Source organism: Canis lupus, chromosome 7 (genome assembly GCF_003254725.2).
Source record: "Canis lupus dingo isolate Sandy chromosome 7, ASM325472v2, whole genome shotgun sequence".
In the NCBI taxonomy this organism is placed as follows: Eukaryota; Metazoa; Chordata; class Mammalia; order Carnivora; family Canidae; genus Canis; species Canis lupus.
This window is the reverse complement of record NC_064249.1, coordinates 40,081,841-40,195,627: the sequence shown is the minus strand read 5'-3', so window position 1 is coordinate 40,195,627 and position 113,787 is coordinate 40,081,841. Positions and strand designations below refer to the sequence as shown.

The window sequence follows — 113,787 nt, the reverse complement described above, 5'->3', positions numbered from 1 at the left end:
CATAGATCCAGAACTCGGGTTGAGGGGGTATAAACACAGTCATCAGACATTTGGAACAAAATTATTTTGTGGGATTCCTGGAGAGATAACAAGCCCTGTGTATGGAAACTGCAGGAAAATACTTTTTTTCAACTCATCATAAGAAAAATCTAAAGACAGAAAAGATTGTCCCAGAGAACATGAGCTGTCCATAACTGTAGATAGTCACATGCCCTGTTAATAGATATTCCGTTATTTATGGTTTGTTGATCATTATTAATGGGTTTTTTTAGTCTCCAAGTCCCAGAGCTACAAAAACATTCTCATCAGTGTCAGGAGAAAGGTCTTAAAAACTTCTTTAAAAACTAACAGCAACCTATCAGTCTGGGGGCCCATGTACACACTGAGGGGAAGGCAGGACACCTGGGCTGCATCCTACCCTAGGAGAACAGTGACGCTGCAGTGACCTCTCATTCTTTAGGCACCCAACATGAGAAATCCAAGAGATAAGGACAAGGAGTGGTAGTCAGAAGAATGGGGACCACAGAGAGGAAACCCATCTGCATCCTTCCTAGCTGTCTATGTCCTGCTAGCAGGACAACTGGCCCTGGTTGTCCTGATGTCCCTTGTGTGCGCTGCCCTGGAACTTGAGCCTGTGCTTTTCTCAACTTGCTTAGAATCATCCTTACAAAGAGGCATCACATGATCACATTATAGGCAGAGGCCCTAAGATCTGGAAACATGAGTTCTAGACCATCTCTCAGGACATGTTCAAAGATTGTGAAACCGGGGGACTGGAGTTTGTAAGTAACCTTGAAGTGCTATGAGCCAACTTGAGTTAAGAAGTTGAGAGCATGTGCTTTGGAGGCAAGTGGACCTCCATTTGCTGTTAGCTTTTCATATCTTCCTTTGGTCACACAAACTCCACATGGACAGAATACTTATTTCCTGCCAGTTCTTCCTTTTGGACACACCATGGCCTCTATCCCTCCACCTATACAAGGCAACGTGGACACAATGGGCAGGAGAAGGTGTTCCTGATGGTTCTAACTCAGTCAATTAATAGCTGTGTGACCTTGAGCAAGATACTTTGGCCCTTTGCAAGTAGCTTTGTTGAGTAGGATTAAGGCTTCTTTTTGCTAGAATGATCAGTTTTCATTTCTGCCTTTTATTGAATCAATATTTAACTAACTTAATCTTGCTTAATCTACTTTCGTGTTCCTCTTTTAAATGGGAAATCAAAAGTGACAGCAAAGCAAGTATTCTAGGGGATGATACCTCAGATAAGTAGCCAGCAGTAAAGGCTTGCTTCCTAGTGCTAAGTAGCCTACATTAGCTCTTCTCTGACCCAAAATTCATTCCTTGAACATCCTTGACTCTAAACCTAGTACCTATGAAAGATGGGCATTGCCATGTTAAAAAAAACTCCTATTCTGGTAAGGTAAGAATAAATATTCCAGTACAGGGCTAGGAGAAGAGGGCAAGAGGGACTGTCTGACGGGCCAGCCCCAGACTGGGAAGTGTTCCAGGGGTTACTGGACATCACTGCACTTTGCTGCCCTACTATGGAGGACATTATCTAAGTGGTGAAATGAGTGTTCTGCAATGAGTCAATGCATAGTCTACTGTGCTTCCTACTCCACTGTGAAAATGCTTCTCTGTCAAAGGCCAATCCTTCTTCACCCAGAGGTGATGATTTTCATTAATCTGTGTGACCAAGAGAACCATTTCTGTTCTGTCCAGTCCAGATGTCTCTTCTCCCAATTCTACAGTTCCTCTTCTGAATGTTCACACCATCCCATTCCACGGGTCTGGGTGCGGTGTCAGTTTCTTTTGTTTACTTTCTTGCTCTCTATTATGTTCTGGAACATGTCACCTGTTCCTGAAAAGAGGATGGGAATGGAATGCAGAGATGACAGCGACCTACAAGAGGGCCAAGGGTATGGAGAATAAGAAGGGGTCCAGGACAAGTAGACCATAGAAATTCTCTGTCACTGCTCTTTCAGTGCCCTTGAAGCTGGTAACAAGATTTTAATCAAATTTTATTAATTTAACTAGAAATACAGGCTAATTATTTCTTGTGTGCCAGGCATGTTCAAGACTCTAGAAGGAGAAGTGCCACATCAGAAGACAGTATATTTTGAATGCTACTGTGTATGTGTAACATTTCTAGAATAACATTTTATCTTTTCTATTTGGTTAATTAATTTTGACTAATAATGATTTATAATCATATTAATCATAAATAATATAAATTATAATTCATAATTGATTAATTACTACTTTAAATAAATTGGTAATTTAATATTAACTGTTGATATTTGAAAATATCAGTAAGTTGCCTAAAATTCCTCAGTGTATAAATGGAGAGACTCTATGGAGATGTATATTAATACAGGTACAGACTCAGATGTAAACATGGACATAGATACAGATATCTTATATCTCTTGGGGTAGAACCAAGAATCGGTTTCTCTGAGGCTAAGAAGAGATACATTGGGAAGAATGAATTAAAATGTTTAACTGGTACTTATTTGATTTTATTTTCTGTTGTGCAGGAGTAATGTGAATTCTTTAACTTCTCTCATAACTCCCCTATAAAATCATTAGTAGTGCCTCTTTTACTCATAAATCTGATTTTTCACATGATCACATTATAGGCAGAGGCCCTAAGATCTGGAAACATGAGTTCTAGACCATCTCTCAGGACATGTTCAAAGATTGTGAAACCAGGGAACTGGAGTTTGTAATTAACCTTGAAGTGCTATGAGCCAACTTGAGTTAAAACCCTTTTTGGACCTCACCAAGATGGCAACATAGGGGGCTCCTGAATTTCCCTCTTCCCATGGACACACCAAGTATACAATATATGGATTGATTCCCTCTGAGAGAAATCTGGAAACAAGTCAAGTGATTCCTACACATTGTGCAACTCAGAAAATACCCACACTAAAATGGGTAGGAAAGGCTGAGACACATTCTCACCACAAACCCCACCCATGGCACAGCACCCTAATTCAGGGAGGAACCTCCAACTTCCAGTTTCCCCCTGAGGAGGAGTTTAGACCACACATCTAGCACTCCAAATTCTACAGCTTTCACCCAAGGGATATGCCCCCAACTCATTGATCTCTGATAGCCAACAAGGCCATCATTCACAAGACCCACAGGACTATAACAAACAAAGAAGCATTTGTTAAATTAGTATATAAGCACTTTCTGTGGCTGCCTCCTACCACCCCAGGCTCTGTGCAGGAGCCCTTGCCTCCCTAGCAAACAAAATTCAAGACCATATGGCTTCAAAGGTGGATTCTGCAAGACATTTAAAGAAGAGTTAATACCTATTCTTCTCAAACTATTCCAAAAATGGAAGGAAAGCTTCCAAATACATTCTATGAGACCAGTATTACCCTGATACCAAAACCATAGATACTACCAAGAAAAGTACAGGCAAATACTCCTGATGAACATAGATATAAAATTCTCCAAAAAAAATTAGCAAACCAAATTCAATAATACATTGAAAGGATCATTCACCACCTTCAAGTGGAATTTACTCCAGGAATGCAAAGATGGTTCAATATCTGCAAATCCATCAACATGATACATCACATGAATAAAATGAAGGATAAAACCATATGATCATTTCAATAAATGTAGAAAAGGTATTTGACAAAATTCAACATCTGCTCATTACTATCAAGATCATAAAAACTATCAACAAAGTGGGTTTAGAAGGAACATATCCCAACATAATAAAGGCCATTTATGATGAATCCACAGCTAACATCATCTTCAATTGTGAAAAACTGAAAGATTTTCCTGTAAGATCAGGAACAAAACAAGGATGTCCACTGTCACCACTTTTATTCATCATAGTTCTGGAAGTTCTTTGGTCTTACAGAGCAATTAGGCAAGAAAAAGGAAAATAAAAGGCATCCAAGTTGGAAAGGAAGAAGTAAAACTGTCACTATCTGCAGATGCTATAATACTATACATAGAAAACCCTAAATACTACACCAAAAACTATTAGAACTAATAATTGAATACAGTAAAGTTGCAGGATACAAAATGAATATACAGAAATCTTCTGCTTCCATACACTACTAACAAAGTAGAAAAAAGAGAAATTAAGGAAACAATGCCATTTACAATTGCACCAAAAAAACAAACAAACAAACAAACAAACCAAATACCTTAGGAATAAATTTAATCAAAGAGGTGAAAGACTTATACTCTGAAAATGATAAGACATTGATTAAAGAAACTGAAGAAGATATGAACAAATGAAAAGACATTCCATGCTCATAGATTGGAAGATTTTATATTGTTAAAATGTCCATACTACCTTAAGCAATCTGCAGATTTAATACAATCCCTACCAAAATATCAATGGTATTTTTACAGAATTACAATGAAGAACCCTGAAGTTTGCATGGAACCCCAAAAGGCCCTAAATAGCCGAAGCAATCTTGAAAAAGAAAAGCAAAACTGGAGGCATCACAATTCCAGATTTCAAGTTATATTACAAGGCTGTGGTAATCAAAACAATATGGTATTGGCACAAAAATAAACACATACATCAGTGGAACAGAACAGAGCCCAGGAATATACCCATGCATATCTAGTCAATTAATTTTCATCAAAGGTGCCAAAAATATACAACAGGGAAAAAATAGTCTTTTAAATAAATGGTGTTGGGAAAACTGGACAGCCATAGGCAGAGGAATGAAACAGGAAGCCTATCTTACACTGTACAAAAAATAAACTCAAAATGGATGAAAGACTAGAGTGTGAGACCTGAAGCCATGGAGCTCCTAGAAGAAAACATAGTGGGTAAGCTTCTTGATATTTTTGGCTTCTCACCTCTGAGACATCAATATTCTCCAGCCAACTGCCTACTCCCACACAGCTTTAGGCTTGCCCACCCCCCACATCCTACCCCATCTCCCTCATCTGGATAAGCCTCTTACTGACAGCCTCTTCTCAATCCCCTAAACTCCTAGCTTTTGAGACTCCTACTTTCGCTCCCTCCCAGTCCTATGGCTTGGGCCTTGTCATTGCCTAGAACTACTTCTCTAAAACTTTAAACACTACCCCCCAACCTCTGAATGCGGCTTCTCTTTCCTTGAACTTTCCAACACTTTCCTTTTCCCCAGCCCTTGACTTGTTTCTATTTCTATTTTTTTATCAGTCCATTTCCTGGTCTTCTCTAAGCCTGAACCCATGACAGGCAACTTGAGTTGCTCCCTCAACTTGATCCCAAAGTATGAGTTATCTGATTATGTGACATCCCATCTTTTGGCTCTCTTTGCTTCAATACATCCTCAAGAAGACAATGAAGTGAGCATGTGCATCTGGACTCTTTTACTCTCAATGCAAACCCTGATGAAGCCCAAACCTGGCATCTACTCATCATTCTTAGCCTTAAATTGAAGCCATGTGTTTCATATATACTCAAATCAAAATAACAATCCTGAACCAAGAGCATCATTGATATTTCCTACATCTACCTTGATTATAAGTCTTCCTCTAAAAATCTCCACAATGTAATTTTTACTTTATTATTAAAATTTACCTGAATCTCACTGAAAAATTAAAAACTTTCTCATATCTGCAGTTATCTTTGCATTGCCAAAACATGAGTGAGTTTACTTGTTTTTCAGCTGTATTCAATCAAAAATTACATGAAAAACCTTCTAGTGATTCTGACCATCAATATCTCCTAGAATATATATATTTTTTAAAGATTTTATTTATTTATTTATTTATTTATTTATTTATTTATTTATTTATGAGAGACACACAGAGAGAAGCAGAGACACAGGTAGAGGGAGAAGCAGGCTCCCCACAAAGAGCCCAATGCAGGACTCGATTCCAGGACCCCAGCATCACAACCTGAGCCGAAGGCAGATGCTCAGCCACTGAGCCACCCTGGCCTCCGTCCTAGAATATATTTTAATGCTAATCCAAATACTAATCTTAATCACCATGCCACATACTGACACCAAAATGATTTCTAGATGATACTGATTCAATTAGATTTATAACCAGATATACTGAACAGAAATATAATACTTCATAAACCAAGTGCACAACAATGACAATTTTCTCATAAGCTTTATAACTAAGTTGAATTTCTATCTCTAGTCTCCATTCTTCCTACTGCCCAATAAATAGACTTCAATCTTGCCAATACAGGTTAACTTCTGCTGTATCAGAGTTTTCTCACTTGACCCAATGTTTCTCCCTTCCACTTAATCCTTGAGAAGGACTCCAGGATCAAGTGTGTGCAGGACAGAGTACAGAAAGGCACATATTAGGGATCTGGTTCTCAGTAGATACTTTCTCGTCATGTAGATGTCTGGATCATGCCATTTGGTCTTCAGGTAAGGTCATCCCTCCATATTGGTGTCTCTTAAGTTGTCCATACCCCCAAAGGTCTCAGGTCATCATTCCATGCACTTCACCTCCCTGTCTCAAATGTAGCCCCTGCAGGAGACTTGATAGGTTGCCTCAGGCTCACTTAGGAGCTCCTTAGGAGACGGGATGCTATTTATCTTGTTCACCACTGTTCTCAGTATATAAAACAGACACCTAATGGGGGGAGGGGGTTCATAGTCTCAGATCAGGCTTGAAATTTTGTCAAGATGTAATTTGCATCTAGGGACAGTGAGCAGCAAGACTAACCCATTTATAGATTGTGGATTTGAAGTCTCTACTGATGGAGAAAAGAAAACAAAGCTCAACTTACTTTTCACAGTTTTGGAGAAAGTAATCCTAGAGGTCTGTAACCTCAGATGTCCTACATGCATCATCAGTCCACCTACATAATAAAGCCAAGGTGGTCAGTAGGGTGTGGCAGAGGCTACTGTGCCCACCAAACAGTCCACTCCCTGCCTGTCTAATAACAGCAGGGGGCAGTGATGTGACTGATGAACACTCAGGTTCCCACCTGCTCCTCTGCAGATAGGAGTGGCCACATGGCTGCATTCCAGACAATGGTGCATGGACGGAAGCTGTTTGGAATATCCCTCATTGGAGGGAATGAGGCTAACTCAACATGGAAGGCTTGCTGTTCTTCTTCCTTCTGACTATTTCACATGGGAATGTGCAGCTGCAACCTTGAGGCAACCTTTAGGATAAAGCCATGTGCTAAGGATGACAGAAAAGAAAGCTAGAAAGAGCCCAAGACACTGAAAATGACAAAAGTGTCAAATTCAGTAGGAGGAAGATAATACTGTGAGTGAAGGGTTGACCCTGCATAACCCATCAGACTTTATGATCCTCTTTGTGAAGATCCCACTTTTGCAGGAATAAATGTTTTTCAGGTGAAATGAAAACAAATTCCTAACACTGTAAAGCTATCATCACTCAGATTTCTATAACTAGCAATTAGCCGAATTCCTAATATTTAGTAACTCCAAATTACATCAAAATGTAAAAATTGTTTCTTTCATGAATCAGAGGCTTAAGCCCAGTTAAAGAGGGAAGTAGGAATTGATATTACAAAGTGAAGAAAACACATATTTTTAACTCTCTACTGTGTTGAGAAATGATCTTTGTATATTTGGTGCTTTGAACATTTGTAATATTTAAGATAATTTGGATAGTTAAATACCTAATAAATTAACCATTTTTAAAATGAATGCCATTTTTAAAATGTGTAACAAATAAATGATTTATTTACACATATTACACAATTCTAAATCATTGCAAGAGGTGTTTTGAGAGAAAAAAATCAATATTTATTTGAGCTCTAATATGTGTTTTTAACATAATTCTCCAAAAAATTTTCTAATTAAGAAAGAATTTTCATTATATTCTAAGAAAAGAACCCCAATATTCTTAATTATTGGCATATAACTTTTCTTTCCATTTAATAATTTATACAAGCTCTCATTTCTCTGATATTATAGAAATAGAATCCATATGGTCACCTAATTCAATAAAAGCCTAAATGGTGTCTCTGCATTCATAAGAGTGGCCAGTGGTGTGCAATTTAGCAACCACCTTGCCAGATGCATTAAACACCAGGGAGCGGGGACTCTAGAGAACCTAGTACCCTAACTAAGGGTGTCAGAGCTCCAAACCTTTGATAGGAAGCTGCTTTGAGTAAACACAGGGCAAGCATTATAAGTGGCAACATGGGGTCCTGCTCATCTATCTTGATGTTACTCTGGATATTTCCCAAACAGTTCACAGAGAAATCCTAGCATCCCATTTTTTTCTTGGGTGATCAAATAAATAAAGCAAACCACTCGATGGTGGAGGAGGAATTTGCCCTTTAAGATTGTGGCTTTAAGTTGAAAGTTGTAAGAGAATTGTACTCTTTGTAAACATCACTGCAGAAAACATAATAAGCACCATATTTCTAAATGTGATTTATTGATTTGTGATTACTTAAGTATGTGAGATTTATTAGTCAGATTATCTACTGGGATTTACAAACACAGTTGAAAGTGTCTAGGAAATTTAATCTCCAAGCCCCTCTGAATATATGTGTTAAACTTCCATTAGCAAAACCTTGTATTACATATTGTTTTTTAGTTTTTGTTGCTGTTATTACTCAATATATTGACAGTATTTACCACAAGTATTGGCAAAGTCTTTTATGTGTCCTCAGTCCACCTTCAAACACACTCTAAAACTCACATTGGGTCATATTGATCTAATATAATCTCCTTCGATTATATATATATATTTTTTAAGGTTTTATTTATCCACTCATGAGAGAGACACAGAGGGAGAGAGAGGCAGAGACACAGGCAGAGGGAGAAGCAGGCTCCATGCAGGGAGCCGGATGTGGGACTCGATCCAGGGTCTCCAGGATCATGCCCCGGGCTGCAGGCGGCGCTAAACCGCTGCGCCACCAGGGCTGCCCCTCCTTCGATTATATTGATCGGCACAGCTGAGCAGCACAAACAAGGGATTTCCCACAAAGGACAAGGGTGAGGCATATATGGAATATCAACACTTTAGCTTTAATCTCTGCCAAGTTTTTACCCAGGGAAACTATTGTGATCATTTAAGGAGGTTTAAAAAATCTAATTGGGTCACTCAGAGTCCCTTCAACCTCAAAGTTCATCCTTGCCCTTGGTGTAATCTTGCTCTGCTGAGTTCTCACGGCTGCTCTCTGCCACCCTTTGGGGTGGCGTTCTCTGGCTCAGCCAAAGTGTCTGCCAAAATTTGGTTTAGAAAACCTTATATTTTGGAAATTCGTCACAGTCCTGCAGAAAATACATTGACAGGACTAGCTGACTGCTGTCATTCAAATATCTGATTGTATTTGCCTCTTGTGGAATTAAAGGGTCTACTTTTTCTCTCCCTCCTGGTGCCACCAGATGTCACTCTTCTCTGATTATCTCTTGGGTCTCCTTTCCTTCCCATATCCTGGGAAGTTCCGGTTGGTTACCAAGTCTGTGACACTCATGGGGGACATTGCAGGCATCAGCTAGACCTCACAGAGAATGATTGAATCTCTGATACTACTTTACCTTCCAGATCAGCCAACCTGTAACCTTGGGGAGGTGGAGAGGGATCTTACAACAGCTAGGGGGTCTTCCTCTACCATCTCCTCACCATGAATTTCACTTCTTGCTGGCAAGCATGTGGTCTGGAACCGTGGTTTGATACTTGTTTGATGGTGCACAGAATGGCCGCACAGTCCCTAGGAGGCCCTGTCTTAGGTGGAGGGAAAGACAAAAGGCTACCCAAAACCTTTCTCCTTCTAGGAAAGACTCTATTATGAAACCGTAATTCTTTGGAAGCTGGGCCGAAAAGCAAAGTCTGACCTATGGAGGAGTTATTTTAGACTTCATATGAATGAACTCACTTAACACTAGAGCTCTGGTTCCTCATCTAATCCACCCAGGGGTCAAAATTGTATTATTTCCCCAGTGAGCATTAGTAAGATTTCACAGTGTTCTCTGCAATATCTTTTTAAATTTGAGTATTTTGTTTTTGTTTTTATTAAAGATTTTATTTATTATTCATGAGAGACACAGAGAGGCAGAGACACAGACAGAGGGAGGAGGAGGCTCCTCAAGGGGAGCCCAAAGAGTGGGTATTTTGAAGATCATCATAACTTGATAGGGATATATTCCTTTTTGTTGATATCATAGGCCAAAGAGTGTAGAAGTCATACTGAAGATTATCTCTTTCCTAACTATATTTAAAAGGAAATTGCATCCAAAACACAAAGCCATGTTTCCTTAATATCTCATTTTTATACCTTTTCCCCTCAAAATTGCACTCAGTATAGCAACTCTTCTAAAACCAAAAAACAAACAAACAAACAAAAAAACCTTTTTCCAATGCTGGTTCCCCTGACTCTCCTCTTTCTTCACCTCTTCTATCTCTAACATTCTTCTCTTTTTTGTTCAGAGTATTTTCTTCTCCAGCTACCCCTGTGCCCTCTCTCCAGAAATCAGTCCCTCAGCTCTGGGCTTCTCCATCCCACTAGCTCTATCAAGGCTGGATGCTGAGTAGAGCAGGCAGTGAATTCTACTTAGGTAGAGGAACAAGAGAAAGGCATGTGTACTTATATCTCAATATTTTCCTAGGTAATGCAGTTACATTAATGAAAATACACATAAAGGATACATTGCAATAATGGAAGGTTGTTTAGAATCAAGTATGTTGGGCAGCCTGGGTGACTCAGCGGTTTAGCGCCACCTTCAGCCCAGGGTGTGATCCTGGAGACCCAGGACTGAGTCCCATGTTCGGCTCCCTGCATGGAGTCCGCTTCTCCCTCTGCCTGTGTCTCTGCCGCGCTCTGTGTGTGTGTGTGTGTGTGTCTCTGTGTCTCTCATTAATGAAAAAATATATAAAAATCTTTAAAAAAAATAATCAAGTATATTGCTAGTAGCATTGAAAAATGTAAAAATGGTAATTTTTCAGAAAAATAATTTCACAATATGTGAAAAGATCTGTTCAAATTCTTTCTGGTTCAGTAATCCCATTTTTGAAATATCCCCCCAAGAGGAAAGTAAATGTCAAAATATACAAAGATGTTTGAACCAGTGCACTGGGAAGTGAAGTAACAGAGGGTGTCATAAATACCAAATCTGATTCAGAGTCAAAATCATGATTGAAGCTGCACATTGAGGATGCAGCCCTAGGATTAAAAAAAAAAAAATGCTCACTCTGGGAAACACAGACATACAAGATTCAACATATGAGAGAAGAGAGAGACCATTGCCCAGTTCTTCCCAACAGAAGTCACCACCAAAAAGAATCATATGTAGATTTGTTTTGATAGGGCTTGGTAGCTCCCAACTCCAAGGGAGCAGCCCAGAGCATCACAAGGTAGCAATCAGTAAACTGTCACCTTGGAAACTCTAATACAAAATGATAAATGAAGAACCAGGATTGACTATCAATGGCTCTCAGCCATTTTCATCTGTAACAATTTAATGGAGATCATACGCTCCAGGCGGCACAGAAGCTCACCTGATCTAGAAAAGTTTTTCTTAATTACCGGAATACACAAAGGTAGGTTGTAGGTGGAAGGTGAAAAGAAAAACAGAGCAAATCAGTCTCCTTGAGCTTCTGAGACCTGTGCTGGCAGAGACATCCACTTTCTCCCCAGTTTCTGTAAGTAGGAATTGATACACACCGGCAGGTCCTTCCCTCCTACCTGCTTCAGCCTGGAGAATCACTGCCCTGTGCTAGGACCAGTGGCTAGGCATGCATGTGCGTGTCACCAGTACAATCTGCAGAGAGGATACTGATACAAGATAAAGTCAAAAGGAAAATGTACTTCCAGTCAATGCTTCCCAACGTATTTCCTTCATGTTATTTTGGAGATAATTTGGCATAAACAAGAGGGGACATAAAGCCTCAGGTGGGCCTGCTACAGCAGGAAATGGAAGTCCAAGGGCTCCAGCAACCCAGGACCACCCGCCTCAACCAAGGGCCTAGGGGATCAATGTCTTACTTGGACAAGTGGGCTGCAGAGCAACAGGAGCTGGGAACGCCTGTTTAGGGGAGAGAGGATCAAGAGCTACCACAGTTCAAGTGATTTATCCCAAGCCCTTCCCTCTGACTCTGTGTCCTGCAAACCCTCTATCGATTGGATGAAACCCTACCATACAGCAGGTGAGAAGAACGTGGAAATGCTCTAACCCTCCTCACACTCATAGACCACTTGGTGGCATGACAGTCTTTGTTCATGAGAATTAACTGAGCTCTATATGTTTGGCTGTGATACTAATAAAGTTTAAGATACTAACTCTAAAATATACACAGATAGTGTTTAGTAGTTACCAGCACTGAGATTTGGGGTATGGCATTACTGAGGATAAGTGTAAGAGTGTTTTCCTCTGCCCACCTTACAGGCAGTTTTGAGCCCCCAACACTTCCAACGATGTGAATGAAGTCCTTTGTACATGTGAAGTGCTGGACACATGCTGTGTTTGTCATGAATGAGGCAACTAAGGGCTGTCCCCACAGAAGGAAGTTCCAGCCTGAAGGAACAATCCGGGACTCTAACCCAACAGTGAGAAAAATGACTGTGTAATATTTTTGAAAATTATTCTTCAGTATTGTTTATGATTTCTTTTATTTTATTATTCGGAAGAACTTTGGCCACACTTGGTAACCACTCACTCCCTAGGTATGGTGCTGGGCTGGGAGACGGAAGGCATGCATTTCCTAACAGAACCAGAGGGTGCACTAAAGTGTTCTCCAATGAAAGAGCAGTTCTCTTCCTAAGATAAAATGTGTTTTCAATCTCTAGATTAATGACACAAGTTAATATTCAGGATTTTTTTAAGCTTTATTTATGTATTTGAGAGAGTGGGAGAACGTGAGTGGAAGAGGGCCAAGGTAGAGGAAGGGAAGGAATCTCAAGCAGACTCCGACTGAGTGTGGAGCCCAAAGTGGGGCTCGATCCCAGGACCTGGATATCATGACCTGAACCAAAACCAAGAGTTTGTGCTCAACCGATCGAGTACCCACGTGCCCCAATACTAGTTTTTAAAAAGTAATTTCTTCATAAACATGTAGTAGGATTCTACTATAACACTATTTTATAATGTCTCTTTTTAAGATATTTATTTATTTGGAAGAGAGAGAGAGCATGAGTAGGGGGCGGCACCGAGGAAAAGCTTAGAAGCAGACTCCCTGTTGAGCTTAGAGCACAATCCCAGGACTCTGAGATCATGACCTGAACTGTAGTCAGATGCTTAACGGACTGAGCCACCCAGGTGCCCTTATGGTCTCTTTTTTTTACTCTATATGGTCTCTTTTTTTTACTCTAGCTCTATATTATGTATCTCTGTACATCAAAAAATATATATTTACTTCATACATAACTACACACTATTTCATTTTGTGAAAATGCAATAATTAATCTAACCAATCCCCTAAAATTGGGTGATTTCATTGTTTTCAGCATAATTAATACCCTAATAATGAACATTCTTTTGCAAGCACCACCTTAGCTCTATATATTTTGCATATTTTGATTTATGGTTGAATGAAGGACTGAGAGGTAGTGTAGATTTATTAAGTGAGGAGCTCTTAGAGACACTGCATTTAGCATCAAGCATTCGATCAGTATTTGTCCATGATGGGGAAGCAGTGCTAATGCCCTGTGGTTTTTGTCCCTAAAGAGGAGCCTAAAAGGAAGTTTGTCAACCCCGACCCAATAGCAAGCCTGACTCAAAGACCATCAGGACCACTTTCTGTTCTAGTAAAGAGGGAAGAAGTGAGGGGCTGCAGGGCCCTTGGGCCTCCCCATCACATACAGCCCAGGAACATCCTTCTCCCTTCTGAGAAGCTATGGAAGCCCCCGTCAGAAACACAGAAGTTGGGTGCCAGTTCTGCACCCAGACATTTGCTTCCTGTGAGGAGAGAAAAGGAAGTGATTTTGCCAGTGCTTCCTAAACCTGGGATCTAGCCCGACGCCTGATGCAAGTGCCACACTGTCCTCTGCTGTCAGTTCCTGTGTACTGCCCTCTTCTCTCCTTTCAAGGCATAGATAGCCCCCACAGCATGGGAAGGGAAAGCAAGGGTAGCCCGTGTGGAGCCATTTGAGGCAGCATGGAGTTTGACAGATGCTAAGGAGTCACCCCTTTCCAAGCCCTTTCCGCCAACACTTACTGAGCATGTCCGTGGAGCAGGCACCAGTGGACATGCCTGATGTCAAGGTAAATACAAAGTCAAGTCTTTGGCCTTGTGGAGCTTACATTCCAGTGGGGAGAGAAAAGATAAATAAGGTACATGGTGTTTTGTATTTTGATGAATGCTGTTTTACCAAGAAGGTAAAGGAAATGAGGAGACAGCTGCTCTTCTGGGCGAGCTGGCCAGGCAAGGCCTCAATGATAAGGTGACTTGGGAGCAGATGAAGGGACAGACCATGGTGCTGGCTTAGGGGGTAATTGAAGCAAATGGAATAGCCAGTGCAAAGGCCCTGATGCAGGGGAGTGTTGTGCATTTTCTAGGAATGCCAAGAAGGCTATAGTGGATTGGCAGCATGAGAGGAAGTGATGGGAGGTGAGGCCAGAAAGTGTGTCTGGGAGCCAGGAAGCATAGCCAGAACCTTTTAGCCATAGTGAGCACACAGACTCTTAATGGGACATGGAAAGTCAGTTGGGGGAGTTTTGAGAATTTCAATCATGCCCAGTTACCTGTGCGTAGGCTCAGAGTATGATAATGAACATGTGCTTATATCCTGGTTCTAGTAATCCTTTTGACAATATGAATCAAGAGCCCTAAAACAGTTAAAGCCAGCCATTAGTAAGAAAATAGAATAAAAGATCCCATTTTTTAAAAGATTTTATTTATTTGAGAGCAAGAGAGATAGCAAGACAGAGAACACAAGAAAGGAGGAGAGGGAGAAGAAGGCCCTTCATGAGCAGGGAGCCCAACATGGGGCTCGATCCCAGAACTCTGGGATCATAACCTGAACCAAAGATAGATGCTTAACTGACTGAGCCCCCCAGGTGCCCCTAAAAGATCCCATTTGTACATAGAAAAAAAAAGAGATAAGGCGGAGATACCTCACAATAAGCTAAGCAAAACACTGCAGAACTTACATAAAGACATTTTCAAGCTGTAATGAATAAGATAACACAGGATTTGAATAACACTGCAACTCAAACCCTATTCTCAGACTCTCAGTACCATAAATGTTATTTATATATTTACTTTTCATGAATGTTATTTATGGAGTTGTTAATGATTTATGTGTCTATAAGTTTAATGTAATTTTGATAAAAATGCAGAATTCATTTTGTTTTTTGTCTTTTTTTACTATATAAGCTCATTCTAAAATTCACATGAGGAAATAAACCTAAGGAAATAGGGATGATCAGAGAAATTTTGAAAGAGTACTAAAGGGTACAAGCCCCATGATATGTGAAAGTGTATTTTAAAACTAAGAGAATCATAAAGCTGAGAAAAAAAAATGAAGTCCATGGGAATTGATCCACAATACTAGTTGGAGACCCCAGTACCCCACTCTTAGCAACTGATGTAGCAAGCACAGATACAGAATCACTGAACACTACCACCAAGCAACGGGTCTGAGTGACAGCTCTAGGACTCTCCACCCAACAGCAGCATGCACCTTCTTTCCAAGACTGCATGGAACATTCACCAGGTCAGACTATTTCCAGATTCTTTCCTGGGTGATGAAAGAAAACTTAACAAAGATAAAATAGCTGAAATCACACAGAATATGTTCTCCAACCGTAATGGAATAAAACTATAAATGAATTTCAGAAAAGAAACAGTAAAATCTTCAAACAAGTGGAAATCAAATGACTTAGTAGACCCAACCTCATAAAGAGCATCTACTAAAACTCTATAGCTCACATCATACGTAATGGTGAAATATCGAATATTTCTTCCCTAAGATTAGGAGCAAAACAAGGATATCTGTTCCCGCCACTCTTATTCAATGGACAGGATGTTCTAGCCACTGTAGTAAGGCAAGTACAAAAAAGGACGTGCAAATTAGAAAGGAAGAAATAAAACTTCCTCCATTTGTAGATAGCATGATTGTCAAAACAGGAAACCCCCGAGAGTCTACCAAAAACAAACAAACAAAAAAAACCTTCCTAGAACTAAAAAGTAAGGGATCTGGTCAAGGGATACAAGATTGACACACAAAAAATCAACCAAATTTCTGTATACTGACAGCAAACCAGTGGAAATAAAAATAAAACACATGCTATTTACAATTTCTTCAAAGAAAAATGACTTAGATATTAATCCAACAAAATTATGTACATAATTTGTATGGTAAAGATTACAAAAGCAAAGGTTTATTAGATTTGACACTAAAAACATAACTCATGAAAAGGAAAATTGATAAATCAGACCTTGTAAAAATGTAAAACTTTTGCTTTGCAACGGCTCCGGTTCAGAGGATGAAAGTGCAAGCTATGAGCTGGGAGAAAATATTTTAAACCACATATCCAGCAAAGCACTGGTATCTAGGCCATATTTTTAAAACATCAAAATTAACCATTAGAAAAACTGAAGACCCAATATAAAACAGACAGAAGACACTCATTAGAAAGGACAAACAGATGACAAGTAAGCACAAGAGTAGAAGCACAACACCAGCTACCAGAGGAAAACCAACACAAGCCAGTGAGCTGTCACTACACACCTATCAGAGGGCAAGGTCATGTGGACACTGTTGGGGACACAAAACAGCACATCCATACCAGAGAATAATTTGGCAGATTTTTTTTTAAATACGTACTAAAGATGGACTTACCATACAACCCAACACTTACACTCTTGGCAGAGAAACGAAAATTCATTTTTAAGCAGAAACGTGTACATAAATGCTTACAGCAGCTTTATTCATAATAGCCCCAACTTGAAAACTCCCCAAATGTCCTTCCACAATTGAATGGTTCAGCAAAGTGTGCTACGTTCTTCGATAAAAAAGGAACAAACTATTGATGCAGGCAAAAACTTGAATTGTCCTCAGGGAATTATGCCGAACAGGAATAAAAAGCCAGCCTCAAAAGGGTACATACTCCATGATTCCATTTATGCAACACTTATGCAGTAACATAGTTTTATAGGTAGAGACTGGGTTAATGGCTGCTCAGAGCTGGGGAAGTGTGCAGAGGGGGTGGGGAACACAAGGGTACGGTTAAGGATCTTGATTGTTGCGGTAATTACAGGAAGTTGCACACATGACAAAATTGCATACTGCCACATCCACACACACACACACACACACAGGCACAAGTAAATCAAACACGTGCATGGCAACTAGTAAACTTTGAGTAAGTCCTATGTGCCAATGTCAGTGTCCTGAGTCCTACAGTAACAAAAGACGTTAGCGTTGTTGGGGACTGACTGTGGGAGACGAGACAGTATACAGGATCCTATATATATATAGGATCTATATAGAAAATAGAACCACCATATGATCCAGCAATTCCAGTCCTGGGAATATACCCAAAGGAAATGAAAACACTGGCTGGAAAAGGTGTCCACACCCCGTGTTTACTGCAGCATTGTCCACAGCAGCCAAGACATGGAAGCAGCCAACACACACGCCCATGGATGGATGAACGGATGAAGAGGTGTGTGTAGATACACAGAATAGTGCTCGGCCATTAAAAAAGCAAACAACAGGGACACCTGGGTGGCTCAGCAGTTGGGTGTCTGCCTTCGGCTCAGGGGGTGATCCCAGAGTTCCGGGATTGGGTCCTGCATCAGACTCCTGCATGGAACCTGCTTCTCCTCCCTCTGCTTGTGCCTCTGCCTCTCTCTCTCTGGCTCTCATGAATAAATGAAATATTTTTTTTAAAAAAGCAAACAACAACAAAATAAAACAAGGGAAGTAAGTCAGAGGAAGACCAATGCCATATGCTCTCATATATACTTGGAACCTGAAAGAACCAAACTCAGAGACACTCTTCGATTCATCTCTCTGGTCAGAGAGTGCCCTCTGGGCATTGTCTACCACCTTCTCACAGCGGGGTAAGCCTTGGTATTCAATCCCCCGAGGCCTCAGACTCGGGCTGCGGAAAGGAGTCCACCTGGATTTCATGAAAGGGAACATTGAAAAATGATAGGAAGCCTGTTTTCAATGCCACGGCACACGGCTTTCTGAAATCTCCACTGCCACCTTTGCCCGTGGGCCTGCTAGTCCTGGGGAAGAGACACTCCCGTGTCCTATTGGACTTGACTTTGTGTTTTGTTGGTGGTGGGCCTGGATTGGTGTGGTGAAACACCACACTGGGGCTTTCCCTGTACAGATGGTGGGCTATTTTTAGAACCACCGGGTCATTTCCCAGGCAGCTACCACTTGTTGGCAAGACATGCCATCCCCGCCCCCTGCTTTCCTCCTTGGTAGCAGAAGATGACCATAGATATCAGCTTAAATCCTTCAGCTTTGCCTTGGGTGTCTCTACTCTTGGGAGAGGGCTTCAGTACCCCACATTCCAAAGTGGCCTCATCTTCCTGAACAATATCCACCTGACACCCACTTCTGCAGCCTGAATGAGAGCTTTGGTGCTTATACCTGTAGGCCTTCATGATCATCTCAGTCCTGAAGAGACAGGAAGTCCTACGGCATCAGAACTTTGAGGGTTGGGGATACTATTATAAGTAGGACCCTGTCACAGCCACTGGCTGTACCCCAGCTCTCCCCATACTTACTTTAAGCTAATGGCCAGACCTAGAATACAGTCAGGAGAAGATGCTCCTCGTGGCCATCCCCTATGGGTCAAATGCACTGCAGACTCCAGGCTGACCCTTCACAGGCTGTACTATCTCCTAGAACACCATCACCAACACCCCTCCCCCACCAGGAAAAAAAAAAGAGAGAGAAAAGAGGATTTTGAAAATCTTCGTATGTCAGCATCAGTGACCTGGGTTAGTAGAGGGCAGGAGACTGTTGTAGGGGAAGCACAGAAAGTCTGCCCCCCCACAGTGTTGCTAAAGATCCAGGGAAAGATGACTTTTCCTCCTCAAGTTTCCATGAGCCTGAGGGAGGTGGTTATTTCATATTTAACTGGATCTGTTCCTGAAGCCTCAGGGTCCCTGCCTCCAGTGAGTATGAGATGCCTCCAAACAAGACCCGCTGTCAAGGAAAGTTATCTGTTGCCTTCACAACTCTTTCCATTCCTCTGACAATCTCCTCCATCCAGGTGACACAAGAGGCAGGAAGGTAGAAGTTCAAAAAAATTCTGGGAGGGCTGCAAGATTTAATGTTTGGGAGGTCCCACTTATGCTAATCTCAGAACCTTCACCCCCTAGTGTGGATACAGTTTCATGAGTTCCCCTTCTCTCGGTTCTCATGAGCCTCTGGGTACAATGGTGCCCTAAGACAGAAAGCTATGAGATGTCTGGCTCGATGAGCATTGTCTCGGCAGCATCTTTAGCCAAAGGCTACTGGGATGAGTTCTCCTGCTCTGCAGGTCATGGCTGTTCTGAGGACACATCAATCCCTACCCCTGAAATCTGCCCCTTCTCTTGGGTTTGGGCAAGCAGCCCAACCCTCCCCAGAAGGGACGGATGCTCCAGGCAGCAGGAACCTGCTTTCAAATCTTAGAGGGCCCATATTCTCTTGTTTGGATAATAAACTGGCAAGAGCCCACGGGATTTCCTCTCATGGCTTAAAATTGTAATCAATAAATAGAAGAGTATTTTTTAAAAAGCTATTAAAAATAGAGCTATTAAAAAGCTCTATTAAGAGCTTTTAATAGAAAGTTCTATTTTTCAGGAATCTCTCCTTTGAAAATATGTAATTGCCCATCACTATGCTGCCGAGCCTTTGTACTGCCCAGCCATGGGCTAGTGGCTCGTAATCTGATGTTCCTGGATCACTTCTGAAAGTTTTGAATCTCCCAATTACCTGAAAAATTCTTCTACTTTTGTCTTTGTGTATCTGGGGGAGGGTAAAGTGTCTACACATTATAGCAAGATCCCAAGGAGCGTGTAATAATGAAAAGCCACCACATTTGCTCTCAACTTATTTTATGCCGTTGGTTCATGGTTGGAGTGGTCCAGCGGCATCATTTCTTTCCTGCCTCTGATCCTGCTGTTCACCCCCGTCTCTGTCACACAATCTTGTTCTTCCTCAGACATTGCTTTGACTTAATTAAGCACTTTCCTCTCTTTCTCCCATGGATTGGAAGCTTACCCAGATCGTGTACTTGTCCTCACTTATAGAGGGTGAAGCATCAAAGAGGTTGCAAGATAGAACGCATATGGAAGCATGTGGGAGTGACTTCTCCGGTACCTTCCCTTCTTCCACAAGGTCAACAAGTCAGGCCTGGAGTCTGAGCCCTCAGATGCTGCTCCCTCCAGCTGGCCGCTCCCCAGAGACCCTAAATGTGAATCAGCAGAGAAAGGCCTGCACTTGTCAGCCTAGATAAGCTCTGGCTTACTCCAACTCCTGTGCACACTCTGTATGTTTGGAGCACACCTACTGAGAAGTCATGAATGTCTACAGCCAGGTTACAAAGAGCTACCTCTGGAAGTTGGATCTGAAATTGTCAGCCAGGAAGTGTTCATTTGTCTTGTTTATTTCTTTTTTCCAGTATTGCTCCTGAGAGTAGCTGACTGGAGAGGATCCAGGTGTTCTGTTTTGTCTTATCCCAGGGATCAACCCACTGATGGTGGCATTGGGTGGAAATGGGCAGATTCCAACATAAAGAGAGAAAGACTTTTGGTGGGAAGGAGCTTCTAATGCTGGTGTAACTTTTTCTCCCCCACTAGTCACTCACCCACCACACCCCAGATGCATCCTGTGCCTTTCTCTGTTGCTCTGTGCCCTGGGAGGCTGACACCTGCCACTGGCATCAGCCAGCCTCTCTGGCTTCTTCCTGGGCCCTGGACACAGGAAGAGAAGAGCAAGGTCAGGTCTTTCTGCCTCCCTCTCAGCGTTGGCAGCTGTCTCTGGCAGTAGCTATGTCCCTTCCAGTCACAACTCCACCTGCAAACCAGTGGCCCCAGTTCTCATAGGGCTTTTCCAATGATCCTCCTCCCCATGCCAACTCACCACTGGGGGCTGCCACAGCACCCCACCACAGCTGGTCTCCGGGTGGCCTTAACCCTTCAAGCCTATTCACATCTAGTAGGCAGTTCCTTCATTCAGTCCCTTCTTTTAACCACCAGAGTGGATTCTATTTCCAGCCAGATACAAGGGCTCTCTTCCTAACTTTATTCTTGAACTCTGGAGTGTGAGGGGACAGATCTGAGCTGTCCTGTGTGTGCTAAGGTCCTTCGGATCACTTCCAGGTAGTTCAGAGCTAATGCCTCAGGTTAATACCCCAGGATGCTCATATGACTTCTGCCATTCTGCACACATGTGTGTGCAGCATCTCATTGGCAGAGGTGACTTGGGTGGGAGTGGGATCGCATTCTCCTGATCCCCTGGATCAGGAGTGCCCATTCATCTCCTCCTGTGGTCTGGGTGGGTCTCTGTAGAGCAGCATCCATGCACGCTGGAAGGTGTGTCAGCGGAGCTGCGCAACAAGCCATACACACTGAGCCGCAGCAGCAGGTTGCTCTTTCCCTTTGAAAGAGACCAGGCATGTGATGTGGATCTTGGCAGGGTCAGAACTCAGTCAAAATTCTCTGAAAACCAAAAAGAGTTAGAAAGCTTCCCTAAGAGGATTTTAGGCTCAGGGTGAAGACACCTTACATTTTAAGGAGCATTTCTGATCAATACACATACATCTGAGTAACTCTGTGAAAGAGAACATTTATATTCTCAGCACCCATAGGGCTAAGAGTGGGAACAATGCTGACTGGCAAACAGAGAGCTTTCCTACTTCCTTTTTTATTTTTCTATAAAATCCCTGCTGAGCCACAGTTCCCAATCCTGGCTTCACAGTCCATGGGGATAGACGCTGCTCTAGGACCTGAGCTGCCTCTTACCATCGTTGGGAGAACATCTCACTGCCAATCTCATGTTGCTGTGGCCACTGCTTCTGCTCCTCAGTGAGTAAGATGCTGGAGCAGGACTTGGGTGGAGCCGGGGCAGAACCACCTGTGCCCAGGCATCCCAGAACCTGCTCTTGAGCACACGTCTCTCTAATGGGATGAGTAAGGAGGCACCCCAGTTCTAACTCAGGACCAGTAGGCATCATGCGAATCAGGACTGAGCAGAGCAGGTTCCCAGGAAAACAAAGGACTATGCATCTCTTTTGCAAATACTAACGCCCTTCTCTCTTTTGAAAACACCCATTTCTGCTTCTATCTCTGGGAAAATCAGAACACTTCTTAAAAGGATATCAGAGGAATGTTCTCTTAGGGCAAAGTATATTTCCAGCCTGCTGAAATCCTACTCTTCCCAGCCCCACTCTCACACCAAGCAACCATGTCCGGGGGGACTCATGTCTTACTCTCCTTGCCTTACACTTTGGAGTGGCTTCAAGTCCTGCCAACTGTAGATGAGACCACAGCTTCTGCTGATAAATCTGACCCTTGCACACGGATGTAAACACAGGGCTAGATGAGGAATAGGGAAGAAGGGAGAAACAGCATCCATGAGATGCGAGTGGCCACCTCGGGTTCTTCCTGGCTTCCGTGTGGCCAGCAGGTAGGCAACCTGTCTTAAACAAGAGTCAGTCTTAAAAAGAAGGTGTGAGAGGAGCACATACAGCATGAGACGTTCTTGAGAATTTGGCGATCTAGTAATCAGCTCTGGTGGGGGGGGGGAAGCTATGTTTATGAGCCTTTTTGGGGTCTTGAGCACTTGATTCTATGGGAGGTTGTGAATGAAGGAAGGAAGCAAGCAGGGCAAGAGGGAGAAAGGATAAGCGGAATGAGAGGAGGAGGATGGAAGGGACGAGAAGTGGGGGTAGAAGGAAGAAGGCATGGAGGAAAGGGGGCAGAGAGACTGGCTGGGGAGGGGGCTGGAGGTCACAACGTCCCTAGAAAGTCTGCAGCCCCTGGGCCAGTGGTAATCTCTGCCTCTTCTCTTGCAGCTGCTGCGGGTGTGCAGTCTGGTGAGTTATCCTCTTTGTTCTCCTCCGACTCTGGGAGGCTCCCTCTGCCGGCGAGGCAGGTGCTACCTGTCTCACCTCCCAGCTGGGGCTGCAAGGACCAGGGCCAGCACCGGGGTGGGGGTGAGTGGGAGGCTGGTCCCCACTGGGCAGTTCGGTCTCTGCACCACTACCTGCCTGCCTGATGAGCTAAAGGTGTGACCCGACCCTGTCAGGGCAGTGAAATCTCTTCTTGCTGCTGAGCCCTGGGACCAGAGAGAAGTTACCCAAGAAGGGAGAGCAAACCTTACACAGTTACTGTTGGGTAAACATTCTCCTGGTTCTAGACCCCCAACTGCACCAGAGGCTGTGACGGAAAACACATTTACCACAGAGAGGCAACCAGAGGCAAGGGAGAAGCTGTACCTAAAACAGGACCATCTCCTGAACATTTCCTTGGATGGCAAAAGAATCACACCTAACTTGTTTCATATCATAGGACTGGAAAGTTACATTTTCTCCTTTAATTTCTCTTTCAAGGAAGTATTCACTCTCCTACAAGAAAGGGAGTAGAGGGCATCCTTACATATCTGATAACTTTGATATCTGATGATACAAACTGTATTACAACTGCCCTGACTTGAAGCAAGAATGTTCTCTGGACTATCCTAGGATCCAGTGAGGTGTGTGTGTGTGTGTGTGAGAGAGAGAGAGAGAGAGAGAGAGAGAGAGAGAAGGTTGTGCCTTGTTCTGGGGAATGGGTCTGTAAGTCCAACATCGAAGTTAAAGCCTCTCCCCCAAGTATCTCCCAGCCAGATCCTGGTTCCAGACTCAGAGTCATCTCTTACCTATCTCTAGCCCTGCCATTACCCTGAACCCAGTCACACGAGTCTTCTTTCTAATTCTTTAATCAAATTAACTTCATCTTTATCATTTTCCCTGAAAACCTTGCCCAATCTCCATGTGGAGGAAGAAAACTTTTGGCCTCCAGGAAGGCTCAAGACGTGTCTCTCTCTTGGTGCTTCTGACCCACTGCCGTGCCCACCTCCTGGTCCCCCAGTGAGCCTTCTGATGTTGCCGAGCAGTCCAGGGGAACCAGTGGTCTCTGAACTTATTAAGAACAAAAATTCTAAGCATGCACGTGCAACATGTTCCATAAATAGAGATCCCTAGAGGGAAATAATGTGTGCATTGCAAAACACATGAAAAATTGAAAAGATGAGAAAATGCTTTATATGATATCAAGTCCCACCTCTTTATGGATTCCACTTTGGAGATTTGACCAAGAGCCCATGCGAGGGTGGTCGGCCTTCTGAGGCAGTACCCTGAGAGCTAGCATACCCTCCCTCTATAGTAAACTCACAGCTACAGAGCAGAGCCTTCGTATGAAACAAACACTCCTGGCCTTACCTCTTTCTACATCCTCTTCCTCTGTCCAACTCTGCCTCTCTTTACACTGAAGGGGGATGAATGATCCAAAGTCAGGCCTGGGATTAGGCTTTTTTATTGGAACATCTCTGCAATTCAGCCCAATGCACTATGATTCTAAACTGAAATTTTATGATTCTAAACCTGAATTTCTAGCTAAGTTTTCAGCTGAAGAAATTTCCCCCCATAGCCCCAGGCTGCAGGGCTGGGTCATAGTGTATGGGGCTGGCTCTCCTTCCTCTGCACAAACTTGGAACTTCCAGCCTCAGCAGCCTGTTGGTTTCATTCCCCTGCTGGGGTAGATCCAAACACCATGCTGCCTTCAGCTCTGGGGACCACTCTCCTCCAAGGGGAGGAGCCCACTCCTACTCAAAGAGGCCATCCAGCAAAGGATTCTCAGAAGTCTCTGTAAAAGGTACTGATCCTCCAGCCCCAAGGCTACTGTCCCAGCAGATGGATTGTTTCAGTAGGGAGAAGACAATAAAGAAAGTGTTTGAATTGTACCATTAGGCTGAGCCTCCAAGGAGTGAGAGATGCAGAGAAAGTTGATCCTGGCTGCCACAGGAACATGTCACCTTGAATCCGTACAGAGATACAAGTGTCATTCAGAAATCTGTATTTGGTCTGGAAATGGGATTGAAACCTTTAAAAACAGACATAACAGGATATACGGACGATGTCACTAAGGGTTCCCAAGGGATCTGTCCTGTGCAGCTGTGTGTGTGTGTGTGTGTGTGTGTGTGTGCACAAGTGCACACATCATCCCCCCTGCCCCATGTGAGTGGGAGTCAGGGTGCCGGGACCGGGCAGGGTGTCCTGCTCGCACTGCGGGTGTTTGACATCTTTTGCAGACTGGTTGAGCATTGACATGCCCAGCTACGCCTATGAAGGAGACGAGGTGGTTGTGAAGTGCTCTGGGGAAAGGAATAACAGAATAATGACACTGACGTACTACAAGGATGGATCCCTGTTAGCCACTTACCACAATCTCTCGAGCTATACCATTTCCAACGCAAGACCCAGCGACAGCGGCTCTTATTCCTGTGAGGCCAACAGGAAATTCTTCTTTGTACATAAGACAGAAAAAACAAGATCTGTATGGCTTACTGTCCAGGGTGAGACCTCAGTGTTCAAGGGCCTGTGAGTTGGGAGGGCGGGCACCAGGGTGCAGGGTAGGGAATACCAGCCCAGGAGGGAGAAAGGAAGGGTGGCTGTGTGTCCTTGGGTCTGGGTCTGTGAGTCCTGCTCACCGGACACCTCTTGGATGGCTCTCCACACTCCCCGACGGCTGACCTGTTTCATCTCTTCCTCCAGACCGGTTTCCACCCCCCACACTCACAATCCGGCCCATTGAGGGGAGCTCAGTGACCGTGTCCTGTGACACCTGGCTTCCCTGGAACAGGTCAGACACCCAGCTTCACTACTCCTTCTTCAGGGATGACCACACCCTGATATCAAACGGGAGCTCATCAGAGTTTCAGATCCCGGCCATAGGGAAGGGGGACTCGGGATACTACTGGTGTGAGGTGGCTACAGCGTCCCACAGCGTCTCGAAGCAAGGTCAGCGGTCTCACGTGCTCGTGCAGAGTGAGTCCCAGGGGCAGCGCTGCAGGCTGGGTCGGGCAGAGAAAAGCAGGGCGCCCCTGGGGAGACCTGGGTCTCTTCTTTCCTGCTGTGTTTCCCCTGTCCCTGCGGGCATGGCGGGTATGTGGCCATAGGGATCCCCGCTCCTCAGGCTCTGCTCTGTCAGTAGCGACAGGAGGAGAAGCACCATTTCCCTAGAGCTCTACTCTCCCAGTCAGCAAAGTGATCATTATAAGCTCTCCCTGGAGCACCTTCTGCAGGACACTGAGTATGCTCAGCACACACAAGATAAATAACCATCATCTCCATCCTCAAGGAGCTGTCACCAGCCAGGAGGCACCCTAAAGCCAGGGAGAGCCACGGAGGAACAGGGAACAGTAGTCACAGTAACAGGAGTGGCAGAAAGAGCCCCCAGCACTGATACAACACTTCTTGAATGCCGGGCCTGAGGCCAGGCAGCTGTGCTCAGTCCCAGAAGAACAACTCTGGCACCCAGAGATCCCTGTTTCACACACAAGGAAATAAATGGAAAGCACAGAATAGCCAAGCAACCTGCCCAGGGTAACCCAGCATGTAAGCAGCACAGCTGAAATGGGAACCCAGACACACTGGTGCCAGCATCTGCCCTTGTAGCCACCTGATACACCCTGCTCAGCCATGTGGGTGATGAACAGTGTGGACAATGGCTGCCAGTTGCTGGACACCTCCTCCAGTGTGACATCCAGTGCGACACCTCCAGTGTGCCCCTCAGTGTGACACCTCCAGTGTGACATCCAGTGCAACTCTTCCAGTGTGACCCCCAACACAACAGCTCCAGTGTGACAGCTCCAGTGTGACCCCTAGTGTGACCTCCAGTTTGACACCTCCTGAGCCACAGCTGCTATGGATGGATTCCACCTTCATCATCATGTGAGCTCTGTCAAGCTAGTATGAGTCTGCGCTCTATGAGGAAACTCAGAGTCAGAGAGATTAACAGATGCACCAAGATCATGTGATGAATAAGAGGCAGACCCAGCCTGTGCTCCTCCTGCCGTCCAGCTGTCCTACCGTCCTGCTGTCCTGCCTCCCTGGCATGTTGGAAATGAGGAGGCAGCAAGGTCACTGAGGGGCTGGTCATTATTGAGGGCTGATGAGTGTGAAGGAAGAGCAAGGCCGCAGTTTGGGGTATAGGGTGTGTGTGGGGTGGGCCTGCCGGGGACCTCAGCATGCTCCCTCCCCACCAAACACTCAGGTTCCAGCAACTGCACCTGCTCGGAAGCACAGCAGGACACCACCTCCACCCCAGACCCTCATCTGCCCTCTCGTGTCCATGCAGGTGTCCCAGTATCCGGAGTGCTCCTGGACACCCAGCCCCAGGGGGGCCAGGCGCTTGCAGGGGAGCCTCTGGTCCTCGTGTGCTCCGTGGCTGAAGGCACAGGGGACATCGCATTCTCCTGGCACAGAGAGGACACGGGGGAGCATCTGGGGAGGAAGCAGCAGCGTTCCCAGAGAGCAGAGCTGGAGATCCCTGCTGTCGGGGGGAGCCACATGGGGCGCTACTACTGCACGGCCGACAACGGCCACGGCCTCGCCCGCAGCGGAGCCCTGAACGTGACAGTCAGAGGTGAGCAACACTCCTAATTAGCCCGTGATCCCAACAGTCTCCTTCTGTGGCCGTGAGGGTGTGCCGGGGATAGCGAGGGGCAGGGCTGTGAAGAGGTTAAGACGCCGTCTGAACACGGCGGGATATCTCTGATAGTGGTGGGGAGGGGGCAAGGGGACACGAGGCATGCAGGGACAGAGAACTCATGGGCTGGAGGAGCCCTGCGAGGGCCCCAGGATGAGGACAGAGTGGGCTGTAAGTCTGTCCAGCAGGAAAGACGCTCTCTGACGGGGCCCCCTGTCTCCCTCAGCCCCAGCATCCCGCCCCGTCCTCACCCTCAGGGTGCCCGGGACTCGGGCCGTGGTGGGGGACGTGATGGAGCTTCACTGCGAGGCCCACAGGGGCTCTCCCCCCATCCTGTACCGGTTTTATTACGACGATGTGTTCCTGGCGAGCCGCTCGGCCACCTCTGGAGGAGGAGCGTCCTTCAAACTCTTCCTGACCGCAGAACATTCCGGAAACTACTCATGTGAGGCTGACAACGGCCTGGGGGCCCAGCGCAGCGAGGCGATAACACTCAGCGTCACAGGTAGGACACGGCTGTATCGCCCTCTAGACGACCAGGTGCGGTCCACCGTGCATCCTTCCTGCTGGATGATCCGGCCGCCGGGAACTGGCCTTCAGGCCTCGGGGCTCGGCTCGGCCTGGGCCTCAGTGCCTCATCCCTGCCCACCATCGCCTGCCCCCTGGCTCCTCGGGAGCCGGGAGCCGGGGTGCACCCTGTTTGCAGGGCTCTGTGCTGGGACCCGGCCGCGCTGGCAGTGGGGTCCGCGGGGTGCGCAGGGGACCAGGGGAGCACAGCACGCCCAAGGCTCACGGTGGGCAGGAGCTTCCACTGCCTCGTCAATGCTCAAGAAACAGTGGGAAAACCACCAACAGATTCAGGAATCCGAATTTTTATCTGGATTGTCTCACTCCAGCTCTTAGTTTACTGACAAGAAAATGAGATTTAGATTCAGTACCTTTGCCAGGTCACCCTGCCGCTGGGCGCAAAGGTGGAGCTGGAAGTGAGGGTCAGGAAACTGCGCCACCAGCCAGCATCACAGTGATCCCACGTTTCCCCTCTAACATGTCACCGTGGGGACGGTCCTCCCCTGCGACAGCCATCAGGTTCCTGCTGAGCCCTCCTTAGTCACCACGTCCTCGAGGCCAGTAGCTACATACGAATTGCTGACATCTTAGTTCAATTTTTTGCATCCTTATGTACAAAGGAGTTTTCTGTTTTGAACCATCCTCCTCTGGTTTTGGTGTCAGGGAGAGGTCAGCCTCGTAGGCATGATTTCAGCAGCGCCGTGTAGTTGCTGTGCCCTGCAGCAGGTTTAAAAAGGTGCTGGATTCTCCTGCCGCCTGAAAAGTCTCTGGAATCAGCCTGAAGGACTTGCCGAGCTGTGAGACCTTGACCCTCATCATCAGATCTGCTTTTTTTCATTCTTCTTTCTAATTTTTCTATCTTTTATTAAAATAGTTTGGATATCTTTATCCAAAGAGTTGGGCATTTTATGCAGATTTCCATATTCATCACATCATGTTAGCCAGTCCCTCTCATCCAATTTTATAGAGCATCCACATTCATGATAAAAGCTCTCTGCTTAATTCCAACCCATTTGTATGGCTTCTTTCTGAAGCAGACTGGCCCAGGATGATCTCTTTTGTGGCTCTTTTTTGAGAGCCAGTCACAGTTTTAAAACTCAAATCTATTTGGGTTTTGGTTTTCCAGTTCATTTACTTCTCCTTCATCTTCAGTATATCTTTCCTCCTCTTTGCTTTAGGCTTATTCTATGTTGCTCCTTCTTTAACTTCTCAAATAAATGCTTATTTACTCTTTATCTTTATTTGCAGGTAGTAAATGCATCCAAAGCACATGTTTCGGGACTCCTGGGTGGCTCAGTGGTTGAGTATCTGCCTTCAGCTCAGGTTGTGATCCTGGGGTCCTGGGATCAAGTCCCACATTGGGCTCCCCGCAGGGAGCCTGCTTCTCCCTCTGCCTATGTCTCTGCCTCTCTCTCTTTCTGTGTCTCTCATGAATAAATAAATAAAATCTTTTAAAAAAATAAGGCAGATGTTTTTTCTAAGTACTGTTTTCATCCTCCCTTAGAAGTTTCGATAGCTAACATTTTCATTTGTTTAATTTCTAAAGTATGTAGGATATGGGTTTTCATTTCTTTTATAATTGGAGACTTATAATTTCTTACAAATAGTTTTCATATTTATCCTTTCATTTGTTAATTTCTTCTATATTTCTTCATCGTCCTTGTGGTTAAACTTGATTGAAGAATATAGCCTACATGCCTTTTACTTTTGGGAAGTTACTAAGAATGTTTTTATGGCCTAACACATAGTTGGTATCTTTGTAAATGTTGTACATGGAATTCGAGTTTATTTTTTTTTATTTATTTATTTATTTATTTATTTATTTATTTATTATTTGAGAGAGAGAGGGAGTGAGTCTGAGCAGGGGAAAGGGCAGAGGGAGAGGGACAGCAGACTTTCCGCTGAACACGGAGCCCGACATGGAGCTCCATCCCATGATCCTGAGACCACGACCTGAGCCAAAACCAAGAGTCAGATGCTCAACCGACTGAGCCACTCAGACACCCCTCTATACGGAATTTGTAAAGAATGTGAATTTTCTTTCTGGGATGTTCAAAGCTCAGTGTTTATTTTTCTCTTAGATGAAGCTAGTTGCTTATCTCCTCAGTCTCCACAGCGTCTTACACATGCTTGATCCTTTCAATCTATGAGTTTCTGAGAATCACATTCACATTTTACCTATAATTCTTCTAGGTTTTCTGTTTCTGCAGGGGCTCTGCCATGAATTTGGTATTTGACTATGTCAGAAGGGGCACTTTGATTGCAAATGACAGAAATTCTGTACAAATTGTCTGGAGCCAGAGAAAAACAAGTGCAGGTGATGTGAGAGTCAGGACTGGACCTGTCTTAGTGCGCAGCTGGCTCTTACGATCCTGTCTTTGCCTTCCGGCTCTCTGCTGGGTCTCTCCATCATTTTTGTTCTCAGAAGGGAGGCTGGTCGCTGACAGCTCTGCCCTCCAACCCTCCTCTGCTGGAGACCCTCCAGAAAATGCCTCCTTACAAATCACTCTGGTTTAGAAAAGCGAACAAATGGGCAGAGCACAGACTAACCCTGTGGCATGCTCGTCGCCCTGCAGAGGGAGTGGGCTTGGGATCGGTGAGGCCAGCAATGGGGTGTGGAGGGGCTCTTAGAAGAAACCAGGCAGCTCATCCCACTGGAGTACTGGAGCCCTCAGCCTCCATCTCTAGAGAAGACCTCATTCTAGCCTTCTTCTCTTTTTCTAAGATCTTTCTGAGCTCCTGAAAACCAAGACATAAATTCCTATGTCCCTACTTCCTTTGGCTTCAGAACGCAGGGCTGCTTTTCCCAGGGGTCTTTAGGTGGGGCTGCCCTTAGGAGATGGATTCCCTCCATCAGCAGGCCTCTACCCCACCCCACCCCACCCCTGCAGACAGCCTCTCCCAGCACTGAGAGCTGCCAGAAGACCACAGTTCTGAGTGTGCCCTGACCCCTCCTGTTTGCAGAGCCCCCACCCAAAATCCGCTTGATAAATGGTCCCCACCGCTGTGAAGGGCTGGTGCAGGTGGAACGGGAAGGTCACTGGGGCACTGTGTGTGATGACGGCTGGGACACGAAGGACGTGGCTGTGGTGTGCCGGGAGCTGGGCTGTGGAGCGGCCAAGCACACGCCCCCGGGCAAGCTGTACCCGCCGCTGCCAGAGGAGGACCAGCCCATATTTATTCAAGTGGCCCTGTGCAACGGGACCGAGAACACGCTGGCTGAATGCGAGCAGGTTGAGATATTTGACTGTGAGCACAGCGAGGATGCAGGAGCAGTGTGTGAAGGTGCGTAAGGCAGAGCGTGGGGTGGAAACTGGCCCTCCAGCTCTGAGAACCTGGTCTCCGCTGCCACCGGCAGGCCTCCTTACTGTTCACCACACCTGCCCCTTCCTCAGAGCCGCTCACCTGTTGGACACACGGGGGTGGTCAGGACACAGCTTATGTGAGGTTAGCCCAGGGTCGCACAGGACTCTCCTGTGTGCTCCGTTATCACCCCATATCTCCCATCTCAAAAGACAAAGCTTTTGTGTCAAAACACTGATGTTCTCATAGCTGTGAACTGGAGCATAATAGTAGGGAAGTGATTACGAGGCCCCAGAATTGCAGAATTTGAGTGATTTTACTCCAGGCCACGCTGCTTATATTGCTCTGCCATCCCATCAGCGCTTCTGAGGCCTCTCCCTGAAACAACTCACTCGTCAGAATCATTCCCGGAATCGGAGGCAGGCTGGGCTGGCTGGGGAAGACCCAGGATTCCCGTGGGACCCTGGCCGGGTTGTGGGGGGGTGGGGGGAGGAAAGTCAGAAAGACTCTGGGCCCAAGGACACCAGCCCACAAAGCATCACGGAGAGGGTTCCCTGACAGTGGGGCGTGACTGGGTGGAGGCCAGCGGGACCTCACACCCGTCCCCAGGCCACGGCTCTGCTGGAGCACCCCAGCCCCTCGGGCCAGGAGTAGGGGAGCAGCCTTGGGGAGTCCTGTGGACAGATGAAGGTCTTCAGAACCACTGGACCAGTGCCAGGTGTCAGGAGCACATAAAGGCCTGCAGCTTGTTCAGGGACACGGCATCGGAGTTGGGCACCGGGAGGGATCTGGGATTTAGGGTCAGCTGTGCGGGGCTTCAGGCCTGTCTCCCCCACTCCCCAGCCATTCAAGTAGCAAACTTTTCTGACACTCACTATCTCTGTTGGAGAAGTGGGACAATACCTGGTCCCACACCCTCATGGAACTGGGGCAGATCAAACACTCATCACTCATAGAGACGTCTCGTGAAGAGCAAGGTCTGGGAGGAGGCCCCACCTGCAGATTTGGGACAGTCTCCACTGGAGGGTGGGCCTGGGGCTGGGGCTGGCCCTCTTCCTTACTCTGGGCCTCACTTCTCAGGGGAGACCCCTGATTTCTCTGGACAAGCCCTTCCTGGACCGTCCCCTCCTAACCACCTTCTTTCTTCTCTCTGCAGCATTCTTGCCCCATTTTACTTGAAGACCACAGGCCTCAGCTTCTCTCCCCTGGGGCCTTACATGCCAGGTGGGCCTGAACCTTTCACCTGTGGCTCCCACAGCCCCTCAGCAGGACTACACGAGCGCCTCAACCCAGCTGTATTTGGGGCCACACCCAGCTCCCAAAGGAGCCAAATTTGGTAACACCCTGGCCCAGACCCTGCATGTTCCAGCCTCTTCTCAGGGATTTTTGGGAAGCTCCAGTGCTGTCTCCTTGGAGAGCTGTGGCATCTCCTGAGGACAGGACAAACCAGGAATGAATTGAGATGGGCCTTGCATCTGCTAGAAATGTGGGCCTGTAAAACAGACAAAATAAAAGAAAATGTGGGCATTTCAGTTCCATCCTCTTTTTTTTTAAGATTTATTTATTCTAGAGAAAGAGAACAAGTGGAGGGAGGGGCAGAGGCAGAGGGGGAGAATCTCAAGGAGACTCCATGCTGGCCGAGTAGCTGGACGTGGGGCTGGATCCCACAACCCTGAGATCATGACCTGAGCTGGAATCAAGAGTCAGACACTCGGCCAACCGAGCCACCCAGGCGCCCCTGCATTTCCATTCTAAGTGTCTTGGGAAGAAACTAGCTTTTAAAATTTTTCTTTTTAAAACACTTTCTTAAGTTACACATATAAAACACATTAGACAAACAAGAAAGGAAAAGTCAGCCAAGATTCTAATATCCAGAAGTAACTGCTGTTATTATGCTGATTCTTCTAAAGCGTTTTTTATGAATGTATGAATATATTTGAATGATGGTGTAGTTGTGAGTTTATTGTACTGTAAACCACATGTTACTTTATTCTGCTTGTTAAATTTAACAACACAACGTTAACAGACATTTTATATACGGGTCTGTGAGTGTGTGTGTACATAGGTTTTAAGCTAAAACTGTCTTCTCGAGGAGAATCCTGATTCAGAAACGTACTTTGCTGAATACCAATTGGGCTTGGGTCTGCGTGTGGAGAGTGAAGGAAGGTAAAAAGCCATATGCTTCAGGTGGGGACCAGAACAACAAGACTCTCAACTTCAGTCATGTCCAAGTCTCAAAAAACACTTGAGTGGGTGGTTCCTTTTAGAAATTAGTAACAAAGTTTTGAATCTGAGTGGATATGGGGAGAAGAAAATTGGATATATATATATATATATATATATATATATATATATATGGAATATATTTTGATAGGTAATTTACTGAGCCCGTATTATGGGCTAGGTTCTACATGCTAGCTCCTTATATCATTAGTAAAGCTTCAGAAGGTATTTTGGTATATTAACCGTGATTGCATTAGGTTTGTGTTGAAATAAGAAGTTACCTTTAGGAGGATTTGACATTTTTACAGTGCAATCTTTCGTCCCAAGGCCAAGCTCTCTCACACCATTTATTCTTTGTTTAGATCTGTGAGTAGAGTTGAAATTTTTTTTTATCTTTTAAGTTCTACATATTTCTCATCAGTTTTATTTTTAGAATTTTTTCAAGATTTCGTTTGTTTATTCATGAGAAACAGAGAGAGGCTGAGAATAGGCAGAGGGAGTAGCAGGATCCCTACAGGGAGTCGGATGTGGGACTCGATCCCAGGACCCCAGTACCACAACCCGAACCAAAGGCAGATGCTCAACCACTGAGCCACCCAGGTGTCCCTAGATTTTTTTAAACTAAAGCCATTGTATAGAATTTTTTCCCATCATATTTCCTAAATGTTTTTTATTTTTTATAAATGATTTATTTATTTGAGAGACAGAGAGAGAGAGCACCAGCAGTGGGAGCGGCAGAGAGAGAGAGAGAGAGAGACAGAATTTCAAGCAGACCCCTCGTTGAGTGCAGAGCCTGATGTGGGGCTCGATCCCACCACCCTGAGATCGTGAACTGAGCTGAAACCAAAAGTTGGACACTTAACGACTGCACCACCCAGGGCCCCCTAGATGTTTATTTTAGTACATAGGTGCATTGCTGGGTTTTTTACCAGCTGATTGTGGACCAGTCTTGCACAGAGTTCTCCTGCCTTTGCTAACGTCATTTACTCTCCTCAGGTCTCTGGGCGTATAGTCCTATCTGCAGATGAGACAGTCCTGCTTCCTTCTGCTGGTATATAACACAGCACATGCTTCCTTCTCTCCCCAGAAGCATTAGCCAGCCTTTCCAGAACAATGTTAAGTACCATGAGGGTAAAAGGCATCCTTGCTTTCTACCAAATGTAACTGCTATGTTGTGTGAGTTTCACCATTAGCTGTGATACTGGCTTTTAATTTAAAATATATGCACTTATAGCATCAAGAAATTACCTTCTACCCAAAATTAATAAGAATTTTACTTACTGTTTAATCAGAAGGAGATGTTGAATTTTTAAAATATTTCTCCATTACCCTTTAACTTAATATGGTAAATTACTTTAATAGATGCTCTAATAATGAATGCATCTCTCAACTCTCCCTGCCTGTGATGTTTGGGTTCCAAGAAGAATCTCTCAACCAGTGGTTTTCCTTTAACTATTCCACAACTATTCAGAAGACAGTTGAACGATTTTGCCCTTAAAAGAAGTCTGATGCAGAACCCTCAATGTAACCACAACAGTGAAGATTAATTCCCCGCTGAATGTGACAGCATCTTACAGGGGATTTTTGCATCGATATTTATAATAAGGGTTTGTAGCTTTTGATTCTTTCTGTTGAAAACTTTAATATCAACATTGTGTCAGTTTCTTATCTTATGCAGTATTTTGATTACCATTATTCTCTGCTCAGCAATATCAGTTTTATTTTCTTCTTTGAACTCAAAGCTGATTTAAAGCAGAGGTTTAAAAAAAAATACCCCATGGAAGGAGTTTTCCCCTCATTCTGTGATTTTTAAAATAATTTAAATTACATGTATAATTTTTAAAGGTTTCCTTTGGGACTTCAGACATGATTAGTTTTTGTGCATAATCGACAAGTACTTAACAGAAAGTGCGTTCTCTGTCCCCCAGGATGGAGAGCCCAGCATAGGGACATCGTCCTCATCCTACTGTTAGGATCGCACACATCCTTACCTTTACCTGTCTGATCCCAGGTGGATCCATAGGCTCCTCACTGCACTGAAGTCTGTTTCTACTTCCTGTGGTCCACAGGTCGGCGTGTCGACGTCGAGGTCTTTAACTCCAGAGGTTTGTGAGCTCAGAGCCTCCCATGGAAGGCTTTTCCACTGCCCATCAGACTCCTGCCTCGATGACTCTCTGAGGTTCTTCCACATGGGACTTTTCCAGCCACTTCCTTTGCGAGCAATGCACTGAATGCAGGACTGAGCTTTGGTTTTGCACCAAATACAAAATTGTCTGTTTTATGACACATTTGTTCTACATTGTATTTTCTCTTCCTAATGCTTCTTTCCTTTTTTGTGTGTGTTTTGTTTTCCTTCCTCTTCATTTTGTAGCTCAGATGCAGAGTTCATCCTGCATGGCTCACTCCTAATGTCAGCCACACCAACTTTTTCCAGTTTTCTTTATTTATAGTCTGTGTCTTTGATTTCTACCCTCATTCCCTAGCCTAATGTGTTTGAGAGTTCCCTTCATTTAAATGTATTATTTTCTGTGAACCTAAATTTTTCATTTACATAACGTATGGCACTATTTTTCACTTGGTGCTCTTTTTGATCCAGCCATGTTGCTGTGTGTACATCTAGTCCACCACTCCTAACTTGTGCACATTGTTCTACCACCCTCTCCTTATCCGATCCCGCAGCAATGGACACCTACATTACCCCCAACTTGTCGCTACTTCAAACTCTGACAAACTCCAACAGACCCCTCTTTCCTGTCCCACCTTGGACCGTGTGAGAATTTCTTTGGATACATACTCAGAAGTGGACCTCAGGTAATGAGTAAGGGTAGGTGGTCCTCCAAATTGCTCCTGCTCCTAAAAGCACATGAATGTTACCTAGCCCGACATCTGAGGCAACACGTGGCATTGTTTAGTGTTATAATTTTGCCAACCCAATGGACATAAAGAGAGATCTCATGGTGTTTTTGTTTCCATTTTTCTGATTATCAGTAGGTAAGGATTTGGGGGACTTCCTCTCCCGTGAAACAATGGTTTGCCCATTTCCTTAATACTATTTTTGTCTTTTTCTAATTGAGATCCATGAGCTAATGCTTTCTTTAAATAAGTCTTTTGCTTGTTCTTGACTTTGCAAATGTTACCTCCATTCTGTTGCCTGTCAGCTTTGGCCATCAGTCTTCTTTGAGCAGGATTTTTTGTTTTCATACAAATTCATTAATTCTTCATCTTTTAATTTGTGTTTGTGTAAGAAGTCCTTCCCAACCATAAAGTCATAATGAAAACCTCCTAGATTATCTTCTCCTGATTTTATAGTTTGACTTTTTATGGACTAGGTTTTGTAGAGCCCACTTTTACATTTGATATTAGGTATAGATCCATTTCTTTTTCTCCAGACAGTAAGCCAGTTTTCCCAACATAATGTACTAAAGAAGCCATGCATTGCCATTATTCAGTCTTCTTACATACATGGGGCCTATCTGTTCCATTGCTTTGCTTAATTTTGCACATACATTATGCTGCTTTTGTTACTCTGGCCTTCTAATATGTTAATATCTGATAACATAAGACCCTTCATTGTTATTCTTATCAAAGTTATTTTTTTGTCAAAAATGTTTACTAAAGTCTTTTACAGATTTTTATTATTCTTTAAAAATTTTAGAGTAAGGATGTTGAATTGCTCAAACTGTCCAAATGGGATTTTTATTGGGATTTTCCTGAATTTATAGATTAATTGGAGAGAGGCAGTGGTGGTGAGCCTTCCCACATCCCCATTCATCTGCATTGTCTGGCCTGTTTGGTAAATAGAGCAAGTCAGCTTACCCTTGGTACCTGCCATGGTAGCTTTAGACCTGGCAAATGATTCTCGCCTTTACTCCTCTTGGGGGAGACGACCCAAAGCATCTGCAGTGGTTGATCACTGTCCTACCAACTCTTCAGCCCTCTCTCATCTAATTACAAGAAACATGGTCACCTTCTCTGGTCCACAGGGCATCACACTGGTCCACAAAGGTCCATCAGCAGGCCACAGAGGCCGCAACGGAGTGGTCCCTGAACACCCCATGGGAAAGAACTGGGAGCCACAGTTCACACACCTGGAGCATTACAGGAGAGAGACAGGATAAACCAGAGCAGAGAGGAGACGATGTCATGGAGACACATTTGGGCTTGAGATCAGTGTGGAAACATGAGAAGAAAGAGGGATTTAGGACCCTTGGGAGTATCTTTCACATGAGGGTTAATATCCTCCAGTATCATTCTCCTCCCCACCGCCCCCCAAGATCTACCCAGGGGGCCCCCAGGTGCATGCCCAGTGATGTCACCATAGTTGCCCACCCTCACCATCCTGGGGAAATCGGAGCTCCTGGAATGAGTTCTGGAATCTGGAGGTCATGTGTTCCTAAGCAAGGAGGTAAGGTTCTGCCCCTTCCACAGAAATATGCTCAAAACGGACTCTCATTTTGTGTAGTGGATGCTGTGATGCCCCTCAGCTCCTGTGTCAGAGTCCAGGATTTATTTCCCCCATTGCTGAGATATCTACCAGCTGAGCGCTCAGTCATCAGCCCTCTAGAGAGAGTGCCTTGGCCATGTCATTCAGGATCACTATCCTTTCCCACAACAGGGCATCCAATAGCTGGTGAACATAAGGCATAAGAGCAAGGCTCCTTTATACAACTCGGAACCACTCTGAGAGACTGTCTCAACCTCAAGTTGTCTCTGGGGCTGGCCGAGACCTTCGCAGAGATGCTTCCAAGCCCACCTTCTGCTTCTCCCACTGCACAAGTTTGCTCCCTTCCTATGATAATTCCTTTTTTAAAATATTTATTTATTTATTTATTTATTTATTTATTTATTTATTTATTTGACAGACATAGAGAGTGAGTATTCTCACTCCCTCACAAAAGGAGAGGGGGACAAGCAGACTCCCTGCTGGGCAGGGAGCCCCATGCAGGGCTCTATCCCAGGACCTGGAAATCACGACCTGAGCCAAAGGCAGACATTTAGACAACTGAGCGACCCAGACACCCCTCTCTGACAATTCTTGATACTGAGAGCACTCCCTAATAAAATTCCTCATGATAATTTCCATGTGAGGGTCTGCTGCTCTGGAGACAAAACCTGTGACATCATGTACTCACCTGTGATCCCCACATCTAGAGTGATCACTGTGTCCCCCCACCACTCCTTCCCCAGAGCAGGAGAGGCTTATCCCTTTAGTGGCTGTGGTCTGAGGGGATGACACATGTTCCTGGTGCAGAGCAGTAGAAAGTCTGAGAAGGAGCACCCCATATTTCTAGAGCATGAACCATTGATCCCTGTTGAGAGGGAGGATGATGCTGTACATCCCATCACCATATGTTTAGCAGATGGGTAAATAACACCATGAGAAGTACACTTCCATTCATTCATCTCAACTAGCAATTCCCAGATCCAGGGCAGTGTTCCCAGGGGGTCATGAGAATATTTCACTGAGGACCCAGAGAGTGATCCTACAGATCTCAATTAGCTACTTGATGTGGTGAGTTTGTTACAAGCTAGCTCCGTGGTGCTACTGCTGTTACGTATGGTGACAGGAAGGAGGGTATTGAAGACACCAGGAAGAGTGCCATGCGAAATCTATGGACATCCAGAACTCAGGACCATTATATTGGAGAATACTGTCCAAAGTTCCTCCTAACAGGCCTAGGGGTGATCCTCCTAGGTGCAAAGTCATGACTGTGGGATGTTGCATATTAAGAGCTGACTGCTAGAGCACTTGGGTGGCTCAATTTGTTAAGGGTCTGCCTTCAGCTCAAGTCATGATCCCAGGGTCCTGGGATTGAGCCCCTGCATTGGGTTCCCTACTCGGCAAGGAGTCTGCTTCTCCCTCTCTCTCCCTCTCTTGTTCTCTCTCAAACAAATAAAGTCTTAAAAAAGAAAAGAGCTGACTGCTGACCTACTCTAAGCATCTTGGGTAGGTGGAGAGATAGACTATATATTTGTGGAAGAAACAGGGGCCTCCTCTGATGGCTCCTTTGTCTCTGTCATGCCCAGGGGTCTCATCTGTCATAGCCCTCAGTGCTCCTGGGGTCCAAAATGACATGGGTCCATGGTAGAACTTCACTACAAGGCCTGAAGGGGCTCTCCCACAAGCCTGTATCATGAGCATGTCACTCTGGGAAACGTTGAAGCATTTCTTGGAGGAGCATCCTTCAACTTCTCTCTGACCACAGAACATTCTGGGAACTACACCTGTGAGGTTGACAGTGGCTCCAGGACCCAGTGCAGTGGGGCAGTTATTGGAAAATCAAGAGGACCTGACCTCTGGTTGACCCATGGGGGTGGGGATGGGGAGGTGATGGCTTTTCTGTGACCACGTAGGGAAAATGAGCACCATTGCCCCCAATCTGGCCCTCTGGTAGCATCTGTGTGGTACTCAGAGGGTCAAGATATTCATTCCCTCACAGACTGGATTACTCTGTCCTGCAGGGAGGCTTGATCCAATGAGCAGCACTTTCTTGCAGATCTGTAGACAAGGTACAACAAATTCTTAGGGAGTTGGGAGTGAGACAGGACCTCTACAGTCCCTCTTTGAAGGCCCTGATGGAGCATATTCACTACAGCAATGAAAGCCAAGATTCTCCAGTCCACCCCAGTACCTGGTGTGGGACCCTGATATCCATGCTGAGTCCAGTCCTGGAACAGGACACTTATGACATTGGGAAATCATTGTTGATCTGGAGAAGACTGACAAATCCCAGGAATGGATGCAGGCTATGGTAAAGACCCAAGACAGAGTATGAACTAGAAATCCAGGAGGCTATTAAGTGTCTGGCTATTAAGTGTCTAAAAATAACCTGGAACCAAATGTGGTTTGGCCTCATTTAGGTGAGAACCCGACTGAAACAGACAGACAACCTAACCCTGTGTTGATCAGCCTGTGGAAAGCCTTAAAACCTGAACAACTCAGACCTGCCCCTCTGCCTCTAACTTCCCTGCATCTTCCAAGCAGGGCTACCATTAGAGTTAGAAGTGTCTGTGACTCTGGAAAGTATTGATTGGGCATTGTAGCAGAGACAACAGAAGGCGAGGGTTCCCTAGCACTTTTGCCCCAGCTCTAGAAGGGGCAGAAGCCAGATATGTCCCCATAGAGCAGCAGCTCCTACCAGTGGGCACAGCATTCCTCCAGCTGGAGCCTCTCTCTAAGGGACAGCGTATCATGGTGAGAACTCTCCTGCCTGTCAAGTGGTGAGGTGAGAATATGTTCCAGCAACCCACCTCTGCTGTGGCTCAAACCCCCTTTGTGACTAAGTGACACTTCTGTTTGCAGCTGAGGTGCACCCTATGCACCAGTCCTCTGTCTCCAGAAATGCAGTGCTACTAAGCCCTGTGGAAATAGCAGATTCACCAGATGCCCCTGCCCTACTTCTGTGCTGAACCCTGCAGCCTATAGTGAGGGAGTGGGGAAATTCTGGCTGATGCCTGGCACCCAGAGGATCTAGTTGGGACAATCCATCCACAAGGACTGTGGTCACTATTCAGCCCAATACTGACACCATCTGGGTAAAAACAGGAACAAACCAGAGCAGCCAGTGGGCTGAGCTCAGAGTGGTCTGATCACTCCTGAGCCCTGAAAATTAGCCCTTTGCACAGACAGTTGGGCTCATCTAAAGGGATGAGCCCATGGCTTGGACAATGGGAATGCGAAGGGTGGTTCATCATGAGTGGACCCTTATGGGATCAGGGTAGTGTGGGAGACATTGGAGTTTGCCTGCAAGAGCCTGAGGTGGTCCTCACTGTCTTCCATGTCCCAGTTCATAAGTCACTGGCATCCCTGACAATCAGGATGGTGATGCCCTAGCAACTACCCCTTTGGTAGATACAGCAGATTGGATGCCAAGAAAAAGTGGTCAGCCACAATACCCAGGTGGGATGACTCGTTGCCAAAGATGCTGGCTGCCATTGAAACATGATGACCTAGTTAATGTGATTAAGAACATGTTCTGTGTGTTCTAAACAGCACCCAAGGCAACTGCCAAAGGAGTCTGGGGCCATCCACCAGAGTTCTCAACCTGTGAGGGATTAGCAAACTGATTATAACAGCCCCCTCCCTCAGAATGAGTATTCTAAACATGCCTTGGTACATGAGGACAGCACACCTGGCTTCACCCAAGCTTTCCCGTCTCCATGCCGCCATCATCCAGGTGACTAGAGAAGCTGAACACCATGTGTGGATACTCTTGTCAAATAGAAAATGGAGGGGGTCCTTTCAAAAGTCATGATGTGCAAGACTGGGCAAACAAACTCAACTTTGAACAGAGGCTCCATCTTCTCATAATCCTCAAGCAACAAGGTTAATGGAAAGGAAGGATGGAATTAATGCAGTAGATTAAATTGTCAACAAGTAAAACCACCTTGGTTTTACTTGCAGTACCATCCAGGCTTTAATACACTTGAATGATCAACCAGTAGGAGGACTCATTGCCCCACATGCCAGACTGGGGATCCCTGACAAGGCACACAACACCATAAAAGTGTGGAAGTCACAGGAAACAACTGTTGCCCCCACTCTCACTGTGGATCAACATGCCATGCTCTGGAAACATCAAGTTCCATCACACTTGGGGAAGGAGTCATCTACTGGAATTTGCAATCAGACGTCCTGCTGGGATGGGTGAATTACTTTCCACTCCTGGTTGAGGGGGAACCACTCAATTCCGCTGGGATCCCACTGTCCTGCTACAAGCTGGACCTGTTGAAATGTACCATACCAAGAGTGGAACATGCACCACTGGAAGAGAGGAGTAGGAGGGGGTTCTGGCCTGGCATATCCCACCCCAGTCCTTCTCCTCATGCCCAACAGCCAACATGCGTGGTATGTACAACCAGGTCAAGTTCCTAAAACTGCCAGGCTCCCTCTCCTCAAAGCCAATGGTGGGTAGTGCTCTGTTTCCCACTGATTCGATCATGTCCCCCATCTTTGTTCCCTCCATTGGCCTAGAGAACATCGTAGCACACATAGAAGCCTTCCTAAATTCACCCAGCAACAAACCCTGTCCTCACTGAACACTGAAATGACTTCTGAGAAAGCTGTCCTCCAGAATAGGATGGCCTTGGACAATATTACTGCCTCTCAGAGAGGCACCTGTGCCATTATTCAAACAGAACGCTGTGTGTTTATACCTGACGAGTACGCTAATGTTTCATCTTTATTGAATCACATGAGGATACAAATGAACACCTGAGTGATCCAACCCCTAGCCTAGAGGACTTGACATACCAGTGGTTCAGATCATGGGGCTCTTGGTGGAGAAAGTTGTCATTGATTTTGGTAATTGTTGTCTTAATCAGTGTTTTCTCTTGCGTGTGCCTGTGCTGTTGCTGAGGTACCCCCTTCAACAGAGCCAGGGAGCCTCCAGAGGAACCACTTCCAGCCTAATGAAACCCCTCACTGATGGCTCTGGACCTCTTGCAGAAGGAAGGGTGGTTTGAGATTATAAGCACTGGTCATGAGGGGTACAGTGTTGGGACCATCATCAAGCAGATGTGATGCTGGTCGACCTGTGAGCTGGACCCAGGCGATCGAGGTCCCTCATCCCCTTCTCTATCCTGGGAATGTGGGTTCTGCTTGCCTTCCCTGCTCCCAGAGGCCACCCCAAGGACACAGCGTTGAGATGTGGCATTGAGATGTGATGTGGCATTGAGAGCATCTGCTGGTATATGTGACTGAACCCCGTTAAGATCTCTGTATAAACTCTAACAGTCTGCTGGGCAGGTGCAGGGAAAACCCTCATCTTCCAGCTGCCCAAGACAAGCATTGTAAGTAAATTTTCTTTGCTTATTAAACCTGCCACCTGCCAACCTGGAGTGACTGCCTCTTTCTTGGGTCTCTCCCAGCCCTGAATGGGGCCACTTTCAGATTTACACACAAGAAGCTCCCCAGGAGAATATAAATAATAGTGAAAGGGAATATAAGGGAAGGGAGAAGAAATGTGTGGGAAATATCAGAAAGGGAGACAGAACGTAAAGACTGCTAACTCTGGGAAACGAACTAGGGGTGGTGGAAGGGGAGGAGGGCGGGGGGTGGGGATTAATGGGTGACGGGCACTGAGGGGGGCACTTGACGGGATGAGCACTGGGTGTTATTCTGTATGTTGGTAAATTGAACACCAATAAAAAATTAATTTATTAAAAAAAAAAGAAAAAAAGAAGCTCCCCAGGAGCAGTGGCACTCTTTGTCACTGGCTGTCTGATCCTGACCCACAAGCCACAGACCGCTGACACGTAATTTCCACCCTGCAGCTCAGAGCTCCTGCTCATTCTAGAGCACGTGGCTATCCCTTTGCTGAGTTTCCTGGCAGTGGGACATTCAGGACAGGATTTCTCAGCATAGTGATCCTCAAAAGTCTTTGGCGGCCATGCTTCCTGTGTCACTGGGGCTCAAGGAAAGACACAGAAGCCCCAGGCAGTACTTACAATAAGAGATTGTATTGTAGTGACTTGGCATCGCCCAACGGTGGGAACAGCCTTGGTGGTGAGAGACTGGCTGGTTACTCATCTGTGTCTGGTGCGGCTGCCACAAGTCCACAGAGCAGGAGGTCAGAGGACCCTGCAAGAGTGAGTGGAACCCACGAGGATGAGCTGGGACCTGCATTTACCTCTTGGCAACTCTGGCCAGCCACAGCAGCACTAAGCTAGCTGTGAACCCGTCCCAGGGGGCAGGACAGCTGAGGGAGAAGATCTGAGGGACCAGCGGATAAACTACAGGTGAGAGAACCAGAACAGAGACTCAGTGCTGCTACAACCCTCTGAGCAAAAGAAAAACACAGCTGCTTCTTCACTTCCTCCTTCCAGATCCTGTGCACTCATCTCCTGTGGCCCACCCATGGCTGGAGCCGTGAGGGGCAGGGCGTTGAGGAGTGGTTCTCCCTCTTTTCCATGGACAGAAGCCCCTGGAGTGAAGATTACATCATATCCTTGTTACATTAGCCACACCTGCTGCCTCTGCCTCCTTATGACATCTCAGGGCTTCACTGCAGCCTGGGTGATAATAGGAAGGCATGTCCTGCATCACACACAAATCCTGCCCCAGCCACAGGCCTTCCAAATGCAGGGCTCAAGCCGAGCCAGAGAGTCTGCATCTCATGGGCCCCCATACCCCTTGGCCATCCTCCCATGGCTGGGCCTCGCTGCCTGGTGGGTGTCAAGACACGCAGTCTGCTTCCCTGGCCTTTGGTGGATGCCTCTCTCCTGGACTCCTGGTTCTCAATCCTGGCTGCATGCTGGAATCACTGAGGAGCCTGAGAAAGTGTGAACACCCAGATCCTACTTCCAAATTCTCTGGGAGTCTGGGCCAATGCCTGGAACACAAGATTTTTAAATTCAAATTATTCCTCAGGTCGTACTAATTTTCAGACAAACTGAAACTACCCCACTGAGATCCTGCAGGTCCCCACAATGACTCCTGACCCTGAAAAGGGATCGTGGCCTCATTCCTTACGATCGACCTGTGTATCACTGATTTTCTTTGGACCCATGAGAAAGAGCGATGGGTACATCATATTCGGTCTTGCACTTGTTTGCTAGGATTGCCATAACACAGAGCCACTGCCTGGGCTGTGTTTTTTCTCAGTTCTGGAGGCTGGGGGTGAAGATACAGATGTGGCCTCTGTACTTGGCCTACATACAGCCTCTTCGTGCCATCAGGTTGACCATAACTACCAGCAGCTGCTGCCCTCAGCTACACACCTGCCTTCTCCCCACGCAGAAGGACAAGGCAGGCAGCACACACAGATTTGTGTCCCTCCTAACTCTGCAAGCAACAGACACTCAAGGGATGAGGGATGTTTCCAGGGCCATGGAAAAGAGGAAGAACCAATGCTTGGTAGGGTCAGTTTCCCTCTCCACCATCTCTCCCTGCCCCCTTTTAACAAGACAGGAGCTAACCGTCTGCTGGGACGTTCAGAACTGATCCATCACAGCCAACCCTTAGGAGCTGCCATTATAGAACTTCCAAGATACCCTGTGTGAGGCCTGGGGGATAGACGGTCAGAGACGAGTCAGCTGAGATCTTCACTCTTAAACCTCGTGTTCTGATGAGAGTATGACCTACTGTTGCAGATGGCAGATTGTACTCGAGTTTATAAAAACACCAGGAATTATTCCCTCGGCAGCTTCCCGTCTGCCCACACTGGGGCGGGCAGCCCCAACCCTACCAGCATGGCTGCATCCACGCATCAGAGCAGACCTCCAAATAACGCAGCCCGCTCCGAGGCTGAGACGGAGGGCTAGGGTTCACACTGTGGTCCCTCTCCCATGGGTCACTATGCCTCAAAAGGGACATTTAAACTGGGCAGAATAAGGCCAAGTGCAGTAGATGGGGTCCCAGAACAGGATAGAACCACTTGGGATGGGCAGGAAAAGAAGCCACAGAAATATGAAAAGTCACAATGTGTTCAGAGAGGATTATAGATGATCATGTCCCCAAATTCCTGTGTTGAAGCCCTGACCCCCTACATGACTATATTTGAAGATAGGATCTTTAAGGAGGCGGTCATAAGGGCGGGGCCCTGACTCACAGGACCAGTGTCCTTAGAAGAGGAACATGTACCAGGAGTCTGCTCACACAGAGGAACGGCCACGTGAGCGCAGGCCAGGAAGAGAGACACCCAGACACCTACCTGAAGGCACCTGGATCATGGGCTTCCAGCCCCCGGGGTGGTGGTCCACATGGTGGCCCCTGCCGACCACTGCATAAGCAACACATTGTAAACTGATAGAGATTTTGGGAAGGAAGTTGGGACCTGATGATAAAGGACATCGAGTGCTTCGATAAGAGCTGGCATTTTGGGGGTGACAGAAACCACCGGAGGTGGGCTAGGGTGCTAAGGAACACTGGCCATCCTATCATCTGCATGCCCCACTGGTGGTGTATGGATGAGGAGCAGACAGACTGAGGAGGAGGCTGGTGCCGTGGGACAGGCACTTCCCAGGTCTGGGCCAGCAGCGCAGAGTCCACACGCCCTGACTGGCCATTGTACCCTCAGACACAGTCCCCAGCAGCACAGCGCAAGTGAGGACATGCACTGGTTTGCTGAGCGGTCGGGCATCTAACTGCAACCTCAGTGCAGCTTTGGGACAGGCCAGCAAACTACAGGCACCGTAACGTCCTTTCATCACTGAGGACAGCCAGGAGCCCAGCACCCAGTGCTTGACCGGAGCAACCCACCCCACCCAGTGTGTGAGGCGTCCTGGGGAGAATAGACCCCGCTGAGAAGTTTGCATCCAATCTTCATGACTGACTGAGACACAGAGGTGCCTTTTCTCTAAGTGCCAGCACCCAGAAAGACCATCATCCCAGCTCACTCTGGTTCATGCAAGTGCCACTGCAAGCTTTGTGCTGCCTCCTGAGCACGATTTGGAGAGCAGTACGGTTTCTGAGTCAGACTAGGTTCGGATCAGCCAGGAACTCTGGAAACTGCAGCCTGAGCTGAGATTCACTCTGTCATTGCCTTCCATGCAAGCTGGTTGTCATTCAGAAACAGACTGCTGGTGTCACCCTTAGCTGGGCTCTGAGAACCAGGACCCAGAGATCCACAATTACAGTACTGTCCGTCTCCAATAGTCATCGTTGAGGGTTCCAAGTCCACAGGGGCCAGCAACTCACATCAGACCAACTGAAGTCACAGCAAAGAGAACACCCCATGCGAGGATAATTGCATTTTGACAGAGTAGTAACAAGGGGATCCCAGACCTGCTAGCAGATCCAAACAGAAAAAGTCTTTGTGGAATCTAAATATTGAAGCCAGAAGGAATTTTGGAAATAAACTGGGTCCATAGGCATGGACATGGCCTGTGGTCATGGTCTGTGGCCATGGTCCGTGGACGTGGCCATAGTCCATGGACATGGTCTATGGATGTGGACATGGTCCATGGACGTGCCCCATGGCCATGGTCTGTGGACGTGAACATGGCCGTGGTCCACGGACATGGTGTGGCTGTGGTCTGTGGACGTGGTCTATGAAGACAGTGAGCGCAACATCCATGCACCTGAAATAAACAGAGATGGTGCAGCATGGCAGGGATGGCAGGGTGTGAGGGCTGGTGTGACATCCATGTGGGCTGGGCCACAGTGCCGAGATATCTGGTCAAGCACATCAGGGCGTAAGCACACAGGGTGTTCTGTATTTGAAATGAGATTAACGTTGACCCCGGTGGACTGAGAAGAGCAGCTTGCCCTCCATAAACTGTGTGTGCATCAGTCAAAGGCCCTCAGAGAAGAAAGGCTGATGTGCTCCCCAGGAAGAAAGGTGCACTGTCCAGTATCTCCAAGTCCCCAGCCTGTGGCCACCTGCAGATGGTAAGGCTGCCAGCGCCTGCCATGGTGAAGCAGTGCCTTGGAATAAATACCTCTAAATCCCCCCACACACACACAAGGGCGTGCTCCACTTCTCTGGAGAACCCCCCTACAAGGGCTGGACTGTATGCAAACCTGAGGAAAGCTTGCTCTCTGGCTAGAAGTAGGGTCTAGTGTGGCTTGTTCCTATGATGATGGGTGCTCTGGCTCAACAAAGAGCTCCAGACGTCTCCAAGTCAGACTAGACTTGGCTCCCTCTGTTTTTCTAAAAGTCGCCACAGGGCTGAGGACACAGGACACAGGCTCCTGGCGACCACAGTGCTCTCTCAGGGCTCCTGGCACATTCCATGCACATCTCCAAGGCTTTGGAAGAGTGTTCAGGGCAGAGCTCACACAAGGGTCCTGAGGCAGCCGGCGGGCCCTGGTCACTGTCCTTCCTCCGACGTAGGAAGCAGTGCAGTGATGGAGAGACCGTGGGGCTGGGGCTGCCCTAGCATGGGCTCCCAGGAGCAGGCAGGGGGTTTATTGAGACCGACCTCTCTGCCAGGCCAGCAAGGGCCTACTGCAGCCCCAGTGACCCCTGGCAGAGGCATCCGGCAATCCCACAGGGGCCTCTGCAGCTGGGAGCCTCACCAGAGCAAAAGTTCAGTCCTCCCACCTCACAGTGACTGGCCATCTCCCTGTCCAGACAGGCCACCCAGGGAGGGGACATGCTCTCGGCCGACGGCAATGCCCAGGGAGGACTCAGCCATGAGCCAGCTCAACTAGGAAAACAAGAGGCTCTGGGGACACACCACATATGTATCACACCGACTTCAGCCCGTCACTCCCCAAATGGGGTGCCCCCTCCCCTCTGCAGCAGTGCCCCCCTGGGCTCCACCAACCCCTGACAGGTGGGGTCCCTTCCACTAATGTGGCCTGAATGTACAGCCACTGCTGCTCAGAATGAATGTGACACAGACACCGCCTGGTCTCGCCTCAGTGTCTGTGGGCATCACAGGTGCAGCACAGACCAGAATCCCCGCTCATTTGGCCAGCAGTGGTTCTGGTGGTCAAGCCGCCACCACTGTCTCCCTCCCTCAAGGCTCTCACACAGCTGCCCAGGCCCGTTCAGAACACCTGGCCCACCTCTGGCAGGCAGGAGAGTGCCTTCCCTGCTCCTGCCCAGCTCCTGCCCAAGGGCTGTCTGCGCCCAGGGACAACTCTCTCTAGGTTGCCGTCTCTGTCTACCTGGGCCACGGGCACTTCAGAGGGGTCAGGTCGGCCGTGGCCACATCTGGAATGTGCACACCCCACTGTCCCCAACACCCAGGCCCTACTGCCACGTGGCTTACCATTAGGCTGCACGTGCACAGGGCCAGCGGTATGTGTGTGTCAGGGAGCATGGAGCACCCTTACCTGGCGGGCAGCCCTGCACACCTGCTGGACATGCCAAGTGTGGCAAGTCTCTGAGGCCGTCCCCAGGGCCCCCCATCTTTTTCTCAGGTGTGACCTGGCCTGCCACATAGTTCGGAACACAGCAGAGGTGGTCCTCTCTGGTCTTGGCATACCATCTGTTCTGCCTTTCTATGAATCTGAGAGGAGGAGGCCCTCATTTTTTCTGAAAACACCTGGGCCCCAAAGGTCCTGGTTGCCGTCCAGAGGCCTTGGTCTGGGGGCTTTAGCCCACAGTCTGAAGTGTGAGACAAGCAAGTCATGAGAAGACGTGCTCAAGACAAGGAGGCACTCTCTACATCTTTTTCCTATCCTCCTTCTCTTAAACACTTCTGTTCCATGGTAGCTGGCATCCCTCATGTTTGTTCTCATCATTATAAAGCCCATATTCCTTAAGTGTTTGCTCAATATTTTTTTGCAAAGCAAAGGAGAAAGCTCTACAGGCCTCTGCAAATAGCTGCTTCCCAAAGGCAAGAGAAGAATATACCCAAAGAGATGCTAAGTCCAGAGGCTCTGTGGTCCCAGGGCTCCTGGCTGAGCCCTAGAGAGTTCTCCGGGCAGTCAGAGCTCTGCGGCCCATTGCAGAGGCCTTGACAACCTCCTCATTGTCAAGCCGCCGGGGCCCAGGAAGGCCATGGAGGATCACAGAGAGAAGTTCTTCCCACCTCCCAGTTCATGACAAAGCTCCCGCCTCTCATGTGATGGTGTCTGGAGGCAGGCTGAAGTCATGACGTGGGGCACACGTGTTGGCATTAGCACCCTTACAAGCGAAGGCCCCAGAGAGCTTGCGCTCTCTCCTGCTGGGGCTGGAGCTGGCGCGGAGGAGGCCGCAAGAGCACGCAGCAGGATGAGGGCCCTCCGCCGCCAGGGGGGAGCTCCCCGGAAACAGACCTCGGCCTCAGAACTAGGTGTTGTTTAAGCCCCCTCCACCGGCCGCCCAGCCGGCTAACGCACGCCTGGGATGCGACACCTGAGCCCAGGTGGTTTTCCAGCACACCGCATGCCCCTGCCCGGGGGAACACTGGGATTTACGGCCTCGGCCTCTCTGTGAGCGGTCTCAGTCTCCAGCCTCGGAGCCTGGGCACCCTGACGCAGACTCTATCGCTCCACCCGCAATCCCTCTGCCGTCAGGCCCTCTGCTCCAGCCCTGCTGCCACACCCTCCTCCCCTTCTCCACCCTGCAGGGTCCTCACACGCTCAGGGGACATCCCAAGCCCGGCGTGACCTCAGGGCCCCCCGTGGGCTGCACCCTCTGCCCCCGCCCCATTCACACCTACCCCTGCCCATGCAGGGGCAAAGACAGTGCATGAAGGCAGGACCACCTGGGGAACAGTCCCCAAGGCTTCTGCTGGGAGAGAGGTTAGAACAGCAGGCCAGCCCACAGCAGAGCCCAGGGACTGACAGGGCCACGTTGGAGGCTGTGACCACATACTGGGGGCTCTCCCCCAGCTCTGTGGGGGTGAGGCTGGGAGAGGCCAGTCAGGGGCTCCAATGCTCTGTCCTCCTCACACCTCGGAGGGGCCTGTGCTGGCTTCTGCCCTATGGAATGTGGTCACATGGTGTTCACAGCCTGGCCCTGGACACCTGCACAGAATCCCCACACCTGTTACCTGGGGGCTTCGGGGAGGGAAGCCACCCTTGCAGGAGGCAACACCTCCCTCAGCTGGGCCCCAAATGGGCCTCTGGCTCCCCAGTAAGCCCTGGGGTTCCCCGGGGTAATCTTGCCAGTCAGAACCTCACCCTGGGTCTCCCTGATGGCAAGGGAACCACCTCCTAGCAGAGCTCGGGAGAGAGGAGGGCCCCCTGTGCCTTCAGGACGAGTTAGGCCTCAAGCTAACGGCCAGAAGATGGGACTGCAACCAACGTGGGAACACTCCTGCCAGAGGTGGGGAGGGCAGGACGCAGGACCAGCTGCGAGAGGGCCTCACATGGGGCACCTGACAGCTCACCTGGCGCTTGGGGTGGCCAGGGCCCTGGAGGCTAGTGGACACTAGGGCAGACGGGGTGGGAATGGAGAGGGGGATGGGTCGTAGGCCCGAGCAGGAACCAGAAAGCTTTGTGTGCCCAGGAGGAGCAGGGTGAGAGAACTGCACACAGCTCCTCATCCCACTCCCTGCACCAGCTCAGCGGGCAGAGGTCCCACCTACCCCTCAGCACCACGTCCTAATAAGAAAGCCCCAGGAAGCAGTGACTGTCTGCTTCCATCTCAGAAAATCTTTAAATAATGAACATTGCTGGGACAGCTTGGAATTCCTCAGACAGGAGCTGTTGTGAAAACACTATTATTGTTCAAAAATAGTATGTCTTCAAAAATAAAATATAAATAGTAGTAGTAGTAATAATAATAATAATCTGTCTCCAATCACTGGCCATTGCCAGAGTGTTATCTTATCCATGGGGGTGGCTGTTTGCAAGCTGATTAATTTGAACTCTATTTCTCAGACTTTTTAATTTAGATGTTCATCAGTTCAATAATTTCGTCCATTTATTAGACCAGATAAGATCCTTTGGGAATAACTTCTCATTTACCACAGTAACTGGGCAAGAAGGCTCACTGGCTGTACTACAAATGCCTTGAACAGGAAGCAATGACCACGCTATGAACACGGTGCCCATTCAGGCCTCCAAGTGACCAGATGTATTGCCCAGCCTCTGCGCCACTGAAACACTGAATTAATATTCTGTTAAAAACAAATGCTCCCATAGCCTGACTTCCTGCCTAATTCCTCAACCCAACTGGACAGGCTTCTTCATTTAATTGACTTTGTCACAGTCTCGACCCAAAGGAGAAAAGATACAGAAACAGAGGGGAAAACACTGGCCACCCTGGCTAGGTGTAGAAGCACTTCCTCTGGGAAGGAGGTGCCTGGAGAGGGACCCCACGCCCGAGGGGGACAGGGGGTGCTTCTGCATCTCAGGGTGGGGGGATGTGCCCAGCTCCAGGCCTGGGTGAGGTCTAGGCCCCAGGGTAAGGGACTCCGCACTGGGCCCCATGCCTGTACCCCATGCACAGGAGGAAGCGCTCCTGACTCCGTGGGGAGGAGAACAGACACTCCACACTTGGGACCATCGGGGCTCTGCACCTGCATCTCTTCCCTTGGCTGATTTTAATCTAAATCCTATTCCCATAATAGACCATAAGTGTGATAGTGTTCCTTCCAGTGAATTATCAAACCCAAGGCAGTTTTTGGAACCTCTGAGCTTGGAACTGGCATCAGAAGTTGGGGCTCTGTGGGTTGTGTCCTCTCAATTCCCAATTGGGTAACTTTGGCAGGAACCGGCTCTGGTCAGTGCTCAGAAGGGCCAGAGGAGAGAGACTGGGGAGGCCTGCACCAGCCCTCAGATTCTCAGGTCTGTCACCATGAAGATCAGGGAGTTATCATGATGCCCAGAGTCTGAAAACTCCAGGAAGCACTGTGAGTGGTCCCAGCTGCGCTGCGGTCCCTGGAGACAGAACCCACTGGGGGACTGCGTGTTGGCTGGAGCACATGCATCTGCCGCCACACTGGAGGATGCAGAGCTAAACCATACCCAGCACTCTGCAAACAGGAGGGTCTGCAAACCGGCTTCTGGAGCTCCTGAAGAGGAGAGAGCCAGAGCAGGAGGGACGGCTGCCCCATGGCCACCACACACACCCCCAGAGAGCTCCCTGGAAACACACTTCTTACTTGCCCATCACCAATCTGTGACGCCCTCCCTGGGGATGAGGGGTTTGAGACTCCCGAGAGTGTGTTCTGGGAGCTCTGGGAAGTCCTGAAAACACTCCTCCTGTGAAGGGTGTGCACACTGTCCACGAGAGCCACAGGCAGCATCCTGACCTCCCGTCACACCTGTAACTGCTAGGATCCAACCAACCCGTGGAGGGATGAAGGCTCGGTCTTCAGGGGTAAGAGACACAACTGTATGGCCTGATGTTCAGGTGGGGCCATACATGGGCTCCTCAAGAGGGCACCCTATCTCCAAACTCTGCAATTAGGGCAGAGAAGGTAAAGGCTGAGTGCCCATCTGGTAACAAACATATTGTGTTTACTCCACTTTAAAAACACATCACCCTCACGGTGATTTCCAGCCTTTTCCCACTTGTCAAAAAAAGAAGAAAGTCTCCAGTGCTTGGAACTATGGTGGGTGGGATGCAGTTGAAATAACTCAGAAACTGAGGAAATCACCAGAGGGTTAGGACTTGTGTAACCGTTCCCAAGCACACATCTACTTGCACGCGAGGCCCAGCCAGGCGCGGTGGAGCAGCCCTGATGGGAGCTGACCCCAAAGTGGAAAGATCCTATTTTCCACACATATGTTTAGGATGCTCTCAGCAGCGAGGACATTTGTCGTCTCATGTCATGCACCCTGGAGACACGCAGAGTTCCAGTTGTTAATTCCTGCCACGCCGCACCCCCCTCCGCCATCCTCGGGCCTGCCCAGTGTCTTCCGTGTGGCTCCACAGCAGCCAACCACCCGCCTGGAGCAGCCACACCATGTGAAGGAGGAACAGCCTCTCCACATTTCTCTTTTGTCAGGGACGAAGTCTTTCCCAGAAGTTCCTGGGAGACTTCCGTGCTGGCCTTCACTAGGGCCGGGCCCCATGTGCACACACGGACACCTGGACAGTAAGCAGGTGGCCTCTCACCTCTGTCTCGTGTGGTGAGCTCCACCAGCAAGGACGAAGGATGCTGGGCAAGGTTGTCGGCTCAGGAGCCTAAAACCAAAAACCAGGGCTGCTCTTCCCTGCAGCCACAGCCTGATGCCCTGCACATGGTAGGTGCTCAACACAAGTGAAGAAATATAACAGCCAAGAGTCAGCTGGGACCAGGGCTCCCTCAATTCAATCTCAGTTTCCAACATTGGCGCCCTGGCCCCCCTCACCGGTGTCTAGAACCAGCTCTGCTTCCCCCTATCCTGTTTTGGCGCAGCAAAATTAGGGGAAAGTATACAGACTTCTCATATACTCCCAGCCCTCAGAGGGATTTTTTTTTTTTTTTTTTTAGGAAAAAAAACTTAAAATCTGGATGCTGGAAATGAGATGGACAACTGGTGAGCAACTAAGCAGTCTTAAGACCAAATCTCTTCTTTCCCAAGGCCACGACCCAGAACACATTGGACGGCGGCTTCTCCCAGGACACTGGGCTGTGGCCTGAGCTCCCCTGGGGCTCCTACAGCCAGGAGCACTCTTTTGTTCCCTGGGGGCTAGGCTCTGGCATCCCACCCCCTAGGCCCTCGCCTCCCTGACCCCAGGGCAATGGGCGGCTCTTCTGGAAAGGCTGCAGGCTGTACAAGGTCTCCTTCCCAATGCCAGCATCACACCCCACACCCCGATGCCCCTTCCTGCATGCACATCCTGCCCCTGAGCAAAATAACTCATGCAAAAGTCCCCCCTCAAAACATCCTACCCCCACCTCAACAACCTATGATGCAGCCCAGACCCCCAAATGCAGCACTTAATAAATACCAAGCCAGGGCATGAGCCCCTGCTACCAGGGCAGGTTGTATTCGGGAAATCTCCTATAGATATGAGGAAATAGAGAAATAGAGTTTTTTTTTTTTTAATGATTTATTTATTTTTAAAAGAGAGCAGAGGGCAAAGGAAGAGAGAATCTCAGGCAGACTCTGTGCTGAGCGAGGAGCCTGATGTGGGGTGCAATCTCAGGACCGAAGAGGTCACAACCTGAGCCAACACCAAGAGTCAGATGCTTAATAGACTGGGCCCCCCAGGCCCCTGAGAAAAAGATTTTGTCTAACTCGTCTGTATTTAAAATGATCACATTTGATGAATTCTATGTAAATGTGTCCCTCGTCACATAATATTTTTAAACATAATAGAATTTACTTCGAAACGTTTTACATTTTGCCTCCGATGGTGCTCTTGGAGGCTGGATTTTTCATCAACCTGGCATCTCTGGACTATAAGAAGGGAGCAGAAGAGAGGAACGGGTTCTTGACATTACCGGGGCAAAGGCAACAGCTAAGTGCCTTCCCGGGGTCGGGAAGCCACCAGAAGAACACCTCCCTGGATGTCTGGATGGACTCTGGCCTGACGTAGGACAGCTGACACCAGGGCATGTCTCGGCCCCTATCCCTGACCCTGGAGCTGGACGTGCCACGCCACGGGTCTCCCTTCACAGCCCAGCAGTACCCTCCTGCTCCAGTTTCACGGGTGAGGACACTGGGGCTCTGCCGGGCTGCCCACTGCAAGACGGAGCTTCAATGTCCACCCAACACAGCACCTGGGCTTTTACTCACACTTGTCCTGACTTTTTTCTGGAATTTTGTCTAAATTTTCTGTATCTCTGCAGTTTCTAATACTTCATTTTTATCAGGTTTGAGAAAACTAAACTTCTGCCCAAAGAGAGAATTATCTTGCCATTGAGATGCCCACTTGTGTTACAGGCGGGAAGTCTCTCCACCTCTCTGCCAGGAGCGTCAGAGCCCAACAGGCTCAAGACAGGGCCCAATAGTCATGCTTCCCAGAGATTGCTAGGAACTCTTCTCATTGTTTGAAATTACTGATTTATTTACTTAAGTAAGCTCCGCACTCTACGTGGGACTCAAACTCATGACCCAGAGATCAAGACTCACACACCCGACGCCAGATCACTGAGCCAGCCACACCCTCCTCCACTCATCACTTGTGCTTGACCACGGGCGATGTTGAGGATGCTTGCTGAACTGAGGCTGAGCAGGAGCATGGGTGGTGTCTCTGGGCTCCGCCAGGGTCCTGGGGCCCAGACACCCCCTCATCTACCCAGGCCTGTAGTTACCAAGCAGGGGCCCCCCATTCTGACTCCACCCCCACTGTGAGCATTGCTGCCCGCCCCCCATTGCTGCTCCTCCACACCAGCACTCCGGCCTCCGGATCGCCAGCCTCGCCTGCTCCCCACTCCACTCCTCGGCTCCACCCAGTCCACCCGCTCCCCGGTGACCCGGCTCTTGGACCGTCGATTCAGCTCAGACCTTGGCTCCCCAGACTCTGCTCACAACTTCCTTCACCCCTTCCTGGTGGTCCCCCGATGCTGGGCAGCCCCCGGCATGGCCCTCCCCTAGCAGGGATGGGATGCAGACAACGGGGCCAGGTCAGGGAGAGAGGGAGGGACAGTGAGTGCTCGGCACTCTGCGACGGTCACCTGACCCTCACCACACCTATACAAATAAAGTACATCCTCCATTCTGGGATGCCTTCACAGCCATACGAGACACAGAAGACCAACAGGCATGAGTTAAAAGCAGAGGCAAAGGGATCCCTGGGTGGCTCAGGGGTTTAGCGTCTGCCTTTGGCCCAGGGCATGATCCTGGAGTCCTGGGATCGAGTCCTGTGTTGGGCTCCTTGCATGGAGCCTGCTTCTCCCTCTGCCTCTCTTCCCTCTCTGTGTCTTTCACAAATAAACAAATAAAATCTTTTTTAAAAAATAAAAAATAAAAGCAGAGGCAAAGGAGAAAGAGAGCAAGCTGTGCCCTCTTGGCTCTGGGGCAGAATGCTGTCCCTAACTTCCCTGCAGCCAGGAAGGGAGAGAGCAGTGGCACAAGGCAGGCATCGCTGGTCCAGGTGGACAGAGGTTGGGATGGGATTGAAATCCAGGCCAGGAGATGCTGCCTGGTCTGACGGTAAGACACTCGAGTTCTCCCACGGAGCCAGCTCTTCTTCTGTCAGCCACTCGTCCACGACCCTCCATGCAGCCTCAGAGGGGCACCTGCCACATGGAGAACAGGACACCTGGCCGCCCGGGGCTTATGTGCAGGGCTGTGGCAGTGAGGGCAGCAGGCACCAGCGCTGTGCTGTCCTGGAGAGAAGCAGCCAGCCTCAGGTGCAAGGCAGGGCCAGGGAGCCAGGGAGGCCCCGTGCGTGTGGCCCACAGGTCCACCCTCGGGACCCTCTGGCTTCGCTACTTCACCCGAAGGCAGCAAACAACTAATAGGCTGTCATCTGGGGATATAACATTAGCCTCATCATTATCATTTCAGAAAATAAGCCATTTCAAATTAATTACACTGCACTCCAGAAAGAATTAGCTCTGGTTGACTTTTCCGTTCCTGCTGATTATCATGTTGGCAGAGCCATTAGTCCAGTACGTGTGTGCTGGGTGCAGACAGGCTCACCATCCTGGCCCAGGCAGGCACCCAGGAGCCCGGGGGCATCGGGGAAGGGGCTGCGCTTGGGCAGCTGGGCCTAGGTCCCAGGACGTCTCACAGGAAGGGCCTCCTGCCTGGTCGGCATCATCCTCTCCCTTCGGTTCCTTGGGAAAACTGTTAGTTAATAGTTCACGCATCAACTGTTTCACCCTCCATTGGAGAGTCTCAAAGAACATCTGGCAACCGTGCCCAAAGGGAAGGGGATGGGGAGCAAATCCCTGGGGTGGGGACCCTGCGCTGGGGACCAGACTACAGAGAACCATCCCAGGAACCCAGGGCATGGCAGTGGACTCGGGCAAACAGTCACAGTTCGAGTTCCTCCTTGGCCAGCGCCAGGGACCGAATGTCTGTGCCCCCAAATCCCTGTGCCCACTGAGATGGCTCAGGAGGAGGCACCCGTGGCAGTGACCAGGCCCTGAGGCTAGAGCCCCCGTGGGGTTCAGTGCCCTCGTGAAGGGCCCCAGAGACCCCTGGCCCCTCTCTCCACCAGGAGAGCCCATGGCGAGGCTCTGCATCCAGGAAGGGGACTCTGCCCAGAACCTGGGCCCCTGCCCTGGGCCTCAGACATCCAGCCGCTGGATCCAGGAGAAGTGAGTGTCTGTGGTCTGCAGCCCCTCCCCTGTGCTCACTGCAGCAGCCACTGCCTTCCCGTGTTCCAGCCTCCGTGTCCTCAGCTGTGGCAGACGGAGCACTACAGCCAGATTGCAGTGCAGCGTTTGCCACGTGCTGTTCTGAACACGTGCGCCAATTCATTTCATGCCAAAGACAACCCCATAGGGTAAGTACGATAATTATTCCCATTTTCAAGTAAGAAAATTTAGGGAGAGAAAGTTAAGCAATAACCAGGTGGCCCTAGGCCACACGGCCTGTGAGCAGCAGAGCCGGAGCCTCAGGGATGGAATGAAGTGATATATGACCCGTTTCACAGAAATTCTGGAATTTAGAAAAACTCAGCCACCATTAGCTGTTATTGTTAGCTGGCAAGGGAAGGCCAAACAGGGGTGAGTTCATGGAAACTGCCCGCCCTTAGGGACCCTGTCGTGCGTGCTCCCACTGTCCTCCAAGACCTGCGGGCGGACCAGGCCAAGGTTGCCACCTCCATCAATCCAGGAGCTGCTTCTTCCAGACCCTATAATTGCCCAGACACAGAATGCTGGGTTCAGAGCACCGCAGAGCGCCCCTCACCCCCCCTCCCCTGCAGACAAGGGAACAGGCCTACATCTGTCCACACCTGGGGGTACGGACCTTCCCATCTGAGGCCGAACCCTGGCGCTGGCTGCTTGCACCGGCACACGGCCTCCTGTTTCCTTGCTTTATTTCTCTGCACCTGCGCCCTGAAGATACGGTCTCCCTTGCTTGCCTCTGCTTATTGCCTGCTCCCCTCAAGCCACCAGCACACAAACAGCCATTCTGCGGTTCTATCCACCGCCGCGCCCCAGAGCTAGGGGTGCCTGATATCTGTGGCCACTCAAACCTGGTGATGATCAAGCAACTCTCCAGTCTACAGGATGAGCCCCTGGGGTCCGTGTCTGCCGTGCCAGTGGCTACCAGCATCCACATCGGGTTCTGCCTACAAGAGCGCTGGCCGCAGGGGATCGCACTTGTGGGGCCTCACCGCGGCAGGGGATCCCCTCCCATGGCACCCACCCCCAGGTCACACCACCAAGTCTCCAGGCTTTGATGGCTCCCATGTGGTCCTATTGCCCACTTGGCCTTACACGAAGCTGCGGCTGCCTCCTGGCGCATCTCAGTGCTCTTGTGATGCATGTTATTACTGGTTATAACCCAATACAGGTTAATGATTTGTTACATTTCATTATTTCTTTTCAGACAACTGCTGTGATTCCGTCTCTGCCGGACTGTGGCCACTGTGAGCCTGTATCCTTCACTTGTGCCCTCGCAGCTCCCTCTCCTGTGTCCACCTGTGCCTGCCTGCTTCATGTCAGAGCCCCCTGTCTCTACCACAGTCTCTGTCCTGAGGCTGTAGAGACTCACCCAAGGGCCAGGATCACCTCCATCTGCTTCCCTGCACATAGTAGGTGCTCAGTTATGTTCAGCGAGCCTCACAGACATTTGGTGACCCAGATGTTCCTACGCGGTATGAAAGCCACGTGTTTCCGTGAGCTGTCCAACCTCATATAAATAGCAAAGAAGAAAAATAAAAGGTACAAAGTCCATGTGTCAGTAAAAACACAATAGAGGACAAAGAGGAAGAAGCCAGAGTCTCTGCTTTCATCACCACACACAAGATGGAATGTGAAGATCTATCCAACTCAGCCAGGGTCTGTGAATTACCACCCCCCTCATGATGTTGGGTTGTGATCATGTTGGCATCGTGTCTGTGTTATTTTTTTTAAGATTTTATTTATTTATTCATGAGAGACACAGAGAGAGGCAAAGACACAGGCAGAGGGAGCTGCAGGCTCCCTTCGAGGAACCTGATGTAGGACTTGATCCCAGGACCCCAGGATCCCAACCTGACCCAAAGGCAGACACTCAACCACTGAGCAACCAGGTGCCCCAAAGATTCCTTTTTTTTTTTTTTTTTTTGCAGACGCCTGCGTGGCTAAGTGTCTTAGGTGTTAGGTTGGGCCCCAGGAGAGCCCGTGTTTGGTCTTACTGGGCATCAGGCTTCGAAGAACGTTGTACATCTAGCTCTGGAAGTGGACAAATCCTTGGCCGGACTCTCAGAGGCCAAGGCGAGTACGTGGTTTCTGTCAGCAGTAGCTCCCTGTGAGGGGCTGTATGTCCCCCTCACGTTCCTGTGTGAAGCCCGACTCCAAGCAGCCGTTGCAGGAGGCAAGGTGGCAGGAGGAAACTAGGATTCCATGAGCTCGGCGGTGGGATCTGCGCCCTTGTGAGAGCCCCTCTTGCTCTCCACCAGGCAAGCACCACCCAGGGCCCCTCCCCAGAGCCCGCCACCCACATTCAGATCTGGACATCCGGCCCCCAGATGGTGAGAAACGACCCCTGTCTGTGGCCGAGCAGGCTGAGTGTGTCACCCCCACCTTTCCAAGGCCACTGGGGAAGCCAGCTCCATCCCGTCTGCCTATAAGGACACGCAGCGGCTGTTAGGACACACAGTGGCTCAGCCTCCACCTTTTTAACAACCGCGAAGATACTGGTGTCCAGCGGGGAGGACCCACCTCCCGTTCAGCAGGCGCTGACTTCCTGGGCCACCACTGAAGGAGGCAGGCCCCTCCTCCTCGGAAGGGCAGCGAGCAGCCCACCCCCGCCCACCCTGCGAGGACTAGAGCCCTCCTTCCTGTGGACCCAAAGGCAGCTCCCCCGTGGCCACTCCCCCACCCGCCCCAGAGACACGCCCACACCTCCACCTCAGCAGCTCCAGCCGTCTTTTTTCCAAAACCTCTTTCCTAAAGCATGAAAGGCAGCCCCTTCCCACATTGCACATCACCAGACAAAACCAAGGACCATTGGGACCAGATTTTAATGACTTCTGCTGGGCTCTGGGTCAGCTCAAATGCTGCTGAACGAGAGGCTGGGCCCCCAGACTGCGCAGGTTGGCCAGGCAGGGACCCCCAGAACAGCGATGGGCAGGAAAGAAGGAAACCATCAATGACTGCCACTCAGGGGTCCTCACTTGCAGAATTGTGAAAGTAGGGGGAGGTGGCCGGCAGGCTGGCAGGGAGCGACACCAGCAGCCACAACCTGGGTCAGACCAACACGCAGCACAGCCACTGCAACAGAAGGACAGCAGGGTGAGCTCTGCGTGGCCTGTGCTGCAGCCAAGCTCCAGCAAGCATCTGGAAGTGCTTAACTCAGACAAGTTAAGTGACCCTGACGAGCCCTAGAGACAGGTGGCTTAGGACCTAGGAGGGACTTCAGAAAACGTGTGTGCCTGTGTATATACATAGGCACACCCTTGATTTCAGGGTTGATGCTGTAGCCCAGCTGCTTGCCTCCAGGAATCTTCCCCAGGTCACTGGAGATACATCACCCCCCCCCCCCCACCCAATGGTTCCTGATTTCTGATCACCTTCTCTATGTTAATTAATCTAAGACATCTGCTCCCAGAAGTCAGACACTAAACTGAACCCACAGCCCACAATCCCATTCAAATTAGCAAGGGCTGGGGCAGCCCGGGTGGCTCAGCGGTTTAGCATCGCCTTCAGCCCAGGGCGTGATCCTGGAGTCCCGGGATCGACTCCCACGTTGGGCTCCCTGCGAGGAGCCTGCTTCTCCCTCTGCCTGTGTCTCTGCCTCTCTCTCTCTCTCTCTCTCTGCCTCTCATGAATAAATAAATAAAATCTTTTAAAAAAAATTAGCAAGGGCTGGCATCCCAATACAATCTGAAATGCAGCTGCAGCTTTATCTTCAAAGTAATAACCAACGCAAGTGTTGGGAAGACCACAGGGCTGTCACATTCTCCCCGCAGGGCCGGCCCGAGAACATGCACAGTCGCCCGCGGAAGTGAGACAGGTCACTGAGAACAAGCCTCAGAAGCCAAGCCCCATCAACAAGCAGTTCTCCAGAACCCCAGCGGTCTACCTCAGCCAGGGAGAGCCGGACGGTGCCACGTTGGTCCTTGTCCAGGAGCCTAAACAGCTCTGGAACCAGAAGTGGAATGAAATGAGACTCAGAACTGCCAAAGAGCTGCCTGTGACCACCTGTCCCCCACAAGCCCCCTTCCCTGACCTCCAGCTCCTGCCTGGCTACAGGGACACTTGAGAATCTACACTTGTAGATTGAGCACTTCATGTGGTTTTGGGGGCATATGTCCCCCTGCCCCAGTGGGGGAATGTGCTGCTGTGAGCAAAGATGCTCCCTGCCACCATCTCCACCCCCTGCAGCTCTAGAATGTCCTTCTCTCCACCGGGGCAGGGGCGGGGGGGGGGGGGGGGGCTGCGCTATGCACAGACTGCGGTTTCCCCCTTGGTGGGTAAACCACTCTCTCGGCTCCATCTCTGGCAGCCCCGCCTTTCCCTGTTAGGATGGCCTCTCCCTGCCCTGAGGAGCCCCCACAGCCCGGTGACCCAGCCCCTCCCGGGAGGTGACACAGGCTCGGCCCCTGATCCCTGCGGAGGCACAGTGTGAACGGACAATAACAGACATTTGAGAGCTGTGGGCGGGACTCACTCAGCATGGCCGGGACCACCAGCCAACATCACTGGTGAACAACTGACGTGGCAGCGTGTTGAGTCTTCAAGAAAGGGCAGCCTCTGACCCTGGGCGTGGCCCGCTGTGCCTCGCCTCCCCCAGGGGGCCTGCCTGGCTCTGCCACTGTCCTGCAGTGGAATGAGTGGGGCCAAGGGACAGAGCAACTCACTGAAGAGGGACTCCAGGCGGGTCACGCAGGCCACGAAGTCATCGAAGTCGATGCTAAGTCTGCTGTCCGCATACCGCAGGGCGACGGTCTGCTGCACCTGGGTGCTGAGCATGAAACCTGCATCGGGGTACCTGGGTCACGGTGGCACAGAGGACTCGGCTCTGTGTGTGCGAGGCTCGGGGCTGACGCAGCCAGGCCGCCTCCACGGGACAGCTAGAGCAGTCTGTCTGCCCTGTCGCCATCCTTGCAGGATACCCCCCATTAGGGTCAGCCTCTGTCCTGGCGCCAAGTGAGGCTCCCACACCAGCTGCGTGTGGTGTTTGCCACAGCGAGAAAAGGCAGAGAAACTGGGGCCGGACCTCTCCAGCCTGGCACCCCCACCGGAGCAGCAAGGTCCTTGGGAAAGGACCCGGCAACATGTGGCTAGGGAAGGCGCCCAGGCCATCACGTCGGTGTCCACAGAAGAGAGCTACCGCGGACAATCATTTGCCACCTTCCCATTCAGAGTATTTAAAATGAGCACATCCAGGTGGAGACCTTATCTGCAGGACACGTCCTCACCTGCATTCCTAAGGGCCGTCCTCATCTCATGGGTGTCAATGCTCCCCGAGTGGTTGTCATTGGTCTCCCGGTAGATCTCCTGGAGCAGAACAGAGATTCCAGGGAGAAAACACCACTGGGGGCCCCGCCAGAGCTACTGCCCTCCACCCACTGCTTCCCCGAGAGAAAGATACCTCCCTAACTCCTCCCGAGAAGTTTCCAGAACAAAGGGGAGCATGGGACTGAACAGCAGGGCTTCCGTGAAGGGCTCAGCACAGGTGCCCCTCGTCCCCCCTGAACTATGCATCCGGGTTTTGTGCTGGGTTTGAATATTTTGGATTCTGGTCTGACTGGGTGGGAAACAAGACAAGGAGGGACAAGAGCCCAGAGGGCACCCACGGGGAGAGAAGCATTACCAGGTACTTGCGAAGCTTCAGCCACAGTGTCCTGAGTTCCGCCAGCCCTAGGAGGCCCGTGCCGCTGCTCTAGGCATAGTAAAGGCCAACCCGCACGCCCCGGCCCACACGGATTCTCTTGTGCCCACAGAGAGTGCCCACACGCCCCACGTCGTGTCCGCAGTTAGCAGGAACCCCACTACCCAGGATCACGGTGGGAAAGGTGATGGGAAACCAATTCAAATTAAGATGAAAGAGTCAGGGTCCCCCGACGGCCCCCCTGTGAGAGCAGGTGCAGAGACAAGGCCAGGTCACCAGCCCAGAGACCTCGGAGCAGGTCATTCCTCAGATTCAGCCCCCAGGGCACCCTGGTGGTTGAGAGGCTGGCCTAGGAGAGCTGGAGGGTCACTTCCAGATTTAAATCTCCATGACTGGTAATTGAAATAACTCGTTGGTGAGACTGACATATATTCACAGAAAAGACTCTAGGAGTACGAGATTGGGATTCTCAGCTGCAGGGTCTGCATGCATTTTTCAGCAGGCCACAAAGCGGCTCAGAGCTCCTACAGGGACATGGCTGGCTTGCAGACCACTGCTCAGCCATGGGGGGTTCTGGGGGCCTCTCCCTCCAGCCAACACTCTACTGGTGTTAACGGAGCCCTGCGCTAGATGATGGGGATCTGGTTTTGCACTGTCCGTACCCTTGTGGAGTGAAGGCTCTAAACGCACCTTTTCTCCGTAATCACAACTAATCAATAACCACCAGTGTGTTACAGGCACAAAACTGTGAGGCAGATCGTCCCTCCCACCTTATCCAACAAGCCAAACACCCAAGAGCGTACACCTCTTCCTTTAAGAAAATGTATGTTCCTTATGATCTCACTCACACAAGGAATTTAAGAAACAAAACAGAGGATTCTAGGGGGAGAGGGGAAGAAATAAAACATGGTGAAATCAGAGAGGGAGACAAACCATAAGAGACTCTTAATCACAGGAAACAAACAGGGCCACTGGAGGGGGTGGGGGGGTAGGGTACCTGGGGATTGGGCATGAAGGAGGGCACGTGATGGGATGAGCACTGGGTGTTATATAAGACTGATCAACCATTGACCTCTACCCCTGAAATCAATAGTACATTATATGATCATTAATTGAATTTAAATTTTAAAAATATGTAAACAATAAATTTTTTTTAAAAAAGTATGTGTTCCTGTGTCCATGATCCACACCAAGTGTGGGACATACCACAGCCTCAAACCCCGACTTGACAGAACTGGTGCTCTGGGTCTCCCTGCCCATGGCTCAGCGACCATAGGGGCTGCATCTTGTCACCCCACGTTCCAAGACTTGAAATGGAAGTTCAGAGCATAGACTAACTTCTCTGCAAGTTCATACACCAAGAAAGTTCTAAGACCAGAACCTGGGTTCCTGTGTGTTCTAGAGTACTTCCCACAACACAGCGGCCCTGCGCCAGATGGAAGGGCCCGCGACGACCGTGCTCTGTCCCACACCAGCTGAGTCGGCGTCTTATCTCCAGCAGCAGGATGCAAGCAACCGTGTTTCTAATCCACGGACAAGGAAGCGCTAACACACTTGAACTACGGTGCCGAGTGGAAAGCTCAGACATAAAAGGCCACGTGGCACATTGGTCCACGTAAGTGAGCTCTCCAGGGTAGCGAGCCTGTGCACACAGAAGGCAGATCAGCGTGTGTAGGGCAGTGGTCGGGAAAATGGGGAGAGACTGCTAATGTGGGTGCAGGGACCTGCTTTGGGGTGATGAAAATGCTCTAAAATGGGTGATATTTGCCAAAATTCACCATAGTGAATTTATAAAAACCCATCAAGTTGCCCCTTGAATGGGCCTGTGGTAAGATATGAGAATTGTGTCTTGATCAAGGGTCATTTTCACCAAAGTCTACGTGGCCGTCTGTTGCACATCCTGGTTCGGAACCATCACCCACACCATCCAGATGGTGGGACAGACAGTGAGGAGCTGCAGGGAGCACAGACCTAACAGCTCCCAAATCATAGCAACGTCGCTGGTAAGTTTGAGATGATCCAGAAATCAGGCGATTTTGCAGCAAAGTGAATCAATACATAACCCTTCTTTTTGGCCCAGGAATTAAGTTATTAAGCACGCCGGTCTCAGAGGGTCATGGGGCTGAAGACCCTGGCGTCTGTGGCTCTGGACCACAGGGATAGTGCTGTCTCTCCATCGCTGACACCCTAGGGGATCAGCACATGTGAGCTTTACAGAACCTCCTACATGACTGCCGTGCAAACCAAAGTCATGCCCCCGCCCAGAGGCCTCAGGCCTCATCCTCACACGGAGGAGAACCCTCCAAACCTCCATTTTTCCAAGAAATCACCTTCACTGTCCACACTATGGAGGACGGTGACCTGGCCCCATCCTAGGCACGGATCATTCTCCCTCTGGGCCCGCACTTACATGGTACCTGTCACCTAGAACACCCCAGCCTCCCCATTCCTTCCACACTCTCTTACATGTTCTTCAGTGTAAAGTGAGGGCTAGATTGGGTCAGACAGAACAAATTGGTTTTTTCTTGTGTGATAACTCTAAACTAGAGGTAGTGGCTTTGAGAGGGCTGTGTTACTTCAGGAGACAGACCAGACATGGAGGGGGAGGGGAGAGATGGGGAGGGGAGGGGGAGGAGAGAGATGGGGAGGGGAGGGGGAGGAGAGGGGAGGGAGGGGATAGGTGAGAAAAGAGAGGGGAGGGGGGAGGGAGGAAGAGGAGGGGATAGAGGGAAAGGGGGAGGGGAGGGGAAGGGGAGAGAGGGAGGAGGGAATAGGTTAGAAGTGGGAAGGGAGAGGAGGGGGAGAGGGAGGGGAGGGGATAGGTGAGAAGGGAGAGGGGAAGGGAAGGGGAGGGGAGGGGGAGGAGACAGAGGGAGGGCAGCCTGGTGGGAGCCAGGGGGGACCCACAGGAGAGAGGCACAGGCGCTGTGCATCTGCTGTCTCTGGATTAATGGGTCTGAAACAGTCACGGAGCCTCTGCCTCCACGGGGCAGATGGAGATAGAGGTCCCGGAGGAGCAGGAGTGAAAGGAGGTGGCCTTAGCACTGCAAGCCTCCAGCTCCAGGCCAAGGAGGCCCCTTCCCATCCCCTCCACCCTCACTGGGGAAGGTCAGGATGCATCAAAATCAGGGGAAGGGAAAATACAGCAACATGCAAAAGGATACATCCATCAAGCTGACCATCCCCCTGCAAGTGTCGATGTCGAAGCCACAGAATTTTATGTCTGTTTCTGAACATTCAGATGGAAAAGAGGGTGGGAGTCAGGGTCCTTGGAAGACGGACAGAACCTCTGGGCAGCAGGTGTGCGGCCTGGGCTCCTGCTCTGCGGCTCACCAGGCCCTGGGCGGCCCAGCCGGCTGACCTCTGAGCCCCAGTCCCTCCCCCATCGGTGGGAATGAAACCATAACACACTTGCCCCGAGGACCGGCTGGGAGTAAAGTGGGGTAACACGAGTCCCTAGCACAGCACCTGGTATGCGGGCCACCCAGAGCAGGACCGCCGACTGTGCAGGTGCTGCGCGCTCCAAGCCCACACACCTCTCCTCAGAATCACCCCATGTGGTGAGACAATCAGCATCCCCAATTTGTAGGTCAGGAAGCAGAGGCCCAGAGAAGTGGAATAATTTGTGCAAGATCACGGACCAGCAGGGGCAGAGCCGGGTCTAAATGCAGGCTCCGAGGACAGCCGTGGCACACTACTTGCTCAACGGCAGGCACCTGCTTGGAGCCTCGCAGCCTCCTCCTCACCGGGCCCACACCTGCAGCTGCCCCCTCTCCTCTCACCCCTTCCCAGCAAAAACCAGGGCTGGAGCAGAGAGCAGAGACTGTAAGGCCAGGGCCTGCTCCCTGCTCAGCCCCAGCCTGTCTCTCGAGGGCCTGACAGCTCTCTCCTGGCCTCCCTTGCCCCCTTCATTCCCCACCCTACACCCCACACCCTGCACCCTGCACCTCTCCCAGGCTCCCAGGAACTTTCTGGAAAGCTTGAGGAAGAATGTACCTTTGGAAAACACTTCATTCAGAATCGTCCTGAGTTCATTGGCACCGATCTCAGAATCCTGGAAAAAGGAACCCAAATGGGAGTTACGCCAGGTCCCAACAAGTTTTCAGGGTGTGAGGTTGATGTGGACCAGACAGCAGGTCCAAGGGTCCTGGGACTACCTCAGAACCTCTAGTTCTCCTCTTCCCCAGGGTCCCCCACAGCCGGGCAGGAGTGTGACGAGGTGTGGGACCAGGAGCTGGGGTGGGGCTGATGGTGGTTTTGTGAGCATATAAACACCATGGACAACACGATACATCGTGATGTGGTTCCTTGGGGTTCACAGCTACCGTGTTCAAAGCCACCATCCAGCCACTGGGATTGGACACCTAACACGGTCTCGCCCCAAAGCACCTGCTCACCGGTGGCATCCCACACAGAAGCCCTCACACCAGAAGTGGAGACATTGGGGAAGGTTCCCGAGTGCACCTGGGATAAATGCTGAGCCATAGGAGAGGTTTGCCTTCAACTCTCACATGGGGACAGGCCTCAGGCAGGAGGCATACAAAGTGCAGAGAAGAGCACTGGGCTAGGGTCTGGTTCCAAGTGCCCGTGTGTACCGTGTCTCCTCCTTACTGTCTGTACAGTGGCCTCACCAGCCAGTCACCCGGGCACCCAGACTCAGACCCCAGGACCCTGTGCACAGCCTGTGGACAAAGAGTCTACCCCCTTGCCTGCAGGAAGGGCAGGATGTTGAGGGTCCGTGTTCAGCCCTCGGCCTGACCCCCTGGAGGCCATATGTGGCTGGCTCTGGGACCACAGAGCAGGGAGAGGGAGTGACCCACGGCCCCACATGGCCAGGCAAGGGAGATAGGTGCCTAGTGACGATGGACACAGGCTATTTGTTTGTCACTCTTGATGGTCTCGATCACTAAGACCCTCGGCAGCCAAGGCAACAAGGACCCAATGTTTGTGCCCCCAAATCTCTGTGCTGGAGCCTGAGCCCAGTGAGGCGCCCACGGGCTGGAGCCCCCAGAGGGGTCAGTGCCCTCATGAAGGTCCCCAGAGGCCCCTTGCCCCTCTCTCCCCAGCCCACATGGGAGGCTCTGCGGCCCCTGGTCCCTGGCCCCCAGGCCTTGCACATCCAGCCCCCGGATCCTGGAGAAGCAAGTGTCTGTGGTTTGCAGCCCCTTTCCTGTACTTGCTGCAGCAGCCGGACTGAGACCCACCTAAGGCTCTGTGGTACATCTCAGTAGAGACGACACATTCATGGTGCTTAGGGGGCCACTCACAGTCCTGAGTCTGCTGCTTAGGGGGCCACTCACAGTCCTGAGTCTGCGGTGACTTTTGGCCACACAGGCCTGGAAGTTCAATACACCCAAGTCCATAAGCACCACACACGCCACACACTGCTAGCACCTGAGTTGGGCCTGTCACTGTGCCCTCAGCGCAGGAGGAGCCCAGAGTCAGGACAGGAGGGGGCTGAGTAGGGAGGGGCAGTGCCTTGTCCTTTGTGCTTACAGAGAACCCGGAAAATAGAAGCTGAAGGGACACCGTCCCGCCCATGGCCTCACCTACCTTCCCTGCAAGTGTCCCCAGCAGACTCCCAAACCAGCTGTCCTGGTCCACCTCGCTGGGGTGTGGCTGCAGAGAGCACAATTAGGAGTTAGGGGGTGTGCAGGGAGAATGAAGGACCTTTCACACCCACCACCCCGTCCCTACCACACACCTGCCACCACGTACAGGCATTGGCTTCCTCTCTGAGGGGAAGGTGATCATGCCAGCCCTGAGTGGCTTTCAGAGAATCTCTGTCTGGCCTATGGGCCCTTCAGCAGCCCCTCAGAGACCCTCCGGGAGTCTATGAGCCCCGGAAATTGCATCGGTGTGTGTTTTCTTAGCATTCATCAGACTCTCAGATACACACAGATTCTAACATAGTTGGGGTCATGGCCTCGCAGAAGTAGCAGAAGTGGGAGTTCAGATACTGGAGGACCCTCCACAGCTTCAGCCCCCGCTCCCAGGACCCTGCCCTCACTCGTGGCTCAATGACCAGGCCTGCTCCAGGGGCCCCTCAGAGAAGCAGAAGCCCACTGATATGTATCAAAGTCCAGTCAAAATTACAAATCAGGGACGCCTGGATGGCTCAGTGGTTGAGCATCTGCTTTCAGCTCCGGGTGTGATCCTGAGGTCCTGGGATCGAGTCCTGCATTGGGCTCCCCACATAGAGCCTGCTTCTCCCTCTGCCTGTGTCCCTGCCTCTCTCTGTGTGTGTGTCTCTCATGAATAAATAGATAAAATCTTTTTTTAAAAAATTACAAATCATTGGGCAGCCTGGGTGGCTCCGAGGTTTGGTGCCACCTTCAGCCCGGGCATGACCCTGGAGACCCGGGATCGAGTCCCACGTCGGGCTCCCTGCATGGAGCCTGCTTCTCCCTCTGCCTGTGTCTCTACCTCTCTACCTCTCTCTTTCTCTCTGTCTTTCATGAATAAATAAATAAAATATTTTTTAAAAAATTACAAATCATTAACGATCTGTCCAGAGACTTCCCAGCCCAACAAAGGCTCTGCCCCGATGTCACAGGCCTCCCAGATGGCCCAGAGAGTTCCCAGAAAGCCAAGTCTGTTGTCTACAACCATTGCCTGGAAAAGCACCAAAGGCCCAACACAGCCTGGTGACACAGTGCAAACAGGAGTACAAAGTTTGATGGATGCTCACGACCCAGGCACTTTGCATGGATTAACTCATTTACTACTCCGGACTGTTCTGAGGGGAGGGTCTCACTACCCTCCACACTGTACACACGCAGAAACCGAGGTTTAAAGGTGTTAAGTAACAGGCTGGAACCACGGGCCAGGAGGCTTTGGAGCCAGACCAAATGGTAGCCCATGCACTCCTTCCCCTTCAGTCCACCAACCCGAGCACGTGTTCTTGGCCTGATTGCACCTGCACCCTTGGGCGCCTCCTCATCCACAACGTGGGGACAACGATGTCTACCCTACCGCTCGCACATGCGATGAGCCAATCCAAGAACACACCTGCACTTTTTAGAAGAAAAATGATAAATACTTGTCATCGCACGTACATGACTTTCAAGAGGTGCCGCAGAATAAACACCTCGTCTTGTTCCTATAACACGATACACTACCTGCCAGAGTCTAGTGGGACATCCAGACTCTGGACATAGGGTAAGATTTTATTAAACTGGGGCAGGGCGTGTGAAATTACAAACCACATAACAAAAATAACAAAACAACAAAAACTGGATGTGCGCACACACCAGTGCACGGCAGGCACTCTGCCCCCAGGCAGTAGCACTGCACACAGGAGATTTGCACGAGACCACGGGAACGGGGAAGGTGTTCAAGTGATGGAGTGGGTGGAACCTCAGTGCCAGTTCCTTTTGAGAGATTTGCTGGACGCCAGCATGTGGCAGGGACGGTCCTGTGTCTGAGATGCAGTGGTGAACGTGGGGTGGCTCTTGTTCTCAAGGGCTCCCTGCGTGGACTTCACGGCTGTGCTCAGAGAGCACAAGTGCTTCTGCCACAAAGGGATCTGGCTTGTCGCTGTGGCATTGTGGGTGCCCCATGTTCTGAGTCCTGAGTCCCCTGAATATGCCGTCCGCCTGTGGGTGCCCCATGTTCTGAGTCCTGAGTCCCCTGAATATGCCTCACATACCGCCTGAATATACCGTCGTCGGTATGTGAGCACGAGCCTGGGGGCCCCAGGATCCTGGGAACCTTGCATGTCTCTGCGGGACCTCACAAGGGGAGGCTGGGAACCAGGCCTGGAAGCAACTAGTTCACAAAGGGTCAGAGCCCCAGACCTCATGCAGAAGCCCTGGGGCAGGCCCAGGAGCAGGGCCTGTGAGCACCTGCCGCAGGAAAAGTCTTCCTGCAGAACGATGGGAGCTTCAGGAAACCCCGAGACTTAGGAGGGGGAGACAGGGAGCCTCCACCATGACCAGGAACGACCTCCTGCCAACTGGGTGCATGGGGGCCTAGAGCCAGGCTTTGGTTGATTTAACAGAAACCAGAAAAGAGAAAAGAGATCGGAAGGATAGCTCCTACCACCTAATTGCAGGCTAAGATCCACGCCCTCCACTCGGGCACACGGGCCTTTCTGACACCAACGGTGAGAGAAACGTCGGTGAGAGAAACGTCAGAGAGGAGGCTGGGCCTCTACCCACAGCTGGGTGGGGACGGGGCGGCTCCATCCTCAGGAGTCGCCAGCCCAGAAAGCGCCTGCGGGGCCACTGTCGCGCTGACCCGGGCAGGGCCGCTGCTGGGCACAGCCGTGCGCCGTCTGGCTGGGACAGACAATTCTGTCCAGTAAGCTCGTGACCTGAAGCCCAGGCTCAACTGAGCTAAGAGACATTGTATACATATATTTACTGGAGTTAAAATAACACTGAATGAATGAACCCCAGAGCTTCTTGTGCACCTGCAGGAATAGGAGCCAAGGACACAGCACGTCCCCCACCTCACTCAGCCAGGGACCCGAACCTGCAGCCTCCGCATGATCCCTCAGGGAGCAGCCCCTTTGTGTGCTGCCTCCCCATGCGCCACCCGGGATGGAGGACGGCAGGCTGAGGACGCAGGTGGGTGAAGGAAGCCACATTCGGCACACTGCTTCCCCCAGCATCGGCCCTGAACTCGCCCCTCCACGGCCCCCCGAGCGGGTGCTCGCCCCAGCACCCCTACACCTCATGTACACAGCTCCAGATCCATCTCTGGCATCTCTGGATGAACTTCCCCTCATGGGTTTCTGTGCTTCCACCATCTGCCCCTGAAAGCTGCACATTACCTGAGAGCGGGGGTCGAACCTCTCCCTCCCACAGCCTTCTCAGTCCTACACAGAACCACCCAAGCACACAGGCCCACTCTGTCTGAGGGTCCCGCCCACGGATGTGGGGGACCGACGGCCCCGCCCTGGGCCCCCCTGTGGCTGTCTCCTCTTCATTGAGAAGGGCCAGAGCCATATTGTAGCCCTGGTGAATAAAATGTTATCATCCTTAATATATAAAGGACTTTTACAAATCAACAAGAAACCATGAATGCCTGCTCTGCGAGCGGGCTATTCTGAAAGATTTCTTACCTCATGTGGGTTTCCAGCTACCCCATCCCCCAACTCCCTGGAACACAAAGCAAGGAGAGAAAAGAAAAAACAGTCAGTAAACAGTACGGCTAATGGCCAGATACTTTCAGGAAGTATTTTACTCTTCTGACAGACTGGCTCCCCACCCCAGACCCTCAATCCCTACTAGCATCAAACACACAAACTGAATTTTTACCCACAGCCTCCCTTCGCTCCCCCACCCGACCCTCCCGGGGTCTATCTAAGATGAGAGCTGCCCAGCCCAGTGGCCCTTCATGAAATCTGAAATGTTCCCCCAGGGGACCTGCCTGTAGGAGTTCCTTTCTCACCCGTTCACTCTCTTCTCCCCTGGGGACCCAGCTCTGTGAATCCCTATAGACACTGTGACTGGACAATGAGCCAGCAGGCCTACAGGCCATGTGTGCATGCAAACATGCACATGGAGTGTGGTTAATGTGTGTGTATGTGCAGTGTGTGCAAGGTGTGTGTGTGCCTGTATGTGTATGTGTGTGATGTGTGTACATGTATCTATGTGGGGTGCATATGTGTCTGGAGTGTCTGTGCATGGGTGTGTGCACTGTATATGGTGTTGCGCAGGGGTGTGTGGTGTGGGAGGGTAAGTGTGTGGCATGCACATGCATATGTATGTATGTGTATGATGTGTGTGCAGGGTGTGTGGTGTGGATGTGTGTGGTGTGTGCAGTGTGTATGCATGTGTGGTATGCATGTGCATGGCATGTACCAAGGTGGTGGTGCTCCCTCTGAATCCCACTCCCTGGGCCCAGGGCCATCTCTGCTGGAGGAAAACCCTTTGCCCAGATGTCACTAGAGCTCCTTCTTTCCAGCCTTGACCTGTTCTAAGCAAACAGCCTGGTGTCCTACAGACCCAAGGGGGCAGGACAAGGACAACGGGTGAAGGACCCGTGGGAACTGGGAGTTTCAGACTCCCTCTGGGACACAGAAGCTGAGCCAGTTATGTCACAATAGCGAGGGGGCCCTGCACCTGCCAGGCTACTTGTGCCCCCCACCCAGGCACTCAACCCCCTTGGCACTGCAGCTTTCACGGGATGCGCACAGGGCCTTGGCCTTCTTCTGTGAGAACACCCTCAAGCAGAAGTCCCCATCCTGGAAGGGCTCGAAGGTAGATGGCACCAGCAGGTACTCCCCCGGGGGCAGCAGCAGCCGGCTGGACACCTCCCGCAGGTTGGCATGGGCGCTGGAGCGTGCAAAGGGCTGGCGGCCCAAGAAGAAATTCTGGCCCAGGGGTGTGTCCGCAGGGCTCTCCAGCTGCACAGAGCAGGGCAGGGTTAGTGTCCCTCCAAACGGTGGAGGACGGTGGCTCAAGAGCTGGGCTTACAGTCTGATTTGGGGATGGCTGATTATTAACACTGGGCCAAGAATCAGGAGGACTCATCTATGTCCCTCAGTGGGGGTATCTGGGGCACTTCTGACACCAGGCCCTGAGGGAGGCACTGACCCCATTGATGCCACAATGGTCAGACCCCTTGCCCCCTCCCCGGTTAAGTGAAGGGGCACAGAGCAGGGTCTCTGCACATGGCACTTTTCACTGGTGTGTCCTCAGGAACCACCATCAACCCCCCAGACTCTTCTCTGCAGCTGAGGAGCTCAAGCCTGTGGCTGGTGGTGGGGTGAGGGGGAGCTGAAATCCTGCTGCTCAAGCAGAAGCCGCCAGAAAGGCCTGCTCACCGCTGCCTCTGGGAGAGTGTTTTGCAAACTGACCGGGCCATCAAGCTGGGAGGCCAAGGAGGCAGGTGAGGCGTGGAGCCAGCCCCCACCCCCAGGCTTCTGGCTCTATATGGAAGGAGGATGCACCCCATTACCCCTCTGCTTGGTGGTGGGAGTGGCTGGTGTGTGACGCAGGCTAATTAGTGCTGATGCACTAATGGTGCATAATGGTCAATATGGTGAGCGAGCCTCCTGTGGGTGGTGCTGTGTCTTTATGACCAATTTCCTCAAGACGCCTGTGTCAAGAGGGCAGGTGCTGACCTGGAACGCCCACCCCAGAGGGGATCATGTCCACCCACGGTCACCAGACCCTCTTAGGATCACAGATCTGGTACAAGGGGGAAGAAAGCAGGGCCACCTGCCTCCAGTGCCCTGGTCAGGGCTCCTCAGGGACCTCCAGCCAGCCCCCTCTGCCCTGGGTCCAAGGGCAGCCAACACACTTGAGACCCCCTGAAAACTCCCATATTCTGGGCCAGAGAATGCTGGAGGGTCATCCAGCAAGGCCACAGCCGAGGGGGGAGGAGGAGACCAGCAGGGAAAGGTGCTCCCTGGAGCCCAGAAAGGGAAGCCCACTGTTTCCCAGGGTCGGGAAAGGGCCACACAGTTCTCGAGAAGGCCCCGGATGGGGCAGATTAAGGAGCCCTGTTTGGGGGGCCAGCGTGGGGTTGGGGGGCACTCCCAGGGAAACCACCAGCCCCTGGCCCCGACTCAGCTGGGAGCAACAGTGCAGGCAGGACAGGGGCGAAGGCCAGTGGCCCTCAAAGTGTGGCCCAGGGCCAGTCTGAGCCTGGGGGATGTGTTAGACACCAGAGTGTGGGGCTCACCCCAGCCCTGCCTTGTCAGGAGCTCTAGGGCTGGGTGGGCCCATGCATGGCACTTTCACAAACCCAGGGATCCTACTGCCTGAGCACAGAATCCACAGCAACACATGAAACCCCGGGAGACACACCATGTGTGCACATAACCATGTCTCACACACAAAGAAGACATTTCCAATGAGAACCACATCCCCAGACACGACGCAGATTTGATTCGTTATTTCCTCATGGCAAAGAGGTGTGTGCCCCCAATCCTCCGTGCCACCTCCAACTGACCTCTATGACCTATGACATGTGTTCGGGAGCCCACGGCAGGCAGACCAGGAGTCCTTACACCAAGCACCAACTGGGTCCCGAGCAGGTGCTAGCCGAGTGTGAGGACCCAGGAAAGCGGGGGTAGGATGCAGCGGGCAAACACACCTCCGCGCAGTCAAGGCCGTCATCCCCAGGGGGGGTCAGTGCTTCCAACCCCAGCTGCATGCAGGAACCCCAGGGACTCTGCTGTAGCATGTCTGGGATGCAGCCTGCACATGGAGATGTCCCCTGGCTCTCCAGGGAGGCCAGAACGCATGGGCCAGACTTTGCGTGAGCCTGGCCAGCGCCTCCCTTCCTGCCCCGGAGGTGCCGTCCGTCTGGGGCTCTCCCTTCAACCAGTCAGACACGTGGGGAGCCGGGGAGGTCCAGCGGCAGCAGGAACCCTGGTGTCAAGTACGATAATGATGGTGTGTCACTGAGGAGACATGGGAAGAGCCGGGATCCAAAAGGATAAAGTTGGTGCTTCCGTCTCTTATCAGAGATCAGGACATTTGCTTCTGTTCCTACACAGAGAGGAGCCCGGGGCGAGCAGTAACCGCCTGTTCAGGTCAGACTACTGCGTACTGCATAGGTTACCACAATCCCCTCCTGGGGGGCTAGTGGGGGCACTGGCACTGTCTCTGCCACCTACCAGGGTCATCAGCTCAGCAGATGGTGTGGGAAAAACCAATGTCCCTCAGAGCGAGAGGCCGCTGCTGCCAGTCATCTCCGAAGGCCACCAAGCCACTTCTTCCCCCCATCGGGAGCTTGGGGAACCCACCAGGCAGGTCACAGAGACAGCACGGCCCTCCCTCAATGCTGTGCAACCCTCCCCCTCCCCACATCTTGCAGACAGGCAGCGCACTTCTAACCTGGGACAGTCCTGGATGACCTGCGAGGCCGTCTACACCTGAGAAATCCGAAGGGAGAAGGGATCTCGTTTTGTACTTTATGTTCTAGTTATATGATGTCCAGGACCCCATGTTCTGCAGGACTAATAACGGGGGCTCGATGAGAGCAAACACCTCCCTGACCTGCATGCCCGGACACAGACCCAAAGCAGTGAAGCCAAAGGAAGGAGAGGGACGGTCACCTCAGAAAAACACAATCCTAAGCCCCAAAGACAGGCCTGCCTGGCCTGAGTCTGTTGTCACAGCAGGAAGACTATAGGGACGGAGCAGCACAGACACATGGGGCTCCGTGGCCTTTGGGGCATCAGCGCTGCTCCCTAATGGGTGACAGGCTTTCAACCTACACAGGTATCCACTCTTGGGACTCCCAAAGCCTTAGGAGTCAGTTACAAGGTCACAGAATGGTGCCCCCCACAACTCCAGATGACCCCTCATGACCCCAGGTGCCCCCTACACTCCAGGTGCCCCCTATAACCTCAGGTGCCCACTACAGCACCAGGTGACCCCTATGGCCCCAGGTGCTCCCCATGACCCCAGGTGCCCCATGACCCCAGATGACCCTACAACCCCAGATGCCCCCCACAAACCCAGGTGCCCCCCTATGACTCCAGGTGCCTCCACAGTCTAGGGGCCCCCATGACCCCAGATGATCCCTGCGACCCCACGTACCCCTATGAACCTAGGTGCCCTCTATGACCCCAGGTCCCCCTACAACCAACGAGACTGGACACCTAACTAAACTCCTCCAGGGGTGGAAAGTTAACCCAGATCATCTGTAACCACCAGGGTCATAGCCATGAGGTGACCCGCCTGACACCCCTGCTGTCACAAGGAAGGTGACCTTGCCTGAACCCACCCAGTGCTCGCTAGGACGTCCCCTTGTGCCTCTAGAAGTCCTTCACTTTGTGCGGCTCCCGGCAGCTCCTCCCGCCCGCTGAATGGGATGCCGCCGTTCACAAGTCCCTGCGTAAAGCCAGCAAGAGCTTTAAAGTCCACTCAGGTGGCTTTTGCTTTTCAGCAGCACCCGGGCGCGGGAAGCGTGTGCCTCGGCTTACAGCACAGCGCTGCGCAGAGCCGACGCTCACTAAAGCACGGTGCACGGACTCGCGATCCTCAGGGCTTCCCAGGGCCCTGTCCCCACGAGCAGAGGATCTGGGCTGGCGCTGCGCTCGCTCTAGGTGGGGCGGAGGGCCAAGCTGGCGCAAACCGCAGCGCAGCTTCTTTATTTGAAAATCTTTTCTCCTGCCATCAAGCCACCAATTATTTTTCGTCGTGCCTTCTTCCACCACAAAAGACACACACACATCACAACCTGGACTCAAAAGCCCTAAGTTCTAGGACAGGAGGAAAAAAAGGGGCAGGAGGTGGTATGAGCTTGGTGATCAGCAGCTTACGCCAATGCCTCTCTTCCAAGCATTGATTTGTCCCCAGGGGTCGGGCCTCCAGCCAGCTCTCATTCTGCCTCATTAAAATTGTCTTTTCATCAAGAAATTCTCTCTTAACAAAATTACATGAAAACAACCACCACAATCCCCTCCGAAATTTGTTATAAGGAGTCTTTGCCTATATAAAAATGGGGACTACAACTGGCTCCTGGCAAGGTTTCTCACTCCCCCAAAGCCTTGCTTTAACCCATCTGTGAGGCTGTGGAGTCGTCCAGGGGTCATGGCCCGTGAGCACCGCAGCCTGGGCCAGAGCTGGGGTCCCCCACCCAGAGCCACCAGAACCGAAGTCAGCCGTGTGACTCCCCTCACCCCAGCCATGCCCATGTGTCCCAGGGAGAGTCTCAAGGTTGCCCAGTGTGAGAAGAAAGGACTGTCTCTGACCCCCGCCCATACACAGCCTCCCTTCCCCACTCGAATGCCTTGTGCCCCATAATCTTGGCTCCTGTCCCCTGAGATGCCAATACTTGAAAGTTGAGTAAGTGCATTAACACTGAGCCCTCAATGACAGGCAAGTTTTAAGGAATTGCAAAACTGAATGTTAACAGCACAGATATAAGCAGAGGAATGAACCTCTAAAGGTGGAATTCAGGCCTTGGGAAGGCCATTGGGAGTGGCATTTAGGGGAGCAAGAGGAGGAACGTTCAAGTGATAGGAGAGATACCCTGATTACTGGCCAACACAGTCCAGCCAAAGACATCTGGTGTGAAATGAAGGGTGACCCAGCTCCAAGTACCTTGTAGACAGCGTAGCCAATGCTGAGCATGCCCTGTCCTGTACTCTTCCGTCGCCTGCAATTCTTCTGCATCAGACCCAGCAGAACCGTGCAGTGGGGTTCGCTAACACATCCCTCCTGGCTGTCGTCCACCTCGTCCAGATGGATTTTGAACTGGGGATTGGTCCAGTAAGTGGCTGGAGGTCGCCGGGAGATGGTGGTTTCCCAATGGGGACGAGGAGGTGGGAGGAACACAAGGGAAGAACCTTGGTCATCCCAGAGAACACACAGCTAGCAGGAAGCAGGCCTTAGTGAGTTTCCTCTACAGGGTGGTCGGGCTGGGTCCTGCCCCTGCCCCCACACCACCAGACACATCCCGCAGCATCCAGAAACTTTGCATGGGTCCATCTGCTCACGAGGGCCTGGAACAAGCTTGACTGGAAATATCCAAGGTCTGATGGCCCTAGGGCTTCCCTGGGGCTCTCATAACTAACCCCTGGGTCTTCTGGGGGACATGGTTAACAGCCTCCGTTCTTAGTGTTGGCCCGTGAAAGACGACCCCCCCCCCAGGGGAGGAAGGGAGGTCTCGGGGTGGGGAGTCACATCCTTGGAGGCCTCTGCTGACAGACTATATGGACAGCCTGTCTGGTGGGTGTCTGTCCCCTCACAAAAAGGGCCCCTGCCCCAGATCACGGCCGGAAGCAGCCCTGGGCGTGACTCTCGGTCCCTCGGCCAAGGGCCTCCCCAGATGGCCACCACATGAAGACACACTCCCTCAGAGTAAGTCACTGAGTATGCAGGAGGGAGAATGGCGATTAAGAAGCATACCTGCCATACCACCTACAGGTATTTTAAAAGACTGCTTCCCTGCAAAGATAACTTTTTAAAACTCCCTCAAAACAGCAAAGATGACTTTTTAAAACTCCCTCTACATAAGCCAAGGCACACAGAGATCAAATGGGTCACTCGAGGGCACACGGCCCCTCTAGCAGTCAAGCAGCAGAGCATAACTGAAGACAAGTCTGGCAGGCATCTGCACAAGGGGCCTCAAGAATTCAATCCTGATGTGTCCTGGTTGGGGGGGACAGACCAGGGTGCGGGGTCCTCGCATCCTCTACATAAGAGAAACTCGATGAGATAATGAGCCATGCACAAGTGACCACGAAGCCCTGGCTGTTCACGATAATATGACATCAATCCCACCTTCCCAGAATGTCCACGTGCAGCTTGTTTGTTGAGGGCACAGGTGTGTGGCTCCTAAGGTCAGTCTCCGGAGCTTCCAGAGGAGACGGACGCGCTCTGGGATTTTGCACACTGCCATCATCACCAGAGGGCAGGAAGAGTCGGTCTTCCCGCAGACAGACAGACAGACCGCTGTCCGCTCAGGTTGGGTAGTGATGGTGATTCTGCGCGGACGCCTCAGGCGCCCCTGACAGCTCCGGGCTCTCAAAGCCATTCAGGCACATTCCTGCCCATTTTCTAAGAGCTCGCTAATGGCGAGCATATTTTAATTTCTCCCAAATGCAACATCACTGCAACCTCTACATTTTTTTTACTCCTTCACAGAAAAGGAAGAAGAGAATGAGCCATAAAAATAATGCACCCCGGGGATCCCTGGGTGGCACAGTGGTTTGGCGCCTGCCTTTGGCCCAGGGCACGATCCTGGAGACCCGAGATGGAATCCCACGTCGGGCTCCCGGTGCATGGAGCCTGCTTCTCCCTCTGCCTGTGTCTCTGCCTCTCTCTCTCTGTGTGTGACTATCATAAATAAATAAAAATTAAAAAAAAAATAATGCACCCCATTTGTAGAGAACACCACCGGTTTACAAAGCGCCTTCCGCGGTGGGTACTAACACCGCATCAGGAGGATCAAGAAATAGCTGAGAGGAAGGAAAGGACGCTCCCAGGGCCCCTGCTGTGCAGCCCAGCAAGCGACCCACACTCGCTGCTGCCCCCGGGAGTAGAGCTTTGGGCTGGACGGGGGACGAAGGAAGACACGGTGGTCAGGACCCAGGCCTGCATCTGTGTGGGATTTTATTATGGCCGAGCACAGCCCTGCAGAGCTCGAGCGCCTCTGTCTGGAGCCTGTACAGTCTAAACCAGCAGCATCAGAGAGGGAGGGTGAGGGCTGGGCAGCTGGGGGAGGGGGGAGGGGGGAGGGGTGGGCTTCGGTTTCCTTCCTTTCTCCTTAGAGGTGGGGTCAGTCAGAGTCTTCCTCCCACGGCCTTGGCCTGCAGCGACCTAGGAGGAGCCTGTGTGCAGACGTATCCCTGCTGGCAGATGAACCCAGGAGGACTCCCCACCCGCAGCGAGGCCCTTGCGCTGGCCTGACGGCCACGCCAGTGCAGAGGCCACGGTTGTGCCAGACTGTCCTCATGGTCGTGGAGCTCCTGTGACAGCGGGGCTAGCCAGCCAGGCCCCCACTCCACCCCCACTCCCTGACAGCGCTCTCTGGCTGGATGTGCTCTACTGAGGCAGCAGAGAGGCTGGAGCTCAGGGGAACCCGTGTCCACCAGGGGACCGGGAGAAGCCCAAGAAAGGAGCAGGCCTAGTAGAGGAAGTACATCTTTGGGGGCAGGGACAGGTGGGGGGAGTGTGGACACCTGAATGCACAGAAGCTACAGAATGCTGTTAGCTGAGCTCAGGCCTCAGGTGGGGGGCTGCAGCCTCTGCCCCCTGCTGCCCTGGCCTCCCCCCAAGCTGGGCAATACCTCACCTGGGAAGTTCGAGCAGGTAAGGCAGGTGAGCCCCAGCTACCTGCCCCCCCACCTTACCTGGAAAGTTCGCACAGCCCCCAGCACTGGAGCCCCGTGTCCAGCGGCCGTTGAACAGAACCAGGTTCCATTTGTGCAGCTCCTCACTGCTCAGGGAGTCTGGGGACAAGTTGCAGATCTCCAGCCGAGAGAACTGGCCCAGGAAATCCAAAAATGACATCCTGGGGGCAGAGGGACCAGAGGGCTATGGGTCTGCAGGCCAGGACTATGGGAGAGAGGGGTATACCTGCTGGCCCTGGACAGAGCAAAGGCTGCAAGGCCGCTGTCCACATCCCCAGCCACTGTCGGAGTCTCCGTTTTATCAGAGCCCCCATCACACATCTAACGACCGGGCACAGGGACCAGGCCATAAATGGCCCCTGCCCCTGGGGTTGGGCACCTCAGAGCCTGCAGAGGCATCCTCCCATTTAACTCAGCCCAGCAGAGATGTCCTACCACCACGCCCTGTCCAAGGGGCGTCCCTGTTATCTGCCCTAACTCAGCAGTGAAGGAAGTCACCCTGTCTCGGGGCTAAGCCCAACTCAGAGAGAGGTCAGTAGTGTTCTCTGCCTCGATGGAACCCAGATGGCACAGTGGCAATGCTTCGGACACACAGGCCCAGAAGTCGGACCACACAGGGCAAAAGGGGGAAGAAGGGAAGCCCCCAGTGGGAACCACATCTTCGAGTTCCCGATCCCCCTGTCAGACTGTGAAGGCCGGCCCCCGCAGACCACGCTCACCAGAACTCCCCATCCTCGGCTCTCCGGTCCAGCTCCTCCTTCTGCCTGGGGTCTATGTCGTTCCACTCTGGTGCACTGGGGGAAAGCATAAAACTAAAATTTTTAAAAAGCAAGGCAGAGACAGCCATCTGTGAAAGTTTTGCTGCAGTCCCTGCTGCTTAGGGCAGCTAGACGTCCCCGAGGGCCAGAGATGGATAGGAGCCAAACCCCAGGGGCAGGGGTAGGTCAGATGAATGGGGTGGGTGGCACTCACCCCACCCTGCGCCCAGGGAGGGACACAGACCAAGGACATGGACTCCAGCAGTGCAGCAGGGACTTGCCCTGATTTCACTCCCGAAGAACCTTCCATTTCTAATAGATACCAAGGCCCTGATGACAGGGCCAGAGTCCAAGACTGAAGGCATGAGAGTGCCTGTCTGGGGCACGGGCAGGTAGCCCATGGGCACGTCCACCAGCAGGTTGTCGTTCTGGGCACATGCACACCATCCACGTCCCGAGCCACTGACAGTGGCATTCAGGCCCAGTCGGGTGGCAATGTCCCTCAAGTCATGTCACCCATGAGCCCTCCCACTGGTGGCCTTTCTGTGGCAATACTCACTACTTCATTCAAACACCATCTCCAGCACCTGACCTTTACCAATCAAGGTTTCTTCAAGTATGTGTGCAAGTCTAGGAACTGAGCAGTATCAAGACCCATCTTAAAAAACCAGCCCCTGGGCAGCCCTGGTGGCTCAGAGAGTTAGCGCTGCCTTCAGTCCAGGGAGTGATCCTGGGGACCAGGGATCGAGTCCCACATCAGGCTCCCTGCATGGAGCCTGCTTCTCCCTCTGCCTGTGTCTCTGCCTCTCTCTCTCTCTCTCTTTCTGTATCTCTCATGAATAAATAAATAAAATCTTAAAAAAAAAAAAAAACAGCCCCTTCCTTGGATGCCTTCAGCAAAACGTGAGCCTCTCCCCAACCTGCATGGAAGCCCAGGTGCTCGGAACCCAGGGGTCATGCAGGGAAGCACCCAGGACCCCTTCACCTCATAGAAACATTAATCCATCAGACCCAAATCTCAGATGGTGCTTGTTATAAACAAAGGGTAGGGACAAGTTAGAGAATTCTGGATCTGACCTAAATCTCCCAGTTGGATTTTTGAAACTAAAACAGAAATTAACTTGTTTAATTTAACTGGATATTAGGGTGATTTGGGGGTGTGGCTCAGAGGGGCAGAGTCCTCCTGCCCCACCGGCTGCTCTAGATACGGCCTAGGTTGTGTCTCCAGATGCTGGAACGTGGTCCTCTCCCGCCACCGCCTGCCCCTCACATCTGTCCAGCCTCTTAGAGGGGGCGTCAGGGAAGGAGACAGGGCCACAGAAGCCCTCTGGGCAGCTTGCTAAACAGCTGTCAGCTACAATGGCTGAAACTCAGACTGTTGATTCCATTCACCTGGGACATCCTTTCTGGGCACTTGGCAGGATGGAAGTCTTGGGTTTTGCTCAAACTTAGGCAGCAGAATCAGCATCTGCAGCCCTAGACACACATTTGTCTGTGGCACACCCCTGAAGGGAAGCACACAGGTATGGGCAGTGATGGGCAGTGTGGGTGCACGAGACAAAGCCCCCTCCAAGAGCCCTCCTGCCATCACGGGGTACGGGCAGCACAGGGAGGCTCCCGCAAGGTTGAAAACAGGGCTTCTCTCCACTTCCAGTGGCTCTTCCTCCATGGCAGGAGGCCTGCTGGCTCTCCGTGACCTCATCAGGAAAGAGCCACACCTGCCTCCTCATGAGCAAGTGACACTGCCTGCCTGCTACTGCCTGCTGGGCTCTGGGGTTGGATCCCACTTCCTAAGCTCAGAGCTGGGGGGCATGGCCTTTGTCAGAGAGGCCAGGGTCTGTGCAGAGGGAGGCACCCGATCGTGCGGGTCCGGCCTCCCGTTGGGGTCAGCATGGTGTGGCAGGTGGGACACAGGCAAACCTTTCAGTGACTGAGCTGCCAAATCTGCACACACCAAGCAGAGACCCAGAAGCAAAGGCTCCAGCTACGTGGTGCTGCTTTGCTTTTCTCAGCTGCAGCCACGCAATACTCCTTCTGGAACAGGCTGTGCACAGAAAGTGCTGCCACGCTGGCTGTGCCATCGGCCTCATGAGGACCGTGCTTTGCGGCGAGATGTCTTTCCACCGGGGGAGGTGAGGACAGGGAGACAGAACCTACTCGTCACTCCAGGCCCCGGTCCACTCCACTTCGCCCCACGGATTCCGGAGTCTGATCAGCTTCTCGGGACGGCCCCGGAAATCCACCTGCAAGGTCCACATGGGAAATGACCTGAGCCGCTGGGGCCCCGCTGCCCCATGCCCGGGTCTGCCCCCAGAGGGCTTGCACTCAACATGTCAAATGTCCCCAAACAAGCACACATTTATTTATTTATTTATTTATTTATTTATTTATTTATCTATCTATTTATCTATTTATTTATTTATTTATTTTCACAAGCAAACCTTTATTTTAACACATGTTTTCCAGACATGGCTGTTTTATTTTCCATCATTGGGTTGAATGAACAGTGGGTCCAGCTCACAAACAAGTTTGTGTCAACTTTAACTTGCATTTAGATGTTACAGTTGCCCAAGACTGACTGGGCTCTTTTACAGGAGACCTAATGGTAATAAATGCCTTCCAAACAAATGCCAAGTGCACACAGGGGTCCATGTGCACTGAGCACGCGCTCTGGACAAGACATGGTGTGAAGTGTTTCAAACACACTGTCGCCTCACTCCAAACTCTTGGGGGTCCTAGGAGCTGAGTGCTGTCACTCTTTATTCTATGGCTCAGAAATCCTAGGGTCAGGGGCACCTGGGTGGCTCAGCCATTGAGTGTCTGCCTTCGGCTCAGGTCGTGATCTCTGGGTCCCACATTGGGCTCCCTGCATAGAGCCTGCTTCTCCCTCTGCCTGTGTCTCTGCCTCTCTCTCTCTCTCTCTCTCTCTCATGAATAAATAAATAAAATCTGAAGAAGAAGAAGAAGAAGAAGAAGAAGAAGAAGAAGAAGAAGAAGAAGAAGAAAGAAGAAAGAAGAAGAAGAAAGAAGAAGGGAGGAGGGGAAAGGGAGGAGGAAAGAAATCCTAGAGTCAGAGGTGGGACGTCACCCGAGGCCAGTAAGTCATAGAGGGGAGATGGGCCCCCAGGCAGCCGTCTGCAAAGCCCACACTTGGAAACCCACACCTTCCCCTGCTATTTACTGAATGCTCACTAGAGCACGGTGCTCTCACCCTTCACACACCCACACACACAATGAATGCCAGGTGTCCTACTTCCCTTTGGTCGTCCATCATACCCACGCTTACACACACATGCACTTGGAAACTGACTGCACTAAAAAGCATGTTTGCAAAACACAAATGCATGAACGAACATCCGTGCCATTTTAACATGTAACAAAAACTGAGATCCCATCGCATTTCCCTTTTTGCCTTGGCCATCGGGAAACCCAAAGCAAAATTCATTTTTCAACAGTAGCACTGCCTTGCTCCTGGATTGTCTGGTGTATTTTACCCGCATGGTATGCTTTGATTGTGTCTGGCTCTTCTCTGTAAGTCACTGCAAATTCTTTTTCAAAGTGGGCAGAATATAGTAAATAAAAATACTGAAAGCCATGGCCCATGCTTTCTGCTGGGGCTGGAGAGCATGGAATGCTGGCATTCCTTCCCACTATTGTACCCCATCCTTTGTCCCCTTGGGGGTCCTTCGGGTTCCCATTGCTTTGCTGGGATGCACATACACATCTTAGAAGGAAGAGAGAATCTGACAATCTCTACAACTTTCCCTGACACCTTCCTCCCGCCCCACAGCCACACCTCAGAGGGGGCCTGCATCTCACTGGAGCCCACAGGGTTGACACTCAGACAGGCTGCGTTATCAGTCTACGAGTGGGTGCGAGTCAGAAGGTTACAACGAGCAAGAGTAACCCCTGCGTGGGTAGCACCAGGGGCAGCCAGAGAGGGGCCTTAGCGGGCAGGGAAGCTGTCAGGGGTGACCTACCCCTTCACCTCCCCTGCCCAGTTTACCTCTATGACTCCAGTGACAGAGTATGCATGGCTTTTCACCAGCTTGTGGCGGGTGGTGACCTCTGCTCCTGCTTCAGCTGCACTGGAGACCTGATTGGGAATGAAGTCCACTGATACTGGCTGAGCCCAACCCTGACTCCTACCCCAACCCTGACCACGACCCCAACACTGACCATGACCCTGACCCTGATCCCAACCCCAACTCTGACCACAACCTTGACCCTGACCCCAATACCAACCCCGACCCTGACCCCAGCTCTGACCACGACCCCGACCCTGACCACAACCCCAACCCTGACCCCGACCCCGACCCTGATCCCAACCCCAACTCTGACCACGACCCTGACACTGACCACAACCCTACCCTGATCCCAACCCCAACTCTGACCATGACCCCGACCCTGACCACAATCCCGACCCTGACCCTGACTCTAACCCCGTCAGGGCTGGCCCTATGGTGCTTTCCGAGGACAGGCCCCCATGCAGCCCTGGGGTGCAGGTGTGGCCTTGACCACCCCACACAGCCCCTCTGAGCAGGCCTGCAGCTCCAGGCAGGTACCTTGTGGCTGCCAGGGCTGGAGCATGGCTTCAGGCTTTAACTGCCACCACAAATTGGAGGTGTCACCTACTCTCCCAGAGTGACCCCGTGCTGCCTGAAGACCAACTATCCAAGCCGGCTGCTCTGGGCCAGGCTGCTTCTCCAGAGTCTGCACTGAGTGGGCTTCCCTGAGTCTTCTTCCGCTGGCCTCTCTCTGGGCCCCGAATCATCTCTCCAGCAAACACACACTTAGGCGGAGATCTTGCAGGTCGTGTGTCCCAGACCACTGGGTCAGGGCAGGAGAGGGGCAGGACCACAGGCAAGCTCCAGTGTCCACACTCCCCCAGGGCCCGGCAGCCAGCCCCCCAGGGAGGACACGCACCCTGGTTCCAGCACCACTGCCCTCTTCCTCCAGGATCTCACAGCCCATCAGGTGTGCATGCCCCTCAAATATCTGTTTCCTAAAGCCCCACAGTTACTAAGCAGACAGGGGACAGCTGAGGTGGGAGGTGGGGCCTGGGATCCAGCCAGGGAGGCTGGGGCTCCCACAGTAAGCCTGCCCCCCCTTCCTCCCACTAGTAAGACCCGCCCATTCAGCCCCAGACACTGCTCTGACCCCCTCCCTGCCAAACCGGGAAGCAGAGACGCCAAGCTGGCTCACATGGATGGAGCAGGCCAGCAGAGAGCCCGCGCGGAGGGCCTTCTGGATGATCTGGAACAGGCGGGCCGGAGGCTTCTTCAGGTCGTAATACTCAGAGATGCCGCCCGTGAGGTCCTCAAACCCCTCGACCGTGGACCCTCCAGTGAGAGCCTCATAGGAACCATTGAGCCTGTGGGAAGAGAAAGAAGAGTGAATCATCCACCAGCGAGGGGAGCACGTGGGCTGGCGCTGGGCTGCGGAGTGGGCTGGAAGGGAAGAGAGGGTGCTTTTCCCATTTTGTGTTAGGCCAGCAGGGTGCTCCAGGCAGTTTGCAGGAACGAATCTCAGGCTGCTTTGCACCAAGCCACCCACCCACCCAGTCCTGGAAGAAGCCAAGTGCAGCCTTCGCAGCACTGACCCTGGCTTCCTAGGCTCCTGGTGATTAGGAGCACGGGCAGGGATGGGGGGCCCCTCCATCAAGGCTGAGAGTGCCCCCCGGGGCTTGCTCTGGGAAGAGGGCTGGGGAGGAATGGGGTTGCAAGACAGGGTGAGTGGCACGCATCAGGAGAACCCAAGAGAAGTCTTCTGGCCAGCAGGAAGGGGGATGAGCACTGCATAGGGCATCCCTATGGAAGTGCACCCGTGCCCCTCCTCTTCATCATTCTGACATTGGGGTCTGTATGAAGAGACAGCAGAGGCTGCAAGCAGCTGCAGGGTTTGCCCCCTTAACCCCCTCCGGGGGCAGAGCCGAGCTCTGAGCTCTTGGCCTCTGGGTCTGGGTGCTGGAGTGACTTGGCACAGAGCAGGTGCAGTCCACCGGGGAGACGGGGGCTTCAGCTCCAAACCACGTACTCACTTGGCATAGGCCTTCTCCAGCAGAGCTCCCCAGAACTCATTGCCTGTCTCCGAGTGCAGGAAGAGCAGCTCCCCATCCTTGCTGGGCAGCCTGTCGTCCACCACCACCTCCACCCACTCGCCGTACTGCCAGAACTGTGGGTGCACAAACACAGGGCAAGTTCCCCTCAGAAAGCACTGGGCAGATGGACGTGCAAGTGAGGACCTCGACGAGCTCCGAGCTCCTGGGGCAGGATCACATCCCAACCACGCTCATAGCAGAGGCCAGAGGACACAGGAAACATGGCATCCAGCCTGTGAGTCTGTGGAGAAGCAAACTTGCCCGCACGGCACAGCGGGTGACGCCTCAGGGCCCTCACCCCAAAGGGGCTTTCCTCATCAAGGCCACACGGCCAGGGAGGGCAGGATGCGTGGGGGTGGTGGTTCTCAGACCAAGGGAGCACCAGGATCCCTGGGAGGACAGTGGGACATGTGCTGCTGCGTCTCTGATCCTGTGGCTGTGGGTGGGACCCAAGGGAATGGAAAGGACCCCTGAATGACCCGGGTCTCAACAGCGAGGGCCAGCTGATACACACACTGGTTTCAATAAATACAGCTCAGTCCTGAAAAGTGTGTGTTCTCTTCCTTATGATTTTCTTTGTGACATTTTATTTTCTCTGAGCTACTTTATTCTTCTTTTTTTTTTTAAGATTTTATTTATTTATTCATGAGAGACACAGAGAGAGAGAGGCAGAGACACAGGCAGAGGGAGAAGCAGGCTCCATGCAGGGAGCCCCATGTGGGACTCGATCCTGGGTCTCCTGGATCACGCCCTGGGCCAAAGGCAGGAGCTAAACCGCTGAGCCACCCAGGGATCCCTGAGCTACTTTATTCTAAGAACACAGAGAATGGTACACGTGACATACAAAATCTGTGCTAATGGACTGTTTGTGTTCTTAGGGAGGCCCTGGCCAGCTGCTGGCTGTCAGCAGTGAAGACCTGGGGGAGTCCAAAGTGACACACAGACTTTTGACTGCACCCCGTCCCCCACGTTATTCTAGGGTCGCCTGTGGGGTCAAGGGCCGTGAGCACAGTACCTGGAAATGAAAGATCCCCGCGTAGTTCTGCTGGAAGTCCTGGCCCCTGGGCACTACTCGGTGAAGCAGCTCCTGATTCAAGGTCAGGGAGGCAAGGGCCGCCAGCAGCCAGCAGTCACCTGCAACAGGCCACAGGGACACCCTGGTCAGCTGGCCACAGGCCCCTGCCCCGTCTGACCCTCAGCGTCCCGTTCAGTCCAACCCCTTCCAGGTTGGATGGGCCTTGTTCCTCTGGCATTGGAAGGTCACGGGAGGCTCCTGCCGCTCAGGGAACATCCTGTCTTTAGGATGAGAAGTTCTCTGCCCCTGCATCATCCCTGGATACTGACCACTTCACCCCAAAGCACCCGATCGCTGGGGTGGAGAATGTAGATAAAGAAAATAATATGGATCCCACCCGTGTCTCTGCTTTTCTCCATCCCGTTCCCACCGAGAACCCACCCTCCAGTCAAGCTTGGTTGTGCACTAGCACCTGGTCATTGGCCCCGGCAGCCCTCTGTCCCCACGCTGGCAGGTTCTCACTGCGGTGCCAGCTGTCCCCTCTCCCCTTCCCCTTCTCTGCAGCCACAAGTCCCTCTGCTTCTAAAAACCCATCACCCCCCTCCCGCGGTGGCTCCAGAACCAGTGCAGAGGTGGACTCCAGGTCCAGAGTCCCCAGCAGGTGGCCGACATATCCTCGGGGCCCAGTGAACACCTGATGAATAAAAATAAATAAGCAAGCATCCGAATGACTTGACAGATTACGGTTTGTTCTTGTGCAAACCCCCGGTGACCCCTTGCACATTTGCTCCTGAGTCTCCCTGGCCTGTGGGGCCATGGAGCCCAGGAGGACAGGTGCTGGGCCTGACAGGTCCCTCCTCTGCCAGCATCCAGGGCGCGGCAGGTAATGAGGGAAGGCTCCCTGGCACAGGCTCGGGCGCTGCCGCAGGGTGCCCTCTGCATCGGACGTTCTCGCTGCTGGCTCCGCAGCCTCCAGCAGCCCTCCCCGAATACTCCGCAGACATTACATTAGAATCCAAGGCACCCCGGAGACTCCATGGCCCTGGGTTGCTGACATCAAACAGGGCTGCCCAGCTGGCGGAGTTCAGTTTTCTCTTCATCTGCTCACTTGTGACCTCTCACAGGTCCTCCTGGTGCCAGTGGCCAGCGCAGGGCTCCAAGCAGGGGCTGCACGCGCAGGTGTGTGGATTCCCACCAGGGCCCACATCAGGTGTGAGTGGACTGTCAGGACCGGAACGCATCCAAATAAGCATGTTCCCTTCCAAACAGTCCTCGTGGGAGGAAAGACGTTTATTCTGCTGCTCAGAACATTTCAGGAACTTGTTTGGGGACCTGCCTTGAAGCCCGTGGCACATTCACTGGATTCCTCTCAGGAGGGACACGGCTTTGAACTTTGACTCTAGTTTTAATTTCCAAAAGCAGCCAAGGGGCTGTTTGGGTACAAAAGGCTTCTGGTGGGATCCCTGGGTGGCGCAGCGGTTTGGCGCCTGCCTTTGGCCCAGGGCGTGATCCTGGAGACCTGGGATCGAATCCCATGTCGGGCTCCCGGTGCATGGAGCCTGCTTCTCCCTCTGCCTGTGTCTCTGCCTCTCTCTCTCTCTCTCTCTCTCTGTGTGACTATCATAAATAAATTTAAAATTTTTTTTAAAAAGGCTTCTGGTGGTGAATAAGGTGGGCAGAAAAAACAGAGAAAATCTTGATGGGTAAGTTCCTCCTCGCTGGCCACCTTCCAGCAAAATCCAGCCGTGAGTTAGAGCTAGAATGGGAGGCCTGTGGTCACTGACCTCAGGGGCAGTTGGGGAACCAGTTGAGCTTTGTTTTTCTTATCCTTACTCGGGTTATACATGTAGTGGGTTTAATCAGTTATTAAAATAATAAAGTGATTTTTAAATTCCACTTAAATATTGATCCCCTAGGGCCCTGCCCACATGGCATCCAGGAACTCCCAGTAAACGCCAAACAAACCCAACCCTAGCAGTGAGCCGCTCAGTCAGAGAGGTTTTAAGTCCGCCAAGAGACAGTCATCCTGAGTCAGGCTTTGTTAGAACAAAATTGCTACATCAGAAATTCCCTTTACATGTCAAATTCAGAGCCTGAAGGTTGAACACCTGGGTAGCAAGAACTCAAGCTCTAGCTTGTGGGTGCTTTCCAAACATGGAAGGGAGACATGGGGCTGCCTCTGGGCCACCAGCAGAAAGACAGGGGAAGAAGCAGGGATGGAGCAAAGGTCAGGTCCTGGGACTGCTAAAGTAGCCCCTCAGGAAGGCTCAGCAGTGGCAGGAGCAGGAACAGTAGCAAAGCAGCAGAGGCTGAAGACGAAGCCAGAGCGGAGGGCATCCATGCCTGGCCTGGCACTGGGGACCCCGGAGCAGGATGATGGTGGCCACACAGAGCCTGGGGGCAGGGAGAGGGGAGATGGCATAGCCTCAGGGACTCCTGCCCATGGGGAGCAGGGACTGGGCAGGTCAATCCCACCCAGAGCTGTCAGGGCTGCAGGCTCAGGCCAGGGAGCCCCCGGGACCCCGACTATAGGAGGAGAATGGGCTGACACCGCACAGTCAGACCTCCCGGGGGCAGCAGGACCCCCACCAAGGGCACCAGCCGGCCCCAGACACTGTGATTTATAACAACAAATGCTTGCTGGCTCTTGGGCCCGTTTCTGGGCTCAGAGCTCCCAAAACCTAGGCAGGTTTCTAGGCAGTGGGAGAAAGTATGGTTCTCTTGTTATGTTAACGAGGTGGCTCTGGAAAGCCCCTAGGTGACCCAAGTGGTTGCCAGGGCAACAAGCCAGGAATGAGTGGGCTGATCTCCCAGTGCCACCCTCCCCCTCACACACCTGGGAACCCATTATCAGCAGCCAAGGATTCCGCCCATTAGGCATCTGTCCAGAAGCTTCCTAAAAACCCAGAGGCGGGGGCTCAGGAAGCTTCCAGGGAGGTGCACAAATTCAGGGAGGTCAGCACCCCTTCCCCAGACTTCACTCTGTGGTGGCTCCCTCCACCTGGCTGGCCCCAAAGTGCATCCTCTTATAGAAACCCTGCAAAAGGGGCAGCCCCGGTGGCACAGCGGTTTGGCGCCGCCTGCTGTCTGGGGTGTGATCTTGGAGATCCGGGATGGAGTCCCACATCTGGCTCCTGCATGGAGCCTGCTTCTCCCTCTGCCTGTGTCTCTGCCTCTCTCTCTCTGTGTCTCTCATGAATAAATAAATAAAATCTTAAAAAAAAAAAAAAACTTTCCTTTAAAAAAAAAAAAGAAACCCTGCAAAAGATGTTTCTCTGAGCTCTGGGAGCCCGAGGAGGGGTTGTGGGATCCTCCCACGTACAGCCAGGTGATCCCAGAAACAGAGACCGGCATCGGAGGCGTGGGGGCCAGTCTGACACCCCCTCGGGGCAGACTGCATCAGAGCTGAGATGGCCAGACATGCCACTGGCGTCATCCTTCTCCCACTGGCCTTCCTCGTGTCCAGGCACCATCCTGGGGAGGCAGAAGAGGGGCTGGTCTTTAAGCAGCAAAAAATCAACCCAAAAGGTCAATCGAATGAGGAACATTTATCCAAAAGCGGAGACAAGCAGGAACACCTACAATGGCCGGCTGGCTTGCATTTCCCTCCCACTCGTGGTCAGCGGGAGTCAGGTGGCCAGTGGAGAGCGGTCCTGGGGAGCAGGCAACGCTGTGCCACCGCACGTCTGAACCTGATGCAGATTCTGACCGGCTCACAAGTGCTTGTTTTGTAGAAATCCACCTTTGCTGTTTGTGGGCATCCGAGGCCGGGTTCACAAGCAGGTGCTGTTCAGCTCTGACGTTGGTGCCAAGCAATCCCAGGTGTCACCCTCCCTGTCCCCCTGCCCTCCTGCGTCATCCTGCCTCTGGCTGCAGTTAAAACATGCACACCTGTGGCTTCCCCTGCTTAACTCGCCGGCCACTGATGGTCACCGGCGGCAGGCCATGGGCCGCAGACATGTCACGGACCCAGACCCCAGTGTGAGATGCTAATTGAAGGAAACCTCGTCAGTATGAAATTGTCAGAAGGGATTTGAGAACGAGTATTTGATTACTCAGGAGAAGATCTTAGGACCTGGCCATTCTGCCACTGACGGCGCAAACAGGGAGAGAGAACCCGGCATCTATCAGTACCACGTAAGACCAGAACCAGATTTGGATCTTGGATCTACGGCCTTAGTTAGTGAAGCTCCTGTGACATGAGTGAATCCAACTACAGCAGAATCTCCCAAACCAGCTGGCTGGCACTGCGGGCTGTGCAGTTCTGGGTTGGGGGGCTGTCCTGTGCTTTGCAAGGTGTTCCCCAGCCTCCTAGGTATCCACCTACTAGGTGCCGGGTGACCTCCTGACTTCCTACAGGCCCTCCGAGTCCCGTGATTATAATCCATTCTTCCTTTCCTCCAAACCATGCCAATCCCTGCCCTCACCCTTGCCTGCTCACCTGCAAAGGCAAAGCTAGACACTTCTGAACCTGAGAGACAGGAGCTGGACTGGATTCCCTGCCCTGCACCGCAGCCCCAGCCTCCTCTGTGTCACCCCTCTGCCCTCTCCCCAGGCTCCGCCCAGGAGCACAGGCACCTGGCAACCTGAGACATGTGGCTCCAGCTTGGACTTGGCCTCTGGCATCCTTGGCCCTGAGATCATCGTCACCTGCTCGCTGACCACAGGTGACCGAACCTGCAGATAAAGAGCATCCTATAACTTTGGTGTTTATGTAAACACATCTCAGAGCCAGCCTCAAGGAAGTCAAGGAAGTCATCCGCTTACTGCATTTACTTACAATATCCTTTAGATCCAAACACAAGAAAAGGCTAGAAGCCAGGTCTAATGGAGAAAGAAATAAAAAGGTGACACAAAGATAGCTCTGGGGGAGGCTGCAGTGCTCCCCGCCCCATGGGGCCAATGGTGGCCCTTAACAGAGTGCTCTGGGGTGGCCAGTACAGGTTGTCAGATGCCCTGACTGGTGATCATAAATGGGGCAGCGCACCCAGATCAATGCAGGGGGTCCTGAGGCTTCCAGGGGCACATACGTGAAGGGATCCTTCAGGTGCATCAGATGTTCCACACGGATCACAGATGTGAGGGCGGCCCTCCAGCCTCAGAGGTAGAGATGAGGCGAGGCGAGCTCATAGGTGACAATGCCCAGGGGGTGGGCGGACAACGAGGCGCTTTGGGCTGGGGACAGTATCTGAGTACAGTGTCTAAGAACAAGGAGACCCAGAAGACGTGTAACTCGGGGGTGGGGGGCGGGCAGCGGGGACCCCGGATGGGCCATGGGCAGGCAGCCCCAGAGAGAGCAGTTTTAACCAGCGGCCGACTGGAGCATGATAGCCGGTGAGAACATGGGATATCGGAAGGCACATTGTTGATGTGTGATTTATGATGTCGTGAGGCAAAGGGTTCAGGGCAACCCGCCAAGAACTTGGCAAAGCTCACCAAGCCCGGCCGTGCCCCAGGTGCTCTGGATTTCAGGGGTGTGCGGGACAGGTGCCCCACACAGCACACAGGACCCCAGGGTCGCTAACCGCCCCCGCCAACCACAGGAGCTCCCGCTGCCTGGGAGCAGAGCCGGGGTCAGCGCACCCCCCATCACTACACCTGGCGAGCGAGATTTGGCAGCTGTGACAACCGAGCCAGGGGCCACAGGCAGGTCTCCCCATGTGTGCCCCTTCCACTTGGGACACTGAGCTGAACACTGCTGCTGCTGGTGGGCCCAGAGATAGAACAGGGGCCCCTGGGGAGGTGTTTCCGGTACGCTGTAGGGCAGTGCAGGCATGACCCAGAGTGGGGAGAGGGCAGGATCGCAGACCTGAGTCCCCTCCACGCTCTCCTCATTTCGGCGTATTTTCCTTATTCTTCTGCCCATTGCCACTGCCCCTTCATGCAGAGCTCTCCCCTGTTGGTGCTGGGGGAGCCGCGCAGTCCTGGGAGTGAGCCCGGGACCGAGGCTGGACCGACTACATGGCCTTTCCTGAAGTCACTGAGCCCAAGCAGTGAGCAGAGACCCAGAGTCTTTCTCTGAGCTTGTGAAACCAGAGTTGTTTCCCAACATCACCAGGATAAATAAAGTCTGGAGCGTGGATGATCACGTGTCCTGCTGTATGGAGACTGTCCAACACGGAGGGAGGCCCCCTGAAAGACCAGCAGAGCTGACGCCAGCAGGCAGGCTCCGCTCCTGGAACAACCAGGCTGCCCCCTTTCCAGGCCTACTAGGATGAGCTGATAAAGTTCCCCTTTCTCTCTCAGCTACAGGGCTGGACTTCAACCTCCAGTGACCAGAGGAGTCCTGGCCAAGGTGCAGGCGTGACTTCCCGTATGAGGGCCACAAAGCCAGATGCATGGGCTTCATACATAGGACAGAGTCCTCGAGATGGGGGGACGGACACATGGCCAGTGTGCGGGGCGGAGACAGAATGTGGGGTCCTGAGCAGCAGGGGACTGCTGAGAGCCCTGCTGGGCAAGAGCATGCGTGGGGAACAGGGCACCTGTGGATGCGTCCCAAAGGAATTAGGCACCTGGGCTACCCTGTCACCGAGCCCTGAGCTGGCCTCACAACTAGGAGGCCGTGCTGGTGGGGTGCACTGGGGGTCCCCCAGGGAGACGAAGCTCGGAGAGGCTGGGACCGCAGGGTGCCCCTCTCGAATGCCCACCCTGCCGACCCAGGCGCCTTGGATTTGGCAGCGAGTTGCCAAAATACGCCCACTTGATGACCGGTGTGAAGCCAAAATCACACTGCCCTCCCATAGACACCGAGCAGCCTGACAGGGACTCATCATCCACAATTTCCGCACGACTATCTGGAGCAGCCAAATCTTTAGCATTACAGACTTCCCAGGCTTGATTTCCCTAGAATTCAGGCTCCCAGGGAAGGCAGCACCTGGACTCTAGGTGAGCAGGACCTCTGATGGGTGCCACAGGCTCCCACCTCTGGGACAAGGGCCTGGCTGAGCTGGAGGGAGAAGACGCCGCCAGGACTGCAGCAGCGGTTGCTCAGGAGCGAGGACCAGCACCCCAACCACAGGACCGCACTCCCTGCAACACGGGCTGTAACAGCCAAAGAGAAAACTAACTCAGTGGCCCCTTAGCAGAGGGGAGAGGGCCAGAGTGCAGGGCTGAGCAGTTCAGGCGCTCTGCAGAAAGAGCCACACGGTACCTTGCTAAGAGGAACAAGAGCAAACAATATTGAGGTGCCCGGCAGCGTCCACAGTTTTCTGCCTCTGATGCAAGGAAGCACTGAAAGGAAAAATGAGAATTTGGATTTGCTTGATTTTGCTGAAAGGACAAAAGACCGGTCAGGGGTAGTGAGAGTCAGAAGAGGGAGGCCGGTAGGAAGCTGACTGTTCACAACACACCTTGTGGGTGTTTTAATGCATGAAGAGCGTGTTTTCAAAACAGCAATAAAATGGTAGACCAACTGTAAGCAGGAGGAAAAAAGTGTTTTAGAGCCAGGTGGCCCCCACTGTGTGGTGTCAGATTCTAAAGCACTGAACCCTGTTGGTGGCGGCGCTCCCTGACTCCCGCGGCGCCAAGCACCGCTGGTCTGATGGGGAGCCTCCCTGGGGCCTCCACCCACCGCAGGATGACTCACAGGTGCTGTGGCTCTGCCCCCCGCACCCAGAGGCAGCTGCCATTCTACCCGCTGAGCCCTCAGCCCGGGGCACCTGCTGGTGGCCCTGCTCCCCTCCAGCCACTTGAGGCCCGTTCCTGGCCCCTGGGTGCGCACACTCACCATGGCAACACCCAGGCCTCTCTGCAAACTCTCTTCTCTCCCTGCTTAAAACTGTTCAAGGGAACTCTACTCAAGCCAGCAATTAAAAAGCACTTATTAAACAGCTTTTCCAAAGTTAAAACATCTGTTAACAAGAAGCTGTGAAAAGCGTATATTCAAAGCTGTGTTTCCCCGAGACACATGCTAATTGAGTTGAGCATTAGCTCTAAAAAGCAGAAGGAAAAGGAGCAGGACGCCGCCCCCGTGTCTCCGTGAGCCCCCAATGGCCTGAATGGCACAAGGGCTTGGGATCCAGGACCCACACCCACGGAGGGTGCCCCGGACTCTCCCGCTGCTCGGCAAGCTCCGGTGGAGGGGGCGTCCACCTCACTCGGTCAGGCCAGAACATGGGAAGCATTTGAAATAAAATGCCCAAGGATTTCGACTTCACAAAGGCTTCCAGCAGGCTGAAGAGAACAGGTTTTCTAGGCTGGAACAAGGAGGAACGAAAGGCGGGGACCCTCCTGAAAGGAAAGGGTTTTCGGGCTTGGGTAGATACTGAGCGTTTGTGCGCTTTGCTGATTTGCACCAGGTAGGATGGGCTCCCAGTTGCCTGCGTCTGCAGGTCCGGCCCTGCCGCCACCACTGGATGGTGGTCGGGAGCCCGGCGAACTCCACTGGGGCCACACTGACCTCCAAGGCGTCAGCATCGTCAGCGTCGTGTGACTGGCACGGACTGGACCCCAGACCGAGCAGCCCTGGGGGCAGGAGGCCTGTCGGAGCAGGTGCTGACTGCTCTCATGGAATATCAGCTTCTCACGCTTGAGATCAGAACTTACCAAAAGGGCGGAATAAATGGTTTCCTAAGTGTGGGTGCATCTGATGCGAGGGAATGCGGGAGGCTGGCAGGGGTCGCTCTTCTCCCGGGATGCTCGGCTGTGGGAGAGCTCAGCTGGAAAATGGGATCCTTGTTTTCTTACTCATTTTAAAAGCATCTTTGGAGGCACCTGGGTGGCTCAGTGGTTGAGCGTCGTCTGCCTTTGGCTCAGGTCTGATCCTGGAGACCCGGAATTGAGTCCCACATCAGGCTCCCTGCATGGAGCCTGCTTCTCCCTCTGCCTGTGTCTCTGCCTCTCTCTCTCTGTGTCTCTCATGAATAAATAAATAAAATATTTAAAAGCACCTCTGGTGACAGCCCACAATTACGTAGATGTGGCCACTCCATCGGGCAAATTATGCCCGCCTACAGGCAACTACCATCAGAGCACAGTGCAGCACGCTGTCCACGGCGTGCCTACAGCCCTGGTCCCTTCCTCTCGTGCAGGCCTGCAGAGATCTTCATGGGGAAGCAATAGTCCCAGGGTCGCAGACACAGGCCAGGAGCACCGTCTCAGAAACACAGACCCACACGGAACATCACAGATGTGACATCAAGTCTCACGGCTTAATCTCACATTACTCACCACACACACTCCTGCCCCCTCCCACAACAAATAGGGCCGTCCCCCGTCACTCACCTAGACTACCCTGGCAGATGTCCGTGCGCGTGGCTCCACCAACGATAAACTGGGGGTTGGCACACAATTCCTGAAAGCAAGTGGGACAAACACAGGTCACAAGACACCCAGCACTGGTGGTAACAGGGGTCAGGGAACTTCCTGGTCAGAACTGAGCCTGTGGTGGGGCCAGGCCTCTTACTGCGCACCCCTCACACTGCTGCTGAGGACTCCACAACCCAGTGAAGGGAGGGCAGCCAAGGTGCAGAGCACGGGTGCAGGGCAGTGGCTCAGGGCAGGGGTGCAGGGCAGGGGAGCAGTCCAGAGGTGCAGAGGAGCGGCCACAGCCCACCACCTCACTGCCCACTAGCATCTGTTACTGTGCACGCTGCCTGGAGCGTGGGTGTGGACAGTGGTGAGAGAAGGGTAGAGGCAGAGCCCCACGCCCCTATTTACACAGAGATTTGATCAATGTTTCACACTTTAAATGCTGTGCACACTCATTAACTGCCTCATTAACAACATGAAGATGACCCCAGATGCTGAGGTGTCCCCAGTGCCGATGCCCCCAGGGGGAGAGCTCCAGGTTGGTGCTTTCAAACACCTGACCTGTACTTCCTCCACCCACGCCTGGCAAGGTGGCATCACCCCAGAGCACCACTGGGCCCTGTGAGGCACTTCCTTTCCCATTTCCCCAGCAGGACTTGTCAGGCATCGGCTCCGCACACAGCACCACTGCACATGGCAGCCAGGCAGGAGGGCAAGGTGGGGAAGCGAAGGAAGGAATAGTCCTTAGACTCCGGGCACATCCAGCTACGTGGGAAACCAGGACTGACCTTCACAGGATGTCATAGCAACAAGTGCAAAGGGGGAACATGAGAAATGCCCAAGAGGGGGCACGTCTGGGAGGCTCCCTGGAGGAGAGAGGACTCCAGCTCAGCTCCCAAAGGACAGGGGCAACTGCCCAGCACCCAGGCAGCCTGTCGGGCCAAGCACGGGCCCTTGAGGGGCAAAGAGGCCCCTGGGTGTGGCTGACCATGTGCACCAGAGGGCACAGACAGGTGCCTGGCACCAGGACCCCGGGCTGTGCCTGGGTGGTGGACCCCATAGTGGCACAAACCTGCCAGCTCCTGCCTAAATGGATGGGAACAGTTCCTTTGGGCTGCCTTTCTTTTCTTCCAAGTATTAGAAAAACTCATTCACTTGTATTTTGTTGAAAAAGTCACATATGCACGTAAGTTTTTAAAAAATGTTTAAGTATGGGATCCCTGGGTGGCACAGTGGTTTAGCGCCTGCCTCTGGCCCAGGGCGTGATCCTGGAGACCCGGGATCGAATCCCACGTCGGGCTCCCGGTGCATGGAGCCTGCTTCTCCCTCTGCCTATGTCTCTGCCCCCACCCCCTGCTCTCTCTGTGACTATCATAAATAAATAAAATTTAAAAAATAAAAAAAAATGGGGATCCCTGGGTGGCGCAGTGGGCGCGATCCTGGAGACCCGGGATCGAATCCCACATCAGGCTCCCGGTGCATGGAGCCTGCTTCTCCCTCTGCCTGTGTCTCTGCCTCTCTCTCTTTCTCTGTGACTATCATAAAAAAATAAAAAAAAAAATTAAAAAAAATAAATAAATAAAAAATAAAAAAATAAAAAAAAATGTTTAAGTAAATGATGTGGTAACATGGAAATCCCTTGTGTTCAGATTCCTTACTGTTCACATTTCCTACATATTCTTCCAGAAATTGTTCATGTAAAAGCACATTGACATGTGCATCCATTTTTATCACGAGTGTCCAGTACGTCCATTCCCAGCACAGAGCAAGCATCATGATTTCACTGTATGTCCCACCAGCTACTTCACCAGCCATCTGGTGGTGACCTTCAGCTCTGTTTGTTAGTTTCTGGCTCTTGCAGCAATTTAACCACATGCCGCCTGCCCACTGTCCTGCTGTGTCCCCCCAGCCAGAGAGCTCCATGGGGCCTCTGCACCCACATCTGCACACGCTCTGCCCTGACAAGTACAGCTGAACTGAGAATCCCAAACTCAGTCCAGAGGCAGCGGCTGGAGGAAGGACTGCAGCCCCAAAAGGAGGCCGGTCCCTTAACTTGCCATGCTACACCCTCCACATCTCCCCTAACCTAAGCTGGCCACTTCCTGGGTTCTTACTCTGCAGCTGGCATCACCTCACTCCCCTCTCTGCATTTCTCCTTGAGATTAGTAAACTGCTCAACTGCCAGATGCTGGGCAGACAAGAGTATCGTTGAGGGCTACATCACACACGCTGGGCATCCCTCACACCCCAGGCCCAGCTGGGCATGGACCCAGCACCAGGAGGAAGCCAAGGATGGAGAGTGGAAGCTCTGCGGAGAGCTCCCCTAGTCTCACCGGCCACATGGTGTCTGTCAGAGAGCTGCTGCTCTTGCCCAACGCTAGGAGAAGATCACCTTAGAATCACGGATAGCCAACAGCTTGTCCTGAGAGCCCAGCTTGACCCTGAGATCTTCAATCTGGCCAAGCCTGCCTTCAACCGTAACAAGAGCCCAAGCACACCTTCCATTCAGCAGCTTAAAAACAGGCAAAAAAAAAAAAAAAAAAAAAAAAAAAACACCTGGAAAGGGCAGGATGTGGAATTTTATGATTTCAGAAAATATATGAGTACACATTTAGCTGACCCCATATGTCTTCCCCTATGGACAGGTCAAAGTTCACGCCTTTGGGGGAAGCAGAGTCATTAGCACCACATCTGAGCAGCTGGTGTGAAGCCCTGGAGTCCAGCCAGGTCAGGTATCACCCTCAAATGCAGCAAGTGAAATTTTAAAAAGCCAATAACACAATTTAAACAAGAGCACATGGCTTGAACGACAATTCTCCAAAAAAAGACATGCAGATGGCCAATGGATTATGAAAAAATGCTCAACATCACTCATCACCAGGGAAATACAAATCAAAACCACAATGAGATACCACCTCACACCTGTCAGAATGGCTAAAATCAACAACACAGTAAAAACAGATGTTGGCAAGGACATGGAGAAAGGGGAGCCCTCTTGCACTGTTGGTGGGAATGTGAACTGGTGCAGCCACTCTGGAAGACCGTGTGGAGGTTCCTCAAGAAGTTAAAAATAGAACTACCCTATGACGCAGCTACTGTACTGCTGGGGATTTACCTAAAGGATACAAAAATACTGATTCGAAGGGTTACATGCATCCCAATGTTTAGAGCAGCATTATCTACAGCCGCCCAAAGGTCCATCCATAGATGAATGGATAAGGAAGATGTGGTATAAATACTCAGTGGAATGTTACTCAACCATAAGGAAGAATGAAACCTTGCCATTTGCAACAACCTGGATGGAGCTACAGTATATAATGCTAAGTGAAACAAGTTAATCAGAGGAGAACAAATACCACATGATCTCACTCATATGGAATTTAAGAAACAAAACAGACACACTAAGGGGGTAGGAGAGAGAGAGAGGAACCAAGGAACAGACTCTGAACTCTAGAGAACACACTGCCGGTCACCAGAGGGGTGGGGGGACGGGGAAACAGGTGACAGGGATGAAGGAGTGCACCTGTTGTGACAAGCACCGGCTCCTTGCTGAATGATTACATTGTACACGTGAAACTAATGAAATTAGTATAACATGATATGTTAACTGGAAATTAAAACTTTTATAAAAGGAAACTAAAAGATACATTTTGTTTCTTAAAAAAAAAAAAAATCAAAAACAGAGTCACCAAACGATCCAGCGATTCCACTCCTAAATATACACCGAAAAGAATTGGAAACATAGTCTCAAAGAGATATTTGAGCACCATATTTGTAAAGGTGTGATCCACAATAGCTAAATGGTGGAAGCAACCCAAACACCCCTCGGTTAATGAATGGATTTTTTAAAATATGCTGTATGCATACAAAGGAATAGTATTCGGCCCTAAAAAGGAATGACACCTGCCACCACACAGATGAAGCTCAGGGACATCCTGCCGAATGAGACAAACCAGTCACCAAAAGAAAGACGCTGTGAGACTCACATGAGGTCCCTGGAGCGGCCACGCTCTCGGGCACGGGAAGTTGGGCAGTGGTCACCAGGGCTGGGGATGGGGCTGCAGGGGCTTGTGGTTAGTGACGACAGAGGCTCCGTTTTGCAAGATGGAAAATGTTCTGGAGGTAGTGGTATGATGGCCACACAGCTGTGTAGCTGTTCTCGATGCACACTTACAACCAGTTAAAGTGGTAAGTGTCCCGTGATGTGTATTTTATCACAATTAGAAGAAAGAAAAGGAAGGAAGAAAAGCAGGAGAGACAGACTGGGGAGGAAGGGGACAAGGGAGCAAGGGCTCAGTGGGGCCAGGTGGAAGCCCCCAGCCCTGTCTCCCCCACTCAGGCCCCGCGGGGCCTCCCAATTCCTCGAAAATGCATCCTCCCCACACCCCAGGGCCACGGCTTGAGGTTGGCCCTGTGGAATACTCCCATATTTCTTCCCCGGGTGTCATTGCCTGATTCACATGCCTGCCCCCTCTCTGTGTCCATCAGAGCTGAGACCACAGCCCACTCCCCATGTCCCCCAACCATCCTCCCCAACAGGGTGCAACCAATACCCCACACAAAACACAGGCCTGAAAACCTGTCCACTCAAACCAAATGTGGCTACCAATTCTTGTAGAATATAAAACTGATTTCCAGCCTTGATTGTGCCCACACCACAGGTTTCAGGGGACAGGAGTGTAGGCCATGGTGGGGCAGGGATCAGGGGATAGGGGTCACTCCAGTGGTGTAATACTGAAGGGGCAGAGGTAACTGGAGCTGGCCGGTGGTTTTGACCACATCCAAAGAGCCCATTTCCTAATGTTCCCTCTTCCACAGTCACCGAGGGCACAGGTCCCAGGGCTTGGTTTTCCCATCGTGGTCAAGAAGACCACTGAACTGAGTATGGGCCCTTGTGACTCATTTTGTGTGCTGGACACCAGACAGAGCCCCTGATCCTCTTGGTCTCATACCCACCCCGCAGAGGGGCTCCAATCCCATGGGTCAAGTCAGGTGACGAGGGTCCCGGAGCAGGCGGTCATGGGCCGAGGTGTGGGGAGGACAGTTCTCCACCTCTGCCTGGAGCACCACTTCACAGATGAAAAAGTGGAGGCTCACAGGGGTCACCTGAGCAAGGATGGCCCCACAAGTACAGCCGGCTCAGACCTTGCTAGCCTCCTTCCAGAGCCCAGGGTGCTTTTCCCTCCATTCCCACCACCTCTCAAAAAGCTTCAGACCCAGGAACTCCGATCTGGAGGCACGAGTTCTCCCTCAACCATTTGCCACCAGAATCGAAGACTCCCATCGTGCATGACACTCAGCAGCCAGTCTGCTTACCGGGGGCCGCTTCCAGACGATGCCTTGAGTCTGAGGGGACTGTGGTCCAAGGTCCTTGTGGCCCAAGGCTGACGGGCATGCCGGGAACTCTGGGTCTTTAAATAGGACCCCCGCATCCAAGCATTGCTGCCTCAGTTTCTCAAAGTCTTGGCCCAAGTATTTCACGGCTTTCTGGTGGGAGCCAAGACCCCCAGCGGCTGCCTGCTGCTTGGCTATTCTGGCCGCCAGGGCTGACATATCTGTGGGCTCCGCTGGGGAGACAGGAGACAGGCAGGCAGAGCGTGAGGAGCCCTTGGACACCTGACACCTGCCACTGGGCTGGGAGGCAGTGGCAAACCTTTATCCAGGAGCCTAATCCACTGGGCGGTGAGTCACGGCAGGAGCAAATAGTACCCAGGTGCTAAGGAATCTCATCCGCCTTCCCCTTCAGCACTTCAGCAAACAATGAGGAGGCTGGGGACCTCGCAGGGCCCCACCTGTGGAAGCCTGCTGGGCTCACAGCCATCCCCACCCTGGGCCTGCTCCCCTGCCCCTGGCCCCAGCCGCCAGGATGGAAGAGATGGGAAGACAGGGCCTGCAGCTGAGACAGGGATTGGCACGAGCACGGGGGCAGTGGCTCTGAGTGGGATGAGGGCCAGGGGCTGGCGGCAGGCAGGGGGTCCGCTTTCCTTCCAGGCGAGTTCACTTCCAAACGTGCTAGGGGTCAGAAACACCAGAGATCACCCAGCAAACCAAAGTGAGCCCAGCAAGCTCCACCCTAATGAGCTCTGTTGCTTTGAGCAGGTCATTCAACCTCACTTCCCCTTAATTTTCTCATCTGTAAAATGAAAGATAATAGTAGGACCCACCTCACAGGGCTGGGCAGTGATGCATCAGCTGCTGCTCCTGGAAACAGGCCAGGAGGGAAGGCCCGGGGCTCAGTGGTCACGGGCTCTGCTCTCAGAAGGGACAGGTGGCCCAGGATTAGTCACTTCTCCCATGGCTCCAATTTCCCAGGCTGGTCCTCTCTAAATACATGGATCCCATCAGTGATCTTTCCTTTAACTTTTACTGTTTAAGTATAGTTGACACACAATGTTACCTGGGTTTCAGGGGTCTGATGGACGGACTCCACCAGGGTGCACATCACACACGTTCCCACACATGGTCACCCTGTGCCGCCACATACGATTATTACAAGTCTGTCGCCTGTGGTCCTCATGCTGCACCTCTGTCCCAGACTCGCTCATCATACCTGGAAGTCTTTGCCTCCCAATCGCTGCTCCTATTCCACCCATCTCCCACCGTGCCCGCAGCAGCCATCAGCAAGCATATTGGGGACTTTTGAACTTTAGTGCACATGACAGCCTGGGAAATTCGTCCCTAAAAATGTGGGACCTGATCTCTGAAACCTGTAAAGAGAAGGTTGAAAAGGATCCTTACAGAAAAGATTACATTAAGGCTCCTGAAATACAGAGGTTATCGTGACCCTAAATGCAATCATGAGTGTCCTCCTGAGACGCAGGTCGAAGAGGATGTGACAAGAACAAGGAGATGCTGATGTGTCCATGCGGACAGAGGCTGGAGTGACACAGCCATGAGCCATGGATGCCAGCAACCACAGGAACCTGCGGGAAGCCACAGACCAGCTCCCCCGGAGCCTCTGCAGGGAGCGTGGCCTTGTGGGCGCCTGGGTTTCCACCTAGTGAAACAGATTTTAGACTTCTGGTCTCCAAAACTGTGACAGAACTTCCTCCTGTTGTTTTACACCACTGTGTTCATGATCATCCGTTATAGCAGCCCCCAGAAACCCATACAGTGTGTATAAAAATCCCTCGGGGCATTTGCTTAAACTTCTGATTCCCTGAGACCCTCCCACCACCCCCTCCAAAGAAAGCTCTGAGTCAGTGGGCCAGAGGTGGGCTGTGGAGTCTGCAGAGACGATGCCACGCAGGGGCCGGAGACCACACCCGGAGAGGCTCTGGGCAGCTGACGGCTGTGGCACCCGCTCCACCTTCTAAGCAGGGACAGTCTTTGCACAAAGCCCTGAGCAAGGGGACAGGTCTGGGCAAGCTGGCAGGCGTCCACAGTACAACACAGTTTCTCAGTTTCCACAGAAACTCCAGGCCCAAGCCGGCATCAGAAACACTTGCAGGCCTGGGCCTTGGGGGCCCCACCTTCTCATGTTTATCCACTTTCCCTGGATTTAACCTTGGCCCAGTATCCATCGTTGCAATCCTCGTGGACACATCGGTCTCCAGGAGAAATCCAGCCACTCCATGTGGGAAAGGGAAAGAAATACTTATTTTCAGCTTTGAATACACTGCCTGGGATCTGAAGTTGTCACCCACTCGAGTCATCTGACTCCACCCTGAGCAGTCATTTCTTTTTTTAAAAGATTTTATTTATTTATTCATGAGAGACACAGAGAGAGGCAGAGACACAGGCAGAGGAAGAAGCAGGCTCCCTGAGGGGAACCTGTTGCGGGACTCCATCCCAGGACCCCAGGATCACGCCCTGAGCTGAAGGCAGATGCTCAACCACTGAACTACCCAGGTGTCCCCTGAGAAGTCATTTCATTTTTTGTTTTTTGTTTTTACTGAAGTTTGATTTGTTAACATATAGTATAACACCCAGTGCTCATCCCATCAAGTGCCCCCCTCAGTGCCCATTACTCAGTCACCCCATCCTCCCGCCCACCTCCCCTTCCACAACATTTTGTTTCCCAGAGTTAGGAGTCTCTCATTGTTTGTCTCCCTCTCTAATTTTCCCCACTCATTTTCCCTCCTTTCTTACACCATACACAAAGATAAACTCGAAATGGATGAAAGATCTAAATGTGAGACAAGATTCCATCAAAATCCTAGAGGAGAACACAGGCAACACCCTTTTTGAACTTGGCCATAGCAACTTCTTACAAGATACATCTATGAAGGCAAGAGAAACAAAAGCAAAAATGAACTATTGGGACTTCATCAGGATAAAAACTTCTGCACAGCAAAGGATACAGTCAACAAAACTAAAAGACAACCTACAGAATGGGAGAAGATATTTGCAAATGACGTATCAGATAAAGGGCTAGTATCCAAGATCTATAAAGAACTTCTTAAACTCAACACCAAAGAAACAAACAATCCAATCATGAAATGGGCAAAAGACATGAAGAGAAATCTCACAGAGGAAGACACAGGCATGGCCAACACGCACATGAGAAAATGCTCTGCATCACTTGCCATCAGGGAAATACAAATCAAAACCACAATGAGATACCACCTCACACCAGTGAGAATGGGGGAAATTAACAAGGCAGGAAACCACAAATGTTGGAGAGGATGCGGAGAAAAGGGAACCCTCTTGCACTGTTGGTGGGAATGTGAACTGGTGCAGCCACTCTGGAAAACTGTGTGGAGGTTCCTCAAAGAGTTAAAAATAGATCTGCCCTACAACCCAGCAATTGCACTCCTGGGGATTTACCCCAAAGATACAGATGCAGTGAAACACCAGGACACCTGCACCCCGATGTTCATAGCAGCCATGGCCACAATAGCCAAACTGTGGAAGGAGCCTCGGTGTCCACCGAAAGATGAGTGGATAAAGAAGATGTGGTCTATGTATACAATGGAATATTCCTCAGCCGTTAGAAACAACAAATACCCACCATTTGCTTTGACATGGATGGGACTGGAGGGTATTATGCTGAGTGAAGTAAGTCAGTCAGAGAAGGTCAAACATTATTTGGTCTCACTCATACGGGGAATATGAGCAGTCATTTCAAACACGAGTCTGGCCCTGCTGCTCCAGAGCTGAAAGCCCCAGGGGTGGCCTGTTGTTCAAGGAAAACAGGATGGGAGGGGTCCCGCGGCCTGTTGACCCCAAGTGGACAGGCCCTTTCCTCACTGCCCTGCCCCTCCTGACTTTCCTTCAGGCCCAGGAACATGGGTTCCTCCAGACCCCGAGGGACACAGGGAAGGTGCTCTGGATGCCCCCAAACACACCTTCTTACCCTCTCTCGCTGCGAACCTCGACCCCTGCCCCTCAATCATTTCCTTGCTGCCCCTGCACCCAGCAGGCTCTGACCTCTGCAAGGACAGCTGTCTGTGTGTGTCCTGCTCATCGCCACATCACTGGCGCCTGGAAAGCTCCCAGAGTGTCGTGAGAACCAAATACATACCTGGTGAATAAATGAGCACACGGGGGTGTGAGACACCCCACGGCTGGACACGGTGCAGCGGGCAGGCCAGACAGGCATCTTCGTGCAGGGGTCAGTGAACCGCCACGGCCCTGGCACAGCTGGGTTCCCTGGCTCTGCTTCTCCCTGAGCCTCCCGGCACATTCCCATTAGAGCAAGTCCCGCGTCCTGCCCACGGCAGAGGAAGCACAGCTTCCAGCTCCACGAGGGGCTCCTTCCGCCACCCGCCTGAATTACCCGCCGTCACATCCAGATGCCCAGGCGCCTTCCGGGCAGGTAGATCTGCACCGCTGCTCCCGGGGCCCTCAGTTCCGAGGCAGGAAAGCCAAGTGCGCAGAGTCAGGAGCGCTCCGCTCACCAGCCCCTCCTGCGCAGACGGCGACCACCTCCCCGGGATCCGGCTGGTGCCCGGGAGGAAACAGCCTGTGCTGGGAGCTCTGTCATCCAGGACGGACGTCTGCACGGCCTCACGCCCCACACCCCTACAGGAGCCACCGCCGGCGCCGTCCAGGAAGCCCAGGGTCCCCCACAGAGGCGGGAGGCTGGCAGGTTGGCCCCTGGTAGCACCTGAGTCACGTGGCTCCCTCGGCATGCCCAGCCATGAGCCAGGGCGCTGGGCTCGAGCCACAGAAGGATCCAGGCTGCATCGTCCTCTCGGCAAGGACCATAAATCATCCAAGGGCCTGAATGTGCTCTTCAGACAGTTGCAGTTCATGAAGCTTATGGCACTCACAACTATAACTCGGGAAAGGGATGGATAAGCTGACAGCATCCTCTCTCCTGGGCGCCCCTACTGCGGATTTCCCAGGTGAGCAACGGATGAATTGACATCAGGTGTTGCTGGCGGGAATGTAAGGTGGGGCAGCCCTTTGGAAACAGTCTGACAATCCTCAAATGCCACACCTAGCACTACACGGTCACTCCAGGTACCCTTCCACCCCAGGAAATGGAAGCAATGAACACAGGGCCACACGAAAACTTGGACTTAAATGCCCTTAACAGCATTATTCATAGCAGCCAAGAGCGGAAACAACCCCAGTGTCCATCAGGGGATGGAAGGATGGACACTCATGCTCTATCCGGGCAAGGGATGAAAAGCCATAGAAAGCAATGAGGTACGAAGCCAAGTGGCAACACGTGTGACCCTTGAAAACATTGTGCCACATGAGAGGAGCTGGTTCCCAAAGGCCACGTGGTGTATGGTTCCAGTTATGAGGAACGTCCAGAATGGGCAAATCCATGGAAATGGAGAGCAGGTGTTGGTTGCCACGTACTAGCCACACAGGGTAACTGGGGTTGATTACAAAGAGGTATGAGGTTTCTTTCTGGGGTGCTGGAAATGTTCTGGAAGTAGATGCCAGGGATGGTTGCACAGCACAAGAAGTGTGCTGAGGATCACAGGATTATAATACTTCCAGTTGGAGAGTTTTATAGTGTGTGAATTTCATTTCAATAGAAAACAAGAGAAAATGGTATGTCGGAGAAGACCCGCTATGATCCACGCGCTCATTAGTGGTCTCTAACACAAACACTGGTCCCTCCTGCCCAGGACAGTGAGTATCCCCTCATGCCCAGGATTGCCAGGCTGAAGGCGAAAACCCTGGGCACCAGCTTCAAGCAAGAAGGCAGGGTCAGGAGTGTGGGCTCACCCCTCTCCTGGTCTGTGGAATCTCTGTGGGATCACACACCGCAGCCGCCAGCCCTGGCAGGAAGGGTCCCAGCTAAGCCCAGCTAGGGGACTGACTGAGAGTGTCCCCTAGCGACCAGCCCAGATCCAGGGCACTGCGTACTTTGGAGCTGCTCATGTTGTCACCGCGTCACTATGTCACACACTGCCTACCCTCAGTTCCTGCTGCTGAGTGGCTGTGGATGCCCTGCATCATCCACCTTCTCCGCTGAACCCTTCCCTTCAGCCCACAAACCACTTCAGTGTCTCCTGTTCCTCACCTGTCCTGCACCCTCACCCCAGCCCCATCCCTCCCTTTCTTGTTGCAACAGTTGCACCAGAGATGTGAGACACTCACAGAGCCAAATTCTGTCCTCCAGGCCTCTCTGCTTGTCACTCAGTCCAATGCTCAATGGAGACCATGAGCCAATGGTCCTCACCACCTTGATGTCACCAAAACCAGTGGTTACTCCTCATCCCCATCTTATTTGACTACCAGTAGCATTTGGACACAGGTCAATGCTCTTTCCTTCTAGAAAGAACTGCACAAGGGGTGTCCTTGAGTGGGCAAGAGGTGTTCAGATCTAGACCCAAGGGGGAGGCTGGTCTTAGCTGGGAGCACAGAGTCCATCCCTGTCCCAGGGCCAAAGGCAGGTGTGCACATGAGGGTAGATGTGACCCTGGGACAGTGGAAGTTCTCTGCTGGCTGTAGCATTTACCTGCAGGACTAGGAATTAAGAACATCGCTGAGAGTGAGAATGAGGTACAGGTGTTGGGGATTTGAAAGGTATGAAATAGTGTCTGTGACCCCAGGTCAGCAAAAGGCCAGGAGACACGGTGCGGCCACCAGGCAGCATAAGAACCCAGCTGCGCTAGGGAGTGTCCACCAAGGTGAGACAAATCAGCATGTGTATTCATCATCAATTGCTGCTAACGAGTTACCCCAAACTCAGTGGCCTAGAACAATAAATATTTATTTTCTTGCGATTTCTGTGCAAGGAAGTCAGGGGTAGCTTAGCTGGGTAGTTCCAGCCCGAGGGTCTTCCTTGGAGCTGATGCTGGCTGGGGTGGCCACCCACCAAAGGCCTGACCGGGCAGAGGTCACTTCCAAGATGGTGCACTCAGGTGGCTGCTGGCAGGAGGTGCCCCCCTCACTCTGCGGGCTCTCCACGGGGAGCCTGAGTGTCCTTATGACACGGCGGCTGCCTTCCTCCAGTGCAGGCAACACAGAGACCACAGAGGAAACCACAGTGCCTTGTATGACCTGGTCTCCAATGTGGCACACTGTCACCTCCAGTTCGTCTGCTCACTAGCAACAAGCCTGAGGTCCAGGCCGCTCTGGGAGGAAGGCAATCAGCCTTCACCTCTCACAGGGAGGAAGGTCGGACACTTCAGTCACGTCCCGCCGTGCAGGCTCAGATATGGGCTCAGGCTGGGTGGAAAGTTGGGTCCGAGCCGTGATGCTGCCGATCAGACGTGGAATCTGCTGAGGGTTGCACGCACGGGGCTGCAGCAGCCTGAGCACCAGGACTCGTGGGTCCTGCTCCCGCTGCCCTCTGTGAGCAAGTCTTCGCTTTGGTCCACCACCCACCTTGCCCCGCTCTCGGCTGGCCGCCTCGGAGCGCTCCTTGTTTTTGCTCCAGGCAGGCTTTGGCTTCCCACCTCGGCCTCTCCAGCTCCAACTCCGTCTCCTGGCCTCTCAAGGGCAGCTCCCACCCCCAACAAGCAGACAATGCCTCGTGGTCCTCAGCAGGGGTCCCGGGAGAGAATCGAATTGGCCCAGCTCACCTTTTGGAGGCAGGCATGCCGGTCCGTCACCAAGCAGGCTGAGGATGGGCGGCTGGGGCACGAGGTCCGGGCTCAGGCCTGTCGCCCTCAAAGCTTCTCAGCCTTCTCACGCACGGGCCCTGGGGTGCAGCAGCTGCCCCCTCGTTCCCGGCTGGAGGCTGTGCTGCTCCCTAGCTGGCAGTGCCCATGCCTGCCTGCACTAGGGATCTGCACCCTGCAGGTGGTGTGATGACATGCTGAAGGATAAATGTGACGCGCATTCTTTCTTTGTTTTCTTTTTAAGATTTTATTTATTTATTCGCGAGAAACACAGAGAGAGAGGCAGAGACACAGGCAGAGGGAGAAGCAGGCTCCATGCACGGAGCCCAATGTGGGACCTGATCCCAGGACCCCGGGATCACGCCCTAAGCTAAAGGTAGACGCTCAATCACTGAGCCACCCAGGTGTCCCCATGATGTGCTTTCTTGAATTATCATCTTCACTGACAGATCCGTTTGTAAGAGGAATTTTTTAAATGTTCAGCATGAAATATATTGAGGAAGCTGCCAGGCTCAAGTCCCGAGGAAAGCGTGTTAGCTCTCCCCCTCCCCCAACCCTGCCGTGTAGGAAGCTTTTTCCCATTTAGTGGGACAACTTTGAATGTGGGGGGAAAACACAGCCATGCAAAGATAAGAATTAAAACTCACTGGGGTGCCCAGCTGGCTCGGCCAATGGAGCACACAACTCAACCTCAGGGCTGTGAGTTCAAGCCTTCATTGAGTATAGAGGTGACTTAAAAATAAACTGTTTAAAAACAGATAAATAAATGATAAAATACACCAAAAAAGAAAGATAAACACAAAGCTCACAATGGCAGTCCTTTCTGTCTTGAAGAGGGGAAGATAGGATGGGAAAAAGTGTATAGAAATGTAAGCTGTAGGTTCTTTATGTTCTTAGGTGGGGTAGGGGACACAGAGGAGTTCATTATACTATCAAAAATAACATAATTAAAGAAAGCCACACATGGACTAATGATGAAAGTGTGTCATGAATCAAGGATTATCTTTACTCCAGTTTTGAACACTGACAGGGTCAGGACACTCACCACCTGAGTCCAGAGCGGCCCATCACGGGCTCCTCAGGAAGAACTGACGCTGAGAAAGCCCCGCCGTGCCCCTGCCGACCAGAACAGACACCTGTTCCCTGCCCGCCCCGCCCTGGCTCACCGTCCAGATTCAGCTGCACCTCTGCATAAGGGCTCCCGCGGCAGAGGCCGTCCTGTGCCCCACGCGGAAGCATAATCATTGTCCCACGGAGCTAAATCCTCGACGTGGCAACTGTACTGTTCCTCCCCGAGTCTCTGCCCCTCCACTGTGGCCCAGGGCTGGGCCCGCGACAGATGTCCCATAAATGGGTGATGAACGAATAACTCGCCAAACAGAGGAGTTGCACTCAAGCTTTGGGTCTTGCACCCTTAGATTAGCGAGAGACAGAATATGATCCAGCCCCCACATGGGTAAGATTACCGAGATTTCAGTGCAGGTGCATCCGGAGGGCTCTTATTTCCTGGTGATGGTCTGAAAAGGTTTGCATTTATGACTGAAACCAAGGCTAACTAGGAAGGGCTTGGAGAAAACTAGAAGTATCTAGACATAGTAGCTTTGATGCAGCCTGTGAGAGCCCAAGACCCAGAGTAGACCCGGATTTCAGCCTCTCTCTGCTCCATCCTCACGTCACCTGGAGAAACCACTTTTCCCGCTGGCCTTTGCTCATCTGACATAGAGGACACAGGAAGCCCAGCACATAGCTGCACTATGCACTTAAGCAAGCCACACTTGTCTGGAGGAGATGGGCTCCTGCTGAGCTGAATGTAACCATCAGCCCGCTGAGCTCCCCAGGAGGGGGTGCGGGGGTACCCCTCGCAGTTATGCATGCATGCGCACACTCACACCGCACACTGAACCCCCGCCCCCCGCTGAGCCCTTTGTCCCTGTGCAACAGCAGCCATCATCAACTGCCTGTTATCAATGAGGAAAGGCAGATGCATCTCTTGGCTCCTAAGTAGCAGATCAGGATTTGAACCCCGGTCTGTCTTCCCTAAAAGTCCACATGTTTTCCTAAGACTTTATATTGACACTATTTAAAAAATCAGTTAACT

At 51.5% G+C, this 113,787-nt stretch overlaps 2 protein-coding genes and 2 long non-coding RNA genes across 11 annotated transcripts; 3 read left to right on the top strand and 1 right to left on the bottom strand.

Moving 5' to 3' along the window:
* Positions 1-21,770: 21,770 nt before the first annotated feature.
* LOC112648851 (Fc receptor-like protein 2) lies at positions 21,771-32,981 on the top strand. Of its 3 annotated transcripts, none has more exons than XM_025430735.3 (8): positions 21,771-21,915; positions 22,905-22,925; positions 25,181-25,444; positions 25,644-25,889; positions 27,229-27,516; positions 27,806-28,084; positions 31,111-31,431; positions 32,606-32,981. In XM_025430735.3, the coding sequence occupies exons 1-8, from the start codon at positions 21,885-21,887 to the stop codon at positions 32,626-32,628; spliced, it is 1,473 nt and encodes a 490-aa protein (XP_025286520.3). In that variant the 5' UTR covers positions 21,771-21,884; the 3' UTR covers positions 32,629-32,981. The 3 variants fall into 3 exon arrangements, with proteins under 3 accessions (XP_025286520.3, XP_025286519.3, XP_025286523.3); XM_025430734.3 differs by having other exon boundaries at positions 25,644-25,916; XM_025430738.3 differs by lacking the exons at positions 31,111-31,431; positions 32,606-32,981 and adding an exon at positions 29,395-29,609 and having other exon boundaries at positions 21,772-21,915; positions 25,644-25,916.
* A 28,004-nt stretch (positions 32,982-60,985) lies between these two features.
* On the bottom strand, positions 60,986-104,714 carry LOC112648850 (calpain-8). 6 transcript variants are annotated; one of them, XM_049112500.1, is made up of 20 exons: positions 104,029-104,697; positions 98,686-98,755; positions 89,461-89,579; positions 88,386-88,519; positions 87,551-87,719; positions 86,352-86,441; positions 84,503-84,588; positions 82,307-82,381; positions 81,588-81,748; positions 78,835-79,010; positions 73,963-74,174; positions 72,888-72,924; positions 69,371-69,436; positions 67,814-67,871; positions 66,982-67,046; positions 63,800-63,868; positions 63,405-63,483; positions 62,844-62,960; positions 62,066-62,124; positions 60,986-61,254 (listed from the first exon to the last, which is right to left on the bottom strand). In XM_049112500.1, exons 1-20 carry the CDS (start codon positions 104,263-104,265, stop codon positions 61,231-61,233), a joined length of 2,103 nt encoding a protein of 700 aa, XP_048968457.1. In that variant the 5' UTR covers positions 104,266-104,697; the 3' UTR covers positions 60,986-61,230. The 6 variants fall into 6 exon arrangements, 3 of the variants coding, with proteins under 3 accessions (XP_048968457.1, XP_048968458.1, XP_048968455.1); XR_007412008.1 differs by having other exon boundaries at positions 61,174-61,254; positions 62,844-62,947; positions 104,029-104,703; XM_049112501.1 differs by lacking the exon at positions 62,066-62,124 and having other exon boundaries at positions 62,844-62,947; positions 104,029-104,702.
* On the top strand, positions 65,240-67,836 carry LOC112648853 (uncharacterized). Its single transcript, XR_003129379.3, has 3 exons — positions 65,240-65,432; positions 65,676-65,820; positions 67,407-67,836. It is a non-coding gene; the product is annotated as an uncharacterized LOC112648853 (long non-coding RNA).
* LOC125755438 (uncharacterized) lies at positions 73,951-80,604 on the top strand. Its single transcript, XR_007412011.1, has 3 exons — positions 73,951-74,090; positions 74,470-74,659; positions 80,380-80,604. It is a non-coding gene; the product is annotated as an uncharacterized LOC125755438 (long non-coding RNA).
* Positions 104,715-113,787: the final 9,073 nt, after the last annotated feature.

Excerpts from the sequence above, each read along its gene's own strand:
- LOC112648851 (XM_025430734.3), top strand. The coding sequence starts at position 21,885 with ATGTTGCTGTGGCCACTGCTTCTGCTCCTCA. Across the intron at positions 21,916-22,904 it reads GCCACTGCTTCTGCTCCTCA|CTGCTGCGGGTGTGCAGTCT; the intron begins GTGAGTAAGATG and ends CTTCTCTTGCAG. Across the intron at positions 28,085-31,110 it reads GATAACACTCAGCGTCACAG|AGCCCCCACCCAAAATCCGC; the intron begins GTAGGACACGGC and ends TCCTGTTTGCAG.
- LOC112648850 (XM_049112498.1), bottom strand. The coding sequence starts at position 104,265 with ATGTCAGCCCTGGCGGCCAGAATAGCCAAGCAGCAGGCAGCCGCTGGG. Across the intron at positions 86,442-87,550 it reads TGCTGGCCTGCTCCATCCAT|GTCTCCAGTGCAGCTGAAGC; the intron begins GTGAGCCAGCTT and ends ATTCCCAATCAG. Across the intron at positions 62,961-63,404 it reads GACGGCCCTTAGGAATGCAG|GTTTCATGCTCAGCACCCAG; the intron begins GTGAGGACGTGT and ends ACCCCGATGCAG.